Raw genomic sequence first — 125,145 nt, forward strand, 5'->3', positions numbered from 1 at the left:
TAGACAGGGATTTGTCTCCCCTCAGCCTGGAGGATCTCTCGTTAGAACTGGAGACTCCTCCGAGGGTGCAACAGAGACATATCTTCTCTATCAGACTAGAATCTCCTCCTGGGCAGAAGAACCCCTACCTTCCCCCCGTCAGGCTAGCAGCTTCCTCACAGAGCTAGGTGACAAGGCTGTGGCTGCCATCAGACTGGGGCCTCCAAAGAACAAAAGAGCCCTCCCCCATCCCCCCAGCACACTGGGAAGACTCCAGGTCTATGGTCCCCGCTGGTCTATCAACTGCCAACTGTGACCTTTACAGCCCACCCACATTCCTAGTGTCACCCACCAGAACACACCATTTTAGAATGTAAAGAAAACAATCCATTGAGATGACTCAGTGGGGAAAGCACATGTGTCACCAAGACTGACTAGACGATGATGCAAGGAGAGACTTGATCTTATGTTTAAGTTTGACCTCTACATGTGCTGTGGCACCACACCCCCAAAGTCCCACATACACACATATACACCCAAAATTTTTTAAAATGTAATAAAAACAGATCTTTAAAAGAAAACCACCATTGGGCCACAGAAGGCAGTCTATGAAGACTCTGCTATCTGACTTAGGACATGAGAGTCACGTCTTCGCTGTAATATACATATATTAGGCTAGGGACAAGGCAAAGGCTACATGTTGGTGGCAGCAGAGTCCTTCCCACTCAGAGGGGCTGCGTGGTGCTGGCCCCAGGAGGATCAGCTGACCTCTTGCCTGAGCCCAGGGTTTGAAACCAGGCCAGTGTGTGAGGAAGCACAGCCTCAGTACAGTTCCTGCCAGGACCAGACATAGAGTCAGCTACCATGGGGCACTACAGTCTATGTGCATCTAGGATGGTATCTGGCCTGTGGCCTCCTGCTCTCCTGCCTCCCTTTAGTGCTTAAAGATGCGCTGAGAAAGCAAGGCTCAGAGACTCCTTGCCTGCCTCTTCATCTGAGGACAACCAGACACACTAGAGGTGGTCCCTTGTCAAAGGCCACATTCGGTGCACAAGATTCAGCCCCAAATCTGAGCAGATCAAAGCCCTACCCACATGAGCCAGCCTGGCTGCCTCCAAGAAGCTCCCTACTGTTCCTCGCGTTCCTTCGCATCACATCCTGCCTAGGAAAGGGACTGTCCCATGACAACAAGAATGAGGACCAGAAAAGCGCTTAGTGTAGTGGGGGCCATTTGTCCAAAATCTAAATTCCAGGGTATGTGTGTGTGTGTGTTCATATGCGTGAAGGAACATTTCCATGTGCAGTGTGTGCGCCTGTGTGAGCATGCTGTTGTGTGACACTATTCCTGGGGTGACATAAACAAATGTCTACCCACAACAGACCAAAGTACTGGAATCTCCAAAGTCCAGCTTAGTGGACCAATGAGTCTTATTAGGGTTACTTACAGGAATATGGGTGTCAGGTCACTTTCAGGAGAAGAAATGACTCAAAGACAGCTGCATTGTCAAAGCCCAAGCCAGACCAGCATGGTGAAAACTCACAAAGCTGCAAACCTAGAGCTCGCAGGCAGCTCAACAAGTTGGAAAAACCTGTCCAGGCAGCTCAGCTGGTCTGGGAGCCTTCTAAAGCAGCTAGGCTTACGTAAAAGTGTCTCCCAGCAGTCATTACTTATATAGCCTTAGGGAGGGAGGGGCCTAGTGAATCTGCTCAGCTTCAGGGACTTCCTGGAGATGTTTCTGAGTTGTTTACTTCCTGTCTTAAGGAGCTTCTCAGAAAATCCTGCTGTTTCATCTCCCTGTAAACATCTTGTGCCTTGCAAAGTTTCTCTTCATAATGGAAGGCTTTAAACTTCAGGGGAAACTACTGTACACACAATACATGCTCTGTGTGTGTGTGTGTGTGTGTGTGTGTGTGTGTGTGTGTGTGTATACAGAAACACTTGCATGTGAAGGTGTGTGGACATGTATGGACATATCCAGGGGTTATTTTTAACCTCTATAAATATCAATAAGTTGATATCACCCCAAGCCACTCCCCCTCCTAAAGCAATGTCCTTGTGAGTGTGTGTGGTGTGTGTGAGAGCATAAGGTTGTATATGAACGATATGTGAGTGTGTAAGAAAATGTATGTGCGCGTCAGTGTGAGTGAATGAGCATTGTGCCTGTGCCTGTGGCTAGGTGACTGTGTGTGTTGGCCAACAACCTACAAGAAGCCACAGTTTGATTTCATGTCCCCTGGGTCCACATGTGAAAGCTATGGCCCTGTGTGACAATACTCGAAGGTCAGACCTTTGGATTCACCTGACTCTTACCCACTGGACAGTCTAACTCAAAACATCGTCCATGGCTCCAAGCTTCCCAGTTCGTCCCGTTGCACTATGGGTTATGTGTGGTTCCTTAAAGGTTGACGTGTCGGTGGAGGTGAGGTGATGGGACACTTAAGAGGAAGGGCCCAGTAAGATGTAGTTGGGTCATGGCAGCGTTACTATCAGGAATGGATTAATGCTGGTCTCGCTGAATGGGTCAGGTCCCATGGGCCTAGATCCATTCCTGTAAGAATGAATATTGCTGAGACAGGCACCCCCTGTGCCCTTATTCTGCATACGCAACCACCTTGCAATGTCGTCAGCCACCGCATCCTCAGTGGAGCTAGGATAGGAGTAAAGCAAACCTCTTTTCTTTACAAAATGCCCAGGTCCTCTCTGTTCTGGAAAACTTCTTGACCCTCCTTCCTGGCAGCTGCTCACTGAGAGAACTCAGTCAGGGTGGCCACTGAGGATACTCACGTGTCCCCAGCCTAAACTCTGGACCCAGATGTTGGCAGCACAACCCTCCCCAAGGTTGCTGATCTCACACATCCCCCGGGACTCCCCAACAAGGATGGCTTGAAAACCAATGATGGCAAGGCACAGTGTCGCTTGCTCAGAATCCTAGTGCTTTGGAGGCTGAGGTGGGAGGGTTGCAAGTTTGAGGCCAGCCTGAGCTTCATGGACCGGTCTTAGTAAACAAACAAACAAACAAACAAATAAGTGGATGAGTGAAAGAAAGCAAAGCCGACTTAAGACAGATGGGTCACTCTCGTATTCTTGGTGGTGAGTCTAGCTCACCTCTCCAGCTCAGTGGATCAGTCTCCACTAAAACCCCCCAGTGACTTCTGTGTCATCAAGCTCTGTCGGTCATCTGTCTCCTACGCCCCTTACTCCCTCCACAGTAAGATCGCCCCTACTTTGTCTTCAGCTCTTGCCAGGAATGCTCTAGACCCAGAATATTCTCCTGCCTCCTGCTTCCTTCTAGGTCTTTGCTCAAGTCCCCCCACCACCACCACTGCCAACCCTACTCAACATCATGAGCCCCCTCACCACAGACTTGGTCCTTGTCTCTCAGCACCACATCTCGGGTGCTCCAACACTAACCAACACTTCCTTATTCAGCAGAATGGAGGTGACTGAGGTGGGGACAGCATTTATTTGTTCACCACACTCTACCCAGAGGTCTTAGCGTGTGCTTAGTGAAGTTGACCTGTATGACAGTATCCAAGGCCTGGAGTCCCCTGTGCTGAGACACAGAGAGGTTAAGAAGCTGGCTGGACATCACACAGTAAGAGGGAAAGCAGAGCTCAGTAGTGTGGTCTGACTGCAAATTGTCCCTGTTGGAAGAGCTGTATGGCGGCTGAGCATCCTTGCTGATGAACGTCAGTCCTACTCAACTTTGGATGACCTTGCTAGACAAGTTAAGTATACCTCATGAACCTCAGATTCTTCATGTGTAAAACGAGGCTGAGTAGAGCATCTGTTAAACATGGTGAAGACCCAGAACGTAGAGGCCTCCTCTCTTGGGTACCACAACTCCCCTCATCTGTAGTCAGAAGGGCAGAGGAGCTGCTGAGCAACGCAGTTGGTTCATTGGAGTGACAGTGATTCACAGGCCCATTCAGTCCCTGGGTCCCCTACATGAGCCAGCTGAAAGAAGATGGAACAGGGCTGTTGGCCACCAGCTCCTTCACAAAAAGGGAGGCTTCTGTCATAAACACTTGGGCCCGGGATACAGGGACAGTCACACAGCTGCTGTCGGAGGCTATGACAGTACCTTCCACAGACTCAGCACTGGGGACCCTCCACAAGGCAGTACCTGTCCTGGGGATTGGAGAGATGGCTCAGAGGTTAAGAGCACTGGCTGCTCTTCTAAAGGTCCTGAGTTCAATTCCCAGCAACCACATGGTGGTTCACAACCATCTATAATATGATCTGGTTCCCTCTTCTGGCATGCAGGTTACATGCAGGCAAAACACTATACATAATGAATAAATCTTTAAAAAAAAAAAAAAAAAAAAAACAGCAGTACCTGTCCTGATTTCATAGATGAGGAAACCAAGGGACATTCTGGGAGCCACACAGCAGGTGCCTGGCAGAGCTGAGCTAGAGGCCAGGCTTGTTCCTTGACCTACACATCTTCTCCTTGCCCATCACAGCCCATCACCTACACTGGCCAACAGACAGAACTTGAAAATCAACACAAGCAACAGAAAAAGGAATGTGTATAACTCCTCCACCCCACGACAGGTGGACAAGTGGTGGCTCTCCCTTTGATACAAAAATGGGAAACTGAGGGTCATAGAAGACGACTCTCACCAAAACTATAGTGTGGGAGGCCTTCTACTTAGTGGCTCCTGGGTATCCAGTGTTCCCTCTGCCCTACCTAGAGACCCACACTGAACCTCTGCCCTCCCTCCAGCAATGTCACCTCCGAATAGCCTGCTTGCTCTTCTGCTCCCTCTGCAGCAGCCTCCTCCAGAGTCTGTCCTCAACCTGGAGACCACACACTTCCTGTGTGTCACCTCCACGTCCCTGACAGCTAGTGTGGTACCTGGCTTTGCGGAATCGTAGGACATGCAAAAAGAATGGATGGATGGATGGATGGATGGATGGATGGATGGATGGATCTATAGAAGGCTGGATTCTTCAGGGCTTGTGGAACCCTGGTGGCTTTTACACTGAGTCCTCCGCCCTTCAGAGGACAGTTCTCAGTCACTTTGTGAGCAGGTCTGGTTAGGAGTTCACCTCCTGCATCCATAGAGTTCTGCCTCATGTACCTGGTCCTGCCATCCCTACGTATGGAGGGAAAATCCACATACGCATAGGCAGACGATGAGAGGAAGAGGGATGGAAAGGTGGATAGGATGCTGCCCTTGTTGGCAGTGGCTTTCTACTTATTTTCTTTTCTTTCTTTCTTTTTTCCCTCTCTTTCTCTCTGCAGCAAGTGCTCGGACTCTCAAGACGGATGGAGCCAGGAGAGGTAAGAAGCCTCAGCACTCGTCCTTTCCAGCACCCTGCCACAGGCACACCTGGTATTCATCAATGTCTCCAGACTCTAGAACAAGAGCAGCCCCTCCCTCCCCAAGGCCTTGGGCCCCAGCTGCTGAGGAGGCCATGGGCTGCCCTCTTCTCACTGCCTCATACACCAGACACCAGGACCTCTCCAGTGGGAGGTGACCAGCCTTTTCCCAAGACACTCCAGAAAGCTCCCAGGAGCCCCTCCTGGAAGATGATGGGTATGTATGTTGTTCTATCTGTTCAATACTCATCCACCCCGCAGGGCTTTTTCAGCCACACCTGAAGTGTGGCTAAAAGATGATGGACCAAATCATTAATATGCAAATTAACTGGCTGGGAATAACTACTGATAACCGCCTTGGACAATGACATCTGGAGTGTGTTCCCTAGTGGCCTCCAACCTGTTCCTGGCTTCAATTCTTCATGTTGGAGCAGGTCGGCCCCTTGTCCGCAACATCCCCTACGTGGCAACAGTTGTTCTCTGTGTCCCATCCCCATGATAGCCCATAAACCCCACAGGGCCCACATATCTCTTGCCTTTTATTCCAGCATCTCCCAGAGACCCATTATGTACAGATTGCATTTATACACATAGAATATACATCATATATACGTATTTATATATATATATATATATTCACACGCTCGGACACTCACATACACCCTTCCTGGAGGGGCATGGCCACCTCGGAGCTCCACTCAGCCCCAACAAAAGGTTCTAGGTTCAGCAGGCAGTGGTGAGGTTTTATGTTTTTTGCTTCAAAAACAAAACAAAACAAAAAGGCCATATTCTCCAAGTGTGTCCCTTCCATTCCCCAAGACCCTAAAACCCCTCCCTAAAACATCCTGAATTTTTGTTTTCAGAGGTTTCCCCCTGCTCTTCCAAGGCCTCAGTGGAGAGTCCAGGCCTGTCTTGTGGCCTGTGCAGGTCCCTGGTGGAAACCCAGGTATGCCAAAAAGGGTCCCAGCATGTCTGCAGTGGTCCAGCTGTCCTGTGACCTCCACATGGTCGAGGTGGCTAGCTATAGGGCCAAGGGCACCTGCCAGATAAGAAGTGTGCTGTCTGTCTCACTGCATGGGGCCGGCCGCCCACTCAGGCCACCTGAGGCACTGCCAAAGTGGCGGTAGCCTTGCCCGCCAGAGATGATGGCCACAGAACAGATCTCCTTGCGGTGGGCATCACGGGCACAGGGCCGGCTCCGTACCCAGACATCAGGGTCATCGGCCATCTCGTAGATGGAGCCGTCCTCTTCGCTATGCTCTAGCGCTGAGCCATCAGTGGGTGCTGGCTCCCGCACCGACAGCAGGGCCCCAGGGAGGTGGGCTGTGGAGCGCAGGCGGTACTGAAGCAAGATGCCTTTCTTGCGGGTCAACTCTCTGGCTGTGTGGCTGTCAGGTGCAGGCACTGGTTCGTGAGCCTGCCCGTCTGACTTGTCCTCCTCGGCCTGCGGTCCCTCAGCCTCCTCCTGGTCACTCCGCAGGATGTCAGGGGCCAGGATACTCATGGCCACAGCCAGGAAGGCCACAGGTCCACAGTGACCATTGAGAGACACCATGCCTTTCCCTGTGAGAAACAGAGGAGAAGGCTCAAGAGAATGGGCATTAATGGAGATACCCAAGTACTTCTGGAGAAACTTACAAGTGGGTTAGACATTTTCTTCTGCCATCTATGTTGGCACCTCCCCAGAGGCATGACTTTACAGAGCAGGGGCATCCCCCCTCTCCTAGGTAAAATGGCATCACTGATAACTTCCTCTTAGCACTACCCAGGAAGCCAAGTCTTGTAACATGCTCTACAGCTCTTCCTTCCGGCCAAGCTCCAGCATCTACAGTGCATCCTGACAGCATCCTCCCAGGGAAATTGGCACCTAGCTACTCCTTGGTCTCTCTCCACCATGGCACCCTTTGCCTGGACCATGGCTGTCCTGTACTTAGCTGCCCCATGCATCCTTGTGTACCACCCCAGCCTGGGCACCTTCCTTGCTTGGTAAGTGCATTATGAAGACAGGACACCTGGAAATATGGGACTCTAGAAAAGGACAAAGGTCTGACATGGTAGGCCCAGGGCTGGCTCCTCCCACCCATCCCTGTGCTCATCAACCAGTACAGGAGACTACCGTCCTCCCTTTCAGGGCAGCGGCAAAGGGGGCCAGAGATGCAGTGTCTAAACATCAGGGGTTTTCCCTCACCCTGCTTCTGTTTTATTAGACCTAGGATCACAGATCAGGGCTGACTGGCTGCCACATCTGCCACAGGCCCATGCCCAGAGCTCACATTTACATCTACCTCTGATGCCCTGCTACAGAGTGGGGCAGCAGGGCCCAGAGGAGCCTCTGCCATTAGTCAGGTGTCTCAGCTATCCCTCAGATTCTTTGGCCAGTGGGAGCTATTTCACCCAGACCAGCAAACTAAGATTCTGAAGGTAGGAGCAGCCTGGGATATCATTACTATGCCCTGGCTAAGGTGGGCTGAACAATACCACAAATCAGGGGGAAGTGCAGATGTCTGACCCCAGTCCCCGCCCCCCCTCCCATCCTTGAAGCCAAGCTCCAAACTCACCAAGACAGCCCCAGAACCTCACCTGTGATCTTGGGAATACCCTCCAGTCTGGGCACAGGCAAAAGGACAATGACACCCTGGTCAGTGCCTACCCAGAGCAGACCCTGGCAGATGAGGAGGCTGGTAATACACAGGTGCTTCTGGCCTGCAGAGAGAGGCAACATGAACTCAGTGCATCTGGATGAGGGAGATGCACAGCCCAGATTCCTCCGGCCCAAGACAGGCTGGATGGTGCAGTGGTTAGAATGTGGGCAGCCAGTCAGACCTCAGTTCTCCATGTGTAAAATGAACTGCTGTGAGGACACTGTTGGGTAATGCCACAGGACACGGTGCCTGGCCCAAGTGGGCTCCGTGTGTAGGGGCGCAGTTGCTTGGCACACAGGGGCAGTTGGGTGTCTATGCAAAGGCCATGCTCAGCAAGCCAGGTGCCTGCAAGCCAGTGAAAAGCAGATGGGGCAGCCTGCAATGGGCAAGGGTAAAGTACAAACTGGCATCAGTGGCATGCACCAAGAGGGGGCCAGAGCAGAGCTGGTGGACAGGCCAGCTGCCAGGTTACTCCGGGCAGATGGGTGGATGGATAGATGGATAGACAGATGAATAGATGAGAAGACAGATACATAGGTGAGTGGATGGAAGGGTACATCAGTGGGTGGGTGGGTGGGTGGGTGGATGACGGATGGATGGATGGATGATGGATGGATGATGCATGGATATTGGATGGATGGGCAGGCAGATGGATAGACAGGTTGGCAAGTGTGTAGATAAATGGACAGATGAATGGATTGACCAATGATCAGTGAGTGGATGGCAGGAAGGATGATGGATGGATGGATGGATGGATGGATGGATGGATGGATGGATGGACAGATGGATGGACAGATTGGCAAGTGGGTAGGTGGATGGGTTGATTGATGGATAACTAGATGAATAGATGGGTAGACAGATGAGAAGAAAGGTGGTTAGGTGAGTAGATGGCTGGACACAGAGAGAGAGAGAGACAGAGACAGAGGCAAAGAGAGAGAGAGAGACAGAGAGACAGAGAGATGAGCACAGCTCTGAGACCATAGTAGTGGTCACTGGAGATGCATAGAGTAATATGTAGTTACCTAAAGGCTCTAAACTAATGTGCTATGATCATCTCCATCCCAGCTACAAGCCCCCAAACACAAAGGCCAAGAGAGGGCGCTGTTGCTATGCTGCACTTCATATGCCTCGCCTGCCTTTCCCTAAGCTCCTGAGAGCCCATGTCCAACAGGAGATGGCATCCAAAGCCTTTGTGTCCTCATGCCAACCATGGAGAAGCTGAACAAATCGTAAGAGGATGGAACAGAAGCCCAAAGGATGGCAGAGGTGAGAAATGGCTTCATCTGAGGCCTCATTCTGGGGCACCTCTCCTCCTTCCACCTCAAGGAAAAGAGCGAGACACTTCACAAACAACCCAAAAGAAAAAAAAAAAATCCTAATGGTGGATAAATATTTGATCATAGAGACTTACTACACAAGGCTCGGCTCACCCTGGCAGTCTATCTGGAGATATACAACTTTTAAAAGCTCAGGCTGTCGGAGAGCATTTTATTAATGACCTGTCTAGTTAAAAGGAGGAGGGAGTTTAGGTTTAAAAAAAAATGCATTAATACCAGTCGGGTACCCGCGAGGAGGGAAGGGTAGGGGGAAGGAAGCATGATAAATTTTTAACACACCCTAAAAAAAAATCCACACTTAGAGGAAGAACAAATTTATTACTAATTATGCAATTATTTCATTTGGTGGCGTGGGGGAGAAAAAAATACCTAAAAGCCTGTTTTAAATATGTCTAATAAAGAATTTTAAAGTCCTGTTGAGCTTTTCTTCCTCCAGGGCACAATGTGGGGTGGACAGGAAACCTGCCACTGTGGCTAACTCCAGCTCAGCTTGGGAGTCAGGGGGCTCTCAGCTCAGTGCAGCTAGACACCCTGCTTGGCCAACCAGCGGTGCCCAGGCCCAAAGGAGACCTAGGCCTGTGTATAGCTCGGACCCAGGAAAGCACACCCTTGTCTGCTCACATATGGCCGGTGGCTTGGGGAAAAGGTTCAGGGCCGGTAAGGAGGCTCTGCAGGGACACGTGGCAATAGGCCAGCATGCTGGGGCATAGAGATAGCAATGAGGACGCGAGAATGACGATAGTAAGTGCCCTGTCAGGACGGAGACTTCTCATGGCAAGGGTAACGGGTGGGGATGAAGCACTTGACCACTGTTTCCAGACAGAGCAGAGATCTAGCCCTCTGACTCTAAGCTACAAATCAGCCAAGCTCTGACTCAACCCTTTGCATCCAGAGAAAAACTGAGGCTAGAGAGAACCTGTGCCCACCACCTGACCAGCACAGTGACAATGGACAGGCTAGTCACACAGTCTCTAGGCTTCTGCTCACGTGACTTGGAAAGAACCACACTGGTGCCTTCCCATAAGGTGTGTGGGGTCCTCAGGGATGTCGGCCAGGGACCAACGAGAGCTGGGCTTCTCCACCCTGCCCCCAGAGGATCCACCCACAAACCAGCCTCTTGACAGCTGAAGCCGTTGCCACCTCTCACTTTCCTCTGCCTCTACAAGACAAGACTCCGAGGATTTTCAAAAGCCCATAAGATTAACCGTTTTTTCCATTGTTCCATTATCTTGAAATAATTTAGCTATCAAGATAAATGCATACAGATATGATACAGAGAATTTTTTATTGTGTTGTATAATGGATGAAACTGGTCCGCCGTCCCACACCCACCCCAGCCCTTCAGGAAACAGTCAAACTGGAGGAAGAGAGAGAAGGCAGGAAAGGGAAGGACTGAGAACAACCCAGAGCTTCTAATGCAGGGGAATGGTGCAGAAGGGATGTCCCCACCTCAGCCATGTGAAACACCTCCCTAGATACGGAGTTTTTACCCTCAGGACTGCACCCCAACACAGAGAGGGACCAGAACATTCAGTGGCTAAGCCAGAACTCAACCAGCTCTAAAAATTTGTGAGTGTGTGTGTGTGTGTGTGTGTGTGTGCGCACGCGCGCGTTTGCATGTGTATGAGTGTGTGTGAGGACATGTATGAGTGTGCGCACACACGTATGTGTGAGCACATGTGTGAGTGTGTGTGCATGTGTGTGAGTGTGTGTGTGAGAGCACATGTGTGGGTGTGCGCATACATGGGTGTGTGAGCACATGTGTGAGTGTGTGTGTGTGTGTGTGCGTGTGTGTGTTCCCTCCCACTCCCCATCATACAGCAGGACTCTGAGCCACTGCATGACAAGGCATATGACCCTGCTGAGGAAACATACATCTGTATCTATAACTTGGGGACGATCTGCAGCTTGCAGGCTTAGAGCACAGTCTGATGCCATCAGCAAAACCTTGCTCAGCACAGGGCTCTGGAAGACTGGCAGATCTCAGTAGACAGTCATTGCTGCTGCCTAACTTGTTAATGGCCACTCACCCCTGGGTGACACCCTGACTGACCAGGAGAAAACAGCGACCAGGATGATGTCGGAGTCGTGGATGGAAGTAGGGGTCAGATCTCAAAGGAGGGCAGAGACCCTCAGACCCACAAAGTGCTGACCAGCGAGCCTTTCCCAAGTCTGCAAAGGCTGGTTCTCAGCTCAGCTCAAACCTGTTCCCAGCCCTGCCACAGCTCATCTGGCGACAGTGTTGCTGGTTCCCTGTCCCCAGGACCCTCCAGTTTATTTTTAGCTGACACCCCCAGCCCTGCCTAAGGTGCTTGGGCTAGATAGAATGATCATCTTCCTTGACCAGCCCTGGGGCAAGTGGACTGGTAAAAGCTGGGACAAGTATGGAAGTAGCAGGGGAAGCTGGGTGGAATGGGGAACAGGCCAGCGCCCCAGAGTCTCCAAAGCAGCCCCCTCATACGGGTAGCCATCATAGGTAGGGATAGGAGCCAACTCCGTAGAGATTTCAGGAGAGAGGGGTGAGATGGGGGGGAGCGTATGAGCCCCAGTGGTAATCCCTCCCTTCTTACCCCCTCATCTCACGCACAGCTAGCTCTGTAAGAGAAACAGAAACACGGTCCCACAGAAGAGTAGAGGTAGCCACCCAAAGTCTTCACCCTCACGGTGCCTCCAAACCCGCTGAAAGGCAAATGTACAGAGGTGTGCCTTTCTTCAAGAAAGTTCTGTGGAACTAGACAGAGCAGGGCCTCTTCTCCTGCCCACAAGCTCTGAGACAGAATCAGGCTTTGGTCAACCTGAGCACTGGGACCAGGTAGATAGCCTGGATCCCCTGCCCAGCATGTGGCTTTGGTACCAGCTCCTGGCACAGCTACCTGGCTTGGAGCCTACCTCCTGAGCACCCAAGTCTAGTAGGATGTGGTACAGGGAGCACAGAGGGTCAGAGATCCAGGCTTTGATAGGATGGGCCTGGGTATAAATCCCAGCTCTGCCGGGCAGTGGTGGCGCACGCCTTTAATCCCAGCACTCGGGAGGCAGAGGCAGGCAGATCACTGTGAGTTTGAGGCCAGCCTGGTCTACAAAGTGACTCCAGGACAGCCATGGCTACACAGAGAAACCCTGTCTCAAAAAAAAAAAAAAAATCCCAGCTCTGTCACTTCCCATCTCCCATGAACCAGTTTTCAAGGCTGCCCTGGCAGTTAATGAGCTAGGACGCCCACTATGCAACCCATGAAAGTCCCAGTCCCTTCATCCCAGCCCCAGCTAGCTGTACAGTCTCATCTGGCAGGAGGAAAAGAGTCCTCCTCACCCCAGGCCCCAGAAGCCATGTAGCCTCACCTGGCAAGAGGAAGGTGGTCCTGGTGGCAATGTTGATCTCCTGAAGATGTTCCAGAGTCTCGGTGTGGAAGAGGCGGATGGAGGAGCCAGAGGAGAAGGCCATCCAGACGCCGCTGCCTGCTTTCACCATGTGCGTCACGCTCACGGCCTCATCCTGGTGCGCCTCGAAGCTTTGCTGCACACATGGGGGGTGGGGGGTATCAGGCCGAGGCTGCCATCTCCAGGGTCAACTGTTCCCAGATTCTTCAAGAACACAAGCTAAGCAAGGCTCTGCCTGAAGCCCTGTCTGCGACGGGCCTTAGAAGCCCAGGGTGCTACACAGATCAGCAACCAACAGAGATCAGGTGTGCGGTGCTGACTGCTCGCCATGGTGTAAATGCTCCTGTAGACTATAGAGAGACTATGGACAACCAACATGGCAGCAAGAGAAAAAGGCAAAGATGTCCGCTTGCCTCCTGAGTGGAAACCCAACTCCAACACACACAAGAGGGCTCCTTTCAGGTCCTCGGCTTCCAGAAGGGAAAGATGGAGCCACCAGCTGGCGGAGGCTGACGCTAGAGGCATTTGTCTTTGAGACAGGATCTTGCTATATGGCGCTGGCTAGACTGAGCCTCGCCATGTAGCCCAGGCTGGCCTCCAGCTTATAATTCTCCTACCTCTGACTCCTAAGTGCTAGGATCACAGACCATGGCCAACTAGGTGCATTATTTAAAGTAACCATGGCAACCTGCAGAAGTAGCAGAGAAGGAGATGGGGATGTGAACGAAATCCTCATCTCTCCCAGCACGGTGAGGGCAGAGAAAGTCAAGAAATAATACTCAAAACCGAGAGACCAAGCGCTCTGGAGTAAATGAGGAAGGTGTGTGGATTAAAGGCAGAGCGGGGAGCCTTTTCTTCTGAGAAGCAAGACCGGGAAGAAGGGCGCTCGAGTCTCCACACCACTTCATTTCCCTCTTACAGGCATGGGTCTAATTGATCTTCAGCAAACAATACAACCAAAACGCTTGGATTACAGGCTGGGCCGGGGTCTCCGTCAACGAGGTGTGTGCCTTGCAAGGATGAGGAGCCACGTTTGAGCTCCAGAATCTATGCTTTCTGTTGTTCTGTTTTCTGTAGGTTCCGCCCCCCGCCCCTCCACTAAGCTATTACGGTATGGCACATTACAATCTCACCACTGCAGAGGTGGAGACCCGGAACTCACTGGCTATTTGGCAATTTCAAAACTAGTAAGAGCCATTGTTTCAAAGGAAAGAAGTGTATAGCATCCAAAGGTGTCCTCTGGCATCCACACAAACAAACCCATACATAGTGTATGCACATGAATGCACACACACACACACACACACACACACACACACACACACACAAATGTGTATACAAATGCATGCACACACATACACACATACAGGCATACACACACGCAAGTGTCTGACCCTCCATAAGGCAGGATGCACAGCCTCCACAGGGTCTCCTAGGGGCATCCTTAGGGTGATGGTACAGAACTGTCTCCTCCCTCAGACTTGGGGCTCTATCTAAGCATTCCTGAGACACACAGGAGGGTCTATGCACCTCTTCTCAGGTGCATTCTCCACTTCAGATGCAGAAGGCTTGGAGACCCTGACTTCTGAGGGACACTAAGCTGACATGGAGGCAGGCCTAGGCCATGCAGGACAGCAGGGACACAGCAGCCCTGTCACTAGAGGCTTGCAGCCCATCTCTGCTAACCCAGTCCAGCCCTTGGCTGGAGTTATGTTTCTTCTAGGAAATCCATAGATGGTTCCTTGTTGCCAGGTCTAATTGAAGAAAGTCCACAGTGCAAACCCAGCCTTGTTTCTCCAGAGATGCAACTAGTTAATACTGGGCTCAGTGGGTCATGCAGGCCCATGCCAATGCACAGAGACAAGGCATGTGGGAAGGGGGTGCCCTAGGGCATCGGGCCAGCCAGGCTTCCTAGGAGATTTCTGCTTATACCAGGAGACTGACTCCTTGAACTCCTAGCTGAGCCTCCTGGGCCCATGGGGAGACACTAGGTGGGAGAGAACATACCAGCATCCTGGGTCGCAGGGGTAGCCAAGCCCAGCACCCTATGGTGAGAGAAGGCAGCAGTGGGGCCCAGGCCTCAGAGCCTCCTGGGCTCCGTGCCAGTGAGCCACCTAGTGCTGAGTCGGCAAACCAAGCTTTCCTGGAAGCCAGTCCCGACCACATAGGAAAAAACTCAGCCAGGGCGCCTGGCACACAACCCTCTGACCATAGGCACTGGGCCTATCTGCCAGCAAATACCAACCTATCCTCTTCAGGTTTGGAGACCGTGGAAGAGGTACCACTAGTCCAAAAAGATGACACGTGACTAAAAGAGACCCTATAGGTGGGAACTTGAGGGTTCTCCCAAGTCCCACCCCTGTGAAGAGGCCAGAGGTGACACTACCTAGCAGGCAGCTATGAGCATTATGCCTCATCCTGATTTTGTCTCCTGCTCCCTTTGGGGCACCAGGTAGGGCACCAAGGTGATAGTGGATTGCAGGGAAGGCAGAGATACAGCCCAGAGCCTCTCACAGCTATAAAAGCAAGCAATTAGTGAGAGACTGGTGGGAATGTGTCCATAGCACCCAGGACCCAGATCAAAGAAGCCCAAGGCTGGTCAAAACAACGTCGAGTATCAAACTAGTTGTGAGGGGACTGGATTCTAGTGTGCTGAGTTTTTTAAAGAATCTAGAGAGGCCAGGCATGGTGACGCATGCCTGTAATCCCAGCACTTGGGAGGCAGAGGCAGGTGGATCACTGTGAGTTCGAGGCCAACCTGGTCTACAAAAACCTGTCCAAGATAGCCAAGGCTACACAGAGAAACCATCTCGGAAAAAAACCAAAACCATCTAGAGAGATGGGTATGGAGGCTCATACCTGTAATCCTGGTACTCAATAAGCTGAGGCAGGAGGATAGGAGGAGTTCAAGACCAGTGTGGGCTACACAGTGAGACACCGGAATGACAGGTCAACAGTTAAGGGCATGTACTGTTCTTGCAGAGAATCTGAGTTCAGTTCCCAGCATCCACAGCAGGCAGCTCACAACTACCTGTAATTCCAGCACCAAGAAATCTGACTTCCTCTTCTGGCCTCTCAGGACACCTGCACTCACAATGTGCACATACCCACATGCTCATGCACACACACACACACACACACACACACACACACACACACACACACACACACGCACTTAAAAATTAATCTTTAAGATATAAAGTGGGGGCAGATTATTAAATAAACAAAGAAAGCTGGCCCCAGGAGGGCAGGGTCTCAGCTTCTCTGTGAGTGGCTTAGTGTACACTTCTCTTTGTATACTGGGTCAGAAAGAATCCACGATCCGCCTCATAGGGGTGCTAAGGACTCAATGGAGAAGGCATGTGGCACACCCCGAAGGCCCCTGCATACTGCTGTGTGGGGCCAGTGTGATACAAGGTCTGCCCCCACTCATGGTGCCTCGGTGGCAACCAGGGTCCACACACAGCCTCTGGACACCCTGCCACGGCAACCCACGCTGCTGGTTCCAGGTGAGTGATCTTCTCAGAGGTTTGCTGACACAGCCAGTCCTGTAATTTTTATGTGCTTCCAGGTGACGCTTCTGCGCCGTTGCCATAAATCCCTAGGGTGATGTGCTCAGCACTCAAAATCATTAGAGCCCCAGATGTCACAAGGGGTTAGGAGGATGGCAGGGTGATGGGAGCCACCCAGGAAATGGGAGACTTCCTGGGCACCAACAGGGCACCAGACCTCTCCAGAGTGAGACAGTACTTCACTGGCACATTAAAAAAAAAAAAAAAAAAAAAAAAAACAGCAAACAAATCCAGAGAGCAGACTAAGTACCCCAGATGGACTGAGTGGGGCATGAGTGGACCCCACCTCCTCAGTTCACTCCCAGAGGCTCAGAGAAGCTCAGCCTGAGCATTGAATCAAGGTCAGGCTTAAAGAAGTCCTTGCCACCCATCCCTATCCAGTCACGATGGACCAGCCAGTCCTGAGAAGCCTATGGGCCCAGGGACGGATCGCCTACCAAGCACTGGCCCACACCCCACCAACACTGCCTCGCTCCAATCCTTGAGAGCAGTCACAGGGTGGGCACCACCCTTCCATCATGGTTCAAGGCAATGCGCAGGAACTTAAAGGAAAGACAGATGTCATGGCTCAGCTGGCCAGCAGACAGACTAGGAGTTGAGACTTGGGATGGCCAAGCAGAGAATGCAGAGAGGGCGTCTTGTACATCATAAAAGTCCTTCGTCCCCAGCACTTGGGAGGCAGAGGCAGGCGGATCACTGTGAGTTCAAGGCCAGCCTGGTCCACAAAGCTAGTCCAGGACAGCCAGGGCTACACAGAGAAACCCTGTCTAGAAAAACCAAAAACACAAACAAAAAGTCCTTCATCTGCCATAATCTGCTCCGTTCTTATCAGCCCTTCACAGCCAGTGCAACAGAAAGAAAGACTTAAGTGATATTCGCAGAGTCGCATAACCGGGAAAGGATGGGAAGCGAAGCCCCTAACCCCATAGCCAATTCGTGCCAGTCCACATATCTAACTGTGACACTTGATGTCTGGAACCTCAGGAGGTTCCCATCCTAGGAAAACCAGGGTGGCTGGTCACTCAGATGAGACACAGTGCCCACACTCTGGCTGATGTGATGCTCCTGCTTTGCCTGACCTGGTTCAGGTCAAGGACCCAGCCAGAAACAAACAAACAAATAAACAAACAAACAAAAAAACTGTCAGGAAGGCTTGAGGTGTCGACATCCCCCCCTCTCCCCAGCAAGTCAGGTCATGCTTGGCTGAGTGAGAGGGACACCACCCTTCTCTATTGAATGGCTGGCACCCCCAGATCAGGGGGTGCGGGGTCCGCACACGCCTTTGTGGACTGGCCAACAGCCCCACCAGCAACAATAATGATAGCCAGGTACAGTTCATTTTAAAAGGAAAGGCATAAAACTTGGTGGTCTGGAGATACCTTCTAGGAAAACAAAAGTGGCCCAAAGTTTTTCTATTATCTCAAGAGTCTGTCTATCCCCTACCCTAAAAAAATGTTTGCGCTTCCTACACTGTTCTTTCAGGATATGATCCCTTGTAGGTCGATCACGCTCCAGAGAACAGCTCCACGCCCATGAATATATGGACTTGGTAAGTTACTTAAAAATAACATAATGCTTTTTTAAAACTAGGGCATGAAGTTGGCAGAGGAGTGGTTGTGGGAGGAGTTAGTGGGGAAGGTAGGGATGAATATGATCAAAATACATTGTATGTACATATTAAATTCTCAAGGAATAAAAGGATATTTTAATAAAATAAATAAAATTTAATACAACTCTGGGCTGGAGAGAAGATTCAATGGTGAAATCTATTCTGCTCTTACAGAGGACCCAGGTTCATTGCTGGTACCCATGTTGGGCAGCTCACAACTCTGTAACTCCAGCTCCTAGGAATCAGAGGTGTCTGTGGCCATCCTGAACACACATAGTACATATATGTGCATGCAAAATGCTCATACATATAATTTTTTAGATTACAAATATTTTTTGAGAAAATCAATCCTATGCCAGGGCTGGGGCCGTGGCTCAGTGGCAGAGTGCTTGCTTAGCATGTGTGAGGCCCTAGGCTTACTCCCAGTACAGAAAAATAAAATAACATAAAATAAAATAAAAATTTTGCACTAAGGCTTGTTTGTTGCTAAGCACTCAAGAAGCTGGGTGCAGATGCTGAAGGTGGCTGACCTCAATGACAGCCTAGACCAAGGCCTTCAGAAGGCACTCACTGTATGTCATGGCTGGCCAGTGTTCCCCTTTACAGTCAACTGAAGTCTGCTGGTGCACATGGCTCTTCTAGAGATACAGACTGAGAAAGGCATCTCCAGGCAGGGAACCCTGCTGTCCCCTCCTCAGTCCTCTTTAACGTCCTTCTGTTTTCTGGCATTACAAAGAACCACCCTAGCATTTCCTCTCCAGCGTGGATCCCTGAGGAGAGGGTTTGGGCAGTGGCCACCTGCGGCCACCATGCACCATTATGATGGGTCTTGCCCTCTATCCCTGTGCCAGCCTTGCCCTGTACACGCAGGTACAGAGGCCAAGCTGGAGCCTGCCTCAGCCCAGCACTGCAGAGACTGCAGGGTACACGGCTTGCCCCTTGGCTCACGCCAGTCAATTTACCCTTCAGATCCCCTTGTAAATGCCAGAGGAAGGGAGGATCTTGTAACCTTGGCCAGAGGACCATGTAGAGGCCCAGCAGGACATGGCTGGTATGGGAAATGGTGGGCTATGCTTTGCGGGGCTGCGTGCCTCCTCCTGCTTGTGGGTCCGCCTGAGTTTGAGAACAGCTTGCTACCTGCTTACTAAGGCAAAAGCCAAGATCTGAAGACTTGATTCGGTCAGCCCAGCCACTTCTTGCCTCAGTTATTTCAACTTTAATTGGTAATGACAAGGATTGCCCAGGCCTGTTACAATGATGTCCCAAGGTCCTGCCTGTGTAAGGCTCTGACCAGCCTCAGGCACCATCACTGTAATTCAGCGATGGGGAGCAGGGTTTATGACTACGCACGGGAGAGGCAGGTCCTTGAGTTACAGAGCCTCTGCAGGGCCCAGGGTCCAAGCCTGGGTTGTGAGGGCGCATGTGGATGTGCCTTCTCCCTCCTTCCCCCTTTCCCCCTATCTGCGGTCCCCCTTTCTTCTCACCCCACCTCCTCCCTTTGTCTGGCTCTGATCCTACCATGGCTCCAGGTTATCCTGGGCCACTCGTCCACGGCATCCGTATAGCCATGGGGCCATGGCAGAGCTGTGAAAGAGAAGCGAAGCCAAGGTTGCTGACAGCCTCTGAAGACCCAGGGAGAGGCTGCTCAGACGAAACCAGTGGCCACTTCGGGTCCAGCAGGGTATACAATAAACACCCTGGATGAGAAGCCCACCCTTTGCAGAAACTGGCAGCTGGCATGTGGGTAGTCCCTGTGCACGTGTGCCCAGACCCCTGCCACCCCCTTGAGGACCCAAGAGGAAGCTGGCCACTGTCCCTTTTCACAGTGACATGCCACGCTATGCTGCACCCTGTGCTGGGAGTCCCAAAACTGAAGAGAATCCTTCTTCGCTTTTCCCCTCAGCCGGCTCTGGTAGCTGAATATGCAAGGAGCAGCTTGAGTCCCAGTGAGTTCTACACTCCATCCCTCTACTTCTAAGAGTGAAACTGAGGCACTTAACAGCAGAGAGTAAAGAGCCAACCAGCTCAGCTCTGAGCCACGATATTTACAATCCAAGCACATTCCTACAAGGACTAGAGGCCAGTGCAACACCTCTTCCGGAGGTCCCCGATGGGGCTTCCTCCAGCACAGCTGGCAGGCTTACAGACAACTGTAGCCTTATCCAGACCTGATGCTAAGGGACCAAGCAGCAGGCACTGGCCTAACCCCACACACAAGAGATTCATCCCTCCAGGCCATCCAATGAGCAAGGCTGGTGGCACACCCAGGGCCTGCCTGGGAATGTGGTCTCACTCCCTAGCTAGACTAGCCACTCAGTGCCTGTGGCTCTTTGTGTCCCTGACAGCTTCTAGATGGCTGGCCAGCTGTCCCTCAGGTCCCTGACACCTCGTTCTCTCTCCTTGCCACAGGCTCAGGGGCCTGGGGGATGGGGAAGAGACCAAGGAGGGGAAGACAGGACCCTGTAGTGGTGGGAAGGTAGGTTCAGGGCTTGGTGAACTACCCTTGTGCTATTTGTCCCTTCCTCACCTCCATCTGCCCCCTCTCCTGTGCCCTCTCATCTGTCTTCCCTCCTGCCAGCCACTCCCTTTTACCTCTAGTTCCCATCCCAGCCTGAGCCAACTTCTCCGCCAGAGTCCAGAGCCAATGGCTCTAAACTCCTGCAAAAACTATGGAAGTCTTTATATCAGCCCAGACCTTCCTGTGGGAGATTAAATATTGGGCCTAGAGGGTTGAGCCCTTCTAGGTGAGAAGACAGGGCAAAAGCCTTGTTCCTTCAAGTAGCGCCTGCCCCAGAGGCCAGAAGATAGTCCCCTTGTCATAACTCCCAAGAACTACCAGGCCCAGGCAGGCTCAGCTTTCCCCAGCCACTCCCTCACAGCTGACTTTTTGGCTGTACCATGCCCCCTGGGAAAGGAACAGCAGGATCCCAAAAACCACCCTCCTCCCTTTCCCTACAAGCCTCCTGAAAGCCAGGTCTTCTGCACATCTAAGCTAACCCTTGCTGCTGCCCGGAAACCCTCCTTTTGAACTCCTGGGACTTTCCCGCCATCTCTAGCAAATCAATCTCTCACATTCTGCTCACTGGCTCCTTGTTTATGAGACAGAGGAACAATGAAACACACATTAAAAAAATATTAAGACAAAACCAGACAGAGCTGAATCCACTGGAGCCCATGTGACTCCAGACTCCACGTGCTCCCGGGACCCAAGCATTGGGCACTCCGCTGAGGGTGGGAGGGGGTGGGGTGGGGGGTCCCCCAGGTTCTACAAGAACCTGGGGATTCATTTGGCTCTCGTGCCTATTTGCATAGCATTACCCGAGGAGCCACACGCCTGGGTTTCGTTTCTTCAAATTCCCACCCGTTTTGTGTCATAAATAAGATGGGAGACAGAAAACTAATACAGCCCAGTGATGCATTATTCATGCCGTGTCGGGAGCTGTGACGGATTTACAACAGCTAATGCATGCAAACGAAGTTTGGGCACTAACATGAAAATTAAGGGTGGGGGAGGCATGGGTACACAGGGTGCACAGGGAGGATCTGAGGGGCCATGGGGTGTCCAGAACCTGGAGATGTCTCTCCTCTGTCAGGCTGAGTGGCAAAAGGGGTTTGTACTAGTCTCAGGCGGGAGAGCAGGACAGGTGCCAGAGCAGGGTAGATTGTAGACTGCCAGTGTGCACTTGGCTTCCAGAAGGACCTTCATGCTCTCAAGCTGGGTACTTAGGTCCTGGGTCAGCTGGCGTTGTCTGCCCCCTGCTGGCCTGAACCTCTACTGCACACCTTGGCACCGGGGATAACAGGAGTCAAATAGCTCTGCCCTACATGGCTTCATTCTGCCTAATCTAACTCTGTCCCAAGTGTCCATAGAAAGCTGCAGTGCGAGCTACAGTGATGGCCTCTGTGGGGATGTGGAGGAGTGATCGACGCGAGCTGTTCCTGAGGTCAGGGAACAGAGGTATAACGGGAGAGAGGCACCCAGTGAATCCTTATGACAGCCCTATGGATACAACACCCCAGGGCCAGGCTTCTGAAGGCATCCAGGGGCTGGGCGTATAGCTCCATGGTAGGGCACTTAGCTAAGCCTGTGTGCGGCCTTGGATTTCATCCCCAGCAAGATAAAAACAGTGAGCCAGAGACACTGGTTGAGCTCTGGGTATCGGGGCTATGGTAGAAAACCCTCAGGGATGACATTGAGGCAGGATCAGAGGCTCCCAGGCCCTCAAATAACACAGCTGTGAGTTCATATGTCCTATGGCCTTGCAAATCTGGATAAAGGGTGCAATGTCCATCTTGCCTTCAGCAGCACCTGCCATATGGGTGGAATCTACCTCTGTTGGCCAGGAGACATTCCCAACCAGCCGCTCATTCCAATTCCACCCTTCTCCTGGTGTGGCCTTTCTGTCCTTCCCCCTTTGGTCTCACACTTTCTCCCAGGATGCTTGGGCTGGTCCCTGGTGTCTAAGCCTCACCCAGCTCAGACTGTCAACTTCCTACGCAGAAAAAAGTGGCCACTGCCGCATCACACAGACCTGCAAGGAAGGAACACCTCCACAAAGTCTCGAGCCCCTGAGCCTGCTCTACCTGCAATTACAGAAGCCTGTGTTCTAGTGGCCCCAGGGACAGCCATCAAGGAGATGTTTTCAGAAAGAGAATAAGATTCACATGACCACACAGCCAGCCAACACGTTAAGCTGTGACTGGGCTAGAAGCAATTTGGCTGGGGCCTCCTGGGGAGGTGATGGCAAAGTCCAGAACCGGGTGACAAAGATGGAACAGCACGGGAACTTGTTCCTAAGGGAGAGGACCACAGAGGACAAAGGCTGGCTGTGGGAAGGGCCAGCAAGATGATTCATAGAATAAAGCCCTTGCCATGCGTGCCTGATGACCTGAGTTCAAACTCTGAGTCTCGCCGGGCGGTGGTGGCGCACGCCTTTAACCCCACCACTTGGGAGGCAGAGGCAGGCGGGTCTCTGTGAGTTCAAGGACAGCCTGGCCTACAAAGGGAGTCCAGGACAGTCAAGGCTACACAGAGAAACCCTGTCTGGAAAAACAAAACAAAAAAAAACCCAAACTCTTGTAGAAAGTGGGTAGAGAAATAACTACACAAAGCTGCCCTCTAGCCTCCACCTGCACACCGCAGCACATGGTCCCTTCCCCAGTAATAATAATAAAAATTTAAAAGAATAGGCAAGCGAGGGAGGAAGAAAAAGGTGATGATGATGAAGAGGGAGAAAAAGAAGAAGGGGAAGAAGAGGAAGAGGAATAAGAAGAGGAAGAAGAGGAAGGGAAGAGGAAGAAGAGGAAGAAGGAGAAGGAGAAGAAGAAGAAGAAGAAGAAGAAGGCTGGCAGTTGGTTATAAGCACTTGCTGATCTTGCAGAGGACCCAAGTTTGATTCCCAGCACTCATGTCAAACATTCTACAGCTGCCTTAACTCCAGCTCCAGGGGAGTTATATACCCATGAAAACACACACACACATGTACACGTTATGTACCCATGCAAGGATGTGCACATGCACACATTATACACCCATACAAAGATACTCACATGTACACGTCATGTACCCATACAAAGATGCGCATGTGTACACGTTATACAATCATACAAAGATATGCACATATACATGCTATATATCCATACAAAGTTGCACATGTGTACACATCATGTACCCATACAAAGATACACATGTGTATATATAATTGAAAAAATTTTTTAATTAAATCTTTAAATTACAGCAAAAAAAAAAAAAAAAAAAGCTTGCTCCCAACTGGTACCCATTTGCACACCAGGCTGGTTCATCTCTCAGCAACATTACACACATCTAACAACTCAAGAACATCCACAGCCCAGCTCTGTCTCCACCACCCCTCCCTGTCCCATAAGCAGGAGGCAGAGACCCCAGGGCACTCATACGGGAGCAGCCTTGCCCGATACCCCACCATCCCATCCCAGCAGAGCACATCCTGCCTGCCTCAGGCCTGCTGTCCCCAATCTTTTTTTCTTTTTTAATTAAGATGCAACAATCCCCCCACAGCCAGCTCCCCCTCCAGCGATGGCTCAGAATGAACTCCAGACGACTGGATTAGACTTTGAAGGTGGCGATGCAGATAATGAACACGGAGGACGCGGTGTTGACACAGGCCCTGGTGAGCCACATTATTATTTAACAGGCCTCGCTTCTGCTGCGATCAAGGAGCCGAACAAGCAATCGGTGGTAAGCATAAAACCCAGAGGCAATGGTGACCCAGCTCCACAGGGCCAGGGTTGAACAAGGTCAGGGCGGAGGCAGGGGCCTGGCCAAGTGGGCTGAGAGAAACGGTCCTCAATTCACAGGACGCTTCCCCAGATCGGCCCCCACCTCCCTGACACCTGGTGTCATGCGTGCCTCTGGCTTCCCAGACCTGGGCCTGACTCTTCCGCCACATGTCACACACTACCTCCCACACACAGCCCAGCCCTAATCCATCCTCCCAGCTCCTGTGACCCCTCTAGCTAGAGCTAGCACTGCTCCTGACTCCCTGGGTTCCATCTACCTCACCATGCCACATAACACCATAGCCCTGGTCTCTCTTCCCAGCAGACACTGGGCTCCTCCTGAAGGGCATCTTGGCCCCTGAGTGCCTTACACAGAGGACTTGGAGATGGGTGACCCACTCTAACCCCAACACTAGGATAGCACCATCCGCTGACTGGCACCTGCTGTCACCACCAATGAGCCAGACACAGGGTGAGCAAGGTTTAACCTTGGCCTGGTAGACGCACTACTGAAAGATGCCGAGTCATACTGGGGTCCCCAGGAGTGACATCTGGGTGCTTTCCAGAAGAGACAGGCAATCTGGGAGTCAAGACTCATGTGGCCTGGGCTTACCCCCTGACTTTGCCTCTTTCTAGCTGTGTCACCTCAGCTGAGTCACTTAACCTCTCTGTGCCAATGTTCCCTTATCTTTTAGTGAGAATACTACCTTTATCAGAGGGTGGCTTAAAGATTAAATGGGTCTATACATGTAAAATGCGTAAGTTCGGGCCAGGTCCAACAAAAATCCATTGTCACTTCCTCGGGATGGAGATACCGGGTGTCTTCGCCTTGTGCCCCAGCCATGGAGAATCAGAATCATACAGCCAGGTCTCCTAGCTTGGGACTCACTAGCTGGCTGCAAGTTTCCAGAATGTTCCCTCTCCGTGGTCCTCCTCAACCCTGGGGGAGGCAGGTGTTACAGAGGGCTCCCCTGGAAGCCAGCACTGTGTGGGGACATCGAAGAGCCTGCCGAGGCTGAACTCAGGCTCAGCACAACTCTATATAGAATGTGTTAAACACTCTGGAACCTCCCCCAGGACTGGCTAGTCTCGCCAGGGGCCCAGAGGCAAGCCTGGCGCCGGCTTGCCCAGGACTGAGTCTGCGGTCATTAGCAGCAGCCAGATGGAGCCAGCTTCAGTGCGCAATGCCAGGGCGGGTGGCTCCCCTCCATCCAGGCAGGAGGCTGGCTCTATTAAATATACATGGGACAGTCTTGTAGCTGAGCTACTGCCGTGGTGTATGCAGGGGTGAGCTGCCACCCACCTTCACGGAAGCTTCCCAGCTGTCCAGGAACACTGTCCCTCTGGCTCTCTAGCCTCTGCTGCTGGGGCTCCCTGGCCAGTGGCCCTTGGACTGCCCGCCCCCCAGGTGTGCAGAACAGGTGACAGGTGAAGGGCCGTACTAATCTTGTCTTAAGAACAGCTGGCCCAGCACTAATCTTAAATCATCACAGCCACGCAGGAGCCAGGAGGTCCCTGGAGCCCTGGGACAGCTGGCCAGAGACAAACAACACTGTGAGGGCAGGCTCTACAAACCTCCTCTGTGCCCAGCTCACACTTCTGGGACAGGAGGGAATGGAGTCTCTTCCCATGTAGTGAGAGGGGCCATCAGGCCTGCACTGCCAGCGGAGGCTGACAAGGCCCATACCACTGACATCTGCATCTCTGCAAGCAGTTTGACCCCCTATGCTTCATACAGCCAAAATCTCAGCTCTACTCACCCTCCATGGGTGCAGGGTGCCCTCCCAACAGTGGCTGGGACAGAGGAGGGGCTACATGCATTTGACAATCCTGCCAACTCTTCCTTCTAAGAATCCTCCACTGCTCAAGGTTACAAGACAGCTAGAAAGTCTATAGGAGACACCCTAACTTCCCCAGCTATAAGCCTGACCCTCAGTTCCCCTGCAGTTACCATCCTTGGCATCCCAGAGTCCCCCCACCAAACTAAAAACAAAAACAAAAACAACAACAACAAAACCCAGCCTTCTTCAGGAACAGCTCTTGGACCCTGGCATGCCAGCTGACCTCACCCACTTTCCTTTCACAAGATAGAAGAGGTGACAGGACCTTGAAGGGAAGTGACTGGGGGTCCTATCAAGGTACAATGGGCGGGGGGGGGGGGACGTCGTCAGGAAGAGGGTCTGTGCTCACAGCCACCGGGTCCTCTCCCCCGCTCTACTCCTCAGGAGAACAAAAGCCAATACATCAGGAAAATGGAGCGATGGTCTCACTGGTCATACCACCCTGGCCTCTGGTCTGGCCCAACAGCACTACGGAGGTCACAGGTCCTCAGTGCCATGCTCCATTAGCTCCTGGATGGGATAGATCAAGCGAAGGAACCTCCAGCAGCCCCATCTCTCCCTCTCTCTCCCCCCCCCCAAAAGGACAGCCTGGGCTTGGGAAATGGCATGGCACATAGACACAAATTCAACCCCCATAAACCACACTTTAAAAATAAATAAGTAAACAGGCCCTGGTGGCACATGCTTGTATCCCAGCACTGGGGATGGAAGTCAGATCTCTGAGGAAGCCAGTCCAGGGTCAGAGAGACGCTGTCTTGAAAATAAAAATAAAGGTGGACAGTACCTGAGGAATGACACCCAAGATGGCACACACACAGAAAGGGACACACAGACAACATATACACACACACACACACACACACACATGAACACAGACAGGCACACACAAGCACACATACACACACGGGCACATGGACATACACACCCACACAGACACATACATGGACACGCATACGGAGATATACACACATACAGATGTCTCACAACTGGCCATGTAACTCACAACTCACAGCCTCTTCTGCTAAGGAGCTGACATATGGCTAGTCATCCACTTCCTTCCATGCCCACCACAGCCCCCCTACCAGTATGGGCCAGCACTGCGGCTCCCTCAACATGGCCCACTCAGTGTTACTTTGGGCAACACTTGACTGAGCCATCCAGTGCCCAAGTATTTGGTCAAACATGACTCTGGCTGTGCCTGTGAGGGTGTTTGGGTGTGAGGGGATGATCTGACCTGTAGGCAGAGTGACACGGATGGCCTCCCCAGGTGTGTGGGTCTTGTCTGGCCCAGTGACCAACCACAGCACACGAAGCTGAGGCAGGAGAATTGCTCTCTGCCTCTGTAACGAAGATGGAAAATCTTCCTACCTTCAGGACCAGGCGGAAACCTCAGTGCTCTGGGACACTGGGACTGTCAGCTTCAAGCTGCCATTTGCTCTAGGAACTCCCTGGTTCTCAGGCCTTTGTGTCAGACTAAAGCATACACTGGCTCTCCATGGTCTCCGGCTCCTGAGGCTGCCTCAGCCTCCACCCCTACATGAGCTTCCTCACTAGGTCACCCACAGACCTCTTGGTTCTGTCTCCTGCAGGGAAGCCACAGGACCTAGGGAAGAGATATGTAGGCTTCCTTCACAGACCAGAAGCCAGAGTTCCCATGGGGCCTGCGACTCATGTGTACGGGCCAGACACTCACTCACCTCTAGCCTTCAGCAAAAGTAGGGACATAGGACTTCACATACACACACACACACCTAAAGATCACCCACAGCACCCCACACTTCAATGTCTCTACACAGTGAGAACTGAGTCTTCCCAGACCCAGCCCTGGCCACCTACAAGCTAACAGCACCAAGTTTTGCCTAGTGTCTGAGCTATCAAGTGTCAAACTAGAGGTGTCGAAGGCAGAGAGACCCCAATGGAGACAAGAAAACAGCCCCACATGCAGATGCATGCCTGAGGAGCCTGCCTGTCTGGGGACCTTTGCCAGGCTCCCCTCTGGGTCTGGCGCCATATCTGATAAATCAATAGTTCAAACAAATCAACAATGGCAAATGTCACCAAAATACCATTTGGGAAGCCACCCCGAAGCTCATACCAGCCACTAAGGATGGAACACGGGATATGGCAAGCCTGGAACAGCCTGTAAGGCCAGGCTCTCATCCCAGCAGAGACACGCAGCTCTGTCTACAGCTGGGCATGACAGGACCCAGGTGGCCTCGATCTATACCCCTGCTTAAAGAGCACAGGCCACAAGATGTGTCTCTGCCCAGCAGAGACAAGTCCTGGGTATTGGTACCTGAGTCTGCAGAGTTGTAGCATCCAGGACAGTAACCTGAGGCCCACAGCTGGCCCACACAGCATCCTCAAGGCTCAACAGTGTACGGATGGGCCCTGGGCCTACAGTCAGGCACATGGGAGGGCTCTCCAGGTCCCAGGGAATTCCACCTATGAGAGAGAAGAGCGCAGATCAGTGGCTGGCTCAATACACCCTCTCTTACCATACTCCATTGGCCCGGGGACCACTCTGGATTCCTCCCCGACCCCCTTTCATTCATTACAGACACACGCTCAGAAAACACCTACTACCAGCTGGGCCATGAGGGAGGGTACTGTGAACAATCGGGGGTAGGCGTAGGTCCTGCCTTCTGAGAAACCAGTCTGTGTGGAGACTGCAACCTGTCTCCGATTACGAGCCAATCCAGTTGCGAGCTGAAGTGGCAAGCACCAAGGAACAGATAACTCACAGAGGACAGATACACAAGGGCTTCTGGGAGAGGCAACCTCCACACTAGTACCTGCCAGGAGGTAGCAGAATCTCAGAGTCCAGGGACTTGTGACCAGCATGGCCCTGACACTGCTAAGGGCCTTGGCCACACCCCTCTCGGCTTCTCAGAGTCTCAGTTCCCCCATCTGGATGGGGAAGGGACGTTGCTGAGACCACAGCTCATCTGAACAACTTGAGGACCTCCCTTGGGCTCTGTCACCTGATGATGCTTCTGTCACTTTACTGAGACCTCTTTTCCTTCAGAGATGCTACCAGGTGTGGGCAGGAAGAGGCTCAGATGGGAGACAGCCCCCACTGCTGTCCCTAAAGACCAATCGCATCAGACTGGCCTAAGCGGAGCCTCTTCCCCGCCCCACCCCCAACCATGTCCAGCTCACTGAGAACTCCTCCCTGGCATCCAAGCACAGTTGCTGGAGATGGCCTTCTCTGAAGTCACATCTCAAGCCCCGGTGGCTGCTCTAGGCTGTCAGGATGCCAGGCAGGAAGGAGGTTTGAGGGAAACTGAGGCCTGTCAGGGGTAGCACACCCTAGAACTCAACCTTCCTAATGCTGCGACCCTTTGATACAGTTTGACCCCCAGCCATAAAATTGCTTCTGCTGTTACTTCATTACTGGAGTTCTGTTACAATTATGAAATGTAAATATTTGATACACAGACTATCTGATATGTGACCCCTGTAAAAGAGTCATTTAATTCTCCCAAGGGGTCGTGACCCACAGGTTGAAAACCACTGCCCTAGAGCAGTAGACACAGTGACTGGGGCGAGGGAAGGAGGATAGAGTCAGCTGCTGGGTATCCCACCCCCCACCCCCATCTGTCCTCTAGGTCCCTAGAAGGAACACAAAGCCACTCACTGCAGATTTACCCTCTTCTGAGCCAGCTGCTGTGTGGCAAAACTGAGCACAACTGTCCTCAGAGACAGATGACCCCAAGTTACATGGGGAGCCCCCAAACTCCTCATCTTGTCTCCTGGCCACGTATTAGCATGTCACACACACACACCCCACCAGCTTTAGGTACCCCCTGAACTTTGCTTCATACTCCCAGCCTAGCTAATAAATTAAGAACTGGGGAACCCCCTTCCATACACACTACCAATCTTTCCAGCTCAGAGCATGACCGCATACATAGCAAGCTAGCCAGGCCAGAGCAGTCTGTGGCTCCAAATGGACGCGGACTCCACCTCTTTGAGGCTCTGTTTCCTCCTCTCTAAAATGGCTGTGAAGACCACACGCCACCATCCCTCAGAACGCTGCAAGGAGTCAAGGAACTGTGTATGCTGACCCAATCCAGCATAGGGCACCAGCAAGAAGTGCCCACAGCTGACAGCGAGGCCCCTCCGAGTCTTGCGCTGGTCAATTCTGTTCATGAATGGACTATTTAACTCCCACAAGCCTGCGCGGCAGATACTGTTATTGGCCCTGACTTATAACTAACATATTGCAAGTTCAATTACCCAAGTCATCCAGCTGCACAGTTGTCCCTGCTCACTGGCTCCCAATAGTCTACCGCTGCTGGTGCCATTTAATTAAAGGTGACAACAGAGGCCCAGAGTAGAGAACCTGAGCGAGTCCCTCAAGAGGCGTGGAGACAAACAGCATTTAAACCCAGAGCTGGATCTGACCTGGCTGCCACCAAGCCCTACTATCAATTCTGCACCGGGACTGGTGTCTGGGAGGTGTAGGTGATCAGCAGCAGGTGGCCAGGCCTCCTCAGATATGGAGATCCTGGACTAGTGAGCCAGATTCAGGGAAATATAAGGCTTTTGAGCACCCCCTAGTGGCCAGAGGTGAGCAACGTCTCTGGTCAAATGCCGGAGCTTCTGCCAGTGTGGCTAAGTGGGGGTGGGAAAGATGCTGAGGTCGCATCTCAAAGCCTGAGAATCATAGTTCACCTGAGGGCACAGCAGTATTGGCTGAGAAACTCTTGCACCTGCCACCCAAGAACAGTGCATCACAGGGTCATACGTACACTGATAATCTGTCCTTTGTGGCCTGGTGTCCCCTGAGCCCTCCAAAGCAGGGAACTGTGATAAAATTTAATATAAATTTATATCAGAGTGGACAGGGACCCCCACCAGAGCCCATAGGGGCTCCCTGAACTTGCTGACCTTGTTAGCACTTGATTTTCTTGATAGACTTTGTCCTCTAAGGTCCTTCCGGCCCCCTGGTTACCAGCTTCACAGACTATAAAGGTAATCACTGAGCCTAGGCAGGGTCCGACGGGCTGTCCCCTCCACTCACCCTCCCTTCCCAACCCTTGAGTGACTGTAAGTAAGCACACACGGTCCAGAGCCTGTGCTCGCAGGCCCACGCCCGCCCCTGTGTGACAGCCCATTCATCTCGGCTGGCATCGACTGCACAGCCGGTCAGCAGAGACGAAGGCCTGTCTCAGCAAAGGCACCTTCAGGGTGCCAGCATCCCTCCTCCCCCAGCCTCAGGGGACACAGCCTAGTGGTCTCTCACAGGGGGTCCAGGTCTGGTCCCAATCTGGCTAGTGGCGAGAGGCAGAGGGTGGGAGGGTAGGGGGTTTCCATCATAGGCACCTGGGGAAACTTTCGTGTGTAACCTTCACAAGAAGCGCCTGAGGAGGGGCTGCCTGCACCCCCATTTCACAGGTAAGGAGATTGTTGCTTCAGTATAGACATCTCATCCAACAGCAGGTCCGGGATAAAGCTCTGCAGCCTAGACAGTTGTCATCGCAGACACTCCTGGCCACCAGGGGCACCCCAGAGTACCTTGAGGCTGGCCCAGGGCAGCACAGAGAAAGACCTCTGCCCCTGAGCTAAGTGGACTCTGAGACCTATGTTAAATCACATGATGCTGCGAGTCACCTCTCTGGGGATACCACAGGGTGGCTGGGGGCCCCCAGGGAATGAAAGACCTCTCAGAGGCCTGACAGCCAAACCAGACCCCAGGAGATCGGGAACCTAGACAGGGTGCGATACCAGGCGCATCTGCCCTCCTGTCAAAGGGGCCAGTGCCTGTGGGCTGAGACAAACTCAAGGTCATGAGCAACTGCCCGTCCCCAGACCACGCCTAGTACCACTTACATGTGGCTCTTATCGGCTCTGCAGCCTTCTCTTGGGGGTCACTATGATGCCAGCCATGCTCCTGCCTCTGGCCCTCACACATACTGGCCCTTCTGCTCCAAACACTGTTCCTTCAACTCACCATTTGCTTGGCCCCTCTCTCAGTTCTCAACTTCGGGGCCCACCTCTTTGGATGGGCACCCACTAGGTAGTCAGGCTCTAACAGGGACCCCAGTCTTACCTCAGGAACCCTTAGTTCTCTGCTTTTTGGCATGGCCACTCTGAGCTCCCTCTTGTAGACTTTAAAGTTCACAAGAGCAGGAGGTACATCTGTTTTGTTGGCCAGTGTATCCATGGCACACAGTAGGCGTTCATACATACGGGGGAACAAATGTTAGCAGGAGCAGACTCCCCAGAAATGAGGGGATGAGGTGGAATACCCCCTCCCCCGTAGGGCTTTCCGTTCTGACAAAGTAGCAGGTTCCGTCCTCAGGACAATGGCTAAAGCTGAAACTTCACCAGGGACTGAACTGTGTCTCCCCAAAACCCACTCAGCTGAAGCCCTGACCCTGCACCAAAGTCTCAGAATGAAGTTTTCCTTGGAGAGAGCATTCCTACAGATGTAAGCAGTGGACCTGGGTTGGTGGGGACCTAACCCAGAGTGACAGGTGTCCTTATAAAACGGGGGACGGAGACACGAGGGGACATAAACAGGGGAAACGTCTCATGAGGACCCGAGCAATGCTCCTACAAGTCGAGATGCCTCTGGGAGCTGGAGAAGCCGGGGATGGGTCCTTCTCAAGCGTCTTGATCCTGAACTTCTGTTCTTTGAGCCACTGCTGTGGTACTTAGCTACAACATCCCAACCCCCACCCCGACTCCCACCCCACCCACCCCCAAACACCCATAGGAGTAGCCAGGGCTGGATGAAGCCGGAGTCGTGGTGTCTAGGGCACACAGGAGGGTGGGGGGCCTCTTCAGATGTTTTTGTCTAAACCTTAGCACATGTGAGCCGGATTTACATTCACACACATGCTCTGCTCCGTCTGATGGTAAGAGGGATTTTTTTCCCTTCTTCCCCCTTTAATTAAAAACTATAAATGCCTTATCAAAAGCTAATTAAAAATACCAACATAGTGCCAAGTAGGGAGAGAGAGAAAAAAAAACCCTCATTGCAAATATCCGTTTATAGCCCTGCAACAGGCTGCAAGAATGACGCAGCCATCAGATCAGAGCTGAGCTGGGGGAGAGGGAGGGAGGTGCTGCTGTGGAGTCTTGGGACCGCCACACTTGCCACTGGGTCCTCACTATCAAAGTGGGGGCTGAGCAAGCCTTGGGGCTCAGGGGCCACTGGGTCTTCATTATCAAATGGGCGGGGGGGGGGGAGGGAAGGCCTGAGCAAGCCTTGGGGCTCAGGGACCTGGCACTGCACTCACATGTCTGCGAACAAGCTGTGTTCCTCCCGCCCCTAGGCTCAGAGCACCAGCACCTGCCTGGAATAGAGGTGACTCTCCAGGGTGGTAGCCATGGTGTAGGGAGGAAATATCACACGTACTGTTCCTGGAGTGCTGGAGTGCGATGCGTACCGCTGCCGTATGTCGCAGCTGGCCTCCTACTTCAGGCTTGGTGACTTGGCCAGCGACCACTCTGACAGTAGCAGCCCAAAGGCGGCTCCCCTTCTCAGCACCCATCCTGGTCTGTGCTTGGCCTGGCCTACACTGAGTTGTCTTAATTCACCAGAATCAAGAGGTGATTCTCTTTATAAAAGATGAGTCCACGGCACAAAGAAGGGGCCACTCACTGGGGACACAGCTGTGACAAGAAGGAGCCTCAGCAAAAGCCTGGACTTCCCAGGAGCATCCCCAGTCTCTCAGCCCATGGAGCACTGTCACCCGGAGTTTGTTTACAGGCAGAAAAGAAGGCACTCTTTTCTCCCCCCCCCCCCCCCCCCCCCCCGTGTCTTTGGGTTTTTTGAGACAGGGTTTCTCTAAGTAGCCTTGGTTGTCCTGTACTTGCTGTGTAGACCAGGCTGACCTCGAACTCACAAAGATCTGCCTGCCTCTGCCTCTGCCTCTGCCTCTGCCTCTGCCGGGATTAAAGGCGTGCGCCACCACACTCGGTGCACTCTACTCTCTTAATTCTACAGGGATTCCCATGTGGGAACCAGGCACTAGCCTCCAGTAAAGGTCAGGTCTCAGTCACCCCTCTACTCTGAGGCTGGCCTGTCCCAGTACTTCCTCCTTGGCCTGCCTCATTCAACCTCTCAGCAGAGGACCCAGGCCCAACCTGGTGTCCAAATGCCACCCCAAACCCACCCACCCACCAGGACTCACAACTGATCCGAGGATAGGCAGCGAGGGTCCCGTCCTGCAGGCCGGCAAGCAGGTAGAAGGGGCTGTGACGCAGGCAGAGCACGGGCTGCGGGCCTGGGCTTTTGCAGGCGGCCAGGCACTGGGTACCAGTGTCCACACTGCCATACAGTAGGATGCTGAAGGGAGACAGGATGTTGCTGTGACTCATGGCTACCTACCTGCATGGGGCCTCACTTGCCCATCCTTGTAACTCCTACAGAACCCTGACTTCTGTCACAGGACAAGTCAGGGCTCTGGCTCCAGAACACAATGAGAAAGGTGCTGGGTTCCAATGACACTTGGACCTGAGTTCAAATGCAACCACGATTCCCACCGGGAACAAAGTAGGACAACACACCTGGGCCTGCCTTGCAAGCATGCACGGTGTAACAAGAAGCCAGAAACAGAGGCCATGAGGCATTGGATGTCATTTATAGGGTACTCCTGAGGAGAAACCCTCAGAGGCCAAGGCTGAGCAGCAGTTTCCAAGGAAAGGATGAGATGGATGTATGCTTCTTTGGGGAGTAATGAGAATGTTCTAGAGTGAGGTCGTAATTGCCAGAAACCACCAAGTTGTGTACCTTCAAATGGCTAAAATGGTGATTTGTCTCATTCTGGGTTTGTTTGGGGTTTTGTTTTGTTTTGTTTTGTTTTTTGATTTGGGTGGGGTCTCAGTGTGATCCAGACTGGCCTCAAAATTGCCACATAACCAAAGATGACCTGAAACTCCTGACCCTCTCAACTGCTGGGGTCACAGACAGAAATCACCATGTCCAGTTTGAGGGTCCAGGTATGGAACCCAGACTTTGTGCGGGCTATGCACGTGTCCTACCCACTGACACACACTTCCAGCCCCCAAAAATAGAAACGGGGATAGCCCCCAGGCCGTGAGGTCACGATGAGAGATCCCAGTCAGCACGCCTGAGGCACACAGTAGGTACTCAGGAAACACACAAATTCCTTCTACAGGATATGCTGGGGAGCAGAGATGGGGGAGAGATTCTTCTTTGGACAGATTTCTCCCAGTTAGATGGGATCAGCCCTCCTGTACTCACACAGCCCTGCATGGGGGGTGGGGTGGGGGTGGGGCGTGAAACCGAGCTTCATTGGCCACAGGAGACTCAACAACCGACACGGCGAGACTGCTGGGATCCTGAGCTTCACCCCAGATGAGAACTTGACTCAGTCTATGTCTAAGGATGCTAGAGGTTTGGGGGGACATAAGCTGCTCCTGACACTTAGACTCCCACATTAGCTGTCTCCAGCCCCCATCTCCCTGGTGACACCATCTGGGGAAGAGTGCTTTGGTTAGTGACCCAGAGAGAAAGAGAAACTACCTGCAGCCACCGGCCTGGCAGCACAAGCCATCCCTGCCCATCCTCCTGCCTCTCACCTGCCATCCTGTAGTCCGAGGCAGACGGTGGGGTGCACTGTGGCTGAGGGGTCGGCAGCCGCTTGGCTTTCCCCTGCCCCCTCAGCCTCCTCCTCTGGATCTGGAATGTACTCTATGCAGAGCACAGGGGCCGCCAGTGGGAAGGACTTGACGGTGCGTGGCGAAGGCCGGTTCAGGGAGAAGATCTCCACCTGGCCACCAGCACCCTCCTGCCCACCACCAACCTAGAAGCAGAAGTCCAGAGAGGCTATGAGGCTGGCAAACAGAGCATTCCTTCCCAGGGACCACACCCTGACACAGATACATAGATAGACACAGATAGACACACACAGACACAGATAACACAACATACACAGATACCTACACAGAGAGATAAAAACAGACATATATAGATACACACATAAATAGAGACAGAGATAAAAATAGAAACACACACACACACAGAAAAACACACAGATAAAATACACAGAGACACACACACAGAATCACAGAGAGATACACATACACACAGATACACCTACACAAATAAAAACAGATACACACATACATAGAAAGAGAGACACACACAGACATGCACATATACACACAGAGATACACACACATCCACACACAGATACACACATGTACACAGCTACATGCAGAGACACACAGAGATACACCTACACAAAGAAAAACAAACACACACATACACAGAGAAGCACACATAGACACACACATATACACACACAGAGGCACACACAGATACACACATGGGCACACATAGAGAAACACACATATATACACAGAGAGACACACAGATACACACACACAGAGAAACACATACACAGATTAAAAACAGACACACACATACACAGAGAGACACATACAGATACACATGTGTACACACAGAGAAACACACACGTGTGCACAGATACAGACAAATACACACACACACACACACACACACAGCTATCAGGCACAAGCTATCTTTCCTGCCCACACACCCCTGCACTCACAAAAGTCACTTTCACCAGCCACAAGGAAACAAATTAGTTTCAGGGTCCAAAGGAAACCAAGCAGCAGGTACTATTGCTGAAGTAGCCGCAATACTCAGCCAGCTTTCCAGTTTTCCCATGGCAGAGACCTCCCAAGCAACATCCCATGAGCCCCCGCTGCCTCTTTGAAGTGAGCCTCTGTCTTGTTCACTGTTTTACTGTTGTGTCTAGCTCATGGTATGCACCCAATGTATACCTGTCAAGTGAATGGATAGGCTCATGCACGCATGCATTAGTGGGTAAGTGGTGGTTGGGTCAGTGGGTGTGTGGAAGCGTGGATGGATGGATGGATGGATGGATGGATGGATGGATGGATAGATGGATGGACAGGCAGATGAATGCATAGGTGGACAGATGAATGAACAGATGAAGGATGGACAGGGTGAGTGGATGCACGCATGCGTAGATGAATAGACACACCAGGTGCTAAACAGTGAGGGGGGGGATCAACATTGGTACTGCAGTCTGAAGGGTAAGGTAAAGTTATGCTGCACAAACGCCCAGAGCCAGAAAGGAGCATGAGGTAGAGGATGACCAGGGACTGTGAAGCCAAAACCCTGGACAGGAAGACACACACACACACACATAGCAACCCAAGGGGCACGGGGCCAAATGGCACAGCTTTGCCGAGAACCTCAGAAGAAGAGAAAGTGGATGGAAGCCGCCTGTGAAATGACTAATAGTCAGTTTTGATATCTGAGCCCTAGGTGAGGCCAGAGAACCAGGCATCCTGTGACTGGGGTCTCCTGTGACTGGGGCCTCCTGTGACTGGGGCCTCCTGTGACCGGGGCCTCCTGTGACTGGGGCCTCCTGTGACCGGGGCCTCCTGTGACCGGGGCCTCCTGTGACTGGGGCCTCCTGTGACTGGGGCCTCCTGTGACTGGGGCCTCCTGTGACTGGGGCCTCCTGTGACTGGGGCCTCCTGTGACCCGGGCCTCCTGTGACCGGGGCCTCCTGTGACCGGGGCCTCCTGTGACCGGGGCCTCCTGTGACCGGGGCCTCCTGTGACCGGGGCCTCCTGTGACCGGGGCCTCCTGTGACCGGGGCCTCCTGTGACCGGGGCCTCCTGTGACCCGGGCCTCCTGTGACCCGGGCCTCCTGTGACCCGGGCCTCCTGTGACTGGGGCCTCCTGTGACTGGGGCCTCCTGTGACCGGGCCTCCTGTGACCGGGGCCTCCTGTGACCCGGGCCTCCTGTGACCGGGGCCTCCTGTGACCGGGGCCTCCTGTGACCGGGGCCTCCTGTGACTGGGGCCTCCTGTGACTGGGGCCTCCTGTGACCCGGGCCTCCTGTGACCTGAGCTTTCTGCAAGCCAGGCCTCTGCAACTCAAGCCTCTTGCACAACTTCCACTCATCTTTTCCCTCAAGGTCTGGTCGCTTTAAAAAAGCCTTACTCTACCTGGGTTCGATTACGCTGGAAGAGGCTCTACCTGCCACCTCCAAGCTCCAAGGTTCCGAGGATGCCCTTGATAGATAGGGCTGCTAGCCAAACAGAAGACTTTCTCAGAACCCTTCCTAGGTGTCTGTCACCCTCTCTGTCCCAGTCCTGAGGAAAGACCCCACCACCACCACCACCACCACCACCCCAGGCTGGGCAAAGGGGACTGCTTACCCAGAGGTAGCCCTGTGGAAGGGAAGTACTGACAGCCGAGAAGCCCAGCAGAGGACAGTTGACAGGACTGTGGACGAGACCCCCAAGCTGTAGAGACAGAGACAGTACAGGTGGGTTAATCGGTGACGTGGCAAAAAATGCTAACATTTGACAGGATCCTGAGCCCATCGCACTCCCCCCGCAGATGAGAAACCCTGAGGATGGGGGCAAAGAAGAGACACATGCCACATAGTTCCCTAGCTTCGTATTGAATCATCACTGTTCTAGAACGTTCTGCCAGAAAGGGCCTGACTGACGATGCTGTGGATCCGCCCATAGTCTCTGGAAGCAGGAAGCTTCTAAATAAGGCTTGATGATGACCACTAAGTGCCCCCCTCCCTACTCCACCCTCAGCCATGCCCTTTACTTTGTCAGTAGAGAAGACAAAGTCCGCAGGGGGCTAGGGACAGCACTAGGTCACACGGGAGGTGACAGCTCCTTCCCTACTTGCTCCTGCACCCCCAGGGGCCTCCCACATGCCTCCAGAGAGTTTTTGGGAGCTGAAAAGTGAGATAAGGGGGGCTCTGCATCAGTACCTGGCTACAGAAGGACTCACTGAGGCGGAACTGGGTGGAAACATGGAGACTGGAACTTGGTTAGCAGCCAGCTGTCACTGAGAGCTACCCGTTGCTTCTACTCCCCACCTGCCCCTGGCTGGGTGACCTCTCAGGGCCTTGTTTCCTGTGTTGACTCGGACAGCCCATCTCTCTGGACAGTACAGTACTGTGAGAACAGTGAAGGCATCTAGAAAGTGCTGTGTCTAGGGACACAGAGACAGACACTGGGCCTTTTCCCAGGCAAGTGCTGCCCCCTGCTGGTGAAAAGTCTGCTGTCTGGCTCAGTTGGAACATCCTACCAAAATTCCTAATGGTTATGGGTAAGAGGGTCAGAAGTCAGCCTCCTTGTGAGGTATCTAGGCAGGTTAAAGCTCACAGGCATGGCATGGCTTGGCTTGAGGTCAGACAGCACATTAGGGGCAGAGGCAGGGCTAGAACCCAGACTTTCCATTCCTGGCTAGTGTTCTCTCCACCTGAAGCACCAGGCCAGAGACCTCAGCGCTACGGGGTCCCACTTTTTCCCCGTTGGGGAGCCAGGGCCCACACACTGAGTGAGAAGCCTCCAGAACCTCTGCCTTCACAGCCATGCTGGCTGAAGGTGCCCAGCCTTTTCACCAGGCCACCATTCCTGTCCTCCCAGAGGAGGAAGGTGGCATCACAGCCCAGACCCAGGCATCTCTATGGCAATCCCCACGGGCCCTAGATGCCAGCTAATTGGCAGAAATGGGTCTGAGACGGTGATGACAACCACATACTTCCCTGAAGGACAAGTGTCTGGACCTCAGTCTTGCTGGTGACTTCTGGAAAGCCAGGTGCACAAGATAGGCAGGGTACTAGCTGGTGAAAGGATTCGGGCTTTGCATGCAGCTAGCCTGAACTCCAACACTACTTAGACGATCAGCTCCCACACATAAGTGGGGACCTGACATCTATCTACTGGGAAGGTCTTAGGGCCTGAAGAGGACAGCTAAACAGCCCTGAGGCTCTCAAGGCCAGTGTAGAATTCTCCAGCACTTTGCATGGTCCACAGCCGAGCAACTATACAGGCAGCAAGGCAGCAGATACCCACCGCCCCCCCCCCAGGGTGACAGTGTAAAGGGGGACGAGACCTCTAAGAGGTGGGGTATAGAGGAAGGCAATTAGGTTAAGTATACATCATCCTAGGAAGAGATTAATGTGGTTCTCATGGGATCCCAGGTAATTCCCTTGAGAGTGTGGGCTGTTAGCAAATGAACCAGCCTGGCCTTGAACATCCCAGGCTTCCAGTCTCCACAAAATGGTGCTCTCCACATGTGATCACCCCCATCCTAATGCCGTTGCCCTGACACCTTACCAGTGAACAGATTGGGGCTGTCCGAACTTCAGACATGCAGCTTCCAAAACCGTGAGTCAGATAACCCTCTTTCCTTCTCACAGTACCCAACCTCAAGTATTTTGTTATAGCCATAGAAAGCAGACTCTTAGCAGTTCTGGTTAATGGAGGCTGGTGGCCATTAGAACAGAGGCTGCCAGGCTGGGAAGCTGAGGGCTAAGTTGTCTGGCTATAAACCCCCTTGTGGGACCAGGCTACAACCCCAGGTGCCACAAGGCATTCAAGTCTCAAGCATCTCAGAGAGCGCGGGCGATGACTCCACAGGTGAAGGGGCTTGCCACCAAGCCCAACAACCCGAGTTCAATGCCCAATGTTGGAAAGCTAAAACCGATGCCTACAAGCTGTCCTCTGACCTCCACATGTGCACCATGTTCCACAAATAACTAACAAATACACAAACACATGTAATCGTTCAAAAACCAAAGCACCTTAAAAACGACACACTCCACCCTGGTGAGCCCGGTGCCGAGGCAGGTCTTGAGCCCAACCTGGTGTGTGGCATGACCTCCCCTGACCTCCTGCTGCCCCTCCGGGGACAGGCTCCCTACTTTGGAATGGAGCCAAGAGCCCAAGAAGAATCCTCAGAATTCCCAGTGGTGAAGCCTTGGGGAACTCCCAGGAAACTCAGATGGTCACTTCTGTTCCTTGAACCCTGAGTGCATCAGGCACAACTGCGGCATGTGTGTGCCCATAGACGTACGTACCTGCAGCCCCATCTGTCTTTACCTCCCACACTGAGATTAGTACAAGCCCACACTACACACTTGTCTTTTCTTTCTTTCTTCCTTTCTTTCTTTTTTTTTAAATGCAGGAACTAAATTCTCGTTTGTGAGTTGGCATCTACCACTAGACCGTCTCTCCAGACCCTTAACCACATCATTTAATCCTCACTGTGACCCAGTCAGGGGGCTCAATGGTCTCCCCAGCGATGCTAAAGACGGGACTTTACATTATTAGCTGAGCTACAACAGCTTTCTGGTGTCGCAGGACTGGGGCAATCCAGGCTAGAGAGCGACTAGGACAGGGAGGCTCCATTCAGTGGCCTTTCGCACTCCCCAGCGGCCAGTGCCCTGAGAGGCAGAGGTCTGGCATGGCCAGCATGGGCTCAGTTGTCAGTTGCAACAAGAGCATTGCTTTGCAACCCCCAGCAAGGAAAATCCAACACACGCTTCCCCTAGCAGCTAACAAGTCAGGGTCTTGTCTGCCTGGGAGTGGGGGGGTTGGGGAGTGGGAGGGGGTGGAGGGGGTGGGAGGGGGTGGGAGCCGGTGTCAGCAACTTCCTTGCCCAACCCCAGCCTTTCCAGGGAAGAAATGAGCAGGCTGCCAGCTCACGCGGCCACCTGAGAGCCCACGTGCGTGGGAGAGAAGCCTGGGCAGCTGCCCACATGCACATCTGTTCCTGCAGTAATTGGGCAAGGCTAGCAGTCTCCGCTCTAATTCAGCCGGCTGCCAGCACCGAGCTGATGGGGCACAGCTGTCTGGGCTAGGTAGGAGGCGGGCAGGGCAGTGCTAGAACAGCCCAGGAAATATGGCAAGACAGCCTCTGGCAGGTCCCCCCAGGAACCCCCTTCCTCCAGGCCCATTACCCACAGATATTCATGCATGGCTCTCTCAGCTGACTTGGGGGGGGCTGCTCCTTGGGAACAACTGAGCAGGGGATGAGCACTCTGCCAGCACACATGTTCTGGGGCCCCAACAGCTCCAAGTGAGGAGATACACAGGCCCTCACTTATCCTCCCAGATGGGTCCCATTAAGTGGCAGCTCCTTCAGGAGACAGAAGCATATGAGGGTGACCTACAGGGCTCAGTCAGGTATGACCTGTGTACCTTGGCCTCACTGCAGAGGCCACACCCAAGGGCCAGCCTTGTGTAACTAACACAGGATAGACCCAGTCTCCTCTCCATACGCTCTGGCTTCCATGCCAAGTCTTTCATTATTTCCATTTTTAAAAGGCGCATACAGACCATGGTCTGCAGGAATAGTTTCATTTTTAAAATATTACATGGGAGACTGGAGAGATGGCTCAACAGTTAAGAACACTGACTGCTCTTGAGAAGGACCTCGGTTAAGTTCCCAGCACCCACATGACAGCTCACAGCCAATCTGTAACTCCAGTTCCAGTGGGGATCTGCTGCCCTCTTCTGGTCTCTGTGGGCACTGCATGCATGTGCTGCACAAATGCCTATGCACATAAAAATGAGTAAATCTCAAAAAATAATTAAACGAGCTGCAGTGTCACATGGCTTTATTCTTTATCCTGATCAGAGACCCTGTTGACGCTCACTCGGCAGCAGAAGTGAGAGGCTGTCTAGAACTTTTTCCTGGTCCCAGCCTGACCCGACCTCTGGCAGGCCCCTGCACTGAGCTCCAAGCCTTATTTAGCTCTCCTGGCCTCTTCTTCTGTCCACGTAGCCCCCTCCAAGTATCCAAATCAAGGTCCGGATGACACCACTGTCTGGCTTGTGTCCATCAGCGCTCCAAGAATAAAACATTACAAGGCTGTTGCGGTCTCTAATCCAGTGATGGGCCTCATCGCCCACAGCGAGCCTCAACATCCCCTCCAGAGCTCACATTGAAATAGCCACTATAACAGGACCAGAAGAGGGCTCCTTTAAGAGGCAATTAATCCAAGCTCAGCCCTATTTCCTGACGACTTAAAACGTGCATCCCCTGGGCCCTCTGGGGTCTGCATCCTTCTTGCTATGTGGAGCTCCGTTTAATTCCACCTCCTCCAAGGGGCCCTCCCTGAACCTGCTAACCATGTTGTCCCCATCCCCACGCCTACTATATCTCTACTTCATACTCTTTAAAGAGTCCCTTCCATTCCCTTCCGTGTGCTGAGGTCCGGCCTGGCTTTGTCCACTAGCCTGAAGGCTGCGCGAGGCGGGAACCTCGTACATCCTGGTCCCCACTGCACTCCCAGCTCTAGCAACCAGCAGGTGCTCGGGGATGACCCGCGAATGGACAGATGAACAAAGGAACGAACGATGAACTTACATCGCAAGGGTGCTCTTTCATCTCTTACAGCCCCAGTCTACAGCCCAGCCCGCACGGCTCCTGCGACTATTTATCTGTGCTGGGTCCCACGCTCGCTCGCCCGTCCCAGAGCTCAGGGTCCTCGTCTGCTTGGGAGAGGATAGACAACAGTTGCTCCAGATGGACGGACGGGTGGCCTCTGCCAGGACATAAGGGACAAGTGATGGGTGGAGGGGAGGGGCAGGGCGGGGGGGGGGCGAGCTTTCTGGTGGTTAATACCATGGAGACTGTAAGCGGGTTAAACCAAACCCTTATTGGCTGTCATTTTGGAAGGCCTGTCTGGGCTTTCATCTGCTGTGAAATTCTCGCCTAACCACTATCGCAAGAAGTGCAGCTAAACACAAGAAGAGTATAGTGGGCAAGTAAAAGAGGACATGAGGGCCATGGAGCATCCCAGGATAAGGGCTGTCCCCACCAATGTCAGCACTGGCCTGGCGGCATCATCTTGGCCACAGTCCAGAATCAGGCCTTCAAAGGATGAGGTTACTGGTATTCTCTATCACAAAATAATGGAGTTTTCCACCCTGTGACCTATGCTGGTCATTCACACACCCCTTTTCTTTTGGTGGGAAAGCTCCATCACAGAACAAGAACAAAAGGCTTGGCCCCTTGGGTCTGTAAGCTGGACCGAGACGCTGGGCCTTCCCAGCTGCAGCAGACACTACCTGGACACTGGCTCTTCCAGGCTAGGCAGGGCCATCACAGCTACTACCATGTGCCGGGTCCACTCACCTGCAGACTGAGGGCCCGGGAGGAGAAGGCAGGGACGCAGCAGGCCAGGATGGGGCACCAGAACGGGGCTTTGCTTTTCTTGTCCTCATCAGGACACAGCCATCCTGGCTGGTTCTCCTCCCCTGCAGCAAGAGGAAGGAGGTGGGCGAAGCTAGTCAGAGTGTAAGCCCCAGCAGATAGTGACTGGCTCTCATCCCTGAGAGTCACCACAGACCCCAGCAGGCCAGGTCCCACCCATGGTGACCTCATTGCTTTGATCACTCCCCCACCCTACATGCCTGTTGTCTGAGATGGAGCCGAGCACCAGGCTATGGACGATAGGTAGGGATCTGGGAAAGCTGAGGACAGAATCCCAGCCTGACCCTACCATGGAGCTTTCTGTGCCGACACCCCAACAGCTCCCCCCACCCAGCCTCAATCCCTTTGCCAATAAAAGGGTGACTGGGCTACAGGGAGGATTGATGGATAAAGTAGCTGGTGTGCAAGTGTTAGGATCCGAGTTCAGATCCTTGGTGCCCATGTTGGAGCTGGGTGTGACAGTGAGTACCTGTAACCCCAGTGATAGTGGGTAGAGACAGACAGATCTTAGGGGCTCAATGGCCATCCAGTCTAGCCATGGGCTGGGGTGAGGGAAGGAGGAGGAGAAGAGAGAGAGAGAGAGAGAGAGAGAGAGAGAGAGAGAGGGAGGGAGAGAGAGGGAGGGAGGGAAAGAGGGAGGGAGGGAGGGAGGGAGAGAGATTGTTTTAAAATTCAAGGTGAAAAGTGACAGAGGGAGACATGGCGCAAGGTCATCTTCTGGACTTCGCTTATACCTGAGCAGGCAAGTGCATTCATAAATATCCCACATAAAAGAAAGCAAGACAGGTGGGGGATGAAGAAAGAAAGAGGGGGGGCATGGGAGAGGAAGCGATCATAAGGCCAGATGCAGGTTCCTTTGGTAGAGCATTTGCCTCTCATGCAAGAGGCCCTGGGTTCCATCCCCAGCGCAAAATGAGCCAGGTGTGGTGTCACACACTCATAGTCCAGCCCTCAGAAATGGAGGCAGGAGCATGAGAAGCTCAAGGTCGTCCTCACTTACATCCTGAGTTCCAGCTCTGGACTATGAGACCCTGTCTGTGGAGAGCAGCGGGTTGATAACAGTGCCTTTCCTTGTCCTGTGTTTTGGACTAAGATTGCGGCAGGTCCTTGTGTTCAAGAACTGAGTCAGATGCCTATGGCCTTGGACTTGACACTAAAGAACAAGGAGGCAGATCTACACCAGCCGTTGGTGCTTGCACACTTGACGGTGAGGAGGGCAGGCAGGACTCTGTGGGCAGGCAGCTCCCTAAGATGCTCTTCCTGACCTCCCTGGCTCTGTGACAGGCCCCCTCTGGGGGAAAACCGTCTTGTTTCCTTGGGTGCCTTTGTGCCTGTCTGAAACCATCTCAGCTACAGATCCCGCTGTGGTTTGTTGCCACACGTCCCTAGGTTGTGTCATCCACCACTGTCCCCACATCAGTGCCTGACACAGACCAGGAGTGAAGAGCACATGGGCTCAAAGAATGAATGAAAGGAGGCTGGAGAGGAGGCTCAGAGGTTAAGAGCACAGGCTGCTCTTCCAGAGGACCCGGGTTTGATTCCCAGGCCCCACATGGTGAGCATCTGAACACCTCGTCTGGCCTCCTTGGGTACCAGGCACACACATGAACAGACATACATGCAGCCAAACACACATATAAATCAAAATAAGTTTTAAAAAATATTTTAATGAATGAGAGGAAAGGGGGAGTGAACAATTCAATGTCAGCCCCAGGAATTCTGCCTACTAAGGAGCCTTCAGGGTTTTTTGTTTGTTTGTTTGGTTGGTTGGTTTTTCAAAACAGGGTTTCTCTATGTAGCTGTGCCTGTCCTAGACTCACTCTGTAGACCAGGCTGGCCTTGAACTCACAGTGATCTGCCTGCCTCTGCCTCCCAAGTGCTGGGATTAAAGGCTGAGCCTTCGTTTCTTATCCACCAGACAAGAACAGCCATCCAGCATGGCAGGACTACTGTCTACTGTGTGTGTGTGTGTGTGTGTGTGTGTGTGTGTGTGTGTGTGTGTGTGTATGCATGCGTGTGTGCCCATGTGTGTGCACCCATGTGTCAGTAAGCACCAAGGTGTGATGCCTAACACTGATTGCCAACTTGACAGGCTCTAAATCACCATGGAGACAAACTTTTGGGCATATCTGCAAGGAAATCACTAGACCAGGTTAACTGAGGAGGGAAGATCCATCCTGAAAGTGAGCAACAGCATCCCCTGGGCTGGGGTCCCCTGCCGAATAGGAAGGAGGAAGTAAGCTGAGTGCACTATCCACCTCGCTGCTTCCTGACTGTGTATGCGATGTGACCAGCCGTCTCCAGCATCTGACACCATGATGTCCTTCCCCTCCATGATGGACTATGAACAAAAAAAACCAGCCTTCCCTCCTTGTTCTTGTCGCAGTGATGAGAAAAGGGACTAATACAATAGGGCTGTGGGCCCTCCTGGCCTGCTCACAGTAATAAATGTGGCACAGAGCTCATCACCCCATAGTGACACTGACACACAGGGATTGGGAAGCAGGCCGGTGGCAGCACCCACATAGGAACTTGGGTCTGCCCCCAGAGATGCCCACCTTCAGGGTGCCCCCAGAGCTCTGGGGTCATGAGGAGGTCATCAATTGAACTATTGAGACAACAGCCCTCATAAGTCCCACACTCTTCCTTGGTGGCAAACAGGAAGCAGGGATCAGGCCCATGCTAGGCTTGCCTTTGGATGGGTGAGCTGCCCTCCCACCCAGCCTTCAGGACCAGCCTGTAACAACTCCACAAAGTACCGCATTGCTCCCTGTTTGAAAACATCAATGGGGTCTCGGTCTGCTTGGAGTAAGGCCCAGAATCTTCTGGAAGAGCCACAAGGACTGCCTCTCCCTCCCAGCCTCATCGCCTGATCACCAGGCTCCACAATTTCAGCACGCAGCTCTGTCCGTCCCTTCGCGTAAAATGCTACCCCGCTACATTCTCCAGCGGGCTCCTCTCCTAAAAGCCTTGCCTAACCATGCATCTCAGCAGAGTCCCAGCCCCTGTCAGAGTTGTCACATCCCTTTACCACTGCAAGTGTCTCCAGGTTGGGATGATTCTGTGACCATCCACTTTGCTACGGTAGGAAAGCAGAGACCCACCTTCAATTCTAACCTTTGATCTTTCCCTGGACTGCCACTAGGTGGCGCCATCCCTCAGGATGCTGGACAGTCAGCTCCAGGCCACTCCTTCATCGCACCAGGCATTTCCGGATGTTGCCTTTTTGGATCTTGTCACATTTCCCAATCCCCATCTGCGTATGAGTTTGCGTGTGTGTGTGTGTGTGTGTGTGTGTGTGTGTGTGTGTGTGTGTGTGTGTGTGTGTGTGTGTGTGTGTGTGTGTCTGTGTGTGTGTCTGTGTGTGTGTGTCTGTGTGTGTGTGTGCCTGTGTGTCTGTGTGTGTGTGTGTCTGTGTGTGTGTCTGTGTGTGTGTGTGTGTGCCTGTGTGTGTGTGTGTGTGTGTGTGTGTGTGTGTGTGTGTGTGTGTGTGTGTGTGTCTGTGTGTGTGTGTCTGTGTGTGTGTATCTGTGTGTGTGTGTGCCTGTGTGTCTGTGTGTGTCCATGCATTCGTACATACTTTGTTTGCATTCCTAGGGTTGATACCTGGGACATCAGGCATGCTAGGGCAAGCATTCCTCAGTGAAGCTCTACCCCACCTATTTGTATATATGGCACACACACACTTGATTAAGAAATGCAGTGTATTTTTTACCCAGTCCTGGGCCAATAGAAATGATCTGGGCAGGCTAAACGCTAAGCTGTGATGCGTGGAAGGTTAGGGGTTAAATGCGGTTTCCCCCCTTCTGATGAGTTTACGGGACACAACCCATTATAGCTTTAGGAACAGGGCTCGCTCTGCTCTTCCACTGCTCTCCCACAGGGCATCTCCATTCTGTGTGCATGCACATGGGAGCAGGAGGATGTCTACAGTGCCATTGGGCCGGGAAGGCCAGAACTTTCCATCCGTATCTTTCCTATGCAACCACTCACACGGTGCCAGCCATACTACAGATCACGCGTCAATGACCAAGGGCAGCCTCAACATACCCTTTCTCTTGGAGGCCCCTTCTGCATGGGTATCTAGCGTGCCCTGGCAATATGACTTGTTTTGGTGAAAGGAATGACGCCAGGCCAAAGAGAAGGGCTGACACGGGTAAGGAGGAACCGCCCCTGAGAGTGGCCCAGCCCAAAGACCAGCTGGGCCAGGAGGGCCCAAGAGAAACACATGCGTGACCACACCTTGAGACGCTGGACACTTCCTTTAAAACACAAAGGCTGAGTGGTTAGCCTAACGGCTGCCGTCCCTGCCTGAAGGACTCAGTTCTTACTGCCTTTCCCAATGGGCCCAGAAGCGGCCCTTCACAGTCTGGGCCCTGGGAAACTGCCCCATAAAACCCAGGCCTGCCATGGAAAAAGAGAGAAAGGAAAAAAACAGTGTGTGAGAGACCCATGCGGTAAAGCACAAACACACAGCAAGACACTACCTCTTTTCATCCTCATTTTGGGGACCTCCGCCCCTCATGAAACCTAAGTGAAAAAAACGTAAGCCACGACAGGGCACAGGGCACAGCATGCTCAGGCCACGGTGGAAAATGGGGCTGCCCTGCCGCCTCTCAGTGAAAGCCCAGTGGTAAGTAAACAAGACACAATTTAAAATGCTGTCATTACTCTAAGGGAACTCACAACCAAACAGACCCCTCCTCTGCCAGGCAGGAGACCTGTGGAGCTCACCCCCCTGGACAGGAGAAGACACAGCCCCCACCCCGTACCTCGCCCCAGCTCCTCCCTCTCCCCACCCCCCACCCCACACACACCCACAGCCCATCAGTCGCTGGCAATCTATTACCATATATATTTTTAACGATCTGACCTTCTCCTTCCAGATGGTGCCTTTTCTTGTGTGCGACTGGGAACGTTAAAACGAAACTGGAGTTGTGGCTTTTCCCCATCTGCCACCACTGTCATTGTTCGCATCACAAAACCAGAGTGGCCCGACAGCAAATGAAGAGGCTGTGGCCACTGAACAGTGAAAGCCCATCGGGGTGAGTGACATTCAGGAGAGGCACCAGTGGCACAGCCGTGATTCCAACCGACACTAAACAGAGGCTTATTTGGGTTTGTTCAGCATGTGTGTCAGCACTCGTGGCATTCAAGAGCCCCTGTGGTACATGAGGGGCAGCTCTAGATGCCCCTCCAGACTAGAAACCATCTTCTCCAACCTGCTAGAAGCACCCTAGGCACAGCCTAACCCAGCCTTCAACTCACTGTGTGACATTCAGTCTGTTGCCTCACCTAGAAAATAGGGGATGGAATTCCAATCCTTTGGAGTCATTGGGGATCCTAGAAAGAGTACAAATGAGGTCTAGGACATACCGGGCCCTGCAGAAGTGGTACCCATGTCCAATCACCACCCTTCCTCTTAACATTGTGGAGAGTGGCTGAGCCACCTCTAGCCCTGTTCTGTGCTCGGCCTCCGGGGTGAGGTTTTCACTGTCCTAGACCCACTGTTCTCAAAATTGCCAGATTCACGGCTGTCTTTGAGGCCCTAATCACACATCCCTGATGTAGGGAGCCACAGGCCAAGCCAGGCATCCTTTCCATCAGCCACCCCACCCTAAGAGATGCTTAATGCTGTCCATGGAGGCCAGCTGAAGGCCACAGCTTCCCAGCTGGGGCATGCAGCCTTGTCTCCCCTCCCAGAGGATGGCGCCACTATATCCAGAGAAGCTTAGGACAGTGGTTCTCAATCTGTGAGTCACGACCCCTTTGGAGGTCAAATGACCTTTTCACAGGGGTGGCCTCACAGGGGTCACAGAAAACACAGATATTTGCATTACCATTCATTTACAATTATAAAGCATCAATGAAAATACTTTTATGGTTGGGGGTCACCCACAACATGAGGAACTGTATTAAAGGGTCTCAGTGTTAGGAAGGTGGGGAACCACTGGCTTAGGGGATCCCAGCACTGGGATGGTTTCAGCGTTAACAGATTAGATCTAGGACATAGTAAGAGGTTTCTTGGGGGCTCAGGAAGGAGGTGTGCCTTTCCCAGGACAACAGGGTAATTAATGCCAGTGTTTTGGAAGGGATTCCCCCTCCTAGGCCAAAGGCTCTCTTGTCCCTCCTTTCTCAGCTCTCAGGGGACTATCATCCTGGCTCACTGCTGTGCATAGAAGAAAATAAAATACAAGGGAGTGACGCATCTTTAACATGGTCCCGCTCCTTGCAACACACACACACACACACACACAGCACTGCAGATGAAAAACAAAAAGCAGCAAAATGGAAAGAACAAATTATTCAAGCCTTAGGGGACCCAGGCATTCAAATATAATTTCAAATGACTCTCCTATGAAGCCTGCTGAAGTGAGGCTGTGTGGAGATAAGCCAGCCAGCCAGCGGCAGGCCCAGCATCCCAAGCCCAGCTCCGCCGAGCGCCTGGGTTCTCATAGGAAGTCCATCTGCCTGGGAGACTCGGGTCTGTGATCCCAGGAATTTGGGAAGCTGATATGGAAGGATGATGAGTTCAAAGCCTGCCTGGGTTACAGAGTGAATTCAGTTCCGGGAAGCCCCACTTCACAACAGAAGTAAAAGGGTCACTGAGTGCATTCATTCATCAGGACGAAAGCCTTGCCTAGCAGAAGGGAAAGGAGAGGGAAGGAAGAAGGAAATAAAAAAGGGAGGGAGGAAAGGAGGGAGGGAGGGGCAAGGAGGCAGGGGGCAGGGGCATAGGGGAGCAAGAAAGTGGGGGAGGGAAGGGGGGCCAGAGGGCAGGGAGTGGGGGACAGGAGGGCAGGGGAACAAGGGGGCAGGAGAGCAGGTGGGTGAGGGACAGGGGGCAGGAGAGCAGGTGGGTGAGGGACAGGGGGCAGGAGAGCAGGTGGGTGAGGGACAGGGGCAGGAGAGCAGGTGGGTGAGGGACAGGGGGTAGGAGAGCAGGTAGGTGAGGGACAGGGGGCAGGAGGGCAGGTGGGTGAGGGACAGGGGCAAGGAGCAGGAGGGCAGGGGTAGGGTCAGGGAAGCAGTGGTCAGGGAGGCAGGGGGCAGGGAATAGCATCGGCCCACCATTGAAGTCATGTATGGAAGGAAGCATGTGCCTGCCCCCAGGGCCCAGTAGGGACAACCACCTTAGCCCTTCCAAGGGCCAGAATCTCCATGTCCTCTGTCAGGGGTGGGGCAGCTTGTCTTAAAGGTGGAGTTCTAAATGACCCCAGCACTAGACCCAGGGCACTGACCAAGCAGACACCTCTGGTCCCAGACCCTCCAGAGCCACATATTCCTCATCCTCCCCTCCCCTCCACACACACCTGCTCCCCCAGGGCCCTCTGCACAGTGGCAGAATGACTCACTGTGATAGCAGAGCGCCCCCTCCCCCCATGTGAATACCTTCTGAGCAGACCCAGAACAAGTTCCTTTTCCAGCAGCATACCCTGCAAGCCTCACCCCGCTCTACAGAACACCTCTGCAGTCTGATACAACCACCTACTGTACCCTTCATCCCCGGCACCCACCCCCACCCACTCTGACCACTGTGACCCACCTGCTGCTGCTGCCCCAGGATCTGCACACTGTGGCTGCCACGCCTGGATCACTTGGCCCAGATCTTCCCACGGCCTCTCCCTGACACAGCCCTCACATTCAGTGACAGCCGTCTGGCCCCCACTTCACCCCTTCACAGTCCAGCACTCTACGTCATGTCCATGTGTCCGTCCCAAATTTAAGCTCCTCGGGAGAAAGAGCCTTCTGAGTTTTATCAGGGCTCTTTATGCCTAAAATTACCAGGGCATGGGAGAGGCAGAGGCAGGCAAACCTCCATGAGTTCAAGACCAGCCTGGTCTACATAGTGAGTTCCAGGGCTGCCAGAGCTACATAGGGAAACCCTGTCTCAAAACAAACAAACAAAGCTGGAAATGGTCACCTGTGCTTGTAATGACAGCACTGAAGAGAGAGTGACACACAGGCTAGCTCAGTCAGCCCCAGAAACAACAAGGGAAGCTGGTGAGGTGGCTCAGTGGTTAAGAGCACTGACTGTATTCCAGAGGACTGCTCAGGTTCAGTTCCCAGCACCCACAGGATGGCTCACAACCACCCATGACTCCAGGCCCACGGACTTTCGCATCCTCTTCCAGCCTATGCAAGTACAAGGCATACAAATGGTACCCAGACATCTATGCAGAGAAATTCACAGTTTTATTTTTTTAAAGTGGATGGTGCCTGGGGAACATCTGAGGCTGATCTCTGGTCCCTACATGAATGCACACACACACACACACACACACACACACGCATGCACACATTACTATATGAGGCAAATGAATGGGGTTTTGGGGTTTTTTTGTTTGATTGTTCTTTGTTGTTGCTGTTGTTTGTTTTTCAAGACAGGGTTTCTCTGTGTATCCTTAGCTGTCCTAGACTTGATTTGTAGACCAGGCTGGCCTTGAACTCACAGCAATCCACCTGCCTCTGCCTCCCGAGTGCTGGGATTAAAGGCGTGCACCACCATGCCCAGCTATGAATGGGGTTTTTAATGAATGAAAGTCAGGTGACAAAGACCTGACTCCTGATTCAGAAATGTTTTTTAAAACTATTATTGGAGGGGCTGGAGAAGTGGCTCAGTGGTTAAGAGCACTGTTCTCCCAGAGGACCCATGTTCAATTCCCAGCACCCACATCGTAGCTCACAACGATCTGTAACTCCAATTCTAGGGGATCTGATGCTTTTTTCTCACCTCCAAGGGCACTGCATGCATGTGGTGCAGACGTACATGCAGGCAAAATACCCATACATAAAATAAAAATTAAAAATAACTCATATATAAAAATATCACACACACACGACAAAGGTAATCAAAAGACAGCCTCGGTATCAGCTAGACTTCTACCATGCAGTTCTCACTATCCTGGATGCCAAGTCACAAAACAGATAAAGTTGTTACAACCCAGTGCATGCGAATGTGGCGGGGACAGGGCAGAGGGACAGCAAGGTGGCCTAGGCTCTGGAAACACAGTACCCAGTGTCTGAATTCTACATCTACCCCTTCCTGCTGTGTGATTCCACTGCACATCTCTGGGTCTGACCTACCTCAGGGAGCTTGTGAGCAGAGGTGTATGTGGGACTCTGCAACACAAGAAACATTCTGCAAATACATACTTACTACCCGTGTTAGCACTAACGGGTGCGTAGGAAGAAACCCTCATAAAGAGGTTTTCCTTTCAGTTTTTGTTTACTTTAGCTTTTTGAGTCCAGGGTCTCATATAACCCAGACTTGCCTCAGCTTTGCTCTGCAGCTAAGACTGGCCTTGAACTAAGACTGCCCAAATCCTCCTGCCTCAGCCTCCCAAGCACTGGGATTATTGGATATACCACCCACCATGTTTAGCAATAAAGAGGCCTTTGGCTGAGCTCAGCCAATAAATATTTTTATTTATTATTTTCCTATCATTTGGGTTTTTTTGTTGTTGTTGTTTTTGTTTTACTGAACTGAGATACACTTCCGTGGTGATTAGCTACCACCAGCTAAAGAGGAAGTGGGTGTCTCTGCATGGCATCACCTCCCTCCCATCTCTCCACCCTACCCCCACGGGAAATGCCCCTGCTCAGAGATCACCTTGTGCTCACACTCCCAGCCTCACTCCCTACGCCTGCCCCGCCTTTGTCCCGGGCCTGTACTCACTGAGTCCGATCTTTGCCAAGTGTAATCTGTTGACCCAGGAAATCTTGCTCAGGGGGTTCGGTGTGATGAAGACGACCATGAAGCTGATGGGCCGGCCAGACCTGTGGGGGGGCAAGACCCTGTGAGTGCCCGGTTAGAGGCTCAGCTCCCTGGAAGGCCTTGGAAGGCCTGTGGCCTGAAAAGCTCCACCTCCTTGAGGAGACCACCCTCCACCCTCTGTGATGGGCAAGGGGCACCTGGCCAGAGAAGCTAAGCCATTCTCGGCAGCCCAGTCCCAGACCCACAGCACCCCTGGCTTTATGCCCAGCTAAAGTCCTGCCACCACCACCTGCCAGTATCCCATTGGCCTTGTCATCTGGAAGGAAGGACCCCACACTGTCCATCTCCAGCACCTGGCACAGGGCAGTCACCCAGGAGATGGTTGCAGAGTGGACACACATGCGGTAAGGAACGGAGGAAGGTTGGGAGTGATGATTGGAGTGAGGGAAGGAAGATGGAAGGGCAGGAAGGAGAGGGGATGAGAGGAGGGAGGAGGGGAGGAAGGGGAGGAGGGAGGAATGGGAGGGAGGGGAGGAGGGAGGATGGAAGAGAAGGAGGAAGGATGGGAGGGAGGGAAGTTGGGATGGAAGGAAGCAGGGAGGATTGGAGGGAGGGGGGAAGAGGGAGGGAAGGAAAATGGGAGGACAGGAAGGAGGAGAAATATGAGAGGAAAAGAGGGAGGGAGGGGAGAGAGGGAGGGAGAAGGAAGATGGTAGGGTGCACGGGAGGGGAGGGGTGGGAAGGAGGGAGAAAGAAAGGAATAGAGACAATAGTAGGTCAGCAGGGGCCCCTTTGGGGTCCTGTGAGTAACCCAGCCTCTGCGCCCCCACCAAGGTAGGCAGGACAGTGTCCTCACTCTCGGGTGCTGGGAGAAAAAGGCACAAGAGAGGGGACAGGAACAGGGAAGGGGGCAATTTGGATTGGAGCTCGAGCTGCAGACCCCACATCCAAACATTAGGACCCTGCTCTCTCTTCCTGAACCTCTGTGCCTGTTGCAGTGTCTCCATCTTTCCCACAAGCCTGCCCCTGAGCAGCAAGCGCTTCCCTGCACCAACTCCCACTGCACTGACCCCACCTCCTGCATCAGCAAAGTTCACAAGCAAAGCCCAGGAGTCCCTGAGCCTGTCCCCTGTGCCCTGCCCTCTGGCCTCACTTCCTTGTTTGTAAAGTGAAGATACTGAGACACAGCCTATAGAACCATTAAGAGGGCCAGCTTGAGGCTAGAGAGATGGCTCAGAGGTTAAGAGCACTGACTGCTCTTCCAAAGGTCCTGAGTTCAATTCCCAGCAACCACATTGTGGCTCACAAACATCTATAACAAGATCTGGTGCCCTCTTCTGGCCTGCAGGTGTACATGCACTGTTACATCAATAAATAATAAATAAATCTGATAGTCTGCAGCTACCTCCGGATGACATCTTCCCACAGAGAAGGTCTCACAGCTCCTGGCGTCAATCTTGTGTACAGAGGACCATGAAAGGGGGAGGATGGGTCTAAAAAGAGGATCTGGGATGCCACAAGCTGAGATAAAGAAAGAGGCTATGACGTAGTGGGCTAAGTTGGCCAACAGAGAACCAAGCTAATCCAGGATGTCAGCAAGATGCACATTCGTGCCTGCATTCATTCCTGAGGACCTACTGTGTGCCAGGCACTGTCATGGGCATGGCCCACAGTGGATGTCCACCCTCACTTATCACAGCAGTCCTGACAGGCAGGGGGTCCCAGGTTCTTTCTCTGACCACCCCCTCCCCTCACTGGCAGTCCCTCCCTCCCTCCTATGCCCTTCTCACTTGTCAGGTTTCCCGGGCAGCAGGAGCCTTAGGCGGCATTTGTTGGCCGAGTGGATCTCCTCCTCCTTCATTCGCATCAGCCTCTGCAGGGCCAGGCACCAGTCTTGGGCCACAGTCATGTTCAGATTCTAGTGTTGGAGAGAGAGAGAAGAGGTCACCACAGTCTCCTGGCTCCCCTAAAACCACATGAGACGTAGCGACAGCACCCAGGAGACACAGGATTACGCCTTCAACATGGCTGCTCACTAGCCACACAAGAGGCAATCCCACTTACACTTGGAACTTCCCAGCCCTGGATGCAAGCCCACCCAGCTGCTGCTTCCTCAGAAAGGGACTCCCCCCCCTTCACAGGCACTCTGAAGCCTAGGGCAGAGGCCAGGGAGGAGCTGGAAGACCTCCAACTGGTGCACACAGCCAAACATGTGCAAAGGCCTCTGAGAGAGTCCGGGGATCCCAACTCAGAGCCAGGGCACACAGGGGCACCATGCAGGCCAGCCCCCTCGCCACCCTCAGGCCACGCCCACCTGGTAAGTGCCATGCAGGGTGCTGATGAGCAGGGTGATCTGCTCCACCACCGCCAGGTCCTTCTGCAGGTCCTGTAGCTCCTGGAAGAGGCGTGGGGGCCCCAGGTATACCTTGTCTGGTAGAGAAGACACAGGACTCAGCCTTGAGGCTGGGGAAGGTGCCATCAGGAAGCTAAGCATCTGCTGACAGGGAAAAGTAAGCCATGTCCATAGAGAAGAGGCAGTGGGGAAGGCTGAAGGAAATATGTCCAGGGTTTGGGAGAGAGGTCCCAGCAGAAGGAAGATCTGGGATGGTGCCACAGTTGGTCTGTATGGAGGCTCACAAGGACCATAAGACTTAATCACCATGCTTACAGAGCTGAGGAGCTTTCTCTTTTTTAAATAATTTATTTATTTTTATCTTATGTGCACTCATGTTTTGCCTGTATGTATATCTCTATGAGTGTGTCAGATCTTGGAGTTACAGACAGTTGTAAGCTAACATGTGGATGCTGGGAGTTGAACCCAGGTCCTCTGGAAAAAAAAAAAGCAGCCAGTGCTCTTGACCACTGCGCCATCTCTCCAGCCCCCCTCCTCACCAAGGAGCTTTCAAGAAGCCAGAATGTGATGGGTCTGGCCAAGCCAGAGAAGAACATATACAAAGATACTGAGGCTTAGAGCAGCCCTTGGACAGCAAAGTGTCCGATGATATATGGCTGACCTGCTATGCAGGGCAGGCAAGGTCCCTATTGTTATGGGACTTAGGTCCCAGAGGGGTGGGCAGACAGCAGGAGAGGGGAGCGAATTAACCAGGCAGTAGAAAATGCTTGGGAGAAAGGTACCAGGCTAATGATGGGGAGTGACTGGGCCTAGAACTCGGATGTTGATACAAATACAAGGGACACAGGGGTGGGTATCAAGAGACGAGTGATGATCAGTGCAGAGCAGTTGTTGGATGCCATCTTAGAAACAGAGTAGCACAGGCTAGACCATGGTATCTCAGGCTGTCTAAAGGAACTAAGGCTCCTTTCTGGGTTTTCGTTGTGAGTGGCTAAAATGTAGGTGTACGTACCAAGCCCCCTAGACATTGTGACTTTAATTCACATTCTGCTGTGTGGAGTCAGGGCTTTTGAGAACTTGGGAGCTGAGTGGAGCTCTGCTCAATGAAACAAAACTTCATTTGTTTCCACAAGTTAAAACTGTGAATGGGAATTCTATTTATTGTTCTATAATGTTATTTTTATCCAGTTTCTGTGTACTTGGGGTTTACTGCCGTTAAAGGCTAGAAGCCCGTGTGTTAATTGCAGGGAGATTTCTGTGTGTTCATATCTGCATAGAAATATAATAAAAAATAATACGAGGCCGGCCATGGATCTAAAGTCTCTCCCCTTTCAAGGGGATCAAACTTGAGAATCAGGGCTGTGGAGGGACAGAGTCAGGGACACAGGGGTTCCCAGAGCAACAGCCCAGGGACGGGCAGGAAGAACAGAGTCAGTGGGGTTGAAGGTACCCAAGAGAGCCGAATGGCCTGAGGGGGCTTCCCCACTCTCCCGCCTCACTCAGATCTGGAACAAGGCTCAGTGGTGCTGCCTCAGAGGGCCAGAACAACTGTCGCAATCATGCCTCAAAATTTCCAGAGTTTCTGAGTTCAGTGAGGCAAGAGCCCAGGCAGGGCTGCGGGCAGAGTGGTGCCAGGGAGGGGAAGTGAAACCAAAGCGCCTTTTGTTCATGGAAGGTGCTAGATGTACCCAGTGCCCCATTCTGCCAGGCCTGCGGTTTTAGTATCTCTGGACTCGGGGCCCTGGCAGAAACCAAAGTTCCATGAAACCAGTTGTCAGCCATGATCACTGATACTGTCACTTTGACAGCACCTCTGAGCATTGTGAGGATTCCCAGATTAGGCTGGCTAAAGTGGGAAGACCTACTCTGAATGAGGGTGAACAGCACTGTGTCACGGGCTGGGGGCCCTGGACTGAATAAGAAGGAAAAGGCGAACTGAACGCAAACACTCACCTCTCGTTGCTTCCTGCCTACGAATGCAGTGTGACCAGCTGCCTCACACACATACCGCCAGGCTCTCCCCACCATGGGGACTCTATTCCCAGACTGAACCCAAACAAACCCTCCACTCTTACATGGCTTTGGTCTGGCACTTTGTCACAATGATGAGAAGACCAGCTAATGTGTCAATGTCAGAAAACCCAGCCTAAGGCCTAGAGAGCCCAGGATGGGGTTCTGGTCCAGGCTCCGGTCACTAGAGAAACCGGCTTGGAGAAGGTGTGGAAGGCCACTACAGTGGCCCATGTGCACAGTGATGGTGGTCATTTTGCAGGCAGAGGGCAGACATGAAGATGCTACCGGGCACAAGGCTCTGAGAGGTTGGGTCAGGATGGGGGAAAAAACATGGGCCCAGGAAGGGACAGCCAGCCAGACCTGAGTTCTCTAGCACCCCTGGGGATCAGGGGGTAAGGTGAATACACCTAGTTCCTCGTGTACTGGGTAGAAAGAGAAGGCACCTGCCCAAGGTCTCACAGGAGGCAGTTGATAACCAAGTCACCCTTGGTCTCTGTCGCTGTGTGAGCTGTGCATGAGGGGGTGTCTAACGCTGGGTGGGGAATGTGTGCTGGCTTGTGGGGGCAGCAATGAGACCATAGGGCCAAGCATGTACAAGAGAGGCCACAGATCTGCACTGACGTGCGACAGCAAGAATCTCCAGGCCCAGCCACCACCAGCCAGCCGGTGATCCCTGGGCCAGGTTACACACCTAGCAGGTGAGGGGCAGCAGCCAGCAATACTCACTCTGGGCCTGCCCTGAAGCCGTGGCCTTCTTGGCGCCTGCATGCTGGATGAGCAGGTTGTCCTTGTCATAGGCGCCGCCATCTTGACCCACCTCCACTACCTGCACCTGCGGTAGCGCTGTGTTCCACTTCACCACATACTTAGGCCCCAGAGGCACCAGGCTGCTGATCTCTAGCTGGCCCCTATGGGACAGAAGAAGAGCACTGGAGAGTTTGTTGCAGCCCAGAAGGCAGCAAAATTCCAGCTCCCAGCACCTCAGCTTAGCCAGGCTCCAGACAGCCCAAGCATAGGACCTCAGGCCCAAACCAAGCCAGACCAAGAAGTGCAGGAAACCCACACCAAGGCGTTTGCACCAGGGAGCCCAGGCCCAGAACCAGAGTCGCATGCCTGAGTCCACAAACCACGAGCTACCTACCTGTGGTTGGAGGGCCTGGAGAAAAAACAAGAAGGATAGGTGTTATTCGGGGCAGCGCGTGCTGTGGGGCTGAGCACTCCAGGAGCCAGCTGCTGGCCTGGGGGGCAGCAGGCATGAAGGGAGGGATGGTTCCAGAGTGGAGGCATGGGACACTTAGGCCAGGTGTGAATAGAAGGCAGCCACACAGAAGGCCTCCCAGGGGCTCAACCAGCCATTGTCTCTGATTCTTTCTGTGTCTCTATCTCTGTCTGTCTGTGTCTCTGTCTCTCTGTCTGTCTCTGTCTCTCTGTCTATCTGTCTGTCTATCTCTGTCTCTGTCTGTCTCTCTGTCTCTGTCTCTGTTTTTGTCTCTCTCTCTGTCTCTGTCTGTCTCTCTGTCTCTGTCTCTGTCTCTCTCTGTCTCTGTCTCTCTCTCCCTGGTTTTTCGTAACAAGGGTTTGTCTGTGTAGCCCTGGCTGACCTGGAACTCTCTCTCTCTCTCTCTCTGTTTCTGTCTCTGTCTGTCTGTCTGTCTGTCTGTCTGTCTCTCTCTCTCTCTGGTTTTTCATAACAAGGGTTTGTCTGTGTAGCCCTGACTGTCCTGAACTCACTATGTAGACCAGGCTGGCCTCGAACTCAGAGATCCACCTGCCTCTGCCTCCCAAATGCCAACTGCTGGCCAGCCCTCTCTGACTCTTACAGCAACTTCCTCAGTGGTTTAGGGATCCCAGAACAGAGTGACACTCGGCAGAGTTAAGTGACTCACTTAGGCACATTACCAAACTGGTGTCCCCAGACTTGAGCCCTAGCACCCCATTCCTCACACATGCTCAACCCTGAACAACATAAGGCGGAGAAGGACAGTGGTCATGGCCCTGGCCCCTGCTGGATGGCTGGGCTCAGTGGAACTTAACATTCACAGTACCTGGGACTGGCAAGATGGCTTAGTGGGTAATGTACTTGCCACCACGCCCAGTGATCTGAGTTTGATCCAGGATCCAAATAGTGGGAAGAGTAAGAACTGAATCTAAAATTATCCTCTGACCTACCCACACATACATACACACGCGTGCACACACAATGGTTTTTTTTTAAGGGTTTTAGAAAGATTTCTGACACTTGGAGATGAATGAATGAGTGAGTGAGTGGGCGAGTGAGCGCCCACACCCACCTGTGCCAGAAGCTTCCTTGCCAAGTCCCCCACCAGGCTGGAAGCAGGGAACCAGCAAAGCGGACTCCATATATAGTTGGTGAGTGAGCAGATGGAAGGACAGACGACAGCGGGTGGATGTGCCTGACAGCCCTGCTTACTCCTCTTCCAGGGCCCGTGGTCTACAACCACAAGGTTCCCCAAACCCGCTCTGTGGCCATGAAGACACACACACACACACACACACACACACACACACACACACACTAAGTACCCAAGCTGAGAGGTGGAAAACCTGACCTGGCTTGATAGTCACTGACCACTTTCTGGCTGACTCGACTTTAACAGCCACACCAGGCTGTGTCCCAGGTTCTTAAAGTGTCAAGTTTTGAGAACAGAGATCTCCTGGGATCCTGCTGGAAAGGTCACTCCTGAGTTCTAGGAGTGCTCTACAGAAAGGTTTCCATCCCTAATGCCCACAGGGCCACAAAGGGGGGCAGGGCGTGACACCCTCGAGTTCCCCTGCTGAGTGAGGTCAGGAGGCTTGCAGGGCATGGGTCCCAGCTCTCATGGCCTGGGGCAATGTGGCCCCAGCATAATGTTTCATCACCCAAATAGTCAAATGAAGCCAAAGGTCTTGACATTTATGTGAATTCCTGTGCTTGTCAAGTGTGAGGTCCCAGTAGCAGCTACAGGCCACCCTCCTCCCATCAGCCAGTTCCCGCTAGCTCAGGCTAAGACCACAGATCAGTTCTGAGTGTTTCCATAGTCTGCCATATGCTGGAAAACAGCCTAGGCCCAGAAACTGCTCTGGGCTCTGGGTGGGTACCAGCAGCTCTGAGATGCGGCAACCCCGTGTGAGCTAAAGCAGCAGAGATGGGGAAAATCCTCAGCTGGATACTAAGTGCCGAGTTTGTAGCACAAAGTCCTGGGCTGAGAATGACAATGAGCTCGGGGTCAGGGGTGTCCCTGGCTAGTCCAAATCTAAGCACTGGGGGCCAAGGACAAAGCTAGGCATGAGGGAGGTGAGAAGAGGAAGCATCTGAGTCCTAAACAGGGTTATAGTGACACCACAGCACAGAGACCAGGGAGAAAGGAATGGACAGCAAAGGTCACTGGAAAGGGGACATCCCACCCCTCGCTGGGCTCTTACTTGAAGTTGATGTTGGCGCAAACCAGCATGTCACTGAGCAGGAAGACCCTGCGCTCCTTGGACTTGATCAGCTGCCCACGGTCTCCGTACACCGTCTCCGTCAGAGTCTCACACAGAAGCAGCTGCCGCTGGCCAGAGGTCAACAGCTGGAGAAGGAAAAGGGACAGAGAAGGTCAACGCCAGTGTTGTGATGCAGGATGCTGCACACGCTGCCAGGCCAAGAGGTTCAGAACCTCTCCCACCTTTCAGAAGAGAAGATCTAGATCATGGGTACCAATGTATTCCCCAGCACTTGGGGGAGGGGGAGCAGGACTGTGAGGCTCAGGCCACCCTGAACTGTGTGCAGTGAGACCTGTCCCCAAAACAGTAGAAGGCCTGGGCTTCTGTGGCTCAGATGGTGGAGTGCTTGCCTTTAGTACACTGAGTCCTGGGTTCCAATCCCTGTGCCACATAAATCAAGTGAGATGGCACACACCTACAGTGCCAGCACCTGGGAGATGGAAGCAAGGGCATCCTCAGCTACATAGGGCATTTGAGGATAACCTGGGCTAGGGATTATGTATTCAAAGAAAAACAAAAAGGGGGTAGCTGAGAGAGGTAGAGGACGATGTAGAGTCAACACCATCACAAGATACCAGGACACACACATTGGGTTCTCTGCTCCAGGGAGACCCCAGGGAGCCTGTCCAGCCACCCTTGCCAGAGCAGAACCCAGCAGCCCCTTTCCCGGGTGAGCTGGCTTCTGCCATTCTCCCCATGTATTATGATCCTGTAGCCACTTTCACGAAATGTACAGGCTCACGAGTGACAGACACCGACTCTGAGGAACTCCTATGCTCCCCAGCTGGGCAGTCAGTCACCAGGACACCTCAGTCGGAGCCTCAGTTTCCTCAGCAGGTACCTCAACCGCTACGCCAGGCAAATACAGACCACAGTTCAAAGGCTAGCATGACTTTCAAAGCCACAGCAGAACACATTAAATAGGACCAGGGTACTACTGAGTATGGCCCTGGGAGGGCACAGGATACCCAGCCTTAGGCCATGCAACGGGCACTCCACAAAGGACCGTTTCAACACTGCTGTCCAAGGAGACTGTCTTTGTCACAGAGAGACATGGTTTTCCAGGCACACCTGACCTGGAAGGGGCCCATGGCTTCACCATGACCTGTTGAGCTGCCTCAGCCCACATCACCCCTTGTGGGGCCTTGCAAGGGGGTAGAAATGCATCTCCCAGTCAACAATGTCTGTTCTCAGGAGACTAAAGACTCTCAGACCCCAGGCACCTGAGCTAGAGCACCCCACCCAACAGGTACCCCCAAACCATCCAAAATACCTCTGAGAAGTATCTTTTTCCTTGCAGGGTTTTATTAAGTGGGTGGATAGAGGGTCCAGTGAAATGTGTTACGGAACAGTGTGACTCTGACTGTTGGACCCTGCTGTAAAGGTCTGGCAGTACCAGATAGCCCGAGCTTAGTGCTAAATGACAGACTCCCTTCCTCAGCTGGGTTTCCCTCTCTCTACCTGATGTGGAGAAACCCCAGATGCTCTATGGAGTGTCACATAGCCCTCAGGCCCAACCCTTTCCCTCCATGCTAACGAGATGTCTTGGTACCTTAGCTTTCAACCAATGACCTTTATCCATACCTCTAGCCACCCCCCACACCAGCTGCCCATAGGATAATTAAGTCCTGTGTTCCCCTTCTTATCATAGGACTGCACTGCTGCATGTAAATGAAGTATCCCTGGCACTCCTAGCCCCGGCGAATCAAACACATTCATTGTCGAAAGCCCCTCCCACTTCCCAAGCTTTATAATGTCCCTGATTCATGAAATAAATACACTCCATCTCTCCACCATGACTGAGATTCGCTGCTTCATCATTGAACCTTCGACTTCGCCAGACTTGCTGAGGGCCAAGCTCTCCCGCATCGCATCGGCCACTGCTGCAAAGGCTCCTGGGGCCTCTTGGCTTGGCTCAGTTGCAGCTTCAAGCTCCCTGCTGCCTGGCCTGGCCTGGGGCTGGCAGCTTAGCTAAAAGAGCTGTAACCGTCCTCAGCCATTTTAAAATAGCTATTAATATTTATTTGTTGCAGAGAAAATCCTTTTTCTCTGCACCCCTGGCTGAACTGGAGATCTTGTGACGTGCAAGTCCTGATTCGTGTCCGGTTTTCTGGGAGACGCAGAACAGATACCTGACTGTCTTGGTCCCAACCTCTCCTTGCTGGTCTCCTTTGGAGAGGACACCCGCTTCCCAGAGCACCCCTCAAGTAAATACACAAGCTAAGGTCCTAGTGGCACCAACATTGCTGTCTGATGGGTACTGCAGGACTCAGTGACACTCCACAAGTACTTTGTCACCTCAGGAGCCCCAGATTCTAAACGTGTGCAGTGCCCACAACGCCCCCCCACAGTCCCAATACAAGATGGAGCCCCGCTGCTTTGTCTCCCTCCGCTGTGTGGCAGTGCCCAGCTAAACAGGAGCTGGAATGGCCACACTGTCCCCACACTGTCCCTGGAGTTCCTATCACTGCCATGGCCCTGCTTCTCCCCCCACAGTGTCCATAAACAAGCAAGGCACACACTGCTCATGAAAACACAACTCAGGCAGAAGCTCCTTCTCTATGAGAGCAGCCACGATGGCAGGACCACACTGGGAAGAGGAAAGTCCCTTGGGCTTCAGGACGCTGTCCCTGTCCCTTATGCAGATTAAGAAAGAAAAGGAAAGCCCAGCTATTACACCAGCACCCCCTCTGAAGGCTCCTGAGCCAGCTGTTTAGAAACAGCTCATGGGTCCATTTCTGCCCCTCCCGGTTTCATTTCCACTTCTCTCTGGGTAATGGCCAGAGGACCATCACTGATCAGATCCTCAGACGGACCCAGATTGTCCAAAGAGGCCCCGGGATGTGGGGGGAGGGGTGGGGGGGTACAGGGTGTCACACAGTGTGCAGCTGATACCCTCTGCCATCTGGACCTGAGCAGCTCAACTTTTACTCAGTGGAGGCGGGATCTAGAGCTCAGATCATCTGCCCCCTAGCCTGATATCGAGTCGGTCTCGCTGACCACCTCCTGATACATCTGGGTGTTGAGGAGTGGGGTGAGGTGGGGTGGGGGTAGGGGTGGAGGTGGGGGTGGGGGCATGCAGCAGAAGAGAAGAGACAGTTCTTCCCAGGGCAGTACCAACAGATCTCCTTCCTCCTGCAGGCACTGTCTGCTGCTGCTGGAAGGAGAAGCCTCTCCAACACACAGGCCAGCACAGGGGGGCTTCGGGGACTGATGCCTTCCTTTTTTTTTTTTTTTAATGCCTTCCTTCTTTTCAGAGAAATTCCAGAACAGCAGGCTTGGGGCAGGCACGGGGGTGGGGGGGGGAGTCAGTACTGTCCAGAGTTGTGGACAATGATCCCTAGGGAAGCCATCCTGGGGAATCCTAAGTGGGAAGCTTCCCCACGAGGCAGGCACTGTCCCTTTTCTCCTTGCGACATACTCCAAACTCTGGCCTTCCAAAGTTGGTGAAGCAAACCAAATGCCTTCAAGCCAACACACTCCCTTTGCAAGAAGTCACAGTAAGACCAAATGGAAGTGGGCGACCACCCTCAGGTGGAGGGGACCATGCAGGAGAACAGGTGCTGTGTCCGCTCTTCCGGCCCTTGGGTAAGGTTCCTCGAGTCTGAGGTTTATGGCATGTCCCACTTTTTAAATGCCGCCCATGACTTCCATGTGGACCCAAGCATGCCTAAAGCCTGAAATGTGACCCGGGACAGGGCAGTGCATGGGAGGGCCTGAAGCTCAGGACTTCAGGACCTCAGGTGACCCAGCCCAGTCAGATCCCATGATCTGCAGTTAAAGTAAAAAACGCCTATAATCCCAGCACTCGGGAGGCAGAAGCAGGTGGATCTCTGTGAGTTCGAGGCCAGCCAGGTCTACAGAATGAATTCCAAGATAGCCAAGGCTACACAGAGAAACCCTGTCTCGAAACAAAACAAAAACAAAAGTCAAAGTCAGAAGGCTTTCCACGCTGGTGAGCAGGGCGACCAAAGGGGCTGTTGTCTCCCGGGCCGCCCTCCTGGACAGCGGACACTCTTTGCACACCACTGAAATCCCCTCCCAGGGACAACCTCAGAGCTGCCGTTGGGACTCCTCAGAACATCAAACACTTCCCGTGACATCACACCATGTCCCCTCTGGAAACAGCCATCTTGGAGGCCCTGGGGAGGTCACCTCACCTCCAGGCCATCCCTGCCCACTGCACCCTCCAGCCAGTAAGCATGAGGTCACATGTAGGATCTCCAGGCCTGGGTGGAGCTGTGAGGGGCTCACACTAAGCCCCACATAGTGCCAGGAAGCAGAAATACTGCCGCCTACAGTAGCTGATCTTGACTTTTCCTTTTTTCTTATATGTAACCCTGGCTTTCCTAGAACTCCCTATGTAGCCCAGGCCTGAAACTCTGGCTCTTCCTGCCTCTGTCGCCCAAGTACTAGAATCACAGGTGTTCACCAGCACACTGACTGGGAGGGTAGTTCAGTGGGGAAAACACTTGCCTAACATGCATAAAATCCTAGGTTCAAATCCCCAGCGTTGCATAAACTAGGCATGGCAAGGTGTGCATGTAATCCTGTCATGGGGAGGTAGAGGCAGGATTAGAATTTCAAAATCCTCCTCAGCTACAGAGTGACCTTGAGGCCAGCCTGGGATACAAGAGACCCTGTATTAAAAAAAAATTATATATATATATATATATATATATATTAGATCTAGCTGGAGATTTCAGAATCCACTCAATTAACTATAATTCTAGTCTGTGGTTTCTGGTTTCTGTCTTGGTAATTAGACTGATAAACAAAACCATCTATTATCCTTAAAGTAACATGAATTACAAGGAATGTGCCAGCGGGTGGATCAAGCTCCCCTCCCTCAGAGAACACTGCCACCTAGTGAGCGAGCCAAGGCAAGCATCAGGAGCCACAGGTGAGGCAGGTGAGGCACAGCTGCACAGGAGACCAAGGGCTAGGCACACACCCACCTTGCTGAGGCTGCTGCGGTCACTGACGCTCTTTGTCAGCTGTTGGATCTCAGCCACCTGGTCGGCCAGCCGTTTCTGTTCATTCAGCTTCTCAGCCAGTGTCTCCAGCTCTGTGAGGGCGAGCTGCAGCGACAGCCTGTCAGGGTGGCCCCTGGGAGTGTTCTTCAGCATGTCCTGCCAGAGCCAGAGAGAGCATGCATAAGACATGCAACAGCATGCACATTCAAGCGCGCACGCACGCGCGCGCACACACACACACACACACATCCCCTCCCTAGTCTGGAGTCAAAGCCTTGTACTCCTACAGTCTACACAGACCAGGCCTGAAGGGTGCAGCTTGCAATGGGACCGAGGAACTAGACATAGAAAGAAGGCAAACCCTAAGGCTTAGTGAATAAAGACAAGACGTGGCTTGTTCAGGGCACATACACAGAAGAACTCCACCAGCAGGGTCTCCAAGAAACGTTTGTCTACCCATGTTCATATCAGGGCCAATCACAATAGCCAGATGAGGAGGCAACCAGTATCTATGAGAGTGGGGACAACATGAGAAGTTAACCTTCGCCCCTGAGCCATGAGAGGAAGGCAACTCTCGCCCAGGCTACAACATGGCCGAATAATGAGGGCTCAGCATCATCAGACACAAACATATGCAATTCTACTTGGAGGCAGCTTGTAGCATGATCAGTTTTCAGACACAGAACATTGCAGCCGGGAGGAGTGGCTGCCAGGGGCTGAGGAGACAGAAGAGTTGGGTCCAGAGTTTCAATGAGGGAAGATGAGGAATTTCCACAGACGGACCATGCTTGATGCCACAGCCCTGCACACTGAGAGGTGGTGGGCCAAACAAAACCTCTGTGGAGAGTGTGTACTGACTTGGAAAAAGGTGTGCTCAGCTCAGAGCCCATGTCCACTGTACAACATCACTGCAGGTAGGCACAAGGGTACTACCAGGTCCTCAGCCTGGCAACTGCCTCTCGGGAGCCAGATGACACTGTCTGAGGACATTTTTTGTTTTTTTTTTAAGATTTGTTTATTTATTATTTATGCAGTGTTTTGCCTACACGTACATCTGCAGGCCAGAAGAAGGCACCAGATCTCATTACAGATGGTTGTGAGCCATCATGTGGTTTCTGGGAATTGAACTCAGAACCTCTGGAAGAGCAGCCAGTGCTCTTAACCTCTGAGCCATCTCTCCAGCCCCCACCCCCATCTTGCATGGGGCAGATGCCCCTTCAGGCATCCTGGTCAAGGGAGGTAAGAGGGCAGCCTGAGGATTCTGGAACACTACCCCTCATTCCCCTCCTGCCTGAGCAGGTAAAGGCACGTGCCACCAAGCCTGGGACCTTAATTCAAGTCTTGGGAGCCACGTGGAAAAATATAACCAACTCCTGCAAGCTGTCCTCTGACCTCCACATGTTCACTATGAACACACACACACACACACACACACACACACACACACACACAAGACCCTATTTCAATTTCCCAACACCTATATCATGTGGTTCAAAACTGCCTGTAATTCTAGCATTATTGGATCCAATGGCCCTGGCCTCCAAAAGTACCAGCACTTACATACACAAGCCCACACAGAGACACTTATCAATGCACATAATTTAAAATAAAAGAAAGCTTTTTTTTAACGCTGTTGCACACAACAGGCTGCCACAGGAGTGGGCCACAGATGAGATCCACCCTCCCTCCGTGTCCGCAGCCATCCCCTGGCCCTTGGGGAGCCCCTGGCAGTACCTGGAGCAGGAGGATGAACTGTGGAAATCTCTGAACAGGTTTCACCATCAGTCCATAGAGGGTGACTCGGTCTGTACTGCACACCTGCCGCCGCTGCGGGGACAAGGCTGTGTCACTTGTCAGTCTCCAACAGTAAGGGTCCAGCACCAGAGTCCAGACCAAATCCCTATCCTAGGAACCTGTTCCACCTCGGATCCACAATCGGGGATGTATGCCTCCCATCAGGGCACACCCTATGTAAGCCACACCCTCAGGGGATCCGAACAGCCAGTGAAGGCTTTGCAACCAAAAGCAAGACTGGAAAACCTAACAGTTTACTCACTGCCATCTGTTCCCTAAGAGCAGAGGCCTGGGCCAGGGTGTGAGTGGGCACAGGGTCTCCCTGTCCTGCCTCCTGTCTGCTTGCTTGCCCCACCCACATGTGTCCTGTGGGGCCTGGCCCGTATCCCCGGCAACCTCATGGCTTCCTTGCCAGTCTCCACATTTCCTACCCCAGCTTAAAGCTCTCCTTAAATACTTTTACCTCACCCAAGGCCGGAAGATCCAGAAGAGTCCAAATTACGCTACATGAGGGAGTGAGTATCCTTTAAGGGGTATCCCATGCTCCCAGAATCCTTCCAGCCTTGCTTGCTCCCACATTCCTGCCTCCAACTCCTATCAGTATTTGCACTGGAAACAGCTCTCCGTCTTCCCTAAACCCATGCCAGATGGTCCCCCTCAAGAAAGCCTTCCTGGTGCGTGTCCTTCCTCTTCACTGGGGTACATAGCTCTTCACTTGTGTCCTCTTTCGGATACAAGTCCCTCGTCCACCACACCCCACCACAGGGGACCTTGGAGCCTATCCACAGCTACTCAAGGGTTCTGCAGCTTTCCAAAGCCTTGAATCTTGTGCTCCCAGATGAAGTACAAAACCTGGAAATCCCCAAACCACTTCACAGCCAAGGAAGCTACAGCTCATGGGAACACAGGCAACACTGTGGTCCCCACCACCACACAGATCCGTCTGCACCAGGTCTGCCCTGCACCCCGTGGAGGTTCCAGGATCCTGAGCTGACTGCAGACCCTTTAACCCTCTCACCTTCCTCCCAGGGCAGAGAAGGGCTATCTCCCAAGAGACTGGGGTTCCCAGATAACCTAGCCCATAGCCTTGACACTGAAGTTGGTAAGACAATGGCTCTTCTCTCCTGTCCCACCTCCCTCAAGTCCATCCCTACAGAGTGAGGACCGCATGGCTCCAGGCTACCTTGAGGAACTCGAGGAATGCCGGCTTGGTGAGACAGGCCTTTTTGATGATGGACATGGCGTGGGTGAAGTTGTTCACATAGTCACTGTACACGTCTAAGACCATGGACTTAGAGAACTGTAAGAAACGGGAGTGGGAACTGTAGCAACATGGGGAAGGGAAGCAGCCGTACCCATCTTATCACTCTTCTGACACCCTGCTCAGGGAAGAAGGGAGCTCAGGGTTGGGGAGACTGTCAAGGTCTAAGGAACCAGAGAGGCTTTCTACAGCAACTCGGAATCCACAGGAGAGAGTGGGTACCCTAGGGCAGGGACATTGCCTGCACTCCATCTAGTTTCTTACCATGCCCAGGAAATGAAATGTCCCTGAGCCCTCGCCGGGGAGATGCATCCACAGCTAAGCTACAGAAGTGGGAAGTCAGGCAACCTCTCACCACAGCCCCCTGGACACACCCACCTGGGATGTCACGTCCGCTCTCCCAAACACTGTCATTCTCAAAACCCTGCCCTTCCCACTAGCAGAACCGAGAGGCTTACAGCCGAGCAAAGCTGGCTTGGCCATTTATCTCCCTAGCTCCCTCTCTGGAGTCTGAGGATTTTCAGTTTGACAAGCAGGAATCCACAAGTGTAGAATCTGAGCCCAGAGACACCCTCAGATCTCCCTGAGGTGGAACCAGGTCTCCTGGACCACGATCCGGGGCTCTGTGGATCCTGAGGCCTCATCCTGGAGCTATGAATGCAGCCTGAGCCGGCATGCGCAAACGTTCACTGATCACACACGTCACGCTTGGAAAAGAACCTGCACCCTGTCAGACCACCCTGTCAGACCACCCTGAGGCTGGTCTCCAGACTAGACCCTGGCTTCAACATCATCGTGGCCTGGCACACCTCTTCTGGGACATCAAGGTGTCGTGCCCAGCCTGCAGCGCAGGATACAATGACTGAGGGGCTCTGAGGCAACCAGGTGGGGGTGGAGGCTGGGCCAGCGAGTCAAAGGAGGGACACCTACTGAGGCCACAAAGAGGTCCCCAATCTTCTCAGTGGAGTCCCATTCGGCCACTCGGGAGGACAGGGCGATCTGGAACATGGAGTGACAGTGTAGAATCTCCTTGACACGGAAGAACACCACCTGACACTTGCGGGCGCTCAGGGCCTTGGGCTCCATCTCCATGAGGGGGTTGCGGTAGTCCTGCCAGGATGGGTGGGGGTGGGGAATGAGACTGGCAATCCTCAACGCAGACAAGGCAGAGGTGGAGAACTGGGCAGCCCCCTCCCCCACACCTCAGTGGGGCCTTCCTGACACAAGCAGACACATCCTGCATTCCTCGCGGACGTTTCCGGATGGTTCTACACGAATATGACATTCCTGCCTTGCCTCCGCCGTCCCAAAACCTCCCCAGAACTTCTGTGTTAAGCTAGTTTGGAAGTGACACATGATCACTTCTACATACCATCTGGGTGTGAGGGCTCTGGGTGGGAGGTTCAGTGCCAAGGCTGGCTGGTGGAGAAGCTCAGAGCCATCTGTGTGGCTGAGCAGTGGGGTGCCAGGCTACTACAGTTCTCTGAGCTCTCAAAGCTAAGGACCTCTTCTGATGCCTGTGCACCTCCGTATGGGTCTAAAAACAGATCCCACACCAGCAGTCCCTCTGACATCTCTGAGGAGTTCAGGTCTTGGAGGCCCAAACCACACACGGGTGTTTTATACATGTCACTCAACATCTACTTAGCGTGGCCTGGGCACCGCAGTGTAAGAAAGAGGGGTGTACCCCTGCACCCTTGCTTTGAGGACTATCTGAATGGCCAAAAAGACACAACCCCTTCCAGGCACAAAGGGAGCACATGCCTTGATGCTCTCATTTGTTTTTTTTTTTGTTTTTTGGGTTTTGTTTGGTTTGGTTTGGTTAGGTTTGGTTTTTCGAGACAGGGTTTCTCTGTGTAGCATTGGCTGTCCTGGACTCGCTTTGTAGACAGGGCTGGCCTCGAACTCACAGCGATCTGCCTGCCTCTGCCTCCTGAGTGCTGGGATTAAAGGCATGCACCACCACCGCTCGGCTGATGCTCTCATTTGTAAGACTCTCAGTCTCACTTCAGAAGACAGCTCTCCCTGTAAGCACAGGCCTTGCAAACCCTTGCTGTCCCACTTGCTGTTCCTCAAAAAGCAAGAACAGCCCTTTCTCCTTAAAACTACCACAATCTCCAAATGTTCTTTATAAAATGTCCTCCAGGTCCCTTCCTCCCTCCCTCATCCCAGAGACCCTCAAGAGTCCTCTGAAATGGTACCTGGAGTATCCGCTTCAGCGACTCCACGTAGCTGCCTTCACTCTGCACGATGGAGCCCAGGATGTGTCTCCGGACCACCTGCTCAGGCCAAAAGCACAGTCAGGGTGTGGGACCCGAGGAGCAGAACTGGTCCCAAAGGCAAGAAGGGAAGCTGACAGCTACAGAACCCAGGAGCCTCAGAACCACCTGGGATGGACAAACAGATACCCCCTGCTCTGGAAGTCATGGAGCCAGTGGGTCTTAAGCATCCCAAATGCACCTCACCATCCCCAGACCCACAGTATGGAGCACACAGTGTCCAGTTCCCTATTAAAGCCCACCACCCCTAACTAGCATAGCCCAAGGGACCAGGATGGGAAGCCACCAGCTCTCCCCTGCAGACCGTCCCACCTCCCCACAGACCTGCTGAGGACTCAAGCCATCTGGCATGGGGCCCAGTTCTGGGGCGGGAGGTTTGATGTCTGTCACACCAACCTCCAGGAGCCCCATATCTTCTTCTTCCGAGTCACCTGGAAAGACAAGCAGGAAGATGGCACAGCTAAGGCGGGAGGTGGGGGTAAGGTGGCAAAAGTCCCGCTAGAGCCCTAGAGATGAGACCCACTCAAACAGCCCCGAATCATGACTGGAAACAGCTGTCCCTGAGCCAAGTGGGTCAGTTCCAACTCCAATTCTCAGAACCCCTATGGTCCATGGCTGCTCCCCCACAGCCCTTGATGGGAGGAGTAGGAGGGAGAGATAGAGGATGAGAAAACAGCACCCCACAACAGGTACCATTGTCCCTGCTGAGATCCGCCCACTCTGCCTGCTCCAGCCTGACATGGGCCAACCACTCGTGTCCCCATCACTGGGCACTAAAAATAGTTTTCATCTGGATGCCAAAAATGGGGCGGGGGGGAATACAGGCCTAGACACCCCATCAGCTTTGTACTTTCATTTAAAAAAACAAATGCCAGCCTGGTCCACAAAGCAAGTCCAGGACAACCAAGGCTACACAGAGAGACCTTGTCTTGAAAAACTAAAACAAACAAACAAACAAACAAACAACAACAACAACAAAACAAAGATGCACAAAAGAGAGTAGTCTAAGCTCGGTGTGACAGGAACCCCAGTCCACTAGGGCTTGGCTCAGCCTATGGCATATAGAGTCCAAACAGCAGTCCAAAGCCCTAAGAGAAAAAGAAGGCCTGCTAGGATACAGAAGGGCCATCCTCCCAGGATCTGAGTGCCCCCATGAGAGGCTCAGGGTGATGAGCCCTTGCTATCCAGAGGTTCTAAAGGCCATGGCAGCCACGGAGAGCAGGAAGTGGGAAAACAGAGAAAAAGAGAAGTGCTAGCCAGTCCAGCTGCTGGAGAAGCAGGACACCCAGCTTCTTAGGCCCTTACCTGAGCAGGACACAGAGGAGGAGGAGGAGGACGGACAGCGGATGAGAGCATGGGGGTGAGGGTAGGAGTGGCAAAGACCCTCCTGCCTGGCCCACATATTGCCTCGGGCATCACAGCGTACCCACCCCAGCCGCCTGCTCCTCCTCGGCTTCCTCTTCCCCCATGAGCTGCTGGGGAACATTCTTGGCCTGTGATCCGAGCCGCCCAGCTATTAATAACGCCTCTGGGGGAGGGTCATTTTAGGCCCAGGGCTAGTGGGCGGAGTGGGGAGGGTGTCCCAGAAAGAGTTCCCAGCCACCAGGCCTGTCTACTACTCCGTTATAGTAGCCAGTGCTCCCCCAAAAGGTAAAAACGTCCAGCCTGTGCCCAACCCACTTAGCACCGCACTGAATATGTGGGGTCATCAGTACACCCAGTGTTATGTGGTACTTCTCTGAGAACTAGGGGAGGTCCCAGCTGTGAGGGCCCAGACACTGGATGGGACCCAAGTCAACATGATCCTGGCACCAAAGCCACTAGGGCTGACAGACCTCAAAAACAATGCCTGTTGTGCAGGACTCGGTGTGCAACACAGTCATCATCCCCATGGCCCTAGAAGGCAGGGACCGTTATTAGTCCCATTGCGTGAAAGAGGAAACTGAGGCACACTCGCCAAGAGCCTGGAGGCTCTGCCGGTTCTCCTTGGTTTAGAGCCATGTTCCTTCTAAGCGCCAGTCCCTGTGTGAGGCCAGAGGCAGGAACTCCCTGGACAAGGCCTCTTCCCACCCAACAACTGGCACTCTCAGAATTCCACCCGGGCATCACTGGCCATTAACCTACTGTCCTACATCTGTAGCCCCTCGTCCTTTTGCCTGTTGTCCCCCAAAATAAAACACATCACAGGTGCCGAGTCTTGCTGGGAACCTTTTGAGGGTCCCGGTCTGAATATCACCTGGAAGAGGGAATTGGTGGTACCCCAGTGGGGATCAAAACCAGGAGATGGACACCTGAGTGGGGCCTCGGGGAAACTGGGGTATCTGGGAAGAGTGGCAGGGAAGGGAGAAGAACCAAGCCAATGGCTGGGCACGGTGAGCTTGTGGGCAGGAGACCCCCCTCACCTCCTGCCAGGTCCCAGGTAAAGCCTGGGGGCTGGCAGGTGATGGAGCTGCCTGCCTCCCTGATGCCTGCAGAGGCCTGCGTGAGCCAGAAAGGCCCAGGCAGCTGAGACAAGGGTAGCAAAATAGATACCACAGGACCCTCTCCACCTGCGTCACTTCCCCAACCAACCCTCTCCCCACTAGCCACATGACTCATGCCAGATGCTGAAATGCCACCTCATCAGAGGACTGCAGGCTCTCAGCACACCCCATGAAGCCCTTCCTCAGCTCCCTCCCAGACTCCCCAGAGTCTCTACTGTGTCTGGACATTATATTACCTATTTACTGATACTTTCACCTCCCATCACCCTCCATGGCAGAATTCCTAGCCACTCTGCTCACAGCTCTGCCCCAGGATGGTGGGCTCCAACCCACAGTAACCCATGGGAGACAATTTGTTGAATGAACAAATGGTCAATAGATCAAACTCAACCACGGGGCACTTCTGTCTAAAACCCAGGTGATACTCCGTGATGTCTTCTAAGGTCAAGGGCAAGCATCTAGCCTGGCCCATAGAGCCATGTTGACCTGGCCCTGACTTTATCACCCCAGCCTCCTCCACCACCCCCATGCCTGTGTGTGCTCAGGAAAGTCTATGACCTCTATGCACCTGTCCCCTCATCTGAAAATCAGAACATGGTTGCTGCTCCTGCACCTCTTTTGTGGCCTGTGAAGATTAAGCGAGTCCCCACCAGATGCTTCGCAAATGTTGGCATCGGCTCTCCCAACATCTCACACCCCCTAAAGCCTTGGCACATGCTTGGCCTTTGTCCTAGAGTTCCATTCTGCTGCCTCACCTTTCACCTCCACCCCATGTTCATCTCCATACTCCCCCAGGAACCGAAAGGACTAATGACACTCTGAGCCATCATTTCCCCACCTGTATATTGTGTCCCCCACAGCACCTGGAGGCCCTGGAAGAAATGCTGTTAGATTCACAGAGGACGGTGTTTAGTACTGGCGAGATGAAGGTGGACAAAGAACATTCTAGATGTGGCCAGGTGAACCAGGAGGCAGGAAAGTCAGCAACCAGGGCCACACAACTGAAGGGAAGCCCCGTGGCTCACAGAAGAAAGCAGCCACACCGGTCAAAGGTGTGGGAAGCAAACTGGGACCAACCCACACACTTGGGATTCCATTCAGAAGAGGCCAGGCACCAGTGGCATCTCCTCCAGCATGCCCCACCCCCAGCACACCGCTGAGGGCCACCCAGGCTCACCTAGGACATCTTTCCTATGCAGAAAGGAGACTTTTCTCATGACTGCCATCCGGGTCTTCTCCAGCCCATCCCTGGTCCCGCTCTTGGCAGCCTTCATGAGCTGAGTCATCTGTGTAAAGGCAGAGGGGGCTCACTGGAGGCTGAGGGGAGCCTGGACCCCTGCCTCCAAGGGACCTCAGTCCAGATGTCAGAGCCAGCCAGCCCTGTTCCATTCCCCACCCAGTGGGTGAGCAGCAGAGGCCAGGAGCGGCAGGGAGAGACTGCGTTTGTGCCCCAGGGTCCCTCTGTGAGCAGGAGGGGACATAACCTCTTCCCTCTACTTAAGGAGGTGGTGGGATGGGGAAAGGGCCAGGTCTGGGTTCAAATCTCGGCTCACATACTCCCCAGGAAGTGGATAGGTCACTTCTCTCTGAACCTCAGACAAAGGAGCGCAAGCTACAGGTGAGCAAAGACTGAACAGGACATGTCTGCAGAGGTCACTAAGGGCTGATCTACTCCCCAAGCTGAGCCAGGTGAGAAGCCCCGCCCCTCTCGCCTCTTCCTTTCTGAGCCTCTGGCCACAGGGAGGGAAAGGGAGGGAACGCTGAGGCCACAAAAAGCAGAAGCTACACCCGGGTGCTGCCAATAAAGCCAGCAAAGCAGGCCTTGAGGTGAAAGGAGGGTGGCACGCTCAGAGTGGGAAACAGACACCCCACCACTAGGACCCAGATCTGAAAGGAAACTGCTGCCCTTTTGCCCTGCTCCTGCCCCAACACTTTCAACACTGCCAGCATGAGTTACCAGAATGTTCCTCAAGGGTGGAAAGCGTATCTGCCCAGTCCCATTATGGGGCCCACATGTGACTAATGGGCACTCTGGACGTGCTGTGTGACTAAGAATTGAAATCGCGATTTCGTTTCATTTTGCTATTAATGGGAAGAGCTACACAGCTGTGGCGTGGATATTCCAGGAAACCCCCTCCTTCCTCAAGACTCTGGTGAAGATGAGGATGCAAGTCTGGGAAAGAGTGTTCCCCTGGGACGCACTTCTACCTCAGGCAGCTCTTTGCCTCCAGCTGAAAGGCTACATACGCACCTCTCTCCTGGGGTCTGAGGACAGACTGCTGAGAGCCTGAGGGGTGGGGGTTGAGGCTGAAGAACCAACAGTGGACTGGTGGCTTTTTAGGAACAAGACAGGCTTTCAGGAAACAAGGGAAAGAGGAAGTGGGTCCCCGCCCCTCCCTATATCCATAGTCATGATTTTTGGTCTCTTGAGAGGAAGGGGCATAAGCACCTTTGGAAATCTAATGGGGGAACAGGCATCAACCCCCAACTCTGCACATGGGTAAGCCTTTCCTCTGAGGTACATTTGACTCTGGCGGCTATACGCCTGGCTGGAGCTATCAATGGGCCTATCCTCAGAATTCCTCAAGTGGCCTTCGGGGGATCACCAGAGAGCCCTTTCACTTGGTATTTTTCTGAGCAAAGATGAACAGGAGGTGAACGCCCCAGAACGTTCCCTGAGCTGGCCTGGCATGTGTACAAGCCTCGATGGGCTCCTAGCTTCCTCTCTTTGCTCCCTTCTTGGGTCACAACCTCCAGGGGTATCTGCTGGGGTTCCTCCCCCTCCTGCTGCTGGCCCTGGTTCTGATGCAGCAGGCAGAACTGTATAGGGTTGACAGCACTCAGACTCTGGCATGGCCAGACCAGAGGCCAGCTCTGCTGTTGACTGGCAGGGTGACCACCAGCCACTGCCTTCTTTCCTTGCTCTGAATGATGGTGGAAAGACAGCCATCCCTGGGTGCCATGACATTCAGGTACAAGAAAGTAACAGTGGCCACCATCACTAAGCTCAGAGAGCCAGATATCACCAAGTACGTTACAGGTGTCATCATCCAGGCCCCCACATCCACCCTAAGGTGCTGCTGCTGACAGCAGAGAAAAGCAGACCCAGAGAAGCCAATGGGTCTGTCTGCCCGAGGTCATTCAGTGAAGAAGTAGTAAGGCTGGGATTGAACCCAGGTCCATAGGGCAACACAGCTGTACTGCTCAATTAAGGCCATCTACTGCTGCCAGCAGCATTGCCCAAAAGCCCGAGTCCTGCTATGTAGCTCAAGCTAGTCTTGAACTCCCAATCCTCCTGCCTCGGCTTCCCAAGTCCTGGGGATTACAGGTGTATGGCTGTCAGGTTCTGGCTAAGAACCTGCATGTTTAAAAAAAAAAAAAAGAGAGAGAGAGAGACCCCTAGGTCACTCGGAGGGCTCTTAGGTTTGAAATGCCACTGGCCATCTTGGGGTTCATTGGCATTTCTCTGGCAGGTGTCAGGTGGGGTGGGGGGAGCTTCTAGGCAAAACCCAGGAAGTGGAAGGAACAGCTGGCTCATGGTGTCAGCCTGCTGCAGTGCAAATGTGAGGTGCAACCAGGTCACAAGTATGAAGGGCAGGCTCCCCGAGGCTCACACCCACCCTCCTCTGTGGCCTACCCTGGGGCCAGGAGAGAAGGGACAGACAGTACCTTACAATCGCACTTGAACTTCAGCTCCTGCATGTCTCTACCCCCAACTCTCAAAGCCAAGATGTCTCTCTTAGTCCTGACGTATCTCTCCTTTAGCCTAGTCAGGTCTGGAGAAAGCTGGGGCCCCAAGCGGCCAGGCAGAAGGAGAGCAGGCGAGAAGAGCAGGCGGGGACAGCGAGGAGACAAAACACAGACAACAGGGGAGAAGGAGACTCAGGTCACGTGGCGGCGGACGGACACTCAGGGCAGGCGGGTGGGAGAGTGGGTCTGGGTACGTCCAGCTGGAGTATGCCATTCATCCCAGCATGCCAGGCAGCCGAAGCTGGGACTCAGCTGCAGGGAATCCCAGCTGCCAGGCAGCAGAGTGAGAAGCCCATGCCTCCCTCTCACGGCGAGAGGGGAATCACACTTGGACGGTGTTGGCTGTGTCTTCTCACCCCAGGGGAATCACACTTGGACGATGTTGACTGTGTCTTCTCACCTTCTCACAATGGAGCATATAACATTAGAGTTTGTAAGGTGGATGACTGGCAAGGGATGGATGGTCTGAAGGACAGGGTGGGGACAATGAACAGATATGTGGACAAATGCCTAGAGAAAGGGTGAAGTGGCCAGAGGATTGCTGGACTGATGAGTGGACAACATCGAGATAGATGGATCAAAGGAATGTGGGCAAGAGTGGATGGATGGATGCAGTAGTGGATGGTGGGTAGATGGATGGATGATGGATAGATGGATGGATGGATGGATGGATGGATGGATGGATGAGCAAACAAATGGGTAATTGGCTATATTTAGGTGGGTAGCTATAGCTGGGCAAATGGATGATGGATAGACGGCTGGATGTCCAGACACAGTGCTGAGCTAATAAATACTTACCAACTGGCTCTTGGGGATATAAGCCCTGTTTCTTGGTGTCTCACCCTGGCCAGCCAGGCACTACCAAAGTAACACCATTGAATATGGATTTGTAATGCAGATAAACTAGTCCAAGTTGACCCCCACATTCCCCTGGAGGAAAATGTAAGTGGATGAAAGGGAAGGAGAAGAGGGAGAAGGAAAGGGAAGAAAAAGAGGGAGGGAAAGAGGAAGAAAAGGGAGGAAGGGAGAGACGGAGGGAGAGAAGGAGGGATGGGCCACCACACGGAAGCATAGATGGCGGGTAACTGGTTTATATGCTATCTGGAGAATGGCTAGACAGAAGAAGCAGACGTTTAAATGCATGGCCTGTATGAGCCACAGGGCATTCTGATGACGCACACAGACAAGAGAGACGTGGCCTGCTTCCGGACAGACAGACTAGCAGAAAGATGGAGCAGGGATTCTGCAGGCAACATACATGTCTTGGCTCCCCACTTACGAGCCAGAGGAGTCTCTGGACCTCTCTGAAGTTGCAGTTTCCTCACTGGTAAAGTATCTGTGAGAGGTTCTGGACCTCCAGCTTCATGTTTGGCTGACAACGCTATCTGGACACCCCACGTACAGCCCAGAGCTTAGTTACTATTCAAAGCTGGGAGCCATAGCATCCCATCCTTTAATGCGTCCTCTGTACTTATTAAATAGATAGAAGAATGGATGGATGGAAGAGAGATGAATGGATGGCAGACAGATGAGTGGATAGCGTCTTCTTACCCATATATGAAGCTGAGTCCTGGCCTTGCCATTCTCTGGCTGTGCTGTGTGACCTTCACCATGCCACCTAACGTCTCTGAGCTTTACTCATATAAGTGAAACTCTTACTGTGAGCAGCACTGACCACTGAGCTGCCAGTACATTGCTCAGGCTGGGCTCTATCCTGAGACCTACTCTGTTATAGAGTGAGACCATGAAGCCCTTGGCCTTCTGGCCCCTTACCTCTCTAAGGGTCAAAGGCAAGGGAAGCATTAGTGGCCAAGGTCACTAGCTGAGCTGAGCAGAATGAGACTGAGGCCAGTGTGGGTGCTTCAGGACAGACCCACCCTTCTCAGGCAGCCCTAGCTGGGTCACAGTGACTGGTTATAAAGAGGTCATGGGGATGATCTCACTGCAGCCCACCTCACACCCAGCAAATGCACGTTGAGCATGGTAGCCAAGGAGACAGTCACTTGGGGATGATGAAAGCTCAAGATAGCTGCTCACACCTGAGTCAGTGGCTTCTCAGGCAGTCCCTTTAGAGACCCTTTGATCAATTTTTTTGGGCTAGAACTGATTGGCCTGGGCATCTGGAAGTGGGGACTCCCCTAGCTAGCTTGGTACTAGGGTTCCAGTCAGACTCCAAAGACAGGATAAAATATTTCCCCAGATGCCTGCCACCCAGAGCCCTGCAGCACATGTGGTACACACAGCACATGTGCAAGCATTTGTGGCCCTGAAACATGCAGTGGCTGCAATGCCAGGCAGTGAGCAGGGGACCCAGAAGCTCAGGAGAGTAGAGCCCCATAGGCAGTGCTTAGCAGCATCCCTAGGCAGAGGAAAAGCTGTACATACCCTCCCATCTCTCTGGGAACCAGCCATTAGGGAGCACACAGGCCCTAGCAGATGGATAGAGAAAAGACTCTCCTGCTAAAAATCCCTCCAACTGCACTATGGGACATTGCCGAGAAAGAGTGCAAAGCCCCCAGCCAGCCTCTATCACTGAGTGAGTTCGCTAAGGAGCAAAAGGTCCCCACAGGCCACAGATCCAATAGGAGAGGCCCACTCCAGCACTCCTTAAAGGTAGTGAGCCACTTGTGCCCCCTGAAGTCAGAGGGTTTAAAGGCAAACTGTGAGTAGGGGTCCCAGGAAGCAGACTCCTGGCATCTGTGACATCAACCAGCTCCCTAAGGCTAAGGCCATCTCCACCATTCTCTCACTCAGAGGTTCCTGGGGCTCCCTCTCAAGTGATGGCATTACCTGAGGTATCCCCCAACACACTCAGTTTATGAGGTGCTGGGGACCAGAGCCTCCTGCATGGTAGGTAAGCACTCTACCAACTGTGCCATACCCCAAGTCCTTGCCATAGTCTTAATAAACTCTGTCATAACCAGCATCTCCTTCTAGACCATAAAGGTCTGCCAAGCTTGGGTCAGGTCTTCCTGATCCCACAATATTTCACCCATGACCTAAGAGGATGCTCAGTAGGGTCTTAAAAATTATGTTTTGGCCGGGCATGGTGGCACACGCCTTTAATCCCAGAACTTGGGAAGCAGAGACAGGCGGATCACCGTGAATTCGAGGCCAGCCTGGTCTACAAAGTGCGTCCAGGATAGCCAAGACTACACAGAGAAACCCTGTCTTGAAGAAAAAATAAAAAAAAAAGAATTCTGTTTTGTAGTCAGCAAGCATTAAGACCCTTCCTATGGCATGACCTATCCTGAGACGTCTGGGATCCAGACAGTTGAACTTTCCCACCACAAGGCTGAGTGAAAGCTTTCTGAACTATTCTAGTCAGCATGCCTCTCCCAGGGGGCTCCTGAAACCCAGGAACAGACAGGGATCCTGTAAGCCTTCCCAGGAAGCCTGCGGATGCAGCTGGAGCTAGCCCCTAATCCCAGGCATACTGTGCCCACCCCCCACCATGTCTAAAGGGAACTCACATGGGCAAGACCCTTAAACTCCCCCCACTGAATCTTAGTCTCTGCTTGGAACACGAGAAGAGCAGGGATAGCGTAAGAGAGGAACCAGATGTCCACCCTGTGGCTCCTCATAAAGCAAGTGTCTGGGCCAGAGCAACTCTGGTGCAGTCCCCTGCTCACACGCCACCATCACCTGTCTACTCCCCAGGGCAAATGGAACTGTGTGGGTCTAGAATGTATGTAACTGGTAGGGCAGGAAAACCAAGCTGACTGAGCCAAGGATCAGCTCTAATCACTTAGCTGGGCTTCGTGGACCACTGTGTTGAGAAGAATTCTGAAAACCAATCTGAGCCCAGGAACATCATGAGCAATTGACCCAGTCTGCACAGAATTGCAGAAGACTGGAGGAGCACTTGCCCCTGTTCTAGGTCCTCTGTGGCCAAGCAGTGAATCCCAGGTTACTTTCCCGACTCAGGATGATCCAGTGATCACTCGCCATATATTACTGGAAACTGACGGTCCCCAGACAGGGGTGTCTAGGGCCTGGCCCTCACCACCCACATCCCTTCCTGAAGGAGTCTGGGTGCCCAGACCCTCAGTAATGCTCCCCCAGGCTCCTCACCTTGGGCTGGAAGGACCCTCGGTGCTTGGTGGGCTCTGCCTCCGGTTTGGTCTCCTCCCCAGAGTCCTCGCTGTAGCTCTCAAACTCACTGGAGCTCCAGCCTAGGTCCTCAGCCTCACGTGGAAGTCCGGCACGATGCACATCCTCGTTAAGTGGGCCCCGCTCTGCCCCTGCCAGCCAGGGACAATCTGGTGAGCCAGAGGCCCCACCACCACCACCCAGATCTGGAACCCCAGTGGTTAACGCCGAGGAAAGGGAGGGAAGATGGAGCAGGCATACTGGTCTGGCCCCAGACTCAGTTCCACTTCATCAGAGGCAGTGTCAGCATGTCCCCCAACCTCTCTACAAGAGAAAGGCCTGGGAACAGGAATGCACAGGAAATGTGCCCAACTCCTTCCTTAAAGAAGGCTCCTTAACACACCCCTCTGAACAAGCAGGGTGCTCACTCGCAGCCTCTCTGGCATTGTTTTACTAGAGAGAGAGAGAAAAAAAACCTCACAGCCAAGTCCAGCGGGAGCCCTAGCATGCCCCTGGACTACTAGAGATTTCTAACACTTCAATGAGAAGACACAGGAAGGGGCTGGACTTCCTCAAGGCTGCCTCTCTCCCATGTGGTCCACACGGTCCATGCAGTCTACAAGAGTCCAGGAGGGGGCGCATCTGGCCCAGAGTCCAGGAGGAACCCTGGCTTTTAAGGACAACAGGAAATGTTTTAGACTGAGTAGTGGGACCAGTGAGATGAGTGTCCTTGCTCTAGAGGAGCAGAACCCAGCTGGGCACCTGTGGAAGGTAGGAGAGTCATGACCCAGGAGCTGTCTAGCTTGGTGTTTTTGAGTGTGGATCTCTCATGGGGACCTGAGGTTTGCCTATTCGACCAGGCTAACTCCCTAGCTGTTGGTTCTATCATGCCCAGCATTTTTATGTGGGTTCTTGGGACCAAACTTAAGTCCTCCTGCTTGGCGGCAAGCATTTTACCTCCAGTCATGAGGAGAATATTTTTAAGCCAAGATGCTAGTGACAAAAGTCGCTGAGGACAGAGCAGCAGGCCACACCAGCTGTGACCTTGAAGGAAGGCTGGGTGTACTATTTCTACATTGGATAACCCCAACAGCTATTGCCCGAGGAGACAGACCCCAGATCCTGGGGTTGCCCAGAGGAAGACCCACAGTGACACCCACGTTCAGAGAAGACCAGGGCCAGGCCATCAGCTGCTTGGTTTATTCAGGTGAGAAATCAATGTGAGGGGGCCCTCCCAGGTCAGCCACTCAGACTGCCCAGCTCTGGGACACACCCCATCAGCTACCTCCCCCAGGATCCAGGCCTCTACAGACTCCTCATCCGCAAAATGAAGCCATAATATCCCCGACCACAGATTACATGGCAACCAGTGAAGAATTGAGGCTGGAGCACTGCTGTGTGCCTGCAATCCCAGCCAACCTCAGGGGCTGATGACAGAAGGTAAGTTCAAGGCCAGGCTCAGCTACATGGCAAGACTCTGTCCCCAAGCACCAAGGGTGAGAGATATAGCTCTGGGGTAGAGTGCGCACTCTTGGGTTTGGATCTTCAGCACAGCACACACTGTGTGTGTGTGTGTGTGTGTGTGTGTGTGTGTATGTGTGTGCACGTACATGCACACATATGTGTACAGAGTGTGTGTGTGCATGTGTGCATGCGTACACACATGTACACATAACGGCATAGAGAGAGAGAGCAGCCTGGCTTAATGTGGCTCAGTCCTCCCCCACCACCTGTTCCTCTTTCATCTTCAACTCAGAGCCTGTCTGTGTCACCCTGCAGGTCTAACGACCTTTCAAAGACTTCCACCGCTGCTCTGGGAAGCCTACACAGCTAACTCATTTTCCTAGCGTTAATCAAGTCTTGGGGAGGTAAGATGACCTTCAGAGACTCACAGCTTCATGTCATCCTACCCAAGACCCCAGACCCTGCCCTGCCCTATTTGTGCAGACCCGAGGTCGTGCCTCATCTCTGCTTGTGTATCTCTACAGGGTGTGAAAGGTGGGGACAGAGAGCACTGGGGACAGAAGGAAAGGAAGAGACCATCCTAAGCACGGCTCTCCCTCCCTGTCCCAGAGAAAGGCCAGGGAGAGAGCCAGAGAGGCCATACCGGGCTGATGGGCGTCTGGGCTCTCACAGGGGACGTCGTCATAAATCACATCTTCCTCCAGGGCGGGGAAAGTGAATCGGTCGACTGGTAACAGAGGGCAGAAAGGTCACCCAAGTGGCACATGGTAGTAGCAGCCATGGAAGACCAACCAGCTGGCAGCCATCCACGCATCCTGACTTTCATCATCTCGGATACAAGTCACTGTTTTCCTCTGGCCCAGTGGCCTTCTCCATGCCCGCCACAGACCCCACCTTGCCTCCCTGCTCCCCATAGACCTCTACCCTGGCCAAGGCACCTGCAGAGAAGCCATAGACGGACGCCAAACCCCAGAGTAGGGGCTGGGGAATCTAAGTACTGGGCATCCTAGAAAGGCCCTAACATCTAAGGGGTGCCTTCCTGAGTATCCAGAGGCTGGCCATCCATCCATCCCATTCTCCACTGGGTCCAGACTGATCACCCCTCTTTAGCATCGCAATCCTGACCAGCCTCTCCTTTGTCTGATTCCCTCACCCACCCTCTGAAGGGATGAGCCACAAATGTGATCATATCACTCAGGGGAACTAGAGACCTGACAGCCTACATCACCCCTAAATGCGTCGCTCTAACTTGGGCCACTTGGGGCTTCATCCGCTGGACCCTGGCCCTTGTTTTTTGGGGTTTTTGTTTGTTTGGTTGGTTTGTTTTGTTTTGTTTCTGGTTTTGTTTTATCTGTTTTTTGTTTTGTTTTGTTTGTGGTTTTTTTTTTTTTTTTTCCAAGACAGGGTTTCTCTGTGTAGCCTTGGCTGTCCTGGACTCTGTGTGTAGACCAGGCTGGCATCAAACTCGCAGAGATCCGCCTGCCTCTGCCTCCCCGAGAGCTGGGATTAAAAGCATGCACCACCCTACCCAGCCTGGACCCTGGCTCTTAAAGAAGCTGCCCCTCTCAATTGTGTGGGAACCACCTGTGAGTCTCCTCCCAGTGCACCTGTCTCAGTCACCAGGGAGCTAACTCTGACCATGACCAGCCTCTTGCTGGAGACTGAGAGCAGGTGGAGCAGCTGGATTAAGGATCGAGGGTTCTGGTGAGCAGAGAGTGGGCAGTCCACTACAGACAGCCATCAAGTCTGTGGCAACCCTCTAAATATGTGTCCACTTGGCTCTCTAGCACCCAGGCCAGCTGTTGGCCTAGAGACTAAGAGACTACCTTGGTTCTACCTGGGGTGGGTGGGGGGTCGGAAGCAACTTACTGCGACGTGAGCTCTTCCGCTTCCAGCTGGAGCGCCGGACCCCAGAGAAAGCTGCGCCCACGGCATCCCCATTGCTGACCACAGCGGGTGTCCTGCAGAGAGACGGCCCAGTGAAACTTCCACCTCCTTACCACACTGAAAGGATGGCGGCTGTGGAGGATAGCTTAGGTGGTTAGGCCCTCAGGTCATCTAAGCTGGCTGGCCTTCAAAAAAGAAATAAGCCTTGGCTCCAGTTCAAGACTGCTAATGTAACGCACTTGCAATACTTTTACTGGGCATAGAGTTCTCTGCTCTTATAGAAATATACTATCTCCTTATGGAAAGCAAAGACTCCGTTAACTCCTACCCTTGTTCCTCAGCACGGAAGCATCAAACCGTTCTGGTTTTGGGGAATGGCTCATGTTTGAATGTTTGGTTCTAAAAACTGCTTAGTCAAATTTCACTGAAATAAAATCACAACATGAACATCGACCCGAGATAATCTTTAACAGGTTCTGGAATGGCTTTAAACATTCTTCTGCTGTTTTGTACTAGATACCTTTGTAAAACAGAGGAGCCATCTCAGCACTGATGATATAAAACCAAAACGGCTGGCCAACTGTGGGAAACACTCACCCCGTGGGTTACCGCATCCAACATTTGCCAGAGATCTAAACCTCCATGAACAATTAGACAAGCACGCCCACCTCATTTAGTATGCAAATTTGTTTTTTGTCTTTAACAAATAGGACAAGTATACATTTGCCAAAGAATTGTTTAAAATAAATATCTTAATGACCTATTGTTGCTAAATATGTGGAGCGTATACCTACTTTGTACACCTGTGTGTCTGAGGCTGGATACAAGTTTCTCGGGCGAAAAGGGATCACGGTTCGGGAAGCACCTAAGGAGTTTTATCCCAGTCTCCAGGCTGGGAAACAGGCTCCCTCAGTCTCTCACTCAGGTCACTGGGCTAATTAAAGGATGAATAAACTCTGGTCTGTCTGTGTGAGGATTGTGTTCTCCCACTATTTGAAAGCTGAGGTTGAGGGCAGGTGAGGTGGCTCGCTGCCAAGTCTGAGGGCCTGAGTTTGATACCCAGGAAAGATCCAACCTCCTTACATTGTCCTCAGATACACACACACACACACACACCACAAATACATAAACAAATAAATAAAATACAACATTTTTAAAGCTGAGGCTTGCAATTAAATCTTCACCCACACCCCAGCCCCACTGTGTCACAAGGCCCTACCCTACCTGTCTGGGGTAGTTTGAATGAGAATGGCCTTGATAGGTTCATATATTTATGCTTAGTCCCTAACTGAGCTGTCAGGGAAGAGTTAGGAGGCGTGTCCTTGTTGGAGGAGGCGTGGCACTGGGGTAGGGGGTGTTTTGAGATTTCAAAAGTCCATGCCAGGCCAAGATTCTTTCTCTGCTGCTGCCTGTGGACCAGGATGCAGCACTCAGCTGCAGCCACGCAGGACAGCAGGCTGTAAGCAAGCCCCCCAGCCAAATGTTTTCTTTTATAAGGGTCGCCTTGGTTATGGTGTCTCTTTGTTGTAGCAAAAAAACAGTGACTAAAGAAGATGAGTTGGTAACAGGAACTGGAGCATTGCTGTGACAGGCCTGCCCATGCCGCTCCTTGGCAGAATGTGGACCTTGAGGCTTTGGACTGGAAACGCAGTTGAGCATTTTAAGCGGTGTTTACCGGGCCACCCTAGTAGGAGCATAAACGGTGGTGCTGAAGGTGATGTGGACAGTGGGGGGTCGGGGGAATGGCACCAAAAAAAAAAGCTATAGAGGAAAAGAATATTAGTCAGTGGCCTAGTGGCCATTCTTGTGATATTTTGGCAAAGAATGTGGCTGCTTTTTGCCCTTGTCCAAAAAAAGTCTGCCAGAGTTTTGGGTTGGTGGTATTGGCAGAGGAGATTTCAAGACAGCCCGGTACTGATTGTGTTGTGCAGTTATCAGTGAGCCGTGCTCTGCAGATCTATAAGGAAAAGAACAAGCCAGTGAGCAGCACCCCTCCATGGCCTCTGCATCAGCTCCTGCCTCCAGGTTCCTGCCTTGCTTGAGTTCCTGTCCTGACCTCCTTCACTGATTATGATGTAGAAATGTAAGTCAAATAAACCCTTTCCTCCCCACGATGCTTTCGGTCATGGTGTTCCATCACAGCAAGAGTTGCCCTGACTTGGACACCTGTCTAACCATCATTTTTTACAGGGAAGGTGAGAAACAGCGTTTCGCGTAGAATTGCAGGCACCAGCTGGGCCTCCACCGCTGAGTCTCGCTTTGTGGTCCTGCCAAAGCCCACAGGTTAAAATGCTCACCCACCAGGGGACAGTGAGAAAAGATGAGGTCTTTGGGGAGGAGATTAGGTAATGAGACAGAGACCCATATGAGGGATCAACACCCTTAGGAAAGATGCCACCAGCAGCCCCTTCCCCCTCCCACCACGAGAGTTCACAGGAAGGTGACAACCATCTATAGGTAAGAAAATGGCCCCCAGCTGACTCCCAGCCTCCTACCGTCTTGATCTTAGCTTTGTCTTTGCTTCTGCACCCTGAGGCTTCATACCTTGTACTGGAGACAAAGCCAGGCTACAGTTGGAGGGTCCAGGAAGCAATATCAATATTGAACCAAGGTACCAATATCAAATCACTGATCACTCACTGTGTGTCTGGGACACAAGGGAAAGTTACTTGGCCCCCTTGTGGAGTCCAGCTTGTCCCAAGGACAGCTAGCTTATGTGTAAAGATAATAAAAAGTCCAACTTGACTCAAGGTCTCAGTCTGTGCCCAGGGTCCAAAGACAACCAGCTGTGTCTTAAAATATTCCACTGCCCCTGAAATGTACTAAGCAGCTTAAAAGAGCTGGACAGACCCCCGACGAGTCAGCTCAATAAAATTCCTGTGGGTATTGCATCGACATCGGACTCCGTTTCTCTCTGGGGACTCCAGTACACAGTAACACCACCTGGCCTGCATATGCCAAGCTTGGCCATTCCACCAGTGCAGAGGAGAAAGGATTGGGGAGAAAACCAGAGCGTTCAATCTGAAAGAGGCGTTCACACGGGGCAGACAGCTTCAGGAGAGCAGAAGGCCACCCAGTATGCCTCCATCCCACAGACCCGGAAGGCCTCATGTGCCCTTCCTCCCCTCTCACAGACAGTGATGGCCTGCTCTGCCCCACCTGCCCCACACCTTCAGCCCCAGGCACAGTAGGAGCACGGTGCCCAGGGACCAAAGCTATGATAGAGAACATCTGCTGTGTATAAGACGCCCCCTCACCCACCCTTCCTTCTCCCTCCCTCCTCTCTCTCCCTAACTTTCTTCTTTCTGGAGGAAGTGGAGCCCCAGTTCTTACACGTGCCAGGCATTCATGCCACCACTGCCCTGAACACCCAGATATTGCCTCATAGCAAGCCGGATGAACGGTGCCCAGGAGAAAGCCTGGCAGCCAGCTCAAAGGTTATTACAACTTTGCTAATAGCAGATCCTGTGTAAACTTTCAAGTTGACCTCAAGGTGGGGCCGGGCATTACTGGGTGAGGTCAAGTAGCTTTAGTGGGACCTGAAGAATGAGCTTCCCAGGTGTGTTACAAGAGCACAGGCAACAGCACACACAGGTCCTAAAGCTACAGGCCAGGGGGAAAGTGTCATCTAAACACAGGGTCACTTTCCTGCTGGCTTCCACGGCCCAAGCCTCCAGGCCAGTAAGAACGAACACAACTGAGAGCTACACAAAGCTGATATTCCCACAACGCTGTTTGTTTGCTTGTTTTGTTAGGAGCTGGGGATGGTAAGAAAGGGTATGGTAGCCCAGGCTGGCCTCAAACTCATTCATTATGTAGTAAAGATGACTTTATATTCCTGATCCTCCTACCTCCACTTCCTAAGCACTGAGCTTGTAAGTGTGCACCATACTTGGTTTATTCGGTGCTGGAAATGGAACCCAGGCCCTTGCACATGTCAAGCAAGCATTCCACAGCTGAGCTATATCCCCAGCCATTCCCACAAAGCCATGCTCCAGAGGCCCACAGACGAAAGGCAGGAGTCCCAGGCAGAAGAGGGAAAGGACTCCTACATGAGGTTACACACCTAGCAGAGGTTCAGACTCAGGGTTAGTGTACACGGAAAACATGGCATCTCCTCCCTCCTGCCCAGCCTGTGCCCTCAGGGGACAGCCCCTCCCAGCTGCTGCCAGGAAAAGCCACCCGGGGCACTGACACTGCCCAGCTGGAATGGACCGTTCTCCCTGTGAGCAAACACTCCTGAGCTTCCTCCAACACTCCAGATAATGACCACCATAAACACCTATGAGAGGCTCATTACCAAGGCTTCTTGTGTACTTCCACACTCCTGAGGCCTCACGCCTTGCACTGGAGATAAGGCCTGACTACAGTTACACCACCTGGCCTGCACTTGCCAGGCAAGGCCATTTATGCTGAGGATAAAGATGGGGAGGGGAGCAGCCTTATTCATAATAGCCAGAACATAGAAACAGCCTAAGTGTCCATCAGTAGAAGAATGGATAAAGAAACTGTGGTACATATACACTATGGAATACTACTCAGCTATTAAAAACAAGGAATTCCCGAAATTTGTGGATAAATGGATGGAGCTAGAAATGATCATAATGAGTGAGTTAACCCAGAAGCAGAAAGACTCAAATGGTATATACTCACTTACATCTGCATACTAGCCCAAGGGGCATGTCCCATGAAAGCCTTCACTTACCAGGAAACTGGGAAAGAGGGGAGGACATCCTATTGGGACTCTAGATGAGAGACGCATGGGAGAATAGCAAAGTAGAAGGATCCAGAGGGTCCTAGAAACCTACAAGTAGAACATTATGATAGGCAGATTTGGGCCCAGGGGTCCTGCTCAAACTAAGGCACCAGCCAAAGACAATACAGGTGGTAAACTTTAAACCCCTACCCAGATCTAACCAATGGGCAGAACATTCTCCACAGTTGAGTGGAGAGTGGGATATGACTTTCTCACGTACTCTGGTGCCTCATATTTGACCATGTCCCCTGGAAGGGGAGACCTGGTGGCACTCAGAGGAAGGACAGCAGGTTACCAAGAAGAGACTTGATACCCTATGAGCATATACAGGGGGAGGAAATCCCCCTCAGGAACAGTCATAGGGGAGGGGAATAAGGGGAAAATGGGAGGGAGGGAAGAATGGGAGGATACAGGGATGAGATAACCACTGAGATGTAACAAGAATAAATTTTAAAAATTAATTAATTAATTAATTTATTAATTTTTAAAAAAAAAGATGGGGAGGGGGTAGCAATCAGAAAAAGGAGTTCAAACTGGCTTCCCAGGATGCCAAAAATCTCCCAGCATGCCTCCAGGCCCACAAAACCCCAAGACCCTATGTATCTCTCCTTCTTTCTCACAGTCCAGGCTGGCCTCGAACTCACAGAGTAACACTTGTTGAAAGGATCTTCTGTTTGTTTGGTTGATTTTTTTTTAATTACTTAATTTATTCAGATTACCTCTCAATTGTTTTCCCCTCACTTGTATCCTCCCATTCCTCCCTCCCTCCCTCCCTCCCTCCCTCCCACCTTCACTCTATTCCCCTTCCCTAGGTCTGTGACAGAAGAGGAACTGTTCCCTCACCATACGGTCATAGACTATCAAGTCTCATCTTGGTAGCCTTTTTATCCTTTCTCTGAGTGCCACCAGGCCTCCTCACCAAGAGGAAGTGGCCAAATACGGGGGCACCAGAGTTCATGTCAGAGTCAGTCCCTGCTCTCCACACAACTGTGGAGAATGTCCTGTCCATTGGCTAGATCTGAGTAGGGGTTCAATGTTTACTGCATGTATTGTCCTTGGTTGGTGCAGTAGTTCGAGCAGATGCCCCTGGGTCCATATCTACCTTCTTGTAGGTTTCTAGGACCCTCTGGGTCCTTCTATTTCCCCCCATTTTCCCATACTTCTCTCACCTCGAATCCCAATAGAAAGTCCCTGCTTCTATCCCAATCTCCTGGTAAGTGAAGACTTTCATTGGACATCCCTTTTGGGCTAGTGTCCAATTATAAGTGAGTATATACCATGTGAGTCTTTCTGCATCTGGGTTAACTCAGTTTGGTTGGTTTTTTGTTTTGCTTTCTTGAAACAGGGTTTCTCTGTGTAGCTTTGGCTGTACTGGAACTCACTCTTTAGACCAAGCTGGCCTTGAACTCACAGATCCATCTGCCTCTGCCTCCTGAATGCTGGGTGAGATTAAAGGCATGTGCCACCACAACAAGGCTCTCTTTTTTATTTTTTATTTTTTTTAAGACAGTGTCTCACTGTATAGTCCAGGCTGCCTGGAACTCACTATGTAGCCCAGGCCAGCTTCAATCTCAACGCTTCTACCTCAGGGCATGTGAGACGGCTCAGCAGGTAAAGATGCTGCCACCAAGACTGAACCTCCATGGTGGAAAGAGAGAACCGACTCCTACAAGTTGCCCTCTGACCTCCACATCCCATGCATGTCCATACATACACATAAACAAATGCAACTGAAAGATCCTTCTGCTCTGCCCCTTGAATGCTAAGACTGCAGGAGCTCCCTTGGCCACCCTGCCCAGGCAAAGCTGCTGGGGTGCAGCTCAGTTCATAGAATGCTTACCCAGCATTCATGAAGCCCTGGGTTCCATCCTAGCACCAAGTAAAACAGGACGTACAGGCTCAGGCCTGCAGTTCTGGCACCTGAGAGGCTGGAGCCAGAGGATTGTGAGTTAAAGGCTAGACTGAACCACATAATGAAACTCTGTATCAGGTCCAAAGAGCCCAAGCCAGGCTTTGGGGGAGTCACTCGAGTCACTCAGGAGATCCTACAAGATACCAGGTCCAGAGCCTCACCCTGGGGACTCCCCAGCCTGGGCAGGGGATTCTACTAATTCTGATGAGCAACGGAGTAGAGCCCCAGGATGCGCAGGTCAGAGGTGAGCAGCACGCACCAGTTCCAACAGCCGGAACACAAATCCTACCTCTGCCAGGGACAGTCACAAAACAAACCAAGTGACCATCACTTCCATTCCCTCCCGTAAGGATTTAGGAAGACAGTAAAGCATTCAGCATGCCTCCGTGCCTCAGTTTCCACATCTGTGGAATGGGCCACGATTCCTCCCTCTGACGGTCCTGCTGCAAAGCAGATAAAGAGATAGGTAGGTGACCAGGCCTACTAGACTCTGGCCTGTGGTACATCAAGTCAGGCCTTCCCTCGGCCACTCCTGGTACAGTGTCGCCTCTAACCATGTGTTCACCTCTCCATGCTGTGGCCAGGGTCCCTCGCATAGAGATGGCCTCCAGGGCACAGTCTGACCTGTGATTTCTACACTTGGACACAAGTGTGGATACTCAGTGAATGGCATGGTGAGGAGCCACACAGGGGACAGTCAGAGGGACAGGGGGTGCTTCATACTAACCTCCACAACAGTCCTCAACAGGAACTGAATGCTAGAGACACCAGAGATCCATTTCTCATGGCCTGACTCCACAAACACAGGTACCATTCCAAATCCAGTTACTGGCCTGCTTGAGGGGCTCCCTATCATCTGAAGGGTCTGGGGTCACCAGTCAGAAAACAGACAGGCATCACGCCCTCACCAACAGTGAAACAAGAACCACATGGGGGTGTTGTTGAAAAACACAGGTTCCCATGGGAAAATGTTCCCTGTGTGTAATTAGGTTTTAAAAAAATTAGTGAGCAATGAAAGGGCAGGCACAATAAAACCACCATTCTACAAGAACCAAACTGCATGCTATGGTGTGTGGCCAGCAGAGATGCGAGGCAGCAGCCGGCATACATGAAAGGCTGGCCCCGGCCTGTCATCTTCTGACTTCAATGTTTTTCTACAATAAACATGTATGACTTAATGAAGGGGGTGCAGAGAAGAATAATGATGCCAGGATGTTAAGAACTGATTCCTGGGGCAGGGAGATGCAGTTCAGCAGGTAGAGCATTTGCCCAGCAAGAAAGCCCTGGGTACCACGTGAACTGGGTGTGGCTCACATCTGTAATCCCAGCCCTGGGGAGGGAAAGGCTGCAGGATCAGAAGTCCAAGGCTATCCTTGGGTATAGAGTAAGCTTGAGGCTAGCCTGGGCTACTGGAACCTGTCTCCAGAAAGAAAGAGAGGGGAAGGGGGGAAAGAAGGAGGGAGAGGGGAGGGAGGAAAGGAAGGAAGGAAAGAAGGAAGGAAGTCAATTCCCAGGAGCCACCATAAACTCAGTAAGGGTGCTTGCTGCCAAGCCTGAAGAGTTAAGTTTTAACTCCTGGGATTCACATGGGAGAAGGCAAGACCCAACTCCTGCCATACATGCTATCCTCTAATGAACTCTGCACATGTGCTATGACACCACCGTCCCCTAACCCATTCAAAATAAGCAAACCAGTGAAGTAGAGAGGGGTCTCTTTTACATTTGAAACAGGTCTAAGTGGCCAGGCCAGCCTGGAAGTCACTATGTAGCCCAGCATGCCTCAGAGCAGCCATGCCATCCCCACCTCCACCTCCAGAGCCAGCCCAGAACATAGGGTCCGGAAGCTGCTTGGGTTTGACCCGAGCTCTGCCCACCTTGCTCTGTGACAGCAGGCTGCTGTTCCACCCTTCCCGTACCTGTTGCCACATCTGTAATATGTGGTTGTGGCAGGGCCTGTCAGTGAACATTTGTGTCATAAGGACTGATGAGATAAGCAAGGTGACATTCCTAGCACTGGGCCTGGCCTGTAGTGAGTCCGGATACATGCTGGGCGTTGTTATGTGGCTATGGAGCTGTTACACGTGCCACCAGCTCACCTGGTATTTCGGAACCCCAGCCTGGGCACCCAGTAAAGAGTGATGGGAGGGTGGGACGAAGGAAGTAAAGAGCTAGAGAGCCCAGCCAGTCAACAGAGCTCTGCCCCAGACACACACAGAACACTGGAGAAGCCTGGAGCCCATGCATGTCAGCCAGCCTGCCTCCTCCAATCAGGTGTTCCACCTCTGCAAAATGAGGCCAACTATCACTCCCTCGTCTAGAGCTAAGTCTTAGTCTCCTGCAGTTAGCAAGGCTAATCACCATAAACCAAGACGTTACAAAAAAAATTTTTTTAACTAAAAATTAAAAGACAAACTTGTTATCTTAGAATTGTGGAGCTTGCTGGACTTGGTGGTGCATGCCTTCAATCCCAGCACTCGGGAGTCAGAGGCAGACAGATCTCTGTGAGTTTGAGGCCAGCCTGGTCTACAAAGCGAGTCCAGGACAGCCAGTGCTACTCAGAGAAACCCTGTCTCAAAAAAAAAAGAAAGAAAAAGAAAAAGAAAAAAAACAAAACAAAAAGAATTGTGGAGGTTGAGACAGTCTGAAATGAGTTTCCTTGAGGTGGCAAGGTGGCAGGCTAGATCCTATAGGCTCTAGAGCAGTGATTCTCATCCTATGGGTTGAAACCCCTTTAGGGACCAGACAACTCTTTCACAGGGGTTGCCTAAGACCATCAGAAAACACAGGATGTTTATTTACATTATGATCCATAACAGTAACAAAAAATACAGTCAGGAAGTAGCAACGAAGTAGTTTTATGGCTGGTGGTCACCACAAGGAGCTACATTAAAGGGTTCTGACATCAGAAAGGTTGAGAACCACTGGTATAAGGTAATTCTGGCACCTTCCCTTCTCTGACTTCTGGCCTCTCCCTTATGAGGACCCTGTGATGACATCAGGCCACCCAGAGGACCCAGGATCACCTCCCCATCTCCAGATCCCAGACTAGAGTCCCTTGGCCACTCACGACGCCATGTTCGTGGTCTCTGAGACCAGGATGTGGACAGCGCTGGAGGACAGCTGTTACTCGGCCGCCATAGTTCTGTGAAACAGACTGAGATGCGTGCAGTGGGCTTTGTGAGCATAAGGCCCGTGCCAGGGTAGGACATAGCCCCCACTCCTCCATGCCGGGGCTGGGGGTGGGGAAGGCTAACAGGGCTGCGGGGACCCGGGGACACCCTCACACTCCACTCGGCATTCCATAGATAGTCCAGGTCTCACACATGCCTCCTGCTGAGACAAGGAAGCTGAGTCGCCTTTGCCCTGGATCCTCAAAGGGCCTGGGATCTGAAGGGCTATGGTGTAGACAGCGAGAGAGAGGCCTTGAAAGCAAGGACATCAAAAGAGACACTGGGCCTGGCATGATGGCACACGCTGTCTAGAGGCAGAGGCAGGCCGTTCTGTATAAGTTCAAGGCTAGCCTGGTCTACATGGAGAGTTCCAGGGTGGCGAGGGCTACCAGTAAGAGACTGTCTCAAAAGGGAGGAAGAGGAGGGGGAAAAATCAGTTCTAATTTAGCAACTGGCAAGGGGCACAGAGAAGCTTCAATGGGAAGAGAAGTCTGACACCCCGCCCCTAAATCCTCTCACAGGGACTCTACTGGGCCTCAGGCCCTGCCCTGCAGTATAGAACTCAGAAAGGGGGCTCAGAAACTCTCAAATACAAAAGGACCCCCACCACTGCCTATAGCTCTAGGGAAGGTCTGAGGCCATATGGAAAACCTTGAGCATGCCTTCTGTAGACTGAGGGACATGGCTGGCCTTCCTGGACTGACTCAAAAGCTCCCATGCTCCCCACACCTAGAAGCTCAGAAGCACAATCCTGGTCCAGCAGGGAGAATGGGTCTCCCAGGCCCACTAGTGCCCCCCCACCCTGACTTCTCTCAGGCTGTAGGCCCAGGTAATGGACCCCAGACAATGAGCCTTATAGCACGCCTGGTCCAAGTGAGCCCAGGAAGGAGAAGACAGAGAAGGCAGTGAGTCACGATACAAAAGCCTGAACCACCAGAAAAGGCTGGGGTAGCTGAGAGTGTTCATGGCAGAGGCAAAGCAGGCAGGAAAACCAAGCAATGCCGGAGGGGGCTAGAGTCCAGATGCTATGCTCAGCAGGCAGAGGTGTGGGCTCCTGTCCTGGAGAAACAGCGGACAACAGCTGTCCTCGGTTCACTGACCATGCCTCTACCGTGACTCAAGGCTGCTTCTCCAGCCCTGATTCCCTTAGTTAGCACTTACAGTGAAGAGATTGGGAGTGAACAGGCTCCAAAGTTCACCAGAACTGTCCAAGCCCTCACACTCCGAGGGGACAGCCCCGCCATCAGCTGCCTCGATGAGATGACTTCCTTCCTTCCATCACCTCAGCTGCCTATCTGCAGAGTAGGTATGATGTCTGGTGTCTGAAGTGTGACACACTCATGTGGTAGCTCAGTAAGTACGGCCACAGCGACTGCACTGACAATGATGGGGAGCTCCAGCTGGGTGGCCTCTCAAACCACTCAAGTCCACTTTCCTCTTCCCACTGACTTCTGGCCTGGGCCCCATCACAGTCCTCTTCGTTTCCATGGAAACACTGAAGGCCTCCTTCCCGGCCCTCCTGGTCCTTCCAACCGTCACCTCTTCAAAGATTGCCTTCCACTGTCCCCTGTGTTGGGGACTGAGGTAAGGCCTGGGCAAGAAACAAAACTTAACACCCCGTCCCCAAGAATGAGTCCCTGTCACCTGAGAGCTGGCCAGCAGGTAGGAGACACAACCTATCACCTTCACAAGAGCTGGGGGGAAGAGAGAGAGACCAGGTCTTTCATTCAGTTCCCACTTCAAGGGAAAGGGTGTCACCTAGAGCCACACACCAGACTTTAGTACCAGGCACTACAGAGGCTCCCCAGGCAGGGTCCACTGGACATCTGGGTAACTGCTCAGAGCTCACCTCTCAGAAGGTAACATTTGTAAAACACAGACTGGGGCCAGGTAGGCCCTCCCACCAGGACCCAGTCACAGCCCCCTGGAGCTCCTGGGCTGCTAGCCAAAGAGGCCTCAATTCTAGCTTCTTTTCAGAGGAGTGTGAGTACATGTGTGCGTGAGCATGTGCGTGTGTGTGTGTGTGTGTGTGTGTGTGTGTGTGTGTGTGTGTGTGTGTGCGTACCACATATCTATAGCCTTGCCTCCAGGGGAAGGGGGGAACATGACAGAGTTTATATTCCAGAGATGGAAAGATACCTGGACCTTCAGTTGCAAGCCTGGTAAGTGGTCAACAGGACCACTGCCATTAGAAACTACATTAATGTCATTAGTGCCCGCTAATAGAAAGGGAATATACCTAATGCGTTGCCAGCCTGCTCCTGCCAAGCAGACAGCCCGAGGCCTATAATTTTACCCTTGTGCCTCCCAGCACCACCACCTGCTGCTTCCACACAGTGAGCTGGGCGAGGACATGAAGAGACAGAAAAGCCTGCAGCCCTCCCAAGCCAGAGGCAACAGGGCACCTGCTCACTCCCTACTATGGCCACTTAGCCCTATTATATTATGGTGTGGATATGAAATGTTCCCCCAAAAGGAGGGTCACTAGCTGATGGGTTTTTGGGGGTGCTCACTCCACCACTGGTTCAATCCTTTGCATTTGGTTAAGATTTGAGACAGGGTCTCTTGCCCAAGCTGGCCTCAAACTTCTATGCAGTCAAAGATCTGAGCAACAGGCATGTGCCACCATGTCACTTATTGAAATGCTGGAGATTAAAGCCAGGACTCCTGGGATGCTGGGCAAGCACTCTACCAAGTGAGCTAGATCCTAGACCTGGCTTTATCTTGATGAGTTCAGATTGAATGAATTTTTAAAAATGAGACCTGGATAATGGTTCTCCCTACCCCCCCCCCTCTCTCTCTCTCTGTGTGTACACTCTGTGTGTGTGTGTGTGTATATGTGTGTGTGCACATGCACTCTCTCTCGCTCTGTGTGTGTGTGCACGTGCTCTCTCTCTCTCTCTCTCTCTGTGTGTGTGTGTGTGTGTGTGTGTGTGTGTCTCACTTGTTCACTCGCTCCCTCTCCCTCTCCCTCTTGCTCCTGGCTGCCTAAATATGACCAGCTTTCCTACTTCATGCCTTCTTGTCATCATTCCCCTGCCTCAGCACAAGGTCTATAAACAAAACCATGGGTCAGAACAAATCTCATGGATCAAAACGAATCTTCCCTCCTGTAAATTGCTGGTCTTTTTTTTCTTTTAAATATTTATTTATTTATTATGTATACAGTGCTCTGGCTGCATGTACGCCTGCAGGCCAGAAGAAAGCATCAAGATCACATTATAGATGGTTGTGAGCCACCATGTGGTTGCTGGGAATTGAACTCAGGATCTCTGGAGGAGCAGTCAGTGCTCTTAACCTCTGAGCCATCTCTCCAGCCCTAATTGCTGGTCTTGAATAAGGAAGAAACCTCTGAGCAGCTGCATTCTCTGTCCTCTGCCTCCTGGTGGCAGATGTGACCTACCCTCACACTGGAAGCCTACAGGCTGCATAAGCCAGGGCCGAAGCCACATTCCAGGCACACTTAGGAGGGGTGAGTTCCCTCTTCAGCCTTGTTTACACCTAATGACCCTGCAAGGCATTTACCATCATTCCATTGAGCTGATGGGGAAACTTGGCCTCAGAGGGGTTGCCAGACAACCCAAGCTCACACAGCTAGACTGGGCTTCAGAACTGGGCCCAGGGGTTGGAGAGATGATGGCTCAGTGCTTAGCACTGACTGCTTTTCCAGAGAACCTTGGGTTCAATTCCCAGCACCCACATGACAGCTCACAACAGTCTGTAACTCCAAGATCTGACACTCTCGCCCAGACATACATGCAGGCAAAACACCAGTGCATAAATAAACAAACAAATTTTAAAAAATAAAAAAAATAGAACTGGGGCTGGAGAGATGGCTCAGCAGTTAAGAGCACTGCTCTTCCAGAGGTCCTGAGTTCAATTCCCAACAACCACATGTGGCTTACAACCATCTATACCCTCTAATGCCCTCTTCTGGTATGCAGGCGTACATGCAGATAGAGCACTCAGACATAAAATAAATAAATAAAATCTTTCTTTAAAAAATAGAACTGGGCCCAGTGCCACTAAGAGAAGATGTTCAGGGCAACAAGGCAACTGTCCTTTAGGCTAGCTTCAAACAGGTGGCAGAGAGGCAGGACAGGATGAAGGTTAAGAGAGAGAAACAGGAGTCTGGCCCCTCACATCTAAACTATGTCCCACTCTGAGTCACCCTGACCAAGCCAGCCAAGAACTAGAAATACTACAGCACCCAGCCAGCTGATGGGGTCACTGGACCATTCAGCCTCAGCATGAGGGCCAGTGCTGACCTGACATATGATCTAGGTAGGATCATTGAGGCAGAGCTAAGGACACAGCAGGTGACTGGGCAGCGGGTACAGAGAAGGCACGCCAGAACAATCTAGAAGAATGCAGCTACCACAGTCCTAGCCCTGAGCTCAGGCCCTGGGAAGGAAATGGAGCAAACAGACAGACCCCAAGAGGGGTGTCCTTTCTTGTAGCTCAAATTGCTCCAGGAGAGCCCTATCTGTCCAAAAGCTTCTCAATCTAGACATTTTCTCCACCCTGCCCAGCCCTGTATGAATTTGCACTCATGCTCAGCAAGACCTCCTGATACAGCCCTTCCCATCATGCCTCAGACCCCTGGACATCCATCCATCCTCTAATTCATCCTGTCTCTAACACCCCTGACAAGTTCTCTCCCACTTACCATGTTTTTCAGACCAAAACACACACTTTTCCCCCCAAAAGTGGCGGGGGGAAGAGGAAGGAATTAGGGTGCACCTTATAGTCCAATTGCTGTTTTTACTGTCTTTCTTGTTTTATTGCTCTGAAAACTGGGTGCATCTTATGGTCAGGTGCATCTTATAGTCCGAAAAATACGGTAGTCTCCTGGTATTCCCATGGGAATCCCAAACAGAGCTGATTCCCCCAGGCAATGCAGAGAAGCCAGCTAATCACAGAGGAGAGGAGAGGTGTCCACACACTGAGCTTGCTCACCCACCCCAAGCCAGGCAGAAACCCTAAGGGTCCACCCACTCAGCATGAGCAATGCCTTTGGATGAGTCCCTCCCTTCCTGGCAAGGGCATCTATCGCCTGAGACCTGGGGCCATCTGCCTGAGAATTAGCCTTCAACTCAACTCACCCAGGGAGACAAGGGGCCCTCTCCCCACCTCACATCAGGACGGACAGGATTTCAACTCGGGGCTCCAGATGCCATTAACACACACACACACACACACACACACACACACACACACACACACACACACACACACAATAAATAAATAAATAAATAAATAAATACAAGATTTATAACTTTTAAAAAAAGAAACAAATTGGTATTCACAGAAGTCATCAACAACTTAGTTCCATGGACAGCTCTGGAGAATGAGTCTCCTCTCATTCAAGCAGGAACACAAGGATGCTGAGATAGTCTGCAAGTCCACCTAGGCCACTTGGGTAAGTGAGAGGCCTTGGTGTGGGACTCGGCCAGGCCGGTCTCCTCCTGTGCAAGAAGCTCCCAGGCAAAAGAAAGAGATCACCAGTGAAACCTCAGCGGGGACCTCATCCAGAAGACCCTAGCCACTGCTCTACCCTGTCCCACACCCCTGTCCTACATCACTGTGTTCCCAGTGGGGAGAGCAAGCTCACTTACTCTGTCTGAGGTGGTGCAGCCACTGGGTCCAGGTCTGTGGGAAGAGCGAAGGAAGACAGCCTGTCAGGCAGAGGCTGGCCCCAGGAATTAAACCTATTCCCACCCCCTGTTCCCCGCCCCTCCAAGGAACCAGGGTGCCTCTTGGATTCCCCTGCCTTTACCTAGGCTCTGTTCTATTGAGTAATCTCCCTACCTGTCCTGCCTGCCCCAAACCACCCCCACTGCCCAACCTCAGTTGGAACCAGCACCCCGCCTGCCAGGCTTCAACCAACCCCAGCTCTCTTGGGAAGAGTCACTATCTGCAGGAACTTCCGGCTGATCCAGTCCCTAGTGTCATCCAGATGACAGAGCTGAGAACCCAGCAGCTAGCATTTATAACATGACTGGGCCTTCCCACCCCTGGGGTACTAGCTCCCCAAGCAGACAGATAGGTTCTTTGGAGCCATCGCTGGAAGGCTACAAGAGCTCAAAGGCTTGTGCCCCCCAGTGGAAACTCAAGCCAAGACTCCATTTAGGCCCCGCCAGAGTGCAAGCCAGATGTTGCCGGAATGCTAGGAATTCCTTTCCGGAGAGAAACAGGGATACAGCCTCTTCCTGGTGGCTCCCTCTCCTGCTTCCTGGGGACCCTGGGAGCCTGAGATTCCCCACCAGCTCTCTGGGATTTGCCTGCAAGACTCCCAGAGACATCTCACCTGGGCCGGGGACAGTGTCAAAGCGGATCAGCGAGGGCTCTGAGTCTCCCTCAGTGGGAAGGACAGGGACAAGCAGGCCTGCATTGGTGTCCTCTTCATCATCACTGTCATCAAACTCAAAGGCTTCTCCGGAGTCCTCCTCCACCTCGGGGGAGGGGCCTGGGGCTCTGGGAGCCAGTGGATCTCCTGGAAGAGAGGAGGGGTTTGTGGGCTGTGGGGCAGGGTCTGTAGGCTGAGTAGCAGTTCTGGAGACTAGGGCCCATGTTGCCAGAGGATCCTACTGTGTTCCTAAAGCATGCTGGGCACAGGGTCAGGTCTTGGAGCAGAGGGCAGTGGAAGCATTCCAAGAACAGTCTCCTTTCAGTCTGTTGGTCTTACTATGTGGCCCAGGCTGGCCTGGAACTCAGAGAGATCCATCTGCCTCTGGCTCCCGAATGCTGAGATTAAAGCCATCGCGTTGGCTGATTTCCTAGTCAGGGAAGACACCCAGTTCTGTATGTCTGCCTGCTGGCTCCTTCTGTGTAGGGGCAGCTGAGAGCAAAGCAGGCTCTTTATCCCATATGAATGGCCTCTTAGGAAGACTGTGGCTGGAAGACAGATGACCCCCAGGTACAGGGACAGGACTGGCTGGAGCAAGGTATGAGACCTGGGTTCCCAGTACAGAGGTCTCCAGCAGGGCCTGGCTTCCTGCTCCTCCCCTCCAGGTTTGTGCTCTTTCCCTTCACAGCTCAGCTCAGAGGTCTTCCTAAGCTCACTGACAGGACGCCTCCCTCTGGTCCAGCCTCTAGCTTTCCTCACCTTGGCCTTGCATGGCCAGCATTGGCTAACTCCGCATGGCATGTAATCCCCTCCAATTGTGGACCCCCAAGTACCTTAGCGGACTGTGCTCTTTATTGTGAGGGTCTTACTGGCCCAGAGTGGGGCTCTGGAGCTTTTGTCTAAATCCTGAAGGGCTGGGGTTTCCGTCTACCAGAGCAGCACAAGCACTCCTGACTCTGAGGGTCCTCCTGGGGCAGGGCTACACACATGAAAGCAGAATCTCACCCCTGCAAATTGTGTCTCTCAACAATCTGTCCTTGGTTCCCTCCTCCGTACAATGGAAGAGAAAAGCAGTACTCCCTAAGGCTGGCTGCAGGGCCCTGAACATTTCTGAGACTCGGCGTAACTGATGCAGAGAGGGGTGATACTGCCAGGGCATCCTTCCCACACACTGTGGGAGCTCAGAGCATCCCACTGTGGGACAGTAGCTCCCTACCGATATGACACCTCCAAAGTGTCTCCAAACATTGTTGTATGTTCCCCCTAGAGAGCAAATCCCTACTAGTTGGGAATTTGGGGGGCAGGTGTTTCTCCCAGAACAGCATCGACTATCTAAGGCTTCCAACTTGAAGGACAGAAGGTAGAGCCTGCTTGAGACCCCCCTCCCACCACAACCCCAAGGACATGAGTGGGGACGTGGGTGGGGGAGGAGGAAGAACAGAGCAGAGAACACAGTGGAGGGGCCAGAAGGTGAGCAAATGGGTTGTCACCCCCAACTCCAATAGTCTCGCCCACCTGGAAGACTTGATTCCTCCCCATGGTGGCCAGCAGGTTCTCAAATGTGACAGGCATACATGCAGATGGGGACCAGTTCTCAAGCCAGATGCAGTGACTCACACCTGTCATCACGGCACTTGGGAAGTTGAGGCAGGAAAACTACAGATTTGATGTCAGCCTGGGCTACAGAGTAAGAGCCTGACAAGAAAGAAAGAAAGAAAGAAAGAAAGAAAGAAAGAAAGACAGACAGAAAGAGCTAGAGAGATGATGTCTCAGCAGTTAGGAGAGCTGACAGAGGGCCTGAGTTCAATCCCCAGTACTTGCATCCGGCAGCTCACAGCCACCTGTAACTCTAGCTCCAGGGACCCAATGCAAAGCTGTCCTCTGACCTCCACAAGCACACTGTCTCACACACACACACACACACAATAATAGTAACAATATATTTTTTAAAAAATGAATCACAGAGGCAGAGACAGGCAGATCTCTGAGTTCGAGGCCAGCCTGGTCCACAGCGTGAGTTCCAGGACAGCTGGAGTTACACAGAGAAATCCTGTCTTAAAAACAAAAACAAACAAACAAAAGGAAATGAATCACTTGCTTCAGATATGTAAAGACACGTAATTATTATGCAATGATGTTCATGAAACTGCATTTGGTGGCACAATACCAAATACAATCCACTTGGTATCAGGTTGATAATTTCAGATACTTTAAAGATTTCTATTAACAAATTAAGACTAGGCACAATTTTTTAAAATTATTTATTATGTTTATATGTGTATGTATATAAACCAACTGCCAGAGTACTGTGGTGAAAGTCAGAGGACAACGTTAGGTAGTTATTCTTCTCCGTCCACCATGTGGGTCCCAGGAATAGAACTCAGGTCCTTTGGCTTGGCAACAATCACCTGTACCTGCTGAGCCATCTCACCAGGCCACATCAAGTACAATTTTGATACTGTTTTTGACACTTGTATCGATTATATACACAGTGTGTGCATATGGATCCATGCATACATGGGTGTGTGTACATGTATGTCACATGCATGTGTGTACAGAACCCTCTGCCCTCTCCCTTTTCTGTCTACTCCAGCCACACTGGTCTTCTTGCTGCACAGGAATGTGGCAAGCTAGCTCCTGCCTCAGGACCTTTGTACTGGCCACTTTAGGGCCCGAGATGCTCTTTCCTCAGATATCTTCTGCTCCCACCTCCTCAGTCCACTGCCTGCCACTGGTCAGTGGGGTTGCCATGGAGACCCTGCAACTCCCTATTGTTTGGGTTTCAGAGACAGGGTCTCATGTGGCCTAGGCTGGTCTCAAACTCACTACACAGCCTAAGCTGACCTTGAACTTTTGATCCTCCTGCCTCTACCACACTGTGGTGCGAGGGAGTGCTGGCATGAGGGACATGCGCCACCACATCCAGCTCTCAAAATAATTTTTCAATCCCAGAATAAATGACCAGGAGTTGCTGTCTGTTATTTGGGGGATGCATGACACGGACTCATCCTGCTTTATGGATGCCTAACATCTCTGTGTCCTCTGTCTTCGCGCCACAGTGACTAAGGTCTTAGGGCTCCTCTCAGCCCTGAGCATCAGCTGGAGGATGAGCACGGAGGTACCTAATATAAGCTTGGCTTCTTCTCTTTAAAAAAAAGGGGGGGGGTTCACAGGGCCTGGAGTCACAGGGCTACCTGGCTCCCAGGACTGTGTGAGGCTCCTGGTGCAAGGGCTAAGCTCAGCCACCACCAGCCATTTGCATGACACTGATGCCAGGTATATGACTGTCATTCGTCATGTCACGTGGCTCTGTCATGGTTAGTACTATTATTACCGCTCAGTCGGAGTCACGTCCATGTTTGTGGCTAACATGAGCTGTCCCTTCCAACTCACAGGCCAGCCCAGGTCACACTGGCTCCCCCAGGGATTGTCAAGGACTCAGTTCCCTTCTACACCTCCTTCCTTGAAGAGTATAAACAGCTCCAGCTATTCTCATTATGTCATCACCAGTCCAACCAGCAGCTCCAGGCAGCCCTGAGCCAGTGACTCCCAGGAAGTTAAGACATTGGCCTGAGAGGTCAGAGCTCACTGAGGACCCTGGTGAGGAAGAGTGCGCTAGGAGAGACAGGACCATGCCCAAAGAGGAGCCAGCCAGTACTCCTCACCAGGGGCCGGGGAAAGAACCAGGAATGAGACCACCCTCAGGGAGCCAGACAAATAAAAAACATGTGACACGCTCAGATAGGGAGTGGATGCAGGTTGCTGGGATGACAGGAGTCAGCGACCAAAAGCGAGAGCCCCACCTCCACCCCCAGCACACCACAGACATGAACCATGGGGTAGGTCAGTGTGGGCCAGGTATCTGAGGCTATCCCTTCCTCAGGGACTGAAAACTAGACACAGGCAAGGGACCAGGTCAAGAGGTGACAGGGGAGCCAGGAAGCCAGCTGTCAGTCAAAACCTCAGAAGAGAGGCTCTGGTCTGCTCTGTTCTGTTTTCATTCTTACTTCCCAAATGGCCTCCTTGCAGGGTGGAGGAAAGAGATCTGGGGCAGGAGGCCCCTGGCACAGCAAAAGATCCCCTCCCAGCTGGCTGCCCTCCACCACCACCTCCAGAACACCCCACATCACTCTTTATCAGAGGAGAAGGGCCCAGTGACCCAGCCCAGGGTGATTGGAAGCCCAGCCCTTCTTTGCCATCTGGACAGCTGGTGTGACAGGTGCCAGTCACTCATGCCCTTGACAGGCACACCCAGCCTTCAAGAGAGCCAACCTAAGTGAGTCTAGGAGGCAGGAGTACTAAGAAGACACCATGGCCATTGGAAAGCTAGAAGGATCTTCCCACCGTGGTGAAGGTGGGACCACAGATTAATGGATCCCTCATACACCACAAAGGAACATTCCGGAGGGAAGGAGACTCATCCGTTGGGCCCCACCAGGGCTTAGACACTCAGAGGTGACCCACACTGGCTATCCACGCCCTTCTCTGATACACGCTCCTAGTCACTGAGCACTGGTTGCCACACACAGCTCTTTATGTACGTTTAAACAAACCTTGCAACAGTACAGAGGAGGGCGTCATTACGACCCCATATTTACAGATAAAGACACTGAGCTGTAGAGACACCATGTAACATAACTAAGCTCGCGGTGTAAGTGGCAGGGTCAGGATCCAAACTTAGGGGACTGGGCTGGGACCCAAGGAGCAGATTTACCCTCTTCCCCCTTGCAGGGTTGGGAAAGGGGGCAGGCAGAGAAGAGGTCAGGAAGCTAGGCTTGTGGGTAAGCCAGCCACGGCCCCGTCCATCAGGACGGGCCAGATGCCACCCTGAGGTAGCTGGGGCCCCACTGAAGAGGATGCCAAGTGAAACACAGGAAGCTTGATTGAATTCCAGATCAGCTAGTGGTTTGTCGGGTAAATACTCAATTTTCTTCTTTTCATAAACCAGTCAAAACTGGGATGCCTCGAAGATCCAGCCTTATGGTGAGACCTTTCCCGCCTTGATCCCAATTTGCATCTTCAACTGACCAGCTTGGTCCCCAAGTCCCCCTCAATCCAAGGCCCCAAACTATCCAGCTCTGCAGGTGATCTTAGGGGCCAGGTAAAGCATCAGAAGATGCCTGGTGCTTGCTCTAAAGGCATGACTCCATCTTGTGGACAAGGAACCCGAGGCAGATGAGACAGGGCACACAGCCAGCAGAGCCCAACCTCCTCAAAGCCAGTTCAGCTCACCCCTGTCGCCGGGCCCCTGAGGTACAGTACCTATGGCAGGCTGAGGAGGAGGGTTCGAGGAAGCCATCAGACAGGGTCCAGGTCACTCTAGCACCGTCGTCCTCACTGTCCGCCTGTGAAAAGAAGGCCAGAGACTCAGTCTGACTACCTGAGTGAAAGACAGGAAGGAAGCCTGGCCCTCAAGCCGTGCTCCAGCCCGGCCACACTTCTGCTCTTCCCAGCAGCCTCAGAAAGGGCCCAGCCTCCATCCCATATAAATCATTAACTTATAGGGAAACTGGCAGCTGCATGGTAGAAATCCCCATCTTCCCAGAATTCACCACGGCCACAATCTGCCTCAGGCCACTGCCAAGAGGCTGGCCCATAAAAGAGCCTGTGGGCCAGCCAAGACGGTCTCCCTCATGTCCTCTAGCCCAGGACCTAGGGTCACACTTGAAGATCCAGGTGCCCATGTTCTAGAAACCATAATACCCTGGATAGGGCTGTCACGAATACAGCTGGATGCTTCTCCTCATGCTATCGCTATTGCCTCAGGTTCCTATGGCTCTAACTGTTTTCCCAGGGCCCTTCCTGTGGCCCTGATAAAAAGCCACCCTCTCGCCGGGCGTGGTGGCGCACGCCTTTAATCCCAGCACTCGGGAGGCAGAGGCGGGCGGATCGCTGTGAGTACGAGGCCAGCCTGGTCTACAAAGTGAGTCCAGGGCAGCCAAGGCTAACACAGGGAGACCCTGTCTCGAAAAACCAAAAAAAAAAAAAAAAAAAAAAAGCCACCCTCTCTTGTTCCTCACTGTCCTGCACTATGTGGTTGTCCAGCTGGCACGCAGCCACCAGCCTAGGTACACAGCTGTAGAAAGCAAAGGGCCACAGAGAGGTCGATAGCACAGGACAGGGACAGAATTCAAAATGCCCCAAGCTAGGGCAGCTTTCTGCCCAGGTGGTACAGGGCCACTCCCACGGCGTGGAGCTCACACGTACAGCAGGGCCAAGGCATGGAGGATGGGCTCCTCAGGCTATGGAGCAACCTTGTCATATGTCCCTTGCAGACAAGGAGAAGTACCTTGTCTGCACCTCTGATCTGGTAGCTGTCCTTCTATATCTCCCTGCAGGGACAGAATCAGGCCCAAAGAAAGAGGAGAGCGCTCTGTCCGGCCTGGCTCTGTCACCAGCTGGCCCGTCGATCTGTTTCCCTTTTATTTTTACTCACTAAAAATAACTTTTATTTTTACTAACTAACTGACCAAATAAAAATGGAATGCGCAAGGATGACAGGAAAAAGTGATGACGAGTGACATTCAGGGAGCTGCTTGCAGCTCGGCGGCCATTCCAAGCCCAGAAGAAGCCCTTGTGTAGACTGACACTTCATAATAAAAAAAATGAGGTCCAGGGCAGATCTGAAACTTTTCCCAAGATCACACAACTAGGAAGAGGCAGGATTCACACCAAGGACATATACGATCTGTATTCCTTAAAGAACCCATATGGGGCTGGAGAGATGGCTCTATGGTTAAAAGCACAGGTTAAGAGTTCTTGCAGAAAGCTGGGCATGGTGGTGCACGCCTTTAATCCCAGCACTCGGGGATGCAGAGGCAGGCAGATCGCTGTGAGTTCGAGGCCAGCCTGGTCTACAGAGAACCCCTGTCTCTGAAACAAACAAAAAGAATCCTTCTAAGCTCTCTTACCTCTTATACTCTTTCTTTCTTCCTCTGTCTCTGTCTCTGTCTCTGTCTCTGTCTGTCTGTCTGTCTCTCTCTCTCTCTGTGTGTGTGTGTGTGTATGTGTGTGTGTGGTACCTCTTCCCCTTTCCTTCTCTCCCCATGCTCATTTAATAAACCTCATATAATCTAAAAAAAAAAAAAAAAGTGGTCATACATGCCTTTAATCCAGGAGGCAGAGGCAGAGGCAGGCAGATCTCTGAGGCCAGCCTGGTCTACAGAGCTAGTTCTAGGACAGCTAGGCCTACACAGAGAGAAACACTGTCTCAAAACACAAACAAACAAAAATGTTTCTAGAACAATCCAACATATTCACTAGCTGTCACAAGCTTGTTCAGTTGCCTTATCCCCTTTTCATGATGTCATCTTCTATTTCAGCCACCCTGAAGTCAAGCATGTCACCATGCGTCTGCCATTGTTCCGAGCCTAACGCCCTGCCACACTTCCACATCTCCTGCCTCACTTCATCTCATCACTGGGGCACTGGGCATATCTCCCTTTGCTACCCGAGAGGACACAGGATGCCATGAAGAAACCTGGCGGCTCAGAGTCTACCTTCCCCTAACTGTAGCTTTTATTCAGAGGTTTACCACAGATGTTCAACTTCCTAACTGCTCGCTGTCATTAATGCTTTATGCTGCCTGGGGTCTTCACTGCCAGACCTCCCTGGGGATCTTGGATACAGTCCCTGCAAACATGGGGGACCACTGGACAGCTCAGCTCGTTCACACAGACCCCCTGCGCTGTCCCTGTTTTAGTTTTGGTTTTGGCTTAATTCTTGTTGATTTCAGAATAGTGCATGCAGAAATAGGTTTTTGTTTGCTTCCTGACACTGGGAGTTAGAAGCCAAAGGCTTGTATTTGCTAGACAAGCACTCTGCCACTGAGCTGCACTCCAGCTCAGCCTCACCTTAAACATATATGTTATCATTCATAATTATGTATATATGATGTGTACATAGCTGTGTGCCCAGCAATCCTCTTGTTGCTACCCCCCCTACCACACACACACACAGTGCTAGAGTCATAGGTATGCTTGTGGCCACATCTGGCTTTTTATGGTGGGAATTTGAACTCAGGCCCTCATGGTTAACACAGTAAGCACTCTGCTGCGCTGAGCCATTTCCTAGGCCAACCTCCCTTCTCACGCAGCACACAGCAACGCTGTACTTGCCCTAAACAGCACCGCAATCACCCACAGGCCATAACCGGCCCTAGCTGTAGAGGCAGAGGCTGTCCTGGTCTCTTGGTGTTATGCACGAGGCAGCACCTGGGCCTTTGTGGAGGTTAGGGTTCACAAAGCCTTCGAGGTTCACCCCTAAAACGACAAGTCTACAAGGATAGATGCCCAGGGAGGGACTGATGTCACCCCATTTGCAAACTGAAGATGAAAGGACGGCCGCCTAGCTGTCCTGCAGGGCTCCTTCTGGTAGGCTCGGCCCCTCGGATCTTCCTTGTGAGCACTGGGACCCAAAGGAAGGAAAACAAATGCCCATTTCACAGAAGGAAAAATGGAGGCTTCTCCATCCAGCCTCACAAGCATGGCATGACAACAACGATGACGGAAGGCTTAGACTTCATCTTGGAGCCAAAATCCAGAGACCATCCCTCCCGGGCTAAGAAGCCCCATGTCCTGCTCATCCTTCAGGGCCTGAAGTTTTCCCCAGACAGGAAGGCACACAGCAGTACCTACAGAACAGGAAGCTTTCTCCTGTGTTTTCCAGGATCCTTTACAGAGAAAGAAACAGGCCAGGGAAGTTAAGGCTTGGCCCCAGGGCCACACAGCCAAGGGGAGCAGCTGACAGGCAACAACACACGCAGAGCTCTGGTCTCAGCAACTCTGCTCAACTCTCTGGCCACACTGGTCCCTGGACTTCAGGGTTGGACTCTGGAGGCACATGATAAAGGCTAATCAACAGCCCTGGAAACTCCTCCGGGCAAGGACATATGCTAGTGAGGCCTGCTCACACTCACAAGCCTGTGAGCTGCCACTCCTCAGGAAGCCACTAGTCACCAAAGGACATGGGTAAGTGAGGGGACTGGCTCAAAGCTGCCTCTGCCACCTCTACAGGCCCTCGTGGGCAACAAGAAATACAGAGAGCACAGGTAGAACTTCCAAAGAGAACTCGGGGTCACAGGTCTCTGCCTCCTTTCGCTAACACACAAGACACGAGTTTTGACTAGTTTGTTTTGGAATTGGGGCTAGGCTAGAATACCAAGAGCCCTGGTGTCTGTCTGCATATATGAGGTGAGGATCTAGGATGTGGCCCAGAGGATGCTCTGCAGGACCACTGAGGGGGGGTAGGGGGTGGAGCGGTAGTGTCTCACCCGCTGCACTTAGTTCCTAGGCACTGGCCTGTGTGTGAATAGCTCTCTGAGCGACTCCCATCCCCCTTCCACCCTCATGAACCCCAGGAAACACTCCCAGGGGAACCCTGACTTCAGGAAGGACTGAAAGTGGTGCCCAACAGGGTAGTCCTTGGGAGGGGTTCAGAGCGGGAAGGGGTGGGTCCCAGAAGCACTAGTCAGGAAGCTTCTGGCTACTCTTGAGTGAGACTCAGGGAACAAACTATGGCCCAGGCTCCCAACTGAGGGACTCCAGTCTCAGAGGCAGCATGTCTGACTCCTGGATGCCGGGGGGGGGGGGGGGGGGGGGGGGGGGGGGACAGCTTCGGCTGGGCCCACTGTCCTCCAGCGTCCCTCTAGCTTCTGACTCTCATCAGATAGGTTCATGGCCAACTGGTCCCCACCTCAGGGACCCCAGTGACTATCCCACAGTTTGCCCACTCTGGTCAGCCCCCTTCTTCATCCAGAGCCTAAGCAAGGCCTTCCCAGGTGAGTCATTCACCTGCCCCCTCTGATCTCAGCAGCTCCTGGCCTGTCCTGGAACTCTGCTGTCTGTGACAGTGGGGGTCTGCTTCAGATCACAGGGCCTTTGTTCAGGCTGTTTGTTCTCTCCAGATGGAACCCTCCCTCAGTCAGCAAACTCCTACTAAACCCTCAAAGCCCAGTCCCACTTTCTCCATAGAGACCCTTCCTTTGATTCGCCTCACACAGCGGCTCGTGGGCCATGGCTGTGGAACTTTCTAAAAAGGATACATAGAGGCTCTGACTTGGGGTGTGGCTGGTCCTACGTCCAGAGGTTATTTTCGAAAGCTCAAAGAACATGGAGACACACACACAAGGTTGGTGACACTGCCCCTATTGCAGGGGTCTTGCTCACTGGATTAGAAGCTCTGGGGTTCACTGGGCCACACTTGGGCATGGCCTACATCAAGTGGGAGTGGCCTACAGCAAGTGCCCATTTACTGCCCAGCTGAATACAGGAGTAACACTTCCCCCGACCCCCTTAGAAACAAAGGGCACGGAGCTGGGGCAGCTCTAGGGGTGAGCTTCAGATGGATGGGTGAAGGGGAAGCTGTGAACCAAACCCCGGGGGGGGGGTGGGCAGGGACTCCACCCTGCACAGAAACCTGGATAGAGAGAGGCTGGCTGTAAAGGAAGATGGCTCTCAGCAGGAAGTGGGGCTGAGTCCCAGCCAGGAGGGGGCACCATGGCTACTATGCAAAGCCCAGCCCTTGGAATTCCTCAGCACCAAGGGCCACCTAGTGGCGACTCTACTCGGGGACTCCCAAAGACCACGGGCTCAGCCAAGAAAGTGGGCAAAGAGGAATCAAGGGGCACTTGTGTGAGAGGGATGTGGCCCCAGCCTCAGCTGGGCTCCTGAGGACCAACTCCGGGCTTAAGGGTACAAGGATGGTACTGAGTGACACTGCAAGTTCTTCATGAATGCCCTAGCAAGGGACTTCTTTCATCTAAGGACCCGCCAAGGAGCAGAAATCAGAAACGTAGTTCGTGTCCCCCACAGTCGGTCATCTGAATTCCTTCTTGTCCCAGAAGAACCCCTGACTGATGTCCCCAAGGCCTAGAGGCCATTGAGCTTAGGGGCACTGGGAGAGAGGACAGAGCTGTCCCTCAGCTGCTGCGGTGGAGGGAAGTCCCCCAGCGGCCGAGAAGACCAAAGAGACGGCAGGGCTTGACTCCTCCCCTGTGGGCCATGGAGTCCCCAGACATTGGGTCATTCAAGCCCTTGTCTCTTAACTTTCTTTCTTTACAGGGAACAGGGGGGGAGTCTCTCGCCTCCCTGGGGTGGGCGAGGCCTGGTCAATGGAGGCAGCCAGGGAACAAAGGATGCATTGTCCCCAGCTCACCATAGGTGCCCGCCCCACTCCAAAGATCTCCTAGGCCACTCCTTGGTCAGTGATGGAGCACCACCCCCCAGGCCTCTGTGGGAAGAAGCCACCCCACAGCCGGGCCAGAGGAGACCCTGGGGTCTGTTGCCCTGGAAACCAGAGCCGCCTGGAGAAGCTGCAGGATCCAGCAAGTAAGGGTGCCTGGCTGTTACCAGACTCAGACTCAGCCCTCCCCTCCCCTCCCCCACCTTCTCCCATTAACCCCGCGGTCCCCAGAGTCCAGCCAGGCTGGGGTGCATATGAAAAACAAACAAACAAAAAACAGTTCATCAGCGCCACTGTTCTACCCTCTTCTCTGGGGACCCTGCGTTCCCAGCCACATCCTGAGCTGTGACTTGGAGAGCAGAGATGGGTGAGCTTGTCCCTGTCACTCCACTAGCCTGGGCTAACTCAGATTCCATACCTGGAGGAGCAAGCCACTTCTCAGGGAATGGATGCCAGACTAAGAGAGAATTCTGCCACCCTCCTTTTGATGAATTTAATTTTGGATTAAATTAATGAAGTGACTGGGTCAGTGTCCTGGTGGGGGTTGGGGGTGGGGCTTGAGATGAGGATGACAGCCTTTCACGCTCTGTAGCCTCCGTAGGTAGGTGAAGGGGGGTGGGCTACAGCCAAGAGGTCAGGGGATGGCATCTTAGAGGGACTCGGTGGGAAATGGGTAGGAGAGGCACAGATACTTGTCCCACTACATTAGGCCCAATGGCCAGAAGCATCAAGTCCATGTGTGGCCTCCCCATTGAGACCAGGTTCTAAGGAGTGTCCCTAGGACTCCGATTCACCTGAACTTCCAGGAGGTTAATTTTACGTCTCCTCCCTTGCACCCAAGTCTCTCACCCTTTTGCCATGCAATAAGCCATTTTCATGAACACGGTACCTACTTCCGGCTAGCCTAGTCTCCTGAGGACCCCAAGGCACCTGTCCTCAGGTGGCAGGCACCTGGTGCAGGTACAGGCCTAGCCCTGACTTCTGCCAGGCAGGCCCCTGGGCAGGGCAGATGGGTGTTGCAACCCACATCCAGGAAGATGCCACAGGGCGTGCTCTGGGGCAGAGAGCGTCCACGAAACTCACTGTGTCCAAGCTGGGCTAACTCCACTGTGTGAGGGAAATGGGTGCATATGTGCTGAGCAGCTAAGGCTCCCAGGGTGGGGGTGAGGATTAAACTTATCCTGGCTCCTGACCGGAGCTCACCAAGGGACCTCACACTTTGAGGACTGTGCAGCCACTGCTGGGGGCTCAGCACATGCCCAGGTGGGCTCTAACCTGCACATCATCATCTTCCTTCGCACACCCCCACAGAGCTCCCCACCACGGTCCAATGGCACCCTGCCTAGCAGGGCAGCAAAGGCCTCAATATGGACCTAGTACAAGGTAAGCATTCTGGGGCCCCTCCCTGTGGCTTCAGGCCTCCAGACCATGTGGAGCATGCTCAGCACAGAGACTTCTGCAGGCTTAGAATTCAGGTCGGGTATGTGCTAAGTAAGGTTCATCAGGTGAAAGTGCTGGCCCTGCAGGCCTGACAGCCTGAGTTCAGTCCCTGGAAGGCACACATTAAAAACAGCCCAATGCAACCTCTGCAATCACAGCAAGACGAGAGGCTGAGACAGGAGGATCCCACAGAAGCTAATGGACCTGCAATGCTGAAGCATGCAGAGCTACAGCAGACAAAAAAAAAAGACAGTCTTCAACAAGGTGGAAGGGGAGAATTGATCCCCAAAAGGTGTCCTCGACCTCCTCAAACACATTGAAACACCCACATTCATACACACACACACACTCTCTCCTACACACACCACACACCACACAAACATTTACACACTCACACACACTCACATATACTCACACATGCACACACACTCATACACACACTCACAAATACCACACTCACATACACATGTACCACACACTTATACACACACACACACACACACACACACACACACACACAAGAACGTGACCCTGTGGGCTTCTCTGAGCAGGAGCACCTGCCTGTCCTGGCCCTGCTTTCACTCCACATGTACATTGATGAACAGTGTGAGACACCTGCTCCTCACCCAGCCTCTGCAGTGACACCAGAATGAGAGAAAATTCCAGGTGTGGAAGGAAGAAGAATGTACGCCATAGTACAGAAGTGTGTGGGGTTAACGCCGAGGCCATCAGCACATACCTCATTAGCTCATCTCTGCGGCTACGGTACTGCCCACCTTAAAACCACAGAGGCGAGCCAGACAGGGTGATTCACGCCTGTAACCCCAGCACTTAGGAGATGGGGCAGGGCTGCCACAAATTGGAAGCCAGCCTGTTCTACCTTGAAAGTTGCAGACCAGCCAGGACTACATACTAGACCCTACCTTTTTGGATTTGTTTGTTGTTTGTTTGTTTAGCTTTGGCTTTTTGTTTGTTTGCTTGCTTGCTTGCTTTTTGTATTTTTGAGACAGGGTTTCTCAGTGTAGCTTTGAGTGTCCTGGAACTAGCTCTGTAGACCAGGCTGGCCTTAAACTCACAGAGATGCACCTGCCTCTGCCTCCCAAGTGCTGGGATCAAATCTGGGTGCCAGCTCCTTTGACCACCACCCACCACAGCAGCCCGGCTCCCACCAGCGCCTGGGGGCAATTCCTGCCCACTCCTTCCACTACTGTCCTACCCACACACAAACTTGTTGCCATGAGTGTCACTAACCTCGACTATTAGTACAGCCTTATAAGTCTCTCCTTCCCCCATCCCCCATCCTCTCTTCTCCGTTCTCCCTCCTCCGTCCTCCCTCCTTCCTGCCCTTTTGTGCTCAGTGCCTCTCTTGGAACCTTCACAAGTTCCTACCTCATCTTGGCCCATCAGGCCCTTACCACCTCCCTGCCTCTGTTCCTACCTCTCCCCGACAGCTCCCTCCTCTGAAGTCATGGCCACCGTGCAGTTCCCTAAACAGCATGTGTCTGTCTACCTCAGGGCCTTGGGTCTTGCCATTCCTTCTGCCTGGAATGCTCTTCCTACATACATCCACATGGCTGTCTCCCTCACTACCAGGCCTTTGCTCCAGGTTCATCCTGTGAGAGCGGCCTCCTGCAAATGGCTCACAATGTGGCCCTCATGCTGTGTCTCCAGCCCGGCTTCCCCTGCCTTCACAGTGTGCATTACTTCCTGGCTCCTCCTCTTCCTCCTCCTCCTCCTCTTCCTCCTCACAGAGGCCAGAAGAGGGCATTGGATCCCCTGGAACTGGAGTTATAGGTTATAAGAAACCCAATGTACATGCTGGGAATTGAATCTGGGCTCTCTGCAAGAACAGCAAGGGCTCTTAACTGCTAAGCCTTCTCTCCGGCCCCTCATTTGCTTTTTTGAGACACGGTCCCATGCAGCCCAGGCTGGCCTCGAACTTATTATGTAGCCAAGGATGACCTTGACCTTTTTTTTTTTCCAAGACAGAGTTTCTTTGTGTGTTGTCTTGGCTGTTCTGGACTCACTTTGTAGACCAGGCTGGCTTCGAACTCACAGGGATCCGCCTGCCTCTGCCTCCCTAGTGCTGGGATTACAGGAGTGTGCCACCATGCCCAGCCTAACCTTAAACTTCTAATCCCCCTGCCTCCATGCCCTCCCCCAGGCTTGGGCTTCCACATCTGGTTTATGAGGTCCCAGGGATTGAACCCAGGGCTCTGAGCATGTGAGGTAAGCGTTCTGCTGCCTGAGCTATACCCTCACATCCTTTAGTTTCTACCTCTATCACTGTATCTAGCCAGTGGCCACCACAGAAGCAGGACAAGATGGGTGGTTTTCACACTCCATCCATAGCCCCAGGAGCACAGTCTGGAACCCCAGAGGACCTACATGGCCATAGTGAGTGAGAGATGACTGGAAGGAGTGAAGGATGATGGAAAACTCCAGAAAGGCATCTACCCGCAGGGACTAACTAGCTGATCAGAACTGAATCCTGTGGAGGTTGGAAATTTGCAGGTCCAAAAACTAATTACCTAATTTTGGGCTAAGTTCTAGACCCCCCCAAAAAAAAGCCATTCCTTGGCCCCCTAAGTGACAATAGATTAAAAGGTTTTTTGCTGTCTATTAACTTAGCAAGCCACTAGCTCTCACCAACCCAAAAGCTAAGAATGTCATCAGATTAGCATCTTGGGCCTAAAGAATAGCCCCTCTCTTTTGTTGAACCCACAAAGTGTTTTTGTTTTGTTTTGTTTTTAAAGATTTATTTATTATTTATACAGTATTCTGCCCACATGTGCACCCGCCCACCACAAGAAGGCACCAGATCTCATTATAGATGGTTGTGAGCCACCATGTGGTTGCTGGGAATTGAACCTGGGACCTGTAGAAGAGCAGCCAACACTCTTAACCTCTGAGCCATCTCTCCAGGCCCTGACAAAGTGTTTTAAACTTCCCTTTATTTATGACTTTTGTTGTTCTGTAAAAAACAAAAACTTCATAAGCCTCCTTCCGTGTAGAAACATGGACCGTGGGATAACCTAAAATCTGTTCCCAGGCTATGGTCATACAAAATGGCTCCAGAATAAACTGTCTCTTGTTCCTTTTAAGATGGGAGCTGTGGCTTTTTGCATCAGGGGATGGAAGGAAGGAAGGAAGGAAGGAAGGAAGGGAGGGAGGGAGGGAGGAAGGAAGGGCTTCCTTGCCCTAGGTCAGTTTCCTAAAGGAAAAGGCAAGCACTGAGCACCCACTCTTAGGATAGGCCTCCTCCTCTTGCCTCAGCCTGTACCTACACATTTCATCTGATACCCTCATCATGCCCTGGGCTGCGCAAGAAGCAGCACCCCAAAACCAGTGTGGAAAGAGATCTAAGGCCCTCTCTAGGGAGTGATCAGGAGAGAAGGGTGGGGCAGGGTGGAGAAGGACTTGAGCTATTTTTAAAATCTTCTCCCAAAACACCACATTCTTTCTTTGGTGAATCAGAAGCATGTGGCGCAGTGAAGAGGCCAGGACCCTGGAACAGCTACAGTGGCCACCATCAGCACCGTGGGCAGCAAGCACAGGCAGGGGCAGGCGGGGCCTGGGACACTCACTTGGCTTTTCAGGGAAGAGACAAGGCTGGACTTGGGGAGCAAAAGGGCCCTCTGAGGGCCACAGGACTCTATAGGGCTCTAACCTACAGCTTCAGGCCCCAGCTCCAGTCTAGCAAGGAGCCAGTCTTCCACTCTGATCCCAGGCAGCGCTCAGCAGGAAATCGCCTCTGTAAAACTCAGCTAAAAACAGCTTGGCTCACCCACCTAAGACAAGGCTTAGAGGATTCTGCAGTCAAGCCCTAGGCACTCAGAGGGTCTGGGGCCACCTAAGCCAGGAAAGTACCGATGAACTCTCAAAGATGTAAACCTGTGTCCTGTGTGGAGCACCATCCTTCCTGGAGAGCTTTGAGTGGGTTTGGGCTGCTCTCAGCACCTCCAGAGGAAAGTGAAGGAAGCTCATACACTCTGCCCCAAGCCAGACTCTGCCGGGACCACTATTCCACAGAGGAAACTAGGCTAAGGGTCATCAGGTTCATTAGAGGAAAGCCCACAAGTAAACCCAAGGCTCTCTGTTTCCAACGTCTGAAGTCCGCCGGAGGTGGCAAGATGCCCCAGGACCCGGCCAACACTTTCACCAGCCTCCCTTGCACTTGACTCCGAGAAAAGATGCTGTCTACCCTGTCTACCCAGGGTGTGGGAGGGGTCAGGGACAGAAAGAATGCTTTTAACCCTGGCAAGGATGAGCCCTGAATCCTGCTGTCTTGGGGCCTTGGCCCAGGAAGGGAACCTCCCCAAACTCCTCCCCTTTCCCATGATCAACTGAGGAGGAGGAGGAGGAGGACTATAGACAACCATCCCAAGATATGCTTCTTGAGATTCCCGGGGGCCACAGTGCTGCCCACTTCCTGGTGGATGCTCCCTGCTCTCCCCCCCCCCCAACTATGATGAAATCACACAGGGCCCTAAGCTGCAGCCCACCCTGCCTGAGTCCTGGTTTCACAGTGGAGAACGGAGGCCACTACTCCTGGGACCCCTCCTACTCTGAAGCCACCACATATCCTTGGAGTGTCCTGTGTGCCACAGTCAGACTCTACCTACCATCTTTAGATGAAGGTGTTCTGCCACCAAATTCGTATGTTCCACGTGGCCCCATAAGTGGGGCCTGCCCTGGGACCTTCCCACAGCCTAGGCCCATGTGTAGTCTGGCAGCATCTTCCAGGGGACACCTCCTGCCAGACTTTCAGGACAAGGCACCCAGGAGGAGAAAGTGGAAACCACAGGAGACCATATTAGGGGAAAACTGCAGAAGGTGCAGTGAAGAGTGCCCTGCAGAGAAGGTTAGCCTTGTGACTCATGTGCCCGAGAATACTCCACGCAGAGCTGCCTCCAAATCATGCCAAAAAAGCCAGAAAACCCAACCTATCCCAAGCCACTCTGGGATCAGTTGGGCCTCAAGCTGAGTCACATGCCTTGGCCACTAACTCCCAGCAGCACTGGCATGTCACTTGTGTTCTTGGGGCTTCTGACAAGACCCTTCTGAGATAGGAGCGAGGACATTCCTGGATAGGGGGCTCCTGGGCCACCTCTGACTGCAAGACCATAAGCGGAATCTAGGCAAAGCCAGCATGTCCCTCCTGAGCCCAGGTTGGCCCATCTCCAAGGCCCTTCTGTGGACTGACCCCTGTCTGTCCTGTCTACAGCAATCAGTAGCATGGGGGACTGGACTCATGAATCTTAAGCCCAGGGTTGCTCTCAGCCATAGGGACTGGCCACTGAGAACCTGGGTAAAGTTGAGACTCCCCCCAAACACCTGCTCTTTTTTGGGTGGCGGGGTTCAAGATAGGGTTTCTCTGTGTAGCCTTGTCTGTCCTGGACTTGCTTTGTAGACTAGGCCGGCCTCATACTCACAGATATCCACCTGCCTCTGGCTCTTGAGTGCTGGGATTAAAGGTGTGCATTACCTGCTCTTGAGAACACTGTCACTCGGTCCTCACATCATCTTGGACATGGGACTCTGTTCCCACATCTCAGAGGGTCCCCTCACACTGAATGTGACAAAAGCCCAAGAAAAGCTCAGAGATTAGAACCCAGGTACCAGAGGCCCAACCCGCATGCTGGCCTTTGTGGGTGCCTATACTCAAATGTGACTCAACACCTAGGTCATCAAGGTGCCAGTGAGTGGCCTTCCAGAGATCACTGGCTGGCTGGCAGGGAGTTGGGGGGGGGGGGAGGTCACTCCCAGGCACAACTCAGACTCAGACTCAGACTCAGACTCAGGAAAGCCCATGGTGTTCCACCATGAAGGTGTTCTGCACAAGCCTGGTACCACCTCACAACAGCAGCTAGACAAGTCCAGCAGAAGGCAAACCTCAGGCACCTCTCACATCCAAGGCATCCTGGGATAAGCCAGACAGAGAGCAAGGGTGCTCCCAGGTCCTGGTGAGAAAAGCAGGGTAACACTCTTAGGTGCCAGCCACAGGGCCTACAGGGTCACCCCCACTGCTGTGTGACCCTGAACTAGCCTGCTGGCCTCTTGCAGCAGTCCTGGATAAGGTTATGGCCAGACCACAATTCCTAGCAAAGAATGTCTGCCCTTTCCTCCCTGGCAGGCCTGCAATTCAGCTATCAGGCTAAGAATCTAAGTCCCCCAAAGCTAGTCCAGACAAGTGTGCAATGGAGGCTAGATACATGGGTTAATAGTTACCTACAGAGACCCAAATCTTGCAGAGCATCAGGCATGCCCCACCCAACCTAAAAATATGGGCCAAGCAGGAAGGGAGGGAGGGAGGAAGGGAGGGACGGAGGGAGGGAGGGAGGGAGGGAGGAAAGGAGGAATAGTGTGAGCCTGACAAAGATGAAATGGTCTGTCGAGCCCTCACCCCCACCCCCACCCTCACCCCCACTCTCATCTCCACCCCCACCCTCACCCCCACCCCGCACCCCTCCCAGAGCACCTAGCTGTCAAGACCTTAGACATAAGGGCCCCCATTTCCAAAGGACATGGGGCCATGAGCACATGGCCTGTAGACCCCACCGCTGACCATAGTGTCTAAGGCCAGTGCATGACCCCAGGCTCACTTGGCCTGTTTGGACCTGAGGTTTCCAGCCTCAGGGAGAAGCCACAAGGCAGATGCATCAGACTCCGAGGCCTCTTGGGTTGTCTATCCCCAGACAGGTGGGGAACTTGAGCTCAGAGCGCTGAGCCAGCTTGTTGAGGTTGTGGTGTCTGTCTGAGTTATAGGGAGGAGTTGAAGTTAGCCTCCACTCTTAGAGAATGAATTATTAATTCTTAATTAATTATTAATACCAGCCTCAGAGGCCAGCCTGCCTGCAAAGAACCTCATGTCCCTGGACCCTCACTGGATGCTAGCTGTACTCTGAGCACTGATATGACTCTCTTTTTTGTTGGATTGTTGTTTTTGGTTTTGGTTTTTTGGGTTTTTCCTTTTTTTTTTTTTGGTGTTTTTTGTTTGTTTGTTTGTTTGGTTGGTTGGTTGGTTGGTTGGTTTGTTGGTTGCTGTTGTTGTTGTTTTTCGGGACAGGGTTTCTCTGTGTAGCCTTGGCTGTCCTGGACTCACATTGTAGACCAGGCTGGCCTCAAACTCACAGGGATCCACCTGCCTCTGCCTCCCGAGTGTTGGGATTAAAGGCGTGTGCCACCACTGCCCAGCCCCAGAGACTTCACTTTTAACCTTAAGCATGTGTAAGATCTTAAGCACTTTCAGATCTACACATGGCATACTTGGCTTTTGTTTGTTTGTTTGTTTTTAATGTTCTATACCATTCTAAGTGATCACAATAGTGAAAAGAAAGAAAACGCACAGTTTTCTTTTTGAAAACACTATCCCTGGGTTGCTCAAGAGTTGTGATGTGGTGTGTGCTTTTTGCCAGAAGTGAAGTTAACATGGATTCAAACATGTGAATATGACATGACTGATATGACTCTCTTAGTCCTTGCAATAACTGCCATTTCCCTCAAACTGAGAAACTAAATAGAGACAGAGAGGGTCTGAGATGCCTAGCCACGACTCACAAGTGGCTGAAGTGAATAAAGAGGCTTAGGGTCTCAGCCATCACCTCCTCAGGACTCCACTCATATCACACATACACACACACACACACACACACACACACACACACACACACACACACACACACACGACCTGTGCCTGAGACTTGAGAACACCAAGGAAGGGCCGAGGAGGACGGCAGAGTTTTGCCTGCGCAGCCCAAACCACATGTGACAGTGTCATTCTCCTGCCTCCACACAGCCTACAGCCCCGCAGAGACTAGCTTCTCAGTGTGGCTCAGAGGCCCCGTTCTGACCCACCTGCTGCCCCTTGCTGTTCATTGGCATCTCCTGTGGACCAAGCCTTGTGGGAAGATGAAGGAATGAAAGAGGTGGCCAGCTGCCCCAACTCCTAAGGGCAGGACTCTCCCCCCCCCAATCCCATCCCAAGGCTGTCTCCTTCCTCCTCTTCCTGGGGACCCTCCACTACCTCTCTTAAGCCTCAGCCCAGGCTAAAAGCCTCCTACGATGACCAGCCACATGCCCTTCTGGCCACCAGAAATTCAGGGTTGCAGCCATTTGCAAGTAATTATATGTCTACTCTGTCTTTCCAGATCCCAGAGGATCCTCAGCGCACACTGGGAGGCCACGGAGCTGGGTGGTGGGTGGTGGATGGGAGGATGGAGGATGGGTGGATGGGTGGGTAGGTAAGTTGATGGTGAATGTGTGGATGGATTGGTGGATGGATGGGAAGGTGGATAGGTGGATGGATGGGTGGATGGATGGATGGATGGTGGATAGGTAGATAGATCAGTACATGGATGGAAGTATAGGTAGGCGGATGGAAGAGTAAATAATGGATGGACAAGATGTTGGGTAGAAGATAGAGGATAGGTGAGTGGGTGGATTGGTGTTTAGATGGGTAGATGGGTTAAAGGATGGACGGATGCATAGATGGATGGTAGATGGGTAGGTGGATAGATGGATGGATGGATGGGGGATGGATGGATGGATGGGTAGATGATGGATGGATGGGTAGATGATGGGTGGATGGGTAGATTGAGGGCTGGGATCCGGCTCTGGGTGGCTGGGTAGATGCTGGGTGGATGGGTCGGCTGGGTGGATGGGTCGCTGATGGCTGGCTGGGTCGCTGCTGGCTGGCTGGGTCGATGGCTCAATGCCTGCCTGTCGTCCCCTCGCATGCTGCCAGCCCCGGCACAGCCGATGGGGCAGTACGGAGTGCACAAATGCAGGCCCTCCTCGCCGCCTTTTGGAGCTCTCTCTCACCTGGACCACTAGAGCTCAGATCCCCCCCCCCCCCCCATCACACCCCCGCTGCATCCACTTTTTTCCGTTTGCCTCAGCACCTTTTGCCGCCACCTGTTTTTTTCCCCACCTCCCACCCACGCTGACCCCGCTTAGGCCTCTTCTGTGATCGCCCATCTTCATCACCAACACCGCAGGCTATGACAGACGACAATCATGTTCCCTAGGCTGTCCTTCATAGGTCTCAACAAATACTTCCTGAATAAAAGACAGACAAATAAACCAAAGACCCAGGAGCTTTGTAAACCCAGGCCCAGCAAGGTCTGCATGCCCAGGCATCTCTATGGGTACAAGTCAAGCATCTGCTTCCTGTTCAGAGCCCGTCCAACGGTACAGCCCTCGTACACCAGGCACATACCCAAGGGGAGCCTTGGGAGGCTGCTGTAGGCAAGGACCGCTCATAGCAGGGCCCCAAAGGGCTCTCACTCACATGGCAGTCATTCTGCAAAACATCTCTGAAGGTCTTGTAGCCTTTTCTAAGCTGGTCCCTAGACTACTACCTCCAGGCACCTGGGTACAAGGAGAGGTTTTCCATATAGATTCGGGTCTGGGGCTGACCTCAGCGGTAGAGCACTTGCCAACCATGCACCAGGGTGGAAATGAAAGCAGAGGCTGGGTCCCAATATCCCCCCAAAAAAATCACATCCCAAAAGCCCCCAGTTCCTTCCTAAGAGGTTTGGGGATCAGGATTCTTAGCAGGCTGCCCAGGGCCCCACCTGACACAGACTAAGGTCATAATTCTGGCTCCTAGGTTCTCCAGGGCTCAGGACCATCTGTTTACACCTGCCACTTTTGCACACACTTGGCCCACTCAGAGAAAATTCCTGGTGCAACATTCGAACCTTCTAGGAATCTCTGGACGAGTCCTCCCTCCCATTCTCCTTGCCCACATGTCTGCCTCCAGTATAAGCCAGGTTGACCCCGGCCATCCCAGCCAGGTGGCATCCCTGGGTGTCCTGTGGTTGCAGTTACGTGACCCATGTTCAGGGAAGTGGTACCAGACAAGCAAGGAACAGAAACGGCTGGGAATGAGACTTCTGTTGGTGCCAAGTTGTCACAGCTCATAGGGATGTCCCCAAACTCCACCAGCATAAGTGTCTGAGTCTAAAGGTGTCAAGAGTCCTGAAGAGTCATGAACATCAATATGTGGGTTTAAGGCAACATCTGTGTCCTGAGATACGTGACAGGTTATTCACATGGGCAATAGGGACATTCAGAGGTCAAGAGCAGTGGGAAAACCACAGCAGGATAAGGCATGTGTTAAAGGCTCTGAGAAGTCCTGCAGTAGTAGAACCTGACAAAGAGACTTGTTGACTAGGAAGAGCGGCAAGACCCACCATAGTCAGGGCTAGAGAGTGGGAGAGCTGGGGCCCGAGCTCAGCCTGCCTCCAAAGTACACCTTGGCAACCAGAGTTTCAGGTATTTGTTATAGAGTGGATCTAGAATGTTCCCCAAAGCTAAAGGCCTGGTCACTCCCTGTGTGGCCTCTTTAAGAGGCGGGGCCTAATGGGAAGAAGTAAGGTCATTGGGGTATGCCCTTAAAGGAGATATTGGGACCTTAGCCCCTTTCTCTCTCTGTCTCTCTCTCTCTCTCTCTGTCTCTGTCTCTGTCTCTGTCTCTCTCTCTCTCTCTGTCTGTCTCTGTCTGTCTGTCTGTCTCTCTCTGTCTCTGTCTCTGTCTCTCTCACACCCACTCTCTCTCTCTCTCTGCTTCCTAGGCACTATGTGGTAAGCAGCTTTGTCCCAAGACACACTCCCTATTGCATAAGAAGAGGCAGAGCGTTAGGCGTTCAAAGCCACCCTTTGCTACACAGTGAGGTGGAGGCCAGCCTGGGCTACAGGAGACCCTGTCTCCTTTTTTTTTTTTAAATAAAATCGGAGCCAGACATGATGGTGAATTCCTTTAATCCCAGCATTGGGGAGGCAGAAGTTGATGGTTTCTGTGAGTTCCAGGACA

At 52.6% G+C, this 125,145-nt stretch overlaps 1 protein-coding gene across 2 annotated transcripts; it reads right to left on the bottom strand.

Moving 5' to 3' along the window:
• Window positions 1–5,814: 5,814 nt before the first annotated feature.
• Window positions 5,815–107,105, bottom strand: Arhgef10l (Rho guanine nucleotide exchange factor 10 like). 2 transcript variants are annotated; one of them, XM_051172099.1, is made up of 27 exons: window positions 106,968–107,105; window positions 101,667–101,852; window positions 100,975–101,008; window positions 85,501–85,592; window positions 84,275–84,358; window positions 82,150–82,319; window positions 77,995–78,111; window positions 75,503–75,611; window positions 72,167–72,273; window positions 71,765–71,842; window positions 70,494–70,673; window positions 69,486–69,602; window positions 68,243–68,335; window positions 66,491–66,664; window positions 61,473–61,618; window positions 58,776–58,957; window positions 55,998–56,113; window positions 55,474–55,601; window positions 53,645–53,745; window positions 43,888–44,009; window positions 38,151–38,237; window positions 35,505–35,728; window positions 34,094–34,248; window positions 28,240–28,388; window positions 12,625–12,799; window positions 7,890–8,012; window positions 5,815–6,872 (listed from the first exon to the last, which is right to left on the bottom strand). In XM_051172099.1, exons 1-27 carry the CDS (start codon window positions 107,002–107,004, stop codon window positions 6,331–6,333), a joined length of 3,828 nt encoding a protein of 1,275 aa, XP_051028056.1. In that variant the 5' UTR covers window positions 107,005–107,105; the 3' UTR covers window positions 5,815–6,330. The 2 variants fall into 2 exon arrangements, with proteins under 2 accessions (XP_051028056.1, XP_051028058.1); XM_051172101.1 differs by lacking the exon at window positions 77,995–78,111 and having other exon boundaries at window positions 5,816–6,872.
• Between the last annotated feature and the right edge of the window lie 18,040 nt (window positions 107,106–125,145).

The sequence above is a fragment of the Acomys russatus genome, chromosome 29 (assembly GCF_903995435.1).
Source record: "Acomys russatus chromosome 29, mAcoRus1.1, whole genome shotgun sequence".
In the NCBI taxonomy this organism is placed as follows: Eukaryota; Metazoa; Chordata; class Mammalia; order Rodentia; family Muridae; genus Acomys; species Acomys russatus.

What these genes read in the sequence shown, in the direction of transcription:
- Arhgef10l (XM_051172099.1), bottom strand. Translation starts at nt 107,004, where the DNA reads ATGGCTTCCTCGAACCCTCCTCCTCAGCCTGCCATAG. An exon ending in GCTGCACCACCTCAGACAGA is followed by an intron (nt 85,593 to 100,974) that starts GTAAGTGAGCTT and finishes GTCTCTCTGCAG; the next exon opens with GACACCCGCTGTGGTCAGCA. An exon ending in CTACAACTCTGCAGACTCAG is followed by an intron (nt 12,800 to 28,239) that starts GTACCAATACCC and finishes CCATGTGTGCAG; the next exon opens with CAAAGCTTCGAGGCGCACCA.